The sequence below is a fragment of the Pseudophryne corroboree genome, chromosome 1, assembly GCF_028390025.1.
Source record: "Pseudophryne corroboree isolate aPseCor3 chromosome 1, aPseCor3.hap2, whole genome shotgun sequence".
Lineage (NCBI taxonomy): Eukaryota > Metazoa > Chordata > Amphibia > Anura > Myobatrachidae > Pseudophryne > Pseudophryne corroboree.
This window is the reverse complement of record NC_086444.1, coordinates 731292279-731436457: the sequence shown is the minus strand read 5'-3', so window position 1 is coordinate 731436457 and position 144179 is coordinate 731292279. Positions and strand designations below refer to the sequence as shown.

The 144179-nt window shown below is 47.5% G+C and overlaps 1 protein-coding gene across 1 annotated transcript; it reads left to right on the top strand.

Moving 5' to 3' along the window:
- Window positions 1–41378: 41378 nt before the first annotated feature.
- Window positions 41379–130333, top strand: ELAVL1 (ELAV like RNA binding protein 1). The gene is made up of 6 exons (XM_063915957.1): window positions 41379–41503; window positions 78102–78283; window positions 79973–80076; window positions 98443–98596; window positions 99203–99428; window positions 118712–130333. The coding sequence occupies exons 2-6, from the start codon at window positions 78112–78114 to the stop codon at window positions 119034–119036; spliced, it is 981 nt and encodes a 326-aa protein (XP_063772027.1). The 5' UTR covers window positions 41379–41503; window positions 78102–78111; the 3' UTR covers window positions 119037–130333.
- Window positions 130334–144179: the final 13846 nt, after the last annotated feature.

Below are 144179 nucleotides of genomic sequence, written 5' to 3'. Positions count from 1 at the left end.
CGATCCCTCTGGAGCTAATGGTGTCCAGTAGCCTAAGAAGCCCAATCCGGCTGCAAGCAGGCGAGTTCGCTTCTTCTCCCCTTAGTCCCTCGCTGCAGTGAGCCTGTTGCCAGCAGGTCTCACTGAAAAGAACAAATTCTAAGACTATAACTTTCTAAGAGCTCAGGAGAGCCCCTAGTGTGCATCCAACCTCGGCCGGGCACGAAATCTAACTGAGGCTTGGAGGAGGGTCATAGTGGGAGGAGCCAGTGCACACCAGGTAGTCTAAGATCTTTCTAGAGTGCCCAGCCTCCTTCGGAGCCCGCTATTCCCCATGGTCCTTACGGAGTTCCCAGCATCCACTAGGACGTTAGAGAAAGAGTGTTCAGTTCATGAGAGGGAGGAAATGTTACCTCAGGTTTCTTTCCTTATACATACAGACCCTAGTATCAGGAACAGCAGGGGCCTCTGTTATATGCAACACTTATTTTATTGCCACAATCATGTACTGAATGCTCTTAGCCAGTTTTGAATTCAATCTGGTATCACTATAGTCGACACTGGAATCAGAGTCCGTGTCGGTATCTGTATCTGCTATCTGGGTAAATGCACATTTCTGTGACCCTGAAGGGGTCTGAGCTTGTGACAATGCAGCCTCCATGGATTTCCTCCATGTCTGGTTCTTAGACTCAGATTTATCAAATCTCTTAGTCAACCGAGACACATTTGTATTGAAAACACTAAACATATTTACCCAATCATCTGTCGGCGGTGCCGACACGGTCACTCTCACAGTCTTTACTGTCCACACTCCAGCCTCCTCCTGGGAAGAGCACTCAGCCTCAGACATGTCGACACCCACGTACCGACACCCACAACCACACTGGGGCAATAGGAGACAGACCCACAACAAAGCCTGTAAGAGAGGCACAGAGGGAGTTCTGCCAGCTCACAACCCAGCACCTGTCCCGGCACTGAAGCGAGTAAAAGACTGCCCAGAACTGTTAGCGCTTTTATATTTAAATAATTAACACCAAATCTCTTGTGCCCCCCCCCCCCCGTTTTGCACCGTTACTTGTACAGTAGTATGGGAGGCCAGGCTCAGCATCTCTGCAGCTTCTGTGAAGAGAAAATGGCGCTGCTCAGAACTGTGAGGGCTAAGCCACGCCCCCTTCATGGCGCGCTTCAGTCCCGCTTAAATTACATATTTATACTGGCGGGGGCCCGTAATTAGTGCCTAGGCACTGTTTACACATCTGCCAGTGCTATTTGAGGGTCCTATGCTGCCCAGGGCGCCCCACTGCGCCTTGCAGTGCCGTTCTTATGTGGGAGCATGGCGCGCTGCGCGGCACCTCAAAAGCCGTCTTCTGCCGTCACTGAAGTCTTCTGATCTTCCTTTACTCACCCGGCTTCTGTCTTCTGGCTCTGCGAGGGGGGTTACGGAGCGGCTCCGGGAACAAGCAGCTAGGCGGACCAAGTGATCAAACTCTCTGGAGCTAATGGTGTCCAGTAGCCTAAGCAGAGCCTTTGAACTCAGGGAAGTAGGTCTGCTTCTCTCCCCTCAGTCCCACGATGCAGGGAGCCTGTTGCCAGCAGGTCTCCCTGAAAATAATAAACATTACTAAGTCTTTTTTTCTGAGAAACTCTGGAGAGCTCCTCAGTGTGCATCCAGTCTCACTGGGCACAGAATCTAACTGGAGTCTGGAGGAGGGGCACAGAGGGAGGAGCCAGTTCACACCCATTCAAAGTCTTATAGTGTGCCCATGTCTCCTGCGGATCCCGTCTATACCCCATGGTTCTTGAAGCATCCCCAGCTTCCTCTAGGACGTATGAGAATAGAAATTAAACTTTTACCAAAAGAACTCTGTAGAGCTCCCCTAGCTGTGACCTGCTCCTCCGGGCATTTTCTAAACTGAGTCTGGCAGGAGGGGCATAGAGGGAGGAGCCAGCCCACACTATTAAACTCTTAAAGTGCCAATGGCTCCTGGTGGACCCGTCTATACCCCATGGTACTAATATGGACCCCAGCATCCTCTAGGACGTAAGAGAAAAGGGAAGTGGAGCGAGCAGGAGACAGAGGGTGTCAGGGAGAGGGGAGCAAGTGAGAGAATGCCAGGGAGAGAGAGGAGGAGAGACAATGAGAGGGAGCAAGCGGAAGGGAAAATGGTGTCAAGGAGAGAGAGCATGTCAGAGAGAGACAAAGAGAGGGAGAGAAAGAGGAGCAAAAAAGAGAGAGAAAGGGGGAGCTAGTGGGAGAGAGAGGGTGTCAGAGAGAGAAAAAGAGAGGGAGATAGAGAGGAACAGAGGGGAGCGAAAGGGAGATAGAGAAGGCAGAGACAAAGAGAGGGATGGGGGAGTGAGTGGGAGAGAGGGTGTCAGGGAAAAATAGACAGTGCATCGGGGACAGAGAGTGTGTCAGGGAGAGAAAGAGGATGAGACAAAGAGAAAGAGGAGAGATAAAGTGGGAGGAAGGAAGGGATGGAGAGAGACCCTATCTGGTACAGCCTGGCTAGGCTTCAACACAGATCTCTGATCGGGAAGGGCACTTCACAACATTAGGCCATGCCACCTTTCCACCTTCGAATTGCGGCACAGCAATGCCTTGCTGCTGGGATCTGGCCAGGTAGGGGTCGAGTGGCCGAGGTATTATTTGCCACAGTGGACGACCAATCCACCTATAATCTGGCCCTGAGGTGAGCTCATTCGCTTTCCAATAGCACCTCTATTCTGATGATACTCAAATCTACCCTTGCTTCCCTGACCTCTCTCCTCACTCATATCTCCAACTATTTCTATGCTATCTCTTCTTGGATGTCCCAGTGTTTTCTTCAACTTTACAGGCGGGATGTATTAAAATAAGATTTTATACCTACCGGTAAATCTTTATCTCCTAGTCCGTAGAGGATGCTGGGGACTCCGTAAGGACCATGGGGTATAGACGGGCTCCGAAGGAGACATGGGCACTATAAAGAACTTTAGATGGGTGTGCACTGGCTCCTCCCTCTATGCCCCTCCTCCAGACCTCAGTTAGAGAAACTGTGTCCAGAGGAGACGGACAGTACGAGGAAAGGATTTTTGTTAATCTAAGGGCAAGATTCATACCAGCCCACACCATCCACACCGTATAACCTGGAATATACGCAACCAGTTAACAGTATGAACAAAACAGTATCAGCCAACAACTGATCTTAACTGTAACATAACCCTTATGTAAGCAACAACTATATACAAGGCATGCAGAATTTAGTCCGCACTGGGACGGGCGCCCAGCATCCTCTACGGACTAGGAGAAAAAGATTTACCGGTAGGTTTAAAATCTTATTTTCTCTTACGTCCTAGAGGATGCTGAGGACTCCGTAAGGACCATGGGGATTATTTCAAAGCTCCCAACCGGGCGGGAGAGTACGGCTGACTCTGCAGCACCGATTGAGCAAACATGAGGTCCTCATCAGCCAGGGTATCAAACTTGCAGAATTTTGCAAAAGTGTTTGAACCCGACCAAGTAGCCGCTCGGCAAAGCTGTAAAGCCAAGACCCCACGGGCAGCCGCCCAAGAAGAGCCCACCTTCCTAGTGGAATGGGCCTTTACCGAACTTGGTAACGGCAATCCAGCCGTAGAATGAGCCTGCTGAATCGTGTTACAGATCCAGCGAGCAATAGTCTGCTTAGAAGCAGGAGCGCCAACCTTGTAGGCTGCATACAGGACAAACAGTGCCTCTGTTTTCCTAATCCGAGCCGTCCTGGCTACGTAAATTTTTAAGGCCCTGACTACATCAAGGGAATTGGAATCCTCCAAGTCTCCCGTAGCCACAGGCACCACAATAGGTTGGTTCAAATGAAACAATGACACCACCTTAGGCAAAAATTGAGGACGAGTCCTCAACTCAGCTTTATTCACATGGAAAATGAGATAGGGGCTCTTATGAGACAAAGCCGCCAATTCGGACACCCGCCTAGCAGATGCCAAGGCCAACAACATGACCACCTTCCAAGTGAGAAATTTTAATTCAACTGTTTGAAGCGGCTCAAACCAGTGAGATTTCAGGAACTGTAACACCACGTTAAGGTCCCATGGTGCTACTGGGGGTACAAAAGGAGGCTGGATGTGTAGCACTCCCTTTACAAAAGTCTGGACTTCTGGGAGAGAAGCCAATTCCTTCTGGAAGAATATAGATAGGGCCGAAATCTGTACCTTATTGGAGCCTAACTTTAGGCCCATATCCACTCCTGTCTGTAGAAAGTGGAGAAAACGTCCCAAGTGGAAATCTTCCGTAGGAGCATCCTTAGCTTCACACCAAGATACATACTTCCTCCAGATACGGTGATAATGTTTCGCCGTCACCTCCTTCCTAGCCTTTATCAGAGTAGGGATGACCTCTTCCGGAATACCTTTTCCAGCTTGGATCCGGTGTTCAACCGCCATGCCGTCAAACGTAACCGCGGTAAGTCTTGGAACACGCAGGGCCCCTGTTGCAACAGGTCCTCTCTGAGAGGAAGAGGCCACGGATCGTCTGTGAGCATTTCCTGAAGATCCGAATACCAGGCCCTTCGAGGCCAATCTGGAACAATGAGTATTGTCTGCACTCTTGTTCGTCTTATGATTCTCAATATTTTTGAGATGAGCGGAAGAGGAGGGAACACACAGACCGACTGAAACACCCACGGTGTCACCAGGGCGTCCACCGCTACTGCCTGAGGGTCCCTTGACCTGGCACAATACCTCCGAAGCTTCTTGTTGAGGCGTGACGCCATCATGTCTATTTGAGGAAGTCCCCTAAGACTTGTTATCTCTGCAAAAACTTCTTGATGAAGTCCCCACTCTCCTGGATGGAGATCGTGTCTGCTGAGGAAGTCTGCTTCCCAGTTGTCCACTCTCGGAATGAATACCGCTGACAGAGCGCTTACGTGATTTTCTGCCCAGCGCAGAATCCTGGTGGCTTCCGCCATTGCCACTCTGCTCCTTGTCCTGCCTTGGCGGTTTACATGAGCCACGGCTGTGACGTTGTCTGATTGAATCAGAACCGGTAGGTCGCGAAGAAGATTCTCCGCTTGTCGTAGGCCGTTGTATATGGCCCTTAATTCCAGTATGTTGATGTGTAGACAAACCTCCTGGCTTGACCATAGTCCCTGAAAATTCCTTCCTTGTGTGACTGCTCCCCATCCTCGGAGGCTCGCGTCCGTGGTCACCAAAACCCAGTCTTGAATGCCGAACCTGCGACCTTCTAGAAGGTGAGCACTCTGCAGCCACCACAGGAGAGACACCCTGGCCCTGGGGGACAGGGTTATTTTCTGATGTATTTGAAGATGGGACCCGGACCACTTGCCCAGAAGGTCCCACTGAAAAGTCCTCGCATGAAACCTGCTGAAGGGGATGGCCTCGTAGGTCGCCACCATTTTCACCAGTACTCGAGTGCATTGATGAACTGACACCCCTTTTTGGCTTTAGCAGGTCTCTGACCATGTTCTGGAGTTCCTGGGCTTTTTCCTTTGGGAGAAAAACCTTCTTCTTTTCCGTGTTCAGAATCATGCCTAAGAAAGATAGTCGAGTCGTTGGAATCAACTGTGACTTTGGTAGATTTAGAATCCAACCATGCTGCTGCAGCACTCTCAGGGAGAGCGACACTTTTTTATGCAACTTTTCCTTTGATCTCTCTTTTATCAGGAGATCGTCCAAGTACGGGATAATTGTGACTCCTTGCCTGCGCAGGAGCACCATCATTTCCGCCATTACCTTGGTGAAAACCCTCGTGGCCGTAGAAAGCCCAAACGGCAACGTCTAAAACTGGTAATGACAGTCCTGTACAGCGAATCTCAGGTATGCCTGATGAGGAGGATATATGGGGACGTGAAGGTATGCATCCTTTATGTCTAGTGACACCATAAAATTCCCCCCCTTCCAGGCTGGAGATAACTGCCCTGAGCGATTCCATCTTGAACTTGAACCTTTTTAAGTACAGGTTTAGGGATTTTAAATTTAGAATGGGTCTGACCGAGCCATCCGGTTTCGGGACCACAAACAGGGTTGAATAATAACCTTTTCCCTGTTGTATTAGGGGAACCTTGATAATCACTTGCTATTGACACAGCTTTTGAATTGCAGCTAAAACTATCTCCCTCTCTGGGGGAGAAGCTGGTAAAGCCGATTTGAAGAATCGGCGAGGAGGCACGTCTTCGAATTCCAGCTTGTAGCCTTGGGATACAATTTCCATCGCCCAAGGATCCACGTCCGATTGAACCCAGACGTGGCTGAAGAGTCGAAGACGTGCCCCCACTGGTGCGGACTCCCTCAGTGGAGCCCCAGCGTCATGCGGTGGATTTAGTAGAAGCCGGGGAGGACTTCTGCTCCTGGGAACTAGCCGTAGCAGGCATTCTTTTCCCTCTACCCTTACCTCTGGCGAGGAAGGAAGAGCCTCGACCTCTTCTAGACTTATGTGACCGAAAGGACTGCATCTGATACTGTGGTGTTTTCTTTTGCTGTGGGGGAACATAAGGCAAAAAGGTAGATTTACCCGCGGTAGCTGTGGAAACCAGGTCCGCGAGACCCTTTCCCCAAATAAAACCTCATCCGTGTAAGGCAAAACTTCCATATGCCTCTTTGAGTCGGCATCACCCGTCCATTGGCGGGCCCACAGTGCTCGCCTAGCCGAAATCACCATGGCGTTGGCCCTCGAACCTAGCAGCCCAACATCTCTCTGAGCGTCTCTCATATAATTGACTGCGTCTTTGATGTGACCTAAGGTCAATAAAATGGTATCCCTATCAAGGGTATCAATATCAGCTGACAAGGTATCTGTCCAAGCTGCTACCGCACTACCAACCCAAACCGATGCTATTGCCCGTCTGAGCAAAGCACCCGTATATGTATAAATTGATTTTAAAGTCGTTTCCTGTATGCGATCAGCAGGATCTTGAGGGCTGCCGTGTCTGGAGACGGTAGCGCCACCTTCTTGGATAAGCGCGTTAAAGCTTTGTCCACCCTTGGCAAGGATTACCACCGTAACCTGTCCTGTGCAGGGAAAGGGTATGCCATAAGAATTCTCTTGGGAATCTGCAGTTTCTTGTCTGGAGTTTCCCAAGCCTTTTCAAATAGCGCATTTCAAATGAGATGCGGGAAACGTTACCTCAGGTTTCTTTTCCTTAAAATAAGAATTTACTTACCGATAATTCTATTTCTCATAGTCCGTAGTGGATGCTGGGGACTCCGTCAGGACCATGGGGAATAGCGGCTCCGCAGGAGACAGGGCACAAAAAGTAAGCTTTTAGGATCACATGGTGTGTACTGGCTCCTCCCCCTATGACCCTCCTCCAAGCCTCAGTTAGGTACTGTGCCCGGACGAGCGTACACAATAAGGAAGGATCTTGAATCCCGGGTAAGACTCATACCAGCCACACCAATCACACCGTACAACTTGTGATTTGAACCCAGTTAACAGTATGATAACAACGAAGAAGCCTCTGAAAAGATGGCTCACAACAATAATAACCCGATTTTTGTAACAATAACTATGTACAAGTATTGCAGACAATCCGCACTTGGGATGGGCGCCCAGCATCCACTACGGACTATGAGAAATAGAATTATCGGTAAGTAAATTCTTATTTTCTCTAACGTCCTAGTGGATGCTGGGGACTCCGTCAGGACCATGGGGATTATACCAAAGCTCCCAAACGGGCGGGAGAGTGCGGATGACTCTGCAGCACCGAATGAGAGAACTCCAGGTCCTCCTTAGCCAGAGTATCAAATTTGTAAAATTTTACAAACGTGTTCTCCCCTGACCACGTAGCTGCTCGGCAAAGTTGTAATGCCGAGACCCCTCGGGCAGCCGCCCAAGATGAGCCCACCTTCCTTGTGGAGTGGGCATTTACAGATTTAGGCTGTGGCAGGCCTGCCACAGAATGTGCAAGTTGGATTGTGCTACAGATCCAACGAGCAATCGTCTGCTTAGACGCAGGAGCACCCATCTTGTTGGGTGCATACAGGATAAACAGCGAGTCAGATTTTCTGACTCCAGCCGTCCTTGAAATATATATTTTCAATGCTCTGACAACGTCCAGCAACTTGGAGTCCTCCAAGTCGCTAGTAGCCGCAGGCACCACAATAGGCTGGTTCAAGTGAAAAGCCGAAACCACCTTAGGCAGAAACTGAGGACGCGTCCGCAGTTCTGCCCTGTCCGAATGGAAAATCAGATATGGGCTTTTGTACGATAAAGCCGCCAACTCTGATACTCTCCTGGCTGAAGCCAGGGCCAGTAGCATGGTTACTTTCCATGTAAAATACTTCAAATCTACCGATTTGAGCGGCTCAAACCAATGGGATTTGAGAAAATCCAAAACTACGTTGAGATCCCACGGTGCCACTGGAGGCACAATCGGGGGCTGTATATGTAGTACACCTTTGACAAAGGTTTGTACTTCAGGCACTGAAGCCAATTCTTTCTGGAAGAAAATCGATAAGGCCGAAATTTGAACCTTAATAGACCCCAATTTGAGGCCCATAGACAATCCTGCCTGCAGGAAATGTAGGAATCGACCCAATTGAAATTCCTCCGTTGGGGCCTTCTTGGCCTCACACCACGCAACATATTTTCTCCAAATGCGGTGATAATGTTGTGCGGTCACTTCCTTCCTGGCTTTAATCAAGGTAGGAATAACTTCCTCTGGAATGCCCTTTTCTTTTAGAATCCGGCGTTCAACCGCCATGCCGTCAAACGCAGTCGCGGTAAGTCTTGGAACATACAAGGTCCCTGCTGAAGCAGATCCCTTCTTAACGGTAGAGGCCACAGCTCTCCCGTGAGCATCTCTTGAAGTTCCGGGTACCAAGTCCTTCTCGGCCAATCCGGAGCCACGAGTATTGTTCTTACTCCCCGTAGCCGTATAATTCTCAGTACCTTTGGTATGAGAGGCAGAGGAGGAAACACATACACGGACTGGTACACCCACGGTGTTACCAGAGCGTCCACAGCTATTGCCTGAGGGTCTCTTGACCTGGCGCAATATCTGTCCAGTTTCTTGTTGAGGCGGGACGCCATCATGTCCACCTTTGGTTTTTCCCAACGGTTCACAATCATGTGGAAGACTTCTGGATGAAGTCCCCACTCTCCCGGGTGGAGGTCGTGTCTGCTGAGGAAGTCTGCTTCCCAGTTGTCCACTCCCGGAATGAACACTGCTGACAGTGCTATGACATGATTTTCCGCCCAGCGAAGAATCCTTGCAGCTTCTGTCATTGCTCTTCTGCTTCTCGTGCCGCCCTGTCTGTTTACGTGGGCGACTGCCGTGATGTTGTCCGACTGGATCAACACCGGCTGACCCTGAAGCAGCGGTTTTGCCAGGCTTAGAGCATTGTAAATCGCTCTTAGCTCCAGTATATTTATGTGAAGAGACGTCTCCAGGTTCGACCACACGCCCTGGAAGTTTCTTCCCTGTGTGACTGCTCCCCAGCCTCGTAGGCTGGCATCCGTAGTCACCAGGACCCAGTCCTGTATGCCGAATCTGCGGCCCTCTAACAGATGGGCACTCTGCAACCACCACAGAAGAGACACCCTTGTTCTTGGTGACAGTGTTATCCGCTGATGCATGTGCAGATGCGATCCGGACCATTTGTCCAGCAGATCCCACTGAAATATTCGTGCGTGGAATCTGCCGAATGGAATTGCTTCGTAAGAAGCCACCATCTTTCCCAGGACTCTTGTGCATTGATGTACTGACACATTTCCTGGTTTTAGGAGGTTCCTGACAAGTTCGGATAACTCCCTTGCTTTCTCCTCCGGGAGAAACACCTTTTTCTGAACAGTGTCCAGAATCATTCCCAGGAACAGCAGACGTGTCGTCGGGGTCAATTGAGATTTTGGAAGATTCAGAATCCACCCGTGTTGTTGAAGCACTACTTGGGTTAGTGCTACTCCGACTTCCAGCTGTTCTCTGGACCTTGCCCTTATCAGGAGATCGTCCAAGTAAGGGATAATTAATACGCCTTTTCTTCGTAGAAGAACCATAATTTCGGCCATTACCTTGGTAAAGACCCGAGGTGCCGTGGACAAACCAAACGGCAGCGTTTGAAACTGATAATGACAGTTTTGTATCACGAACCTGAGATACCCTTGGTGTGAAGGGTAAATTGGGACATGCAGATAAGCATCTTTTATGTCCAGGGACACCATGAAGTCCCCTTCTTCCAGATTCGCTATCACTGCTCTGAGTGACTCCATCTTGAACTTGAATTTCTGTATGTACAGGTTCAAGGATTTCAGATTTAGAATAGGTCTTACCGAACCGTCCGGCTTCGGTACCACAAATAGTGTGGAATAATACCCCTTTCCCTGTTGTAGGAGGGGTACCTTGACTATCACCTGCTGAGAATACAGCTTGTGAATGGCTTCCAATACCGTCGCCCTTTCTGAGGGAGACGTTGGTAAAGCAGACTTTAGGAACCGGCGAGGGGGAGACTTTTCGAATTCCAACTTGTAACCCTGAGATACTACCTGCAGGATCCAAGGGTCCACCTGTGAGCGCGCCCACTGTGTGCTGAAAATCTTTAGTCGACCCCCCACCGCCCCTGAGTCCGCTTGCACAGCCCCAGCGTCATGCTGAGGGCTTTGTAGAAGCCGGGGAGGGCTTCTGTTCGTGGGAAGTAGTTGCTTGCTGCACCCTCTTACCCCTTCCTTTGCCTCTGGGCAAATATGACTGTCCTTTTGCCCGCTTGTTCTTATAGGAACGAAAGGACTGCGGCTGAAAAGACGGTGTCTTTTTCTGTTGGGAGGTGACCTGAGGTAAAAAAGTGGATTTTCCGGCTGTTGCCGTGGCCACCAGATCCGATAGACCGACCCCAAATAATTCCCCTCCTTTATACGGCAATACTTCCATATGCCGTTTGGAATCCGCATCACCTGACCACTGTCGCGTCTATAAACTTCTTCTGGCAGATATGGACATCGCACTTACTCTCGATGCCAGAGTGCAAATATCCCTCTGAGCATCTCGCATATAAAGAAAAGCATCCTTTAATTGCTCTATAGTCAATAAAATACTGTCCCTATCCAGGGTATCAATATTTTCAGTCAGGGAATCCGACCACCCCACCCCAGCACTGCACATCCAGGCTGAGGCTATTGCTGGTCGCAGTATAACACCAGTATGTGTGTATATACTCTTCAGGGTAGTTTCCAGCCTCCTATCAGCTGGATCCTTGAGGGCGGCCGTATCAGGAGACGGTAACGCCACTTGTTTTGATAAGCGTGTGAGCGCCTTATCCACCCTAGGGGGTGTTTCCCAGCGCGCCCTAACCTCTGGTGGGAAAGGGTATAATGCCAATAACTTCTTTGAAATTAGCAGTTTTCTATCGGGGTTAACCCACGCTTCATCACACACGTCATTCAATTCCTCTGATTCTGGAAAAGCTACAGGTAGTTTTTTCACACCCCACATAATACCCCCCTTTGAGGTACCTGCAGTATCAGAGATATGCAAAGCCTCCTTCATTGCCGTGATCATATAACGTGTGGCCCTATTGGAAAATACGTTTCTTTCTTCACCGTCGACACTAGATTCATCTGTGTCGGTACCTGTGTCGACTGACTGAGGTAAGGGACGTTTTACAGCCCCTGACGGTGCCTGAGACGCCTGGACAGGTACTAACTGGTTTTCCGGCCGTCTCATGTCGTCAACTGACTTTTGCAGCGTGCTAACATTATCACGTAATTCCATAATTAAAGCCATCCATTCCGGTGTCGACTCCCTAGGGGGTGACATCACCATTACCGGCAATTTCTCCGCCTCCACACCAACATCGTCCTCATACATGTCGACACACACGTACCGACACACAGCAGACACACAGGGAATGCTCTTATCGAAGACAGGACCCCACTAGCCCTTTGGGGAGACAGAGGGAGAGTTTGCCAGCACACACCAAAGCGCTATAAAAATGTATATAAACAACCCTAAAAGGTGTTGTTTCTGTTATATGCGCTTAATATATATAAATATCGCCAAAATATGCCCCCCTTCTCTGTTTTACCCTGTTTCTGTAGTGCAGTGCAGGGGAGAGTCCTGGGAGCCTTCCTCACAGCGGAGCTGAGCAGGAAAATGGCGCTGTGTGCTGAGGAGAATAGGCCCCGCCCCCTAAAACGGCGGGCTCTTCTCCCGGAGTTTGCGATATATGGCAGGGGTTAAATACATCCATATAGCCTCAAGGGCTATATGTGATGTATTTTAGCCATAGAAAAAGGTATTATACATTGCTGCCCAGGGCGCCCCCCCCCAGCGCCCTGCACCCTCAGTGACCGCTGGTGTGAAGTGTGCCGACAACAATGGCGCACAGCTGCAGTGCTGTGCGCTACCTTATGAAGACTGAAAGTCTTCTGCCGCCTGTTTCCGGACCTCTGGACCTCTTCAACTTCGGCATCTGCAAGGGGGGTCGGCGGCACGGCTCCGGGACCGGACTCCATGGCTGGGCCAGGACCGGACTCCATGGCTGGGCCTGTGTTCGATCCCTCTGGAGCTAATGGTGTCCAGTAGCCTAAGAAGCAAATCCATCCTGCACGCAGGTGAGTTCACTTCTCTGCCCTAAGTCCCTCGTAGCAATGAGCCTGTTGCCAGCAGGACTCACTGAAAATAAGAAACCTAAAAAACTTTTTCTAAGCAGCTCTTTATGAGAGCCACCTAGATTGCACCCTGCTCGGACGGGCTCAAAAACCTAACTGAGGCTTGGAGGAGGGTCATAGGGGGAGGAGCCAGTACACACCATGTGATCCTAAAAGCTTACTTTTTGTGCCCTGTCTCCTGCGGAGCCGCTATTCCCCATGGTCCTGACGGAGTCCCCAGCATCCACTAGGACGTTAGAGAAACATGTGTACCCTCGTGTCAGGGACAGAGGGGTCATCTGTGATATGCAAAACATCTTTTATTGCAATAATCATATAATGAATACATTTGGCCACCCTTGGGTGTAACCTTGCATCATCGTAGTCGACACTGGAGTCAGAATCCGTGTCGGTATCAGTGTCTGCTATTTGGGATAGGGGACGTTTTTGAGACCCTGAAGGGCCTTGTGACACCGTCAAAGCCATTAATTGACTCCCTGTATTATCCCTGGACTCTGCTTTGTCCAATCTCTTATGTAATAAAGTCACATTTGCATTTAAAACATTCCACATATCCAACCAATCAGGTGTCGGCGTTGCCGACGGAGACACCACAATCATCTGCTCCACCTCCTCCTTAGATGAGCCTTCCGCTTCAGACATGCCGACACACGCGTACCGACACCCCCACACACACAGGGATATATGTATATGGAGACAGTTCCCCAATAAGGCCCCTTGGAGAGACAGAGAGAGAGTATGCCAGCACACATCCAGCGCCAACTGACACTGGAAATAAAATTCCCAGATAAACAGCGCTTTTATATATATCAATATACACTCACTGCGCCAATTATAAGTGCCCCCCCCCCCCCCTCTTTTTGCCCTCTGTCACCATGTTCAGCAGGGGAGTCTGGGGAGCCAGATTCTCTGCAGTGCTGTGGAGAAAATGGCGCTGGTTAGTGCTGTGGGATCAAGCTCCGCCCCCTCAGCGGCGGGCTTCGGTACCGCTCAAATTTTCAATACTGGCGGGGGATTGTATAATCTACTGCCTCCGCAGCTTATATAACTTATTAGCCAGTCCTAGAGGTTTATTATTGCTGCCCAGGGCGCCCCCTCTCGCGCCCTGCACCCATCAGTGCCTGCAGTGTGTGTTGTGTGCAGGGCCGGATTAACAATGGGGCGGGTGGAGCTGCAGCTCCAGGCCTCCCCATGAAAATAGGCCCACAGCACCAAGGAGGATCCGCTGGAGACAGGAAAAAATATTTTTCCTGGCACCAGCAGCGGCCGTCCGAGGCTCCGCTCTGCCCATTCAAACCCCACCTCAACAACCTCCACACCCCAGACATACATTGAAAGGGCAGCGCGGGCACAGTGGAAGGCTTCACAAGCCTTCCCTGTGCCACATAGTGTGTGTCAAAGTCAGAAAAATATCATGCTACACGTTGCCATATATTCACCTCATGCGCGTGCCTGCTGCACGTGCACATTCTCTCCCGTGCGTGCGGATATACGCAGCCGCGTGATGGCGCCTCGGCCATGCGCTCGAGCGCGTGGTATGTGCATTTACGGTAGAGTTTGTGTGCGTCTAGCGGGCGACTCAATCTTTAAATAATAACACCAAATAGTATGTTTTATAGATAATGTTCCCCTTAATAGTGACTGTAAGTTTGTTTAATGTAAATGGTCGCTGGACAGAGGAATTCCTCTTTGTATGGTACGAAGGGTCAGACAGGGTTTGAACAGCTGTGTCTGGTACCTAACTAAAGAACATTTTAATAGCAACAATCCGGTGTTGGTTAGGTAAAGATTAATCGCTCCTGCGTATAGTTATGGCCATTAGTAGATTCTGGACATTTCATATATTTGCGATTCATTACCCATGCGGCAGGAATCTTTAGATTCCCACCCACCTGAGCAGTTTGATATAGTCACAGCCCACCTGTTCAAACTAACCTATGACCTTTTGTTATGATGCGAGGAGACATTCCTGTGTCCAATGAACAATGAGATTATAGGTCCCTTTGTAGTATACTGTACTCAATGTATATAAGATCAGCCAGCTTGGGCAGCTCGCTCACTCCACAAACGGTTTTCATATTGACTAACTCGGAGCTGGTACCAGGCTGCGCAGCGATCATTCCCAGTGTGTGTAAGTAATTCTCTGTAATCATCTCGCTCTTTGTTTGTATTGGCCACATTCTCTCTCTCTCTCTGTTATAGTACAAGATTGTAATGTTATTGTATATTTCTGTCTAGATAATCTGTTAGAATTATATGTTAGTCTGTAGTGTATGACTTGTGAACTGTTTACCTTTTTCGATATAACTTAAAAGCTTATTAGTAAAGGTGTTGGAACCTTAGCACGGTATCGTGTGTTCATTACATTGCAGAGGGTAATAGGAGCGTCTCGATCGCTCAAACAGCTTTAGTGTAAATCAGGTTAAGCAGCGTTATATCGCTACAGTGTTTCAGTACAAGGTTTACAGTATAAGAGTATCCTTTCTGTGTTACATTCAAGGTTTACTGATTGTCATTTTGTAAGCGTCTGCGCCGCTCGTGATCTCCTCGTGGTCCCGAGCGTCCGCTACGCTGGTAGCGTAGCATTACGGTAGTCGCTCTCCTATAGCGTGCTCGACACCACGCATTAAGCTGTGAGCGAGCGTGCCGCATGTGCGTCTCGATCACGGCCGTGCGTATGCTACGCTAAGTGCGTACCCTTACGGTACCCCATACGCCAATTGCGTACTGTGTCTCTTACCCATTATTGTGAAGCTTATAAGGTAATCAAAATCAGCATTATCAATTGAGGGCTCGTCCGTCCTCCACATATCCGCACTAACGAAAACAAACGTTATCTGCCAGCAAGGGCGGGAAGGCAGTAGTGCTGGCTAGATAAGCGTCTGTTTCGCTACGCTGTAGGAGTGCTGGGGTGGAATCGGGAACCGGAAGGTAGAAAAGGTAAGAACAATACGCTATTGTCTTTTAAAACTGTTTATTCCTGTTTTGTGTATACACACGCACACATCTACATTGTTGCAGCTCACTTTCTTGTTGCCATTAGAATTGATTATTAGACACGTGCTGAAGAAATCTGGTGCTATTTAGTTGAGATTAAATAGGATAATTTTTAAGGGAATAATTGTAAAGGACACGCACACAGCATAGCAAATACTGTGTGGTGTACGGTAAGCGATTATAGTTGAATATCGTTTACATTGATAGAAGCGTGTTGATTGTGTCGCTGTGGGCATACCTGCACTTTGTGCATACGTGTCTCGGACAACGTGCGAGATCACGTACGTGACGCAAAGACATACGCACGCGGCGTGTTTTACGCAACGGAGCGTATGGATACGCCCACTGAGACTCAAATCACACAATAACCTTGTTTAGGGTGGGCGGTATAGTATAGCCACCTGATAATAGCACACAGATTTGTTCAGTTTTCCAAAAAGTATTAGTTAAAAGAGAACCTTTTTCCTATTGCAAGACCCAGGGATTGGACTCCTGCCTGTATGAAAGGAATTTCTGTACAGAAAGATCAGTGTGCATATGAGTGAGTAAGAGTGAGTGTGGAAATTAAAGTATTATTTTTTGTGAACCCACAAATCGGGATCCCGTCGGAGACCACATCAGGTGAGTGGACACTTGGTGGCGTGGACTGGCTTGCCCGCGTTAACATTGTAGAAGGTAAAAGGACCAAGTAGTTTCCGCAGACAAAAGGACTGCGAGGTATTTAAGCGCAGCCCGAGGGGTTTGGCGAAGCACCCATATAGTCAAGTTAAAGCTCCGGCTGAAGGTTTCGCAGCCTAAACAACCGATTCCATTGGTCGTAAAGCGTATAAATAATAAGATTTTACTCACCGGTAAATCTATTTCTCGTAGTCCGTAGTGGATGCTGGGAACTCCGTAAGGACCATGGGGAATAGCGGGCTCCGAAGGAGGCTGGGCACTCTAGAAAGATTTATGACTACCTGGTGTGCACTGGCTCCTCCCACTATGACCCTCCTCCAAGCCTCAGTTAGGACACTGTGCCCGGACGAGCTGACATAATAAGGAAGGATTTTGAATCCCGGGTAAGACTCATACCAGCCACACCAATCACACCGTATAACTCGTGATACTATACCCAGTTAACAGTATGAATATAACTGAGCCTCTCAACAGATGGCTCACCAATAACCCTTTAGTTAGGCAATAACTATATACAAGTATTGCAGACAATCCGCACTTGGGATGGGCGCCCAGCATCCACTACGGACTACGAGAAATAGATTTACCGGTGAGTAAAATCTTATTTTCTCTGACGTCCTAGTGGATGCTGGGAACTCCGTAAGGACCATGGGGATTATACCAAAGCTCCCAAACGGGCGGGAGAGTGCGGGTGACTCTGCAGCACCGAATGAGAGAACTCCAGGTCCTCCTCAGCCAGGGTATCAATTTTGTAGAATTTTGCAAACGTGTTTGCCCCTGACCAAGTAACAGCTCGGCAAAGTTGTAAAGCCGAGACCCCTCGGGCAGCCGCCCAAGATGAGCCCACCTTCCCTGTGGAATGGGCTTTCACTGATTTAAGATGCGGCAGTCCAGCCGCAGAATGCGCCTGCTGAATCGTGTCACAGATCCAGCGAGCGATAGTCTGCTTAGAAGCAGGAGCACCCAGCCTGTTGGGTGCATACAGGATAAATAGCGAGTCAATTTTCCTGACTCTAGCCGTCCTGGAAACATAATTTTTCAAGGCCCTGACTACGTCCAGTAACTTGGAATCCTCCAAGTCCCTAGTAGCCGCAGGCACCACAATAGGTTGGTTCAAGTGAAAAGCTGATACCACCTTAGGGAGAAACTGGGGACGAGTCCTCAATTCTGCCCTATCCATATGGAAAATCAGATAAGGACTTTTATATGACAAAGCCGCCAATTCTGATACACGCCTGGCCGAAACCAAGGCCAATAACATGACCACTTTCAACGTGAGATATTTTAGATCCACGGTTTTTAGTGGTTCAAACCAATGTGATTTTAAGAAACTCAACACCACGTTGAGATCCCAAGGTGCCACTGGAGGCACAACCGGGGGCTGAATATGCAGCACTCCTTTTACAGTGTCTGAACTTCAGGTACTGAAGCTAATGCTTTCTGGAAGAAAATCGACAGAGCCGAGATCTGTATCTTAATGGAGCCTAATTTTAGGCCCATAGACACTCCTGCTTGTAGGAAATGCAGAAATCGACCTAGTTGAAATTCCTCTGTTGGGGCCTTTTTTGGCCTCACACCAAGCAACATATTTCCGCCATATGCGGTGATAATGTTTTGCAGTTACATCTTTCCTGGCTTGAATCAGCGTAGGAATGACTTCCTCCGGAATGCCCTTTTCCTTTAGGATCCGGCGTTCAACCGCCATGCCATCAAAACGTAGCCGCGGTAAGTCTTGGAACAGACAGGGCCCCTGCTGCAGCAGGTCCTGTCTGATCGGCAGAGGCCATGGGTCCTCTGATATATTTTCTTGAAGTTCTGGGTACCAGGCTCTGCTTGGCCAATCCGGAACCACGAGTATCGTTCTTACTCCTCGCCTTCTTATTATTCTCAGTACCTTTGGTATGAGAGGCAGAGGGGGGAACACATAAAACGACTGGTACACCCACGGTGTTACCAGAGCGTCCACAGCTATCGCCTGAAGGTCCCTTGACCTGGCGCAATATCTTTTATAGCTTTTTGTTGAGGCGGGACGCCTTCATGTCCACCTGTGGCCTCTCCCAACGGTGTACAATCCTTTGGAAGACTTCTGGATGAAGTCCCCACACTCTCGGGTGGAAGTCGTGTCTGCTGAGAAGATCTGCTTCCCAGTTGTCCACTCCGGGAATGAACACTGCTGACAGTGCTAACACATGATTTTCCGCCCATCGGAGAATCCTTGTGGCTTCTGCCATCGCCATCCTGCTTCTTGTGCCGCCCTGTTGGTTTACATGGGCGACTGCCGTGATGTTGCCTGATTGGATCAGGACCGGCTGATTTTGAAGCAGAAGCCTTGCCTGACTCAGGGCATTGTAAATGGCCCTCTGTTCCAGAATATTTATGTAGGGAAGTCACCTGACTTGACCAAAGTCCCTGGAAGTTTCTTCCCTGTGTGACTGCCCCCCAGCCTCAAAAGCTGGCATCCATGGTCACTAGGACCTAGTCCTGTATGTCGAACCTGCGGCCCTCTTGAAGATGGGCACTCTGCAGCCACTACAGTAGAGATACCCTGGTCCTTAGAGACAGGGTTATCAGCCTAATGCATCTGAAGATGCGACCCGGACCACTTGTCTAACAGGTCCCCCTGAAAAGTTCTTGCATGGAACCTGCCGAATGGGATTGCTTCGTAGGAAGCTATCATTTTTCCCAGGACTCGCGTGCAATGATGCACCGATAACTGTTTTGGCTTCAGGAGGTCTCTGACTAGAGATGACAGCTCCTTGGCTTTCTCCTCCGGGAGAAACACTTATTTCTGGTCTGTGTCCAGAACCATCCCCAGGAACAGTAGACGTGTCGTAGGAACCAGCTGTGACTCTGGACTGTTTAGAATCCAACCGTGCTGTTGTAGCACTTTCCAAAATAGTGCTACCCCGACTAGCAACTGCTCCTTGGACCTTGCCCTTATAAGGAGATTGTCCAAGTACGGGATAATTAAAACTCCCCTTTTTCGAAGGAGTATCATCATTCCGGCCATTACCTTGGTAACACCCTCGGTGCCATGTACAGTTCAAACGGCAGAGTCAGGACTTGGTAATGGTAATCCTGTACCACAAATTACTCCTGACGAGGATAGTAAATAGGGACATGCAGGTAAGCATCCTTGATGTCCCGGGATACCATGTAATCCCCCTCGTCCAGGCTTGCAATAACCGCCCTGAGCGATTCCATCTTGAACTTGAATTGCATGTGTTCAAGGATTTTAAATATAAAGAAGGGTCACACCGAACCATGCAGTTTCGGTACCCCAAACCGTGTGGAATAGTCCTTGTTGAAGTAGGGGCACCTTAAGTATTAGCTGCTGGGAATACAGCTTATTAATTGCCTCTAGCACAGCCTCCCTGCCTGAGGGAGTTGTCGGCAAGGCATATTTGAGGAAACGGCGGGGAGAAGACATCTCGAATTCCAGCTTGTACCCCTGAAATACTACTTGAATGAAACAGGGATCCACCTGTGAGCGAGCCCACTGATCGCTGAAATTTTTGAGACGGCCCCCCACCGTACCTGGCTACACCTGTGGAGCCTCCGCGTCATGCTGTGGACTCAGAGGAAGCGAGAGAAGAATTATGATTCTGGGAACAGGCTGACTGGTGCAGCTTTTTCCCTCTTCCCTTGTCTTTGTACAGAAAGGAAGCGCCTTTGACCCGCTTGCTTTACTGAAGCCGAAAGGACTGTACCTGATAATACAGTGCTTTCTTAGTCTGTGAGGAAAACTGAGGTAAAAATATTTCTTCCCAGCTGTTGCTGCGGATACGAGGTCCCAGAGACCATCCCCAAATAATTCCTCACCTGTCACAACTGAGGGCTGGTGCTGACCAGGGGGAGCCTCAGTTGTAGGGGCTGAGGTATATGTGTACCTGGGAGGCAGTACAGGGTTCTTAGACAAGCAGGGAACCTTTAGAACAAATGCCCGAAGGCGTGACCAAGACAACGAAGGAAAGTTCAAAGGTTTATTAAACACAGTTCAGAGGAATACGGATGACTTGGTACAGGTAACAGGAATCACAGTTCAGAGAAATACTTGGGATCGATGACGGAACACCGATGGTGACTTGGGATCGATGGCGGAGCACCGATGGAGACTTGGGATCGATGGCGGAGCACCGATGGAGACTTGGGATCGATGGCGGAGCACCGATGGAGACTTGGGATCGATGGCGGAGCACCGATGGAGACTTGGGATCGATGGCGGAGCACCGATGGAGACTTGGGATCGATGGCGGAGCACTGATGGAGACTTGGGATCGATGGCGGAGCACCGATGGAGACTTGGGATCGATGGCGGAGCACCGATGGTGACTGGGGATCGATGGCGGAGCACCGATGTGACTGGGGATCGATGGCGGAGCACCGATGGTGACTGGGGATCGATGGCGGAGCACCGATGGTGACTGGGGATCGATGGCGGAACACCGATGGTGACTGGGGATCGATGGCGGAACACCGATGGAGACTGGGGATCGATGGCGGAACACCGATGGAGACTTGGGATCGATGGCGGAGCACCGATGGAGACTTGGGATCGATGGCGGAGCACCGATGGAGACTTGGGATCGATGGCGGAGCACCGATGGAGACTTGGGATCGATGGCGGAGCACTGATGGAGACTTGGGATCGATGGCGGAGCACCGATGTGACTGGGGATCGATGGCGGAGCACCGATGGTGACTGGGGATCGATGGCGGAGCACCGATGGTGACTGGGGATCGATGGCGGAACACCGATGGTTACTGGGGATCGATGGCGGAACACCGATGGAGACTGGGGATCGATGGCGGAACACCGATGGTGACTGGGGATCGATGGCGGAACACCGATGGTGACTGGGGATCGATGGCGGAACACCGATGGTTACTGGGGATCGATGGCGGAACACCGATGGTTACTGGCAGGGCAGAGCACCGCTGGAAGCTAGAAGCTGGAAGCCGGTCTCAGGTAACTGCCAGTCACAGGGAGCAATGTAGACACTGCAGAGTCAGGCTGTACAGCAGAGAAAGTCCATGGAAGAACTGCACACTGGAATCACTGAAGACAATTGAAGCACTGATCTCTTTCCACCCCAGGAACAGGATATTTATACCTACTGGGAAGCAGGGATTGGCTGGCTGATTAACCAGAGACCAGAGTGCAGCTGCTGTGTAATCAGGCTGAGAGCAGAGTGCAGCTGATAGGCTGAAAGGTAACATGTGATTAGGAAAACATGGCTGCGCCCATGGTAGCTTTTGGAGGGAAAGATTGTTTGTAACTTGAATGTGAGCTTTAACCATGAAGCTGCCAGAATCACAGTGAAGAGATTTGAGACAATGAGATGCAGTGTGCTGCACACAGACAGTGCAGATGGAATCCAGGCTTGGAACACTGGGACAGTCTCAGGAGGCATTTGGAAGGTAAATACTGATAAGGAATTACCTAGATCGTGACAGCACCCCCTCCTTTAGGAGTGGCCCCAGGACACTTCTTATAAGTTCTTTACCTGAACAAATGGAAGGATCTAGATTGAATCCTGATGAACTTGAGCTGGCTGGGACCAGAGGAGACTGTAACGGACCTATGGACGAGACCAAATTAAGTCCAGACAAACTTGAACCGGTTGAGACCGGCGGAGACTTTAGACCGACGGATAGGACCGGATTAGATCCGAATGTATTGGAATCGGCTGGAACCGAAGGAGGCTGATCCGGACAGACGGATGAGACCGGATTGGGTCCAGAAAAGCTTGAACCGGCTGGGACCGGAGGAGTCGTCTTCGGATTGACGGTTGAATCAGCTGGAACCGAAGGAATCTTCAGACAGACGGATGGAACCGGATTGAGTCTAAAGACAGTTGAATCAGCTGGAACTGAAGGAGTCAGAATCCTGTTAGAACCGGAATGAGTGGTATCTGAGTGTTCAGTTAGACCATCCTGGACCTGGTCCATGCTGGATGCCAACAGGGTGGTGCTCTCTGAAGACGGCAAACAGGAGTTCATAACTGCATCTGTAGCACAAAAATTTCCATCTGGGAACTTGGCTCTGGATACTTCCCTTGGGGCTGAAACTTTGTTGACCCCTCCTGGGGTTGACGAATCAGACACCTCTCTCAGGGTTATTTTCTCCAGCACCCCTCCTGGGGTTGACAGATCAGAAACTCCTTTTTGAGAAGACTCATATGCCCCTACTAGAGCTTGAACATTGGATACCCCTCCTGGTGTTGCAGAAACAAACGCCCCTTCCTGGGCTGTAGACACAGATGCCCCTTCCTGGGCTGTAGACACAGACGCCCCTTCCTGGGCTGAGTAAAGAGTGTCATCATTCCAGGAAAGTTCAGACGCTAGGATCTGGAACTGTACCAGACATTGACTGACTGTTTGTGTCCCCTGACGTAGCCGGAGGATATCAGAGGAGGCTGAGGGTTCGTTAAAGATGCGCCTGAAGGTTGCCACGAAATCTGCGTATGAAGAGAGCAGGGCATCAGACTTCTCCCATAGAGGTGATGCCCAATCGAGGGCGGAGCCACTGAGGAGGGAGATGATGTAAGCAACCTTGGTGCGGTCAGTTGGGAAACTGCCAGGCTGTAACTCGAAATATATCTCACACTGATTTAGGAAACCCAGACAGGCTTTTGGAGAACCATCAAACTTGGCAGGTGTCTGTAAATGGAGACAAGGAGCAGAAACGGGAATGGTGGGTGGGGATACCACCAAAGGTACTGCAGTCGGCACACTGGACGCCCCTGAACAACGGAGGGTTACTTGTATTCCATCCAGCCGAGAGGAGAGGTCCTGGAGACAGCGAATCACATGGCCCTGTGCAGCCTCCTGACGTTCAAGGCAGGCTGCAAGTTCTTGCATCGGCCTGGTCGCTTGGACCTGGTCTTCGGCCGGATCCATTTGGTCAGTGCTTACTGTCACAACTGAGGGCTGGTGCTGACCAGGGGGAGCCTCAGTTGTAGGGGCTGAGGTATATGTGTACCTGGGAGGCAGTACAGGGTTCTTAGACAAGCAGGGAACCTTTAGAACAAATGCCCGAAGGCGTGACCAAGACAACGAAGGAAAGTTCAAAGGTTTATTAAACACAGTTCAGAGGAATACGGATGACTTGGTACAGGTAACAGGAATCACAGTTCAGAGAAATACTTGGGATCGATGACGGAACACCGATGGTGACTTGGGATCGATGGCGGAGCACCGATGGAGACTTGGGATCGATGGCGGAGCACCGATGGAGACTTGGGATCGATGGCGGAGCACCGATGGAGACTTGGGATCGATGGCGGAGCACCGATGGAGACTTGGGATCGATGGCGGAGCACCGATGGAGACTTGGGATCGATGGCGGAGCACCGATGGTGACTGGGGATCGATGGCGGAACACCGATGGTTATTGGGGATCGATGGCGGAACACCGATGGAGACTGGGGATCGATGGTGGAACACCGATGGTGACTGGGGATCGATGGCGGAACACCGATGGTTACTGGGGATCGATGGCGGAACACCGATGGTTACTGGCAGGGCAGAGCACCGCTGGAAGCTAGAAGCTGGAAGCCGGTCTCAGGTAACTGCCAGTCACAGGGAGCAATGTAGACACTGCAGAGTCAGGTTGTACAGCAGAGAAAGTCCATGGAAGAACTGCACACTGGAATCACTGAAGACAATTGAAGCACTGACCTCTTTCCACCCCAGGAACAGGATATTTATACCTACTGGGAAGCAGGGATTGGCTGGCTGATTAACCAGAGACCAGAGTGCAGCTGCTGTGTAATCAGGGTGAGAACAGAGTGCAGCTGATAGGCTGAAAGGTAACATGTGATTAGGAAAACATGGCTGCGCCCATGGTAGCTTTTGGAGGGAAAGATTGTTTGTAACTTGAATGTGAGCTTTAACCATGAAACTGCCAGAATCACAGTGAAGAGATTTGAGACAATGAGATGCAGTGTGCTGCACACAGACAGTGCAGATGGAATCCAGGCTTGGAACACTGGGACAGTCTCAGGAGGCATTTGGAAGGTAAATACTGATAAGGAATTACCTAGATCGTGACATCACCCTTATAAGGCAGAATCTCTATGCGCCTTTTAAGGTCAGCATCACCTGTCCAGTGACAGGTCTCTAATACCCTCCTGACAGAATGGACATTACATTTATTTTGGATGCCAGCCAGCAAAATATCCCTCTGTGCATCCCTCATATATAAGACGACGTCTTTAATATGTTCTCATGTTAGCAAACTAGTATGTTTGACAGGGTCACCGACCACGCTGCAGCAGCACGCTCTGCAGGTTTCAGTCTAGTACCTGAGTGTGTAAATACAGACTTCAGGATAGCCTCCTGCTTTTTATCAACAGGTACCTTCAAAGTGGCCGTTCCTAAAACGGCAGTGCCACCTATTTTGACAACCGTGTGAGCGCCTTATCCACCCTAGGGGATATCTCCCAGCGTAACTTATCCTCTGGCGGGAAAAGGTACGCCATCAGTAACTTTTTAGAAATTACCAGTTTCTTATCAGGGGGAACCCACGCTTTTCACACACTTCATTCATTCAACTGATGGGGGAACAAAACACTGCCTGCTTTTTCTCCCCAAACATAAAAACCCATTTTTAGAGGTTAATGTCAGAAATGTGTAACACATTTTTATTGCCGGGATCAAGTCACGGATGTTCCTAGTGGATTGTGTATATGTCTCAACCTTGTCGACCCTGGAGTCAGACTCCGTGTCGACATCTGTGTCTGCCATCTGAATGAGCGGGCGTTTTTGAGCCCCTGATGGCCTTTGAGACGCCTGGGCAGGCACGGGCCGAGAAGCCGGCTGTCCCACAGCTGTTACGTCATCCACCCTTTTATGTAAGGAGTTGACACTGTCGGTTAATACCTTTTACCTAACCATCCACTCTGGTGTCGGCCCCACAGGGGGCGACATCACATTTATCGGCATCTGCTCCGTCACTATATAAGCCTCCTCCTCAAACATGTCGACACAGCTGTACCGACACACCGCACACACACAGGGAATGCTCTGACTGAGGACAGGACCCACAAAGCCCTTTGGGGAGACAGAGAGAGAGTATGCCAGCACACACCAGAGCGCTATATAATGAGGGGATTAACACTATAACTGAGTGAATTTTCCCCTATAGCTGCTTGTATATACAATATTGCGCCTAAATTTAGTGCCCCCCCTCTCTTTTTAACCCTTTGAGCCTGAAAACTACAGGGGAGAGCCTGGGGAGCTTTCTTCCAGCTGCACTGTGAAGAGAAAATGGCGCCAGTGTGTCTGAGGGAGATAGCTCCGCCCCTTTTCCGCGGCCTATTCTCCCGCTTTTTTCTGGATTCTGGCAGGGGTATTTACCACATATATAGCCTCTGGGGCTATATATTGTGGTATTTTTGCCAGCCAAGGTGTTTTTATTGCTGCTCAGGGCGCCCCCCCCAAGCGCCCTGCACCCTCAGTGACCGGAGTGTGAAGTGTGTATGAGGAGCAATGGCGCACAGCTGCAGTGCTGTGCGCTACCTTGGTGAAGACTGATGTCTTCTGCCGCCGTTTTTCCGGACCTCTTCTTGCTTCTGGCTCTGTAAGGGGGACGGCGGCGCGGCTCCGGGACCGAACACCAAGGACTGGGCCTGCGGTCGATCCCTCTGGAGCTAATGGTGTCCAGTAGCCTAAGAAGCCCAATCCGGCTGCAAGCAGGCGAGTTCGCTTCTTCTCCCCTTAGTCCCTCGCTGCAGTGAGCCTGTTGCCAGCAGGTCTCACTGAAAATAAAAAACCTAAATCTATACTTTCTTTCTAAGGGCTCAGGAGAGCCCCTAGTGTGCATCCAACCTCGGCCGGGCACAAGATCTAACTGGGGCTTGGAGGAGGGTCATAGTGGGAGGAGCCAGTGCACACCAGGTAGTCATAAATCTTTCTAGAGTGCCCAGCCTCCTTCGGAGCCCGCTATTCCCCATGGTCCTTACGGAGTTCCCAGCATCCACTAGGACGTCAGAGAAATAAAAGATGGAAAAAATAATCTAAATAGAATGTATATTATGATTGCAATAGTAATATTAGATTAAAGGCTATCTGTCCAAATATACAGTATAAGCCCCAAAAAGGTAAATGGGGCTGTAGTCAGTATAGTCAGTTATTATTACTTGACCCCATTTACCTACTCTATATTTAGATAAGGCTACTTATCTAAATATAGGTTAATACAGTATATTTAGATAAGTAGCCTTTATACTAACATTATTTTTAGAATCATAATAGATATTCTATTTACCTGTGTGCTAATTTATATACTGTATTTGTGCCTCTTTTTTTTTATTGCTTTTTATGAACCACCCCCTTTAAAATAAGAATTTACTCACCGGTAATTCTATTTCTCGTAGTCCGTAGTGGATGCTGGGAACTCCGTAAGGACCATGGGGAATAGCGGCTCCGCAGGAGACTGGGCACAAAAGTAAAGCTTTAGGACTACCTGGTGTGCACTGGCTCCTCCCCCTATGACCCTCCTCCAAGCCTCAGTTAGGATACTGTGCCCGGACGAGCGTACACAATAAGGAAGGATTTATGAATCCCGGGTAAGACTCATACCAGCCACACCAATCACACCGTACAACTTGTGATCTGAACCCAGTTAACAGTATGATAACAGAGGAGCCTCTGAAAAGATGGCTCACAACAATAATAACCCGATTTTTGTAACTATGTACAAGTATTGCAGACAATCCGCACTTGGGATGGGCGCCCAGCATCCACTACGGACTACGAGAAATAGAATTACCGGTGAGTAAATTCTTATTTTCTCTAACGTCCTAGTGGATGCTGGGAACTCCGTAAGGACCATGGGGATTATACCAAAGCTCCCAAACGGGCGGGAGAGTGCGGATGACTCTGCAGCACCGAAAGAGAGAACTCCAGGTCCTCCTCAGCCAGGGTATCAAATTTGTAGAATTTAGCAAACGTGTTTGCCCCTGACCAAGTAGCTGCTCGGCAAAGTTGTAATGCCGAGACCCCTCGGGCAGCCGCCCAAGATGAGCCCACCTTCCTTGTGGAATGGGCTTTTACAGATTTTGGCTGTGGCAGGCCTGCCACAGAATGTGCAAGCTGAATTGTACTACAAATCCAACGAGCAATAGTCTGCTTAGAAGCAGGAGCACCCAGCTTGTTGGGTGCATACAGGATAAACAGCGAGTCAGATTTTCTGACTCCAGCCGTCCTGGAAACATATATTTTCAGGGCCCTGACTACGTCCAGCAACTTGGAGTCCTCCAAGTCCCTAGTAGCCGCAGGTACCACAATAGACTGGTTCAGGTGAAACGCTGAAACCACCTTAGGGAGAAACTGAGGACGAGTCCTCAATTCTGCCCTATCCGTATGAAAAATCAGGTAAGGGCTTTTATAGGACAAAGCCGCCAATTCTGACACGCGCCTGGCTGAAGCCAGGGCCAACAACATTACCACTTTCCATGTGAGATATTTTAAGTCCACAGTGGTAAGTGGTTCAAACCAATGTGATTTTAGGAACCCCAAAACCACATTGAGATCCCAGGGTGCCACTGGAGGCACAAAAGGAGGCTGTATATGCAGTACTCCTTTGACAAACGTCTGAACTTCAGGAACTGAAGCCAGTTCTTTCTGGAAGAAAATCGACAGGGCCGAAATTTGAACCTTAATGGACCCTAATTTTAGGCCCATAGACAGTCCTGTTTGCAGGAAATGTAGGAAATGACCCAGTTGAAATTCCTCTGTAGGGGCCTTCCTGGCCTCGCACCACGCAACATATTTACGCCAAATACGGTGATAATGCTGTGCGGTTACATCCTTCCTGGCTTTGATCAGGGTAGGGATGACTTTATCCGGAATGCCTTTTTCCTTCAGGATCCGGCGTTCAACCGCCATGCCGTCAAACGCAGCCGCGGTAAGTCTTGGAACAGACAGGGTCCCTGCTGGAGCAAGTCCCTTCTTAGAGGTAGAGGCCATAGGTCCTCTGTGAGCATCTCTTGAAGTTCCGGGTACCAAGTCCTTCTTGGCCAATCCGGAGCCACGAGTATAGTTCTTACTCCTCTCCGTCTTATAATTCTCAGTACCTTGGGTATGAGAGGCAGAGGAGGGAACACATACACTGACTGGTACACCCACGGTGTTACCAGAGCGTCCACTGCTATTGCCTGAGGGTCCCTTGACCTGGCGCAATACCTGTCTAGTTTTTTGTTGAGACGGGACGCCATCATGTCCACCTTTGGTTTTTCCCAACGGTTTACAATCATGTGGAAGACTTCTGGATGAAGTCCCCACTCTCCTGGGCGGAGGTCGTGTCTGCTGAGGAAGTCTGCTTCCCAGTTGTCCACTCCCGGAATGAACACTGCTGACAGTGCTATGACATGATTTTCCGCCCAGCGAAGAATCCTTGCAGCTTCTGCCATTGCCCTCCTGCTTCTTGTGCCGCCCTGTCTGTTTACGTGGGCGACTGCCGTGATGTTGTCTGACTGGATCAACACCGGCTGACCCTGAAGCAGAGGTCTTGCTTGGCTTAGAGCATTGTAAATGGCCCTTAGTTCCAGGATATTTATGTGAAGTGACGTTTCCAGGCTTGACCATAAGCCCTGGAAATTTCTTCCCTGTGTGACTGCTCCCCAGCCTCTCAGGCTGGCATCCGTGGTCACCAGGACCCAGTCCTGAATGCCGAATCTGCGGCCCTCTAGAAGATGAGCACTCTGCAACCACCACAGGAGAGACACTCTTGTCCTTGGGGACAGGGTCATCCGCTGATGCATGTGAAGATGCGATCCGGACCATTTGTCCAGCAGATCCCACTGAAATGTTCTTGCGTGGAATCTGCCGAATGGAATCGCTTCGTAGGAAGCCACCATTTTTCCCAGGACCCTTGTGCATTGATGCACTGAGACCCGGTCTGGTTTCAGGAGGTTTCTGACTAACTCGGATAACTCCCTGGCTTTCTCCTCCGGAAGAAACACCTTTTTCTGGACTGTGTCCAGAATCATCCCTAGGAACAGCAGACGTGTCGTCGGAATCAGCTGTGATTTTGGGATATTTAGAATCCACCCGTGCTGCCGTAACACTACTTGAGATAGTGCTACTCCGACTACTAACCGTTCCTTGGATCTTGCCCTTATCAGGAGATCGTCCAAGTAAGGGATAATTAAGACGCCTTCTCTTCGAAGGAGTATCATCATTTCGGCCATTACCTTGGTAAAGACCCGGGGTGCCGTGGACAATCCAAACGGCAGCGTCTGAAACTGATAGTGACAGTTTTGTACCACAAACCTGAGGTACCCTTGGTGAGAAGGGTAAATTGGAACATGGAGGTAAGCATCCTTGATGTCCAGAGACACCATATAGTCCCCTTCTTCCAGGTTCGCGATCACTGCTCTGAGTGACTCCATCTTGAACTTGAACCTTTGTATGTAAGTGTTCAAGGATTTCAGATTTAAAATAGGTCTCACCGAGCCGTCCGGCTTCGGTACCACAAACAGCGTTGAATAATACCCCTTGCCCTGTTGCAGGAGGGGTACCTTGATTATCACCTGCTGAGAATACAGCTTGTGAATGGCCTCCAATACCGCCTCCCTGTCGGAGGGAGACGTCAGTAAAGCAGACTTTAGGAAACGGCGAGGGGGAGGTGTCTCGAATTCCAATTTGTACCCCTGAGATACCACCTGAAGGACCCAGGGGTCTACTTGCGAGTGAGCCCACTGCGCGCTGAAATTCTTGAGACGTGCCCCCACCGTGCCTAAGTCCGCTTGTAAAGCCCCAGCGTCATGCTGAGGACTTGGCAGAAGCGGGAGAGGGCTTCTGTTCCTGGGGATTGGCTGTCTGTTGCAGCCTTTTTCCCCTTCCTCTGCCCCGGGGCAGAAATGAGGAGCCTTTCGCTCGCTTGCCCTTATGGGGACGAAAGGACTGCGCCTGATAATACGGCGTCTTCTTATGTTAAGAGGCGACCTGGGGTAAAAATGTGGATTTCCCAGCCGTTGCCGTGGCCACCAGGTCTGACAGACCTACCCCAAATAACTCCTCCCCTTTATACGGCAATACTTCCATATGCCGTTTGGAATCCGCATCACCTGACCACTGTCGCGTCCATAACCCTCTTCTGGCAGAAATGGACAGCGCACTTACTCTTGATGCCAGTCGGCAAATATCCCGCTGTGCATCACGCATATATAGAAATGCATCTTTTAAATGCTCTATAGTCAGTAATATACTGTCCCTGTCTAGGGTATCAATATTTTCAGTCAGGGAATCCGACCAAGCCAAACAAGCACTGCACATCCAGGCTGAGGCGATTGCTGGTCGCAGTATAACACCAGTATGTGTGTATATACATTTTAGGATACCCTCCTGCTTTCTATCAGCAGGATCCTTAAGGGCGGCCGTCTCAGGAGAGGGTAGAGCCACCTGTTTTGATAAGCGTGTGAGTGCTTTATCCACCCTAGGGGGTGTTTCCCAACGCGCCCTAATCTCTGGCGGGAAAGGATATAATGCCAATAATTTTTTAGAAATTATCAGTTTTTTATCGGGGGAAACCCACGCTTCATCACACACCTCATTTAATTCCTCAGATTCAGGAAAAACTACAGGTAGTTTTTTCTCACCGAACATAATACCCTTTTTAGTGGTACTGGTATTATCAGAAATATGTAAAACACTTTTCATTGCCTCAATCATGTAACGTGTGGCCCTATTGGAAGTCACGTTTGTCTCTTCCCCGTCGACACTGGAGTCAGTATCCGTGTCGACGTCTGTATCTACCATCTGAGGTAACGGGCGTTTTAGAGCCCCTGATGGCTTTTGAGACGCCTGGACAGGCACAAGCTGAGTAGCCGGCTGTCTCATGTCGTCAACTGTCTTTTGCAAAGAGCTGACACTGTCACGTAATTCCTTCCATAAGATCATCCACTCAGGTGTCGACTCCCTAGGGGGTGACATCTCTATTATAGGCAATTGCTCCGCCTCCACATCATTTTCCTCCTCATACATGTCGACACAACGTACCGACACACAGCACACACACAGGGAATGCTCTGACAGAGGACAGGACCCCACTAGCCCTTTGGGGAGACAGAGGGAGAGTATGCCAGCACACACCAGAGCGCTATATATATACAGGGATAACCTTAAATAAGTGTTTTTCCCCCTTATAGCTGCTATTTGTTAATATTACGCCAAATTAGTGCCCCCCTCTCTTTTTTACCCTGTTTCTGTAGTGCAGGACTGCAGGGGAGAGTCAGGGAGACGTCCTTCCAGCGGAGCTGTGAGGGAAAATGGCGCCTGTGTGCTGAGGAGATAGGCTCCGCCCCCTTCTCGGCGGCCTTTTCTCCCGCTTTTATGTGGAATCTGGCAGGGGTTAAAATTCATCCATATAGCCCTGGGGGCTATATGTGATGTATTTTCGCCAGCCAAGGTGTTTCTATTGCTGCTCAGGGCGCCCCCCCCTAGCGCCCTGCACCCTCAGTGACCGGAGTGTGAAGTGTGCTGAGGAGCAATGGCGCACAGCTGCAGTGCTGTGCGCTACCTTGGTGAAGACAGGATGTCTTCTGCCGACGATTTTCCGGACCTCTTCTTGCTTCTGGCTCTGTAAGGGGGCCGGCGGTGCGGCTCTGGGACCGGACTCCGAGGCTGGGCCTGTGTTCGGTCCCTCTGGAGCTAATGGTGTCCAGTAGCCTAAGAAGCCCAATCCACTCTGCAAGCAGGTGAGTTCGCTTCTTCTCCCCTTAGTCCCTCGATGCAGTGAGCCTGTTGCCAGCAGGTCTCACTGAAAATAAAAAACCTAAAACTAAACTTTCACTAAGAGCTCAGGAGAGCCCCTAGTGTGCACCCTTCTCGGTCGGGCACAAAAATCTAACTGAGGCTTGGAGGAGGGTCATAGGGGGAGGAGCCAGTGCACACCAGGTAGTCCTAAAGCTTTACTTTTGTGCCCAGTCTCCTGCGGAGCCGCTATTCCCCATGGTCCTTACGGAGTTCCCAGCATCCACTAGGACGTCAGAGAAAATAAGAATTTACTCACCGGTAATTCTATTTCTCGTAGTCCGTAGTGGATGCTGGGACTCCGTAAGGACCATGGGGAATAGCGGCTCCGCAGGAGACTGGGCACAGCTAAAAGAAAGCTTTAGACTACTGGTGTGCACTGGCTCCTCCCACTATGACCCTCCTCCAGACCTCAGTTAGGATACTGTGCCCGGAAGAGCTGACACAATAAGGAAGGATTTTGAATCCCGGGTAAGACTCATACCAGCCACACCAATCACACCGTATAACTCGTGATACAATACCCAGTTAACAGTATGATAACAACTGAGCCTCTCAACAGATGGCTCAACAATAACCCTTTAGTTAAACAATAACTATATACAAGTATTGCAGACAATCCGCACTTGGGATGGGCGCCCAGCATCCACTAAGGACTACGAGAAATAGAATTACCGGTGAGTAAATTCTTATTTTCTCTGACGTCCTAAGTGGATGCTGGGACTCCATAAGGACCATGGGGATTATACCAAAGCTCCCAAACGGGCGGGATAGCGCGGATGACTCTGCAGCACCGAAAGGGCAAACTCTAGGTCCTCCTCAGCCAGGGTGTCAAACTTGTAGAATTTAGCAAATGTGTTTGACCCCGACCAAGTAGCTGCTCGGCAAAGTTGTAGAGCCGAGACCCCTCGGGCAGCCGCCCAAGAAGAGCCCACCTTCCTCGTGGAATGGGCTTTCACTGATTTAGGATGCGGCAGTCCAGCCGCAGAATGTGCAAGCTGAATCGTACTACAGATCCAGTGAGCAATAGTCTGCTTTGAAGCAGGTGCACCCAACTTGTTGGGCGCATACAGGATAAATAGCGAGTCAGTCTTTCTGACTCCAGCTGTCCTGGAAACATAAATTTTCAGGGCCCTGACTACATCCAACGACTTGGAAGCCTCCAAGTCTTTAGTAGCCGCAGGCACCACGATAGGTTGGTTCAGATGAAAGGCTGACACCAGCTTAGGGAGAAATTGGGGACGAGTCCTCAATTCCGCCCTATCCATATGGAAAATCAGATAAGGGCTTTTACATGACAAAGCCGTTAATTCTGATACACGCCTGGCCGAAGCCAAGGCCAACAACATGACCACTTTCCACGTTAGATATTTCAATTCCACGGTTTTAAGTGGCTCAAACCAATGTGACTTTAGGAAATCCAACACCACGTTGAGATCCCAAGGTGCCACTGGAGGCACAAAAGGGGGCTGAATATGCAGCACTCCCTTAACAAAAGTTTGAACTTCAGGTAGTGAAGCCAGTTCTCTTTGGAAGAAAATCGATAGAGCCGAAATCTGGACCTTAATGGAACCCAATTTAAGGCCCATAGTCACCCCTGACTGTAGAAAGTGCAGGAAACGGCCCAGCTGAAATTCTTCCGTTGGGGCCTTCCTGGCCTCACACCACGCAACATATTTTCGCCATATGCAGTGATAATGGTTTGCAGTTACTTCTTTCCTAGCTTTAATCAGCGTAGGAATGACTTCCTCCGGACTGCCCTTTTCCTTCAGGATCCGGTGTTCAACCGCCATGCCGTCAAACGCAGCCGCGGTAAGTCTTGGAACAGACAGGGCCCCTGCTGCAGCAGGTCCTGTCTGAGCGGCAGAGGCCATGGGTCCTCTGAGATCATTTCTTGAAGTTCCGGGTACCAAGCTCTTCTTGGCCAATCCGGAACAATGAGTATAGTTCTTACTCCTCTTCTCCTTATTATCCTCAGTACCTTTGGTATGAGAGGAAGAGGAGGGAACACATAAACCGACCGGTACACCCACGGTGTCACTAGAGCGTCCACAGCTATCGCCTGCGGGTCTCTTGACCTGGCGCAATACTTTTCTAGCTTTTTGTTTAGGCGGGACGCCATCATGTCCACCTGTGGCCTTTCCCAACGGTTTACAATCAGTTGGAAGACTTCTGGATGAAGTCCCCACTCTCCCGGGTGGAGGTCGTGCCTGCTGAGGAAGTCTGCTTCCCAGTTGTCCACTCCCGGAATGAACACTGCTGACAGTGCTAACACGTGATTTTCCGCCCATCGGAGAATCCTTGTGGCTTCTGCCATCGCCGTCCTGCTTCTTGTGCCGCCCTGTCGGTTTACATGGGCGACCGCCGTGATGTTGTCTGACTGGATCAGTACCGGCTGGTTTTGAAGCAGGGGTTTTGCCTGACTTAGGGCATTGTAAATGGCCCTCAGTTCCAGAATATTTATGTGCAGGGAAGTCTCCTGACTTGACCACAGTCCTTGGAAGTTTCTTCCCTGTGTGACTGCCCCCCAGCCTCGAAGGCTGGCATCCGTGGTCACCAGGACCCAGTCCTGTATGCCAAATCTGCGGCCCTCTTGAAGATGAGCACTCTGCAGCCACCACAGCAGAGACACCCTGGTCCTTGGAGACAGGGTTATCAGCCGATGCATCTGAAGATGCGATCCGGAGCACTTGTCCAACAGGTCCCACTGAAAAGTTCTTGCATGGAACCTGCCGAATGGAATTGCTGCGTAGGAAGCTACCATCTTTCCCAGGATCCGCGTGCAGTGATGCACCGACACCCGTTTTGGTTTTAGGAGGCCTCTGACTAGAGATGACAGCTCCTTGGCCTTCTCCTCCGGGAGAAACACTTTTTTCTGTTCTGTGTCCAGAACCATCCCCAGGAACAGTAGACGTGTCGTAGGGATCAGCTGTGACTTTGGAATATTTAGAATCCAGCCGTGCTGTTGTAGCACCTCCCGAGATAGTGCTACCCCGACCAACAACTGCTCCCTGGACCTCGCCTTTATCAGGAGATCGTCCAAGTACGGGATAATTAAAACTCCCTTCTTTCGAAGGAGTATCATCATTTCGGCCATTACCTTGGTAAAGACCCTCGGAGCCGTGGATAGACCGAACGGCAACATCTGGAATTGGTAATGACAATCCTGTACCACAAATCTGAGGTACTCCTGGTGAGGATGGTAAATGGGGACATGCAGGTAAGCATCCTTGATGTCCAGTGATACCATGTAATCCCCCTCGTGCAGGCTTGCAATAACCGCCCTGAGCGATTCCATCTTGAACTTGAATTTTTTTATATACGTGTTCAAGGATTTCAAATTTAAAATGGGTCTCACCGAACCGTCCGGTTTCGGTACCACAAACATTGTGGAATAGTAACCCCCCGTCCTTGTTGAAGTAGGGGCACCTTTACTATCACCTGTTGTGAATACAGCTTGTGAATTGCCTGTAACACTGCCTCCCTGTCTGAGGGAGTTGTTGGTAAGGCAGATTTGAAAAAACGGCGGGGGGGAGACGTCTCGAATTCCAGCTTGTACCCCTGAGATACTACTTGAAAGATCCAGGGATCCACCCGTGAGCGAGCCCACTGATTGCTGAAATTTTTGAGACGGGCCCCCACCGTACCTGGCTCCGCCTGTGGAGCCCCAGCGTCATGCTGTGGACTTAGAGGAAGCGGGGGAGGACTTTTGCTCCTGGGAACTGGCTATATGCTGCAGCTTTTTCCCTCTACCTCTGCCTCTGGGCAGAAAGGACGCGCCCCTAACCCGCTTGCCCTTATTGGGCCGAAAGGACTGTACCTGATAATACGGTGCTTTCTTTGGCTGTGAGGGAACATGGGGTAAAAATTTAGATTTCCCAGCCGTTGCTGTGGAAACGAGGTCCGAGAGACCATCCCCGAACAACTCCTCACCCTTATAAGGCAAAACTTCCATGTGCCTTTTAGAATCTGCATCTCATGTCCACTGCCGAGTCCATAACCCTCTCCTGGCAGAAATGGACATTGCACTTATTTTAGATGCCAGCCGGCAAATATCCCTCTGTGCATCCCTCATGTAGAAGAGTGCGTCTTTAATATGCTCTACGGTTAGCAATATAGTGTCCCTGTCTAGGGTATCAATATTTACCGACAGGGAATCTGACCACGCAGCTGCAGCACTGCACATCCATGCTGAAGCAATAGCAGGTCTCAGTATAACACCTGTGTGTGTATATATAGACTTCAGGATAGCCTCCTGCTTTCTATCAGCAGATTCCTTCAGGGCGGCCGTATCCGGAGACGGTAGTGCCACCTTCTTTGACAAGCGTGTGAGCGCTTTATCCACCCTAGGGGATGTTTCCCAACGTGACCTATCCTCTGGCGGGAAAGGGTACGCCATTAGTAACCTCTTAGAAATTACCAGTTTCTTATCAGGGGAAGCCCACGCTTCTTCACACACTTCATTTAATTCCTCAGATGGAGGAAAAACCACTGGTAGTTTTTTCTCTCCAAACATAATACCCTTTTTTGTGGTACCCGGGGTAACATCAGATATGTGTAACACATTTTTAATTGCCTCAATCATGTAACGTGTGGCCCTATTGGAAGTTACATTAGTCTCATCGTCGTCGACACTGGAGTCAGTATCCGTGTCGACATCTGTGTCTGCCATCTGAGGTAGCGGGCGTTTTAGAGCCCCTGATGGCTTTTGAGACGCCTGGGCAGGCACAGGCTGAGAAGCCGGCTGTCCTACATTTGGTATGTCGTCAAACCTTTTATGCAAGGAGTCGACACTGTCACGTAATTCCTTCCACAGCACCATCCACTCAGGTGTCGACCCCGCAGGGGGTGACATCACATTTATCGGCATCTGTTCCGCCTCCACATAAGCCTCCTCATCAAACATGTCGACACAGCCGTACCGACAAACCGCATACACACAGGGAATGCTCTGACAGAGGACAGGACCCCACAAAGCCCTTTGGGGAGACAGAGAGAGAGTATGCCAGCACACACCAGAGCGCTATATAACACAGGGATCCCACTATAAATGAGTGTTTTTCCCTTATAGCTGCTTCTATTATATATACTGCGCCTAAATTTAGTGCCCCCCCTCTCTTTTTTACCCTTCTGTAGCTTGTACACTGCAGGGGAGAGCCAGCGAGCGTCCTTCCAGCGGAGCTGTGAGGGAAAAATGGCGCCAGTGTGCTGAGGGAGATGGCCCCGCCCCTTTTCCGGCGGACTTCTCACGCTTTTTCTGGAATTCTGGCAGGGGTATTTTTACACCTATATAGCCTTCCTGACTATATATGGTGTAGATTTGCCAGCCAAGGTGTCTAATATTGCCCTCAGGGCGCCCCCCCCAGCGCCCTGCACCCATCAGTGACCGGAGTGTGAGGTGTGCATGAGGAGCAATGGCGCACAGCTGCAGTGCTGTGCGCTACCTTGTTGAAGATAGAAGTCTTCTGCCGCCGATTTTCAGGAACACTTCTTGCTTCTGGCTCTGTAAGGGCGCCGGCGGCGCGGCTTCGGGACCGAACAGCGAGGTCGGGTCCTGTGGTCGATCCCTCTGGAGCTAATGGTGTCCAGTAGCCTAAGAAGCCCAAGCTACCACCAGTTAGGTAGGTTCGCTTCTTCTCCCCTTAGTCCCTCGCTGCAGTGAGTCTGTTGCCAGCAGATCTCACTGTAAAATAAAAAACCTAAAATATACTTTCTTTCTAGGAGCTCAGGAGAGCCCCTAGTGTGCATCCAGCTCAGCCGGGCACAAGATTCTAACTGAAGTCTGGAGGAGGGTCATAGAGGGAGGAGCCAGTGCACACCAGTAGTCTAAAGCTTTCTTTTAGTTGTGCCCAGTCTCCTGCGGAGCCGCTATTCCCCATGGTCCTTACGGAGTCCCAGCATCCACTTAGGACGTCAGAGAAAATGGGATACCACTGTGTCCCAGGCCAGTGTTGGATAACAACAACAGCTCAAACTAAGAAGCTTCTGCGTAATACATCCGTCAGGAGGAGGAATGAATAGCATCGAATACACTGAGAGGTAGGGCAAATGAATTTAAGAAATGAAAATATTATACAATTTTCTTTGGGGGTTTTATTTTTTTGTCAGATCTTGGAAAGGATATTTGTGTGTGTGTTGTGTGGTCAGGGCATGATGGCGAGTGACGGGTATTTGTGTGGCTGTTGTGTGGTCAGGGCATGATGGTGACTGAGGTGTATATCAGTGTGTGTTGTGTGGTCAGGGCATGATGGCAAGGAAGTGGTGGTGGCAGGAATTACAGATGGTTAAATAAACAAAGGTAGGCAGTACTAAGCCCATCATGTTGCTAGACATACCTCCTGTATAGATCATTCCCCAGAGCACTGGTTATGCCCTCCACATCATTAGTCCCCCCCCCCCCCCCCCCCCCACGTGGTGATAGTCACACCCCTTTTGATGGCACACAATAGGCCCTTCAAAAATTTCAGCTCCAGGCCAGGGTGGACCTTAATCTGGCACTAGTTGTGTGTGGGAGCAATGGCGCGCAGCGTTACCTCAGAGAAGAACTGAAGTCTTCTGCCGCCTTTGAAGTTTTCTTTCTTCTAATACTCACCCGGCTTCTATCTTCCGGCTCTGTGAGGACGGCGGCGTGGCTCCGGGACGAACGGCGAGGGTGAGACCTGCGTTCCGACCCTCTGGAGCTAATGGTGTCCAGTAGCCTAAGAAGCAGAGCCTATCATTTAAGTAGGTCTGCATCTCTCTCCTCAGTCCCACGATGCAGGGAGCCTGTTGCCAGCAGGACTCCCTGAAAATAAAAAACCTAACAAAATTATTTTTCAGAGAAATTCAGGAGAGCTCCCCTGTAATGCACCCAGTCTCCTCTAGGCACAGGATCTAACTGAGGTCTGGAGGAGGGGCATAGAGGGAGGAGCCAGTGCACACCCATCTAAAGTTCTTTATAGTGCCCATGTCTCCTGCGGAGCCCGTCTATACCCCATGGTCCTTACGGAGTCCCCAGCATCCTCTAGGACGTAAGAGAAAATACATTGCCGCCCCTCGCCACCTACCGCAGTGATGTTGAGCGCATATTTACTAACATATGCGATTAACATCGCAATGCGGTGACGGAGTCCTCCGACGATACCTGTGAGGGGGGTATGCGGGGGATCTCCGTCACCTCCTTGGAGTCTCTGGCTGTCCCAGCAGCCGGGCAGCGTTAATAACAATATAGCGGAGGGGAGAGGGTGCCCGGCAAGCGGCAGCGGGGGCAGTAGACAGCACAGACGAGGGCAGCAGGAGATGAGGTAAGCATGAGACCGGCAGATGACAGATACCGGCGGGAGAGGGGGAGGACTCGGCAGCTATGCCCACGCCCCACACATCCTGCTGATGGCGACACCCGGCCCCGCATCCCCCGCTGCTCTAACACTTACAATTATATCCAGCCTCCTTCCACGCCGGTGTCCGCTCCACGCTCCCATAGTCACAGCCCCCTGCTCCACAGCTCAGTGGCGGTAAGAAGCCCATAGGCTTCTATAGGGTATCACCATCTTTGATGGCGATACCCTCAGCGGTGAAAACGCAGCGGACGGGGTTTGTACATATGAAAATGCTGTAAAACCCCCAAAACCGGGGGATTTACCGCATTTTCACTTTAGTACATCCCGCCCTACATGTCTAACACTGAGCTGATCATCTTCCAACACTCCGCATAACCTCACCTCCCACAATTTCACTCTCTATTGATGGCACAACTATCTCCTATAGCCCTCAAGTATGTTGTGTCTGAGTTATCCTTGATTTCTTCCTCTGCTTCAAACCACACATTCAGTACCTCTCGCAGTCCGGCCGTTTCCATCTAAAAAATATTTCCAAGATCAGATCCTTTCTCACCCAGGACGCTACTAAGACCCTCATCCACTCACTGGTCATCTCAAGATTGGACTACTGCAATCTCCTCCTATCTGGCCTCCCTGACAAACACCTCTCTCCACTCCAGTCTACCCTCAATGGTGCTGCCGGGCTCATCTTCCTCCCCAAATGTAGTACGTACACCTTTCCTCTCTTACAAGCCCTACACTGGCTCCCCTTTCCGAATCCAATTCAAGCTTCTCACACTCACTTACAAAGCCTTCACCCACTCCACTCCCATTTACATCTCTGATCTTATTTCCCTTCACACTCCCATTTACCCTCCTCACTCTACAATTTCACACCGCCTCGCCTGCCAACTGGTTACTTCCTCCCATTCCTGCCTCAAAGATTTTGGGTGTGGTGCCCCCTTATCTCTGGATTTCTCTACAGGGGGGTACTCACGGAGCGATCGCTACTTAAAATCTAAGCAATCTGACTAGATTGCTTAGATTTTAAGCAGTGATCTCTCCGTGTGTACCCCCACAGTGATGCGCAGCCCCGCGCATCGCTATCGCTGGTGCTAGATTGGCCTAGCACATCGCTCATTTCACCCGCGGGGTGAAATGAGCGGCCCCCCATCCTCCCCCGCATTGCTCAGCACACATCGCGCTGTGCTGAGTGGCGGGCTCAGCACACATCTCTCCCGTGTATATGGCCCTTACCTCTCCCTATTAGACTAGATTTTCCACCTATCTACAATACTTTCAACGGGCTCTCAAGACCCACTGCTTCATCAAACACAGCCATCTCTCATCCTAAACCCTCCGTTGCATACTCACTTCTACCCCATCTGTAACTACCCACCTTGACCACTGAGTAGCACCAAAACTTTTAAATGAGTTTCCTGCGACCCACATCATTATGAGCTTGAAGTAAACAATGTAGAAAATGGACAAACAGCATTTTCACATATCGCTTCACTTAGTAGCACTTCACATTTATTCATACACAAATAACCAGGATAAACGGTTTTCATTTTAATGATTCGTCATGAGCTTGCCCTGGGCAAGTGGCACCACTGGATGTCACAGAAGAATCTTAAGAGACATTTTATAGGGAACAGCGAATATTTGAAATTCACTTTCTAAACCAGTCACCACTAGCAGGAAATAAAAAAAAAACTTACATTGTATAAGGAGCACCCATTTAACCTACAGTACGTCTACAGTTTATTCGCTATTGGACGTATAGCCTCTGTTATTGTTACAATGCAAGCGCTCCTGGAACCGAGGCGCCATTATCCCGCGCATGAGCGCTAGCAGCCAGCAGTTCGATAAACCGGAAGTATCAAAATGAGGTACCCTGGCTACTTTGTTATGAGCGTGGCAGCTAGCCAATGGAGAGCGAGTTATTATTAATTCAGCCAATGGGCTTTGGCGGTAGCAGGGTTTACATCGGGAACTACGCATGCGCCACGCAACGCCGCCATGTTGCTTTTCTTTCTTTCTGTGTTTTTTTTTTTTTTTTTTTAACTCCTTTTTTTTTTTTCTCCTCGTGTGACGCCAGCAGCCGCCGCTCTCTCCGCGCTGGGAACGTCCGGGTCGGGTCACGGATCTCGCCGCTCACTCGTCTGAATAGAGCGGGAAGTTCACAAGGGTAAGATACGCTGGACCGCAATGACGGAGTAAAGTGTATGTTGGTTGTGCTTGGAAAACTGTTCCGTAGCCTAAAGAGGCCTCATGGGCGGCCCACTCCTGCATCCCGCACCCTCCTCCCCCTAGGCCGCCCGCCTAAGGACGCAGTGCGGCCTGCTCATGTAACACCGGACGCTGCTACGAGGTAGTTTGCCGCTCCCGGCCACGCGTGTGGCTCCTGTCCCTGGATCCCGAGTCTCCGAGAGAATGGGATGATGCTGGCGGTAGTGCCGGGGAGGGGTGATGCCGGCTGCGAGGGGATGGGCGGGAGAGCGCTGTACCTGCAGCTACGATGCCGCTGTGTTTGTGTTACGGTCACCCGGGAGGCCACTAGTGCGCAGTATACGGTGGTGTATCCCACGCAGGCCGGGCGCTGCTACTGTTATGGCGGCACACGTTCCGACTTCCCCCAGGGCCTCTGTGCCGGGGCTGCTGCAGGCCATGTACAGGGAGCGGGCAGTATTGCAGTATGTGCGACGCAGGCTGCGTGGGCATCAGTGAGGCGGCGATTTCTTTGAGTAAGGGCAATTTAGTTAAATATTATGTAGGGATGCGATATGTGGCTGATAAGGTAGCCCAGCAGTGCTCATTTCATTGTTGGCATGCAACTTATAAACTTAAAGTGTTGCTATTGCTATGTGCCACTATAACAAGCAATTCAGATGGAAAATTACATTTAATTGAATTGGCAGCAAAGGGGTTGATTCAATTCACCGACAGTTGAATAGCGCCAGGAATTAGCTCCTGGCGCTATTCAATACAGCACCAAGTGACAATTGTCGGGAATTCTTCTCTCACCCCTGGGGGATGAGAGAGGAAATCCGGCAAAAGTGTGGTCGGCGTGAGGCTGATTCTGTCGGGAATCAGCATCGTGGCGGGGAGTTAAGTCGGAGAATGCCCTTCTCCCGACAATTCAACCTGTTAAGTCCGGGAGAACGGGCATTCGCCGACTTAACTTGAGCTGAATTGAATAGCACTGGGAGCTAATTCCCGGCGCTATTCAACTGTCTGTGAATTGAATCGACCCCTTAGTTTTTTTGAACAGTCTATCTGGGGGTTTTCTTACTGTCAGTATGCAAATGGGAAAATACTGTTTACCAAATAAGATGCACATCTTCTGCTTCCTATTATCTGCATGGGACCCAGTAATGCTTGTTTCTGATGGTATTTGCCGGTTTTATGTGGTTCACTTTTGGTCCTTTGGGAAAATCATTTGATTCTAGGCAGATGACTTTACACAGACACACACCTACACAAGTAATTTCTCGTCCACTTGGATGTCATCAGCTATTTAATGCATAAGGAGATTTTAAGGAAAAGACAGTAGTATAGAGGTACTTTTCAGTGGTGGGATCACAGATTGTGACCTACATTGGGTCTTGTTGTTTTAAGTAACACAATGGAAAGGGCAAATAGAGGATTTATTTTATTTATGTTTCTGGACCATAAGGGGGTGTATCTAACCCTGTTTATCATCCCAAAATTGTAATAGGGAATATTTGCAAATGGTTTAGTATAATTCTTTATTTTAATGTTAACTCAGAATCTGATTTATTTATTTTTCTTTATCACATATTCTTTTATTAATGCTCTCCACAGTGGATGATACTTTACTACAGTGGTTCTCAAACGCTGTCCTCAAGGACCCCAAACAGTTCATGTTTTCCAGGTCTCCTCACAGAATCACAAGTGAAATAATCAGCTCCACCTATGGATATAGAAAAATGTGCCAGTGAGCAATTAATACATCTGTGCACCTCTGGGTGACCTGGAAAACGTGACCTTGTGGTGGTCCTAGTTTGGGAACCACTGCTTTATTACTTTGTCATATATGCAGTTCTGTTTAAAAAAAAAAAATGTTGCTTGGCCCCTAATACACTAACTTTGTACATACTAGTAAAGGGGGGTACACACGGAGTGATGTTCAGCTCATTTCTAAGCAATCTGACTAGATTGCTTAGAAATTAGCTGAACATCGCTCCGTGTGTAGGGGTGCCAGCGACAGGTATGCGCGGTCCCGCACGTCGCTGGTGCTAGTTTGGTCTGCATGCAGCCACAATATAGCAGGTCGCATCATTACTAGAGATGAGCATGAGCGTGTTCTGATTTACTCTGTTAATGCCAGAATTATCGCAAGTTCTTTTTTTTCTGGCTTTTTCTTATTGGCTAACCAAAACACGTGACGTCCATGAGCCAATAAGGAGATTTGGGTAAATCCCGAGTAAAACCGAACCCGATCATCTCTACTCATTACACCACTGGGTGAAATGAGCGGCCCCCCATGTCTGCCCCCCCTCACTCAGCTAGACCGCTCAGCACACATCTCTGGGGAAATCTCCCCGTCAGTACGGCCCTTAACAAACACATTAAACATGTTAGTTATGCATTTTTAGTTTTTTTTTCTGTTGACTTGAAATATAGAAATCGACAGACTGGCAATACAAAATGCTACATGAATGCTATTTGATTGTAGTCTCTAGTGCCACTTATGATTTATTCAAAACTACATTTTTATTAGCTATCCTCAAAATTGTACAATAATGAGATAATATAAATGTCTTTATACTACCTCAACAATATTGTGCAGAGATGTCTACAAAATATTATCGAAAAAGGCAAAAAAAAAAAATTTGATATTGAGAAATTAGTTATCATGTAAGTAAGGTATAACCCATGAGCATTACATCATTGGGGTTGATTCAATTCAGTAACAGTTGAATAGCACCGGGAGTTAGCTCCCGACGCTATTCAATTCAGCTAAAGTTAAGTCGGAGAATGCCCGTTCTCGCGGACTTAACAGGTTGTTTTGTCGGGAGAACAGGCATTCTCCGACTTAACTACCCGCGGCGATGCTGATTCCCGACAGAATCAGCCTCGTGCCGGCCGCGCGGCAGCACTTTTGTCGGTTTTCTTCTCTTACCCCCCTCCCCGGGGGTGAGAGAAGAATTCCCATCAATTGGGGGTAACTAGTCGCTGTATTGAATAGCGCCTGGAGCTAATTCCCCGCGCTATTCAACTGTTGCTAAATTGAACCGACCCCATTGTCTATTGTTGAATTTGAGACTATACTGTAGTCTGATATTTGATGTACAAGTCTATTTTGATTTATAGCTAAGATCTGATACAGTTGTACAATGTGATTGGTACATATTTTCTGTCAGGAAGCTTTTCCGGGTGTGGCTCATAGGGTCAACAGTGACTAGGTCAACACCTGAAATAGGTTGACACGGTCATTAGGTCGAAATGGAAAAGATCAACATGAGGTTTTTTTCTATAGATTTTTTTGATCTCTTTTCTTCATAAAGTGACTGGGAACTCCAATTAGTGCACCATATCCCCTTGCATGGCTCGCGTGGGCAAGGTGCCTCGCTGTTCTCGGCACAGGTTACTCTTCCCAATCGTAGTCCACGTGGATCGTAAAGTATGAAAAAGTAAAAAAAAATGAAAGAAAAAGTGTCTCATGTCAGCATAGTGACCATGTCAACTGTACATTTCTCTGACGTCCTAGTGGATGCTGGGAACTCCGAAAGGACAATGGGGAATAGCGGCTCCGCAGGAGACTGGGCACAAAAATAAAAGCTTTAGGACTAGCTGGTGTGCACTGGCTCCTCCCCCTATGACCCTCCTCCAAGCCTCAGTTAGATTTTTGTGCCCGAACGAGAAGGGTGCAATCTAGGTGGCTCTCCTGAGCTGCTTAGAGTAAAAGTTTAAATTAGGTTTTTTTATTTTCAGTGAGTCCTGCTGGCAACAGGCTCACTGCATCGAGGGACTAAGGGGAGAAGAAGCGAACTCACCTGCGTGCAGAGTGGATTGGGCTTCTTAGGCTACTGGACATTAGCTCCAGAGGGACGATCACAGGACCAGCCATGGATGGGTCCCAGAGCCGCGCCGCCGTCCCCCTTACAGAGCCAGAAGAGCAGAAGAGGTCCGGAAAATCGGCGGCAGAAGACGTCAGTCTTCAACAAGGTAGCGCACAGCACTGCAGCTGTGCGCCATTGCTCTCAGCACACTTCACACTCCGGTCACTGAGGGTGCAGGGCGCTGGGGGGGGGCGCCCTGAGACGCAATAAAAACACCTTGGATGGCAAAAAATGCATCACGTATAGCTCCTGGGCTATATGGATGCATTTAACCCCTGCCAGAATACATAGAAAAACGGGAGATAAGGCCGCCGATAAGGGGGCGGAGCCTATCTCCTCAGCGCACTGGCGCCATTTTCCCTCACAGCTCCGTTGGAGGGAAGCTCCCTGGCTCTCCCCTGCAGTCACTACACTACAGAAAGGGTTAAAAAAGAGAGGGGGGGCACTAATTATGCGCAGTATTAAAGATACAGCAGCTATAAGGGGAAAAACACTTATATAAGGTTATCCCTGTATATATATAGCGCTCTGGTGTGTGCTGGCAAACTCTCCCTCTGTCTCCCCAAAGGGCTAGTGGGGTCTTGTCCTCTATCAGAGCATTCCCTGTGTGTGTGCTGTATGTCGGTACGTTTATGTCGACATGTATGAGGAGAAAAATGATGTGGAGACGGAGCAGATTGCCTGTAATAGTGATGTCACCCCCTAGGGGGTCGACACCTGAGTGGATGAACTGTTGGAAGGAATTATGTGACAGTGTCAGCTCTGTATAAAAGACAGTGGTTGACATGAGACAGCCGGCTACTCAGCTTGTGCCTGTCCAGACGTCTCATAGGCCGTCAGGGGCTCTAAAGCGCCCGTTACCTCAGATGGCAGATATAGACGCCGACACGGATACTGACTCCAGTGTCGACGGTGAAGAGACAAATGTGACTTCCAGTAGGGCCACACGTTACATGATGGAGGCAATGAAAAATGTTTTACACATTTCTGATAATACGAGTACCACCAAAAAGGGGTATTATGTTCGGTGAGGAAAAACTACCTGTAGTTTTCCTGAATCTGAGAAATTAAATGAGGTGTGTGATGATGCGTGGGTTTCCCCCGATAACAACTGATAATTTCTAAAATGTTATTGACATTATATCCTTTCCCGCCAGAGGTTAGGGTGCGTTGGGAAACACCCCCTAGGGTGGATAAAGCGCTCACACGCTTGTAAGGGCTCTACCCTCTCCTGAGATGGCCGCCCTTAAGGATCCTGCTGATAGAAAGCAGGAGGGTATCCTAAAATGTATTTACACACATACTGGTGTTATACTGCGACCAGCAATCGCCTCAGCCTGGATGTGCAGTGCTGGGTTGGCGTGGTCGGATTCCCTGACTGAAAATATTGATACCCTAGATAGGGACAGTATATTTTTGCCTATAGAGCATTTAAAAGATGCATTTCTATATATGCGTGATGCACAGCGGAATATTTGCCGACTGGCATCAAGTCTAAGTGCGTTGTCCATTTCTACCAGTAGAGGGTTATGGACACGACAGTGGTCAGGTGATGCGGATTTCAAACGGCATTTGGAAGTATTGCCTTATTAAGGGGAGGAGTTATTTGGGGTCGGTCTTTCAGACCTGGTGGCCACGGCAACAGCTGGGAAATCCACGTTTGTACCCCAGGTCGCCTCTCAACATGAGAAGACGCCGTATTATCAGGCGCAGTCTCTTCGTGGACAAGCGGGCAAAAGGTTCCTCATTTCTGCCCCGTGACAGAGGGAGAGGAAAAAGGCTGCAGAAATCAGCCAGTTCCCAGGAACAGAAACCCTCTCCCGCCTCTGCCAAGCCCTCAGTATGACGCTGGGGCTTTACAAGCAGAATCAGGCACGGTGGGGGGCCCGTCTCAATGAATTTCAGCGCGCAGTGGGCTCACTCGCAAGTAGACACCTGGATCCGTCAGGTGATATCTCAGGGGTACAAATTGGAATTCGAGACGTCTCCCCCTCGCCGTTTCCTAAAGTCGGCTTTACCGATGTCTCCTTCTGACAGGGAGACCGTTTTGGAAGCCATTCACAAGCTGTATTCCCAGCAGGTGATAATCAAGGTACCCCTCCTGCAACAGGGAACGGGGTATTATTCCACACTGTTGTGGTACCGAAGCCGGACGGCTCGGTGAGACCGATTCTAAATCTAAAATCTTTGAACACTTACATACAGAGGTTCAAATTCAAGATTGAGTCACTCAGAGCAGTGATTGCGAACCTGGAAGAAGGGGACTACATGATGTCTCGGGACATCAAGGATGCTTACCTTCATGTCCCAATTTACCCTTCTCACCAAGGGTACCTCAGGTTTATGGTACAGAACTGTCACTATCAGTTCAGACGCTGCCGTATGGATGGTCCACGGCACCCCGGGTCTTTACCAAGGTAATGGCCGAAATGATGATATTCCTTTGAAGGAAGGGAATTTTAGTTATCCCTTACTTGGACGATTCCCTGATAAGGGTAAGATCCAGGGAACAGTTGGAGGTCGGTGTAGCACTATCTCAGGTAGTGTTGCGGCAACACGATTGGATTCTCAATATTCCAAAATCGCAGCTGGTTCCGACGACTCGTCTTCTGTTCCTAGGGATGATCCTGGACACAGTCCAGAAAAAGGTGTTTCTCCGGGAGGAGAGAGCCAGGGAGTTATCCGAGCTAGTCAGGAACCTCCTAAAACCGAGCCAAGTCTCAGTGCATCAATGCACAAGGGTTCTGGGTAAAATGGTGGCTTCCTACGAAGCAATCCCATTCGGCAGATTCCACGCAAGAACTTTCCAGTGGGACCTGCTGGACAAATGGTCCGGGTCGCATCTTCAGATGCATCAGCGGATAACCCTGTCACCAAGAACAAGGGTGTCCCTCCTGTGTTGGTTGCAGAGTGCTCATCTTCTAGAGGGCCGCAGATTCGGCATTCAGGACTGGGTCCTGGTGACCACGGATGCCAGCCTGCGAGGCTGGGGAGCAGTCACACAGGGAAGGAATTTCCAGGGCTTATGGTCAAGCCTGGAGACATCACTTCACATAAATATCCTGAAGCTAAGGGCCATTTACAATGCTCTAAGCTTAGCAAGACCTCTGCTTCAAGGTCAGCCGGTGTTGATCCAGTCGGACAACATCACGGCAGTCACCCACGTAAACAGACAGGGTGGCACAAGAAGCAGGAGGGCAATGGCAGAAGCTGCAAGGATTCTTCGCTGGGCGGAAAATCATGTGATAGCACTGTCAGCAATTCCGGGAGTGGACAACTGGGAAGCAGACTTCCTCAGCAGACCTCCACCCGGGAGAGTGGGGACTTCACCCAGAAGTCTTCCACATGATTATAAACCGTTGGGAAAAACTCGACAGGTATTGCGCCAGGTCAAGGGACCTTCAGGCAATAGCTGTAGACGCTCTGGTAACACCGTGGGTGTACCAGTCAGTGTATGTGTTCCCTCATCTGCCTCTCATACCCAAGGTACTGAGATTGATAAGATGGAGAGGAGTAAGCACTATATTCGTGGCTCCGGATTGGCCAAGAAGGACTTGGTAACCGGAACTTCAAGAGATGCTCACGGAGGATCCGTGGCCTCTACCTCTAAGAAGGGACCTGCTCCATCAAGGACCCTGTCTGTTCCAAGAACCGCGGCTGCGTTTGACGGCATGGCGGTTGAACGCCGGATCCTGAAGGAAAAAAGGCATTCCGGATGAAGTCATCCCTATCCTGATCAAAGCCAGTAAGGATGTAACCGCAAAACATTATCACCACATTTGGCGAAAATATGTTGCGTGGTGCGAGGCCAGTAAGGCCCGACGGAGGAAATTCAACTGGGTCGATTCCTACATTTCCTGCAAACAGGAGTGTCTATGGGCCTGAAATTGGGGTCCATTAAGGTTCAAATTTCGGCCCTGTCAATTTTCTTCCAAAAAGAACTAGCTTCAGTCCCTGAAGTTGACGTTGTAAAAGGGGTACTGCATATACAGCCTCCTTTTGTGCCTCCAGTGGCACCTTTGGATCTCAATGTAGTTTTTGGTTTCCAAAAGTCACATTGGTTTGAACCACTTAAATCTGTGGAGTTAAAATATCTCACATGGAAAGTGGTCATGCTGTTGGGCCTGGGCCAGGCGCGGGTCAGAATTGGCGGCTTTATCCTGTAAAAGCCCTTATCTGATTTTCCTTTCGGACAGGGCGGAATTGAGGACTCGTCCTCAGTTTCTCCCTAAGGTGGTTTCAGCGTTTCACCTGAACCAACCTATTGTGGTGCCTGCGGCTACTAGGGACTTGGAGGACTCCAAGTTGCTAGACGTTGTCAGGGCCCTGAAAATATGTTCCAGGACGGCTGGAGTCAGAAAATCTGACTCGCTGTTTATCCTGTATGCACCCAACAAACTGGGTGCTCCTGCTTCTAAGCAGACTATTGCTCGTTGGATTTGTAGTACAGTTCAGCTTGCACATTCTGTGGCAGGCCTGCCACAGCCAAAAATCTGTAAATGCCCACTCCACAAGGAAGATGGGCTCATCTTGGGCGGCTGCCCGAGGGGTCTCGGCTTTACAACTTTGCCGAGCAGCTACTTGGTCAGGGGCAAACACGTTTGCTAAATTCTACAAATTTGATACCCTGGCTGAGGAGGACCTGGAGTTCTCTCATTCGGTGCTGCAGAGTCATCCGCACTCTCCCGCCCGTTTGGGAGCTTTGGTATAATCCCCATGGTCCTTTCGGAGTTCCCAGCATCCACTAGGACGTCAGAGAAAATAAGAATTTACTTACCGATAATTCTATTTCTCATAGTCCGTAGTGGATGCTGGGCGCCCATCCCAAGTGCGGATTGTCTGCAATACTTGTACATAGTTACAAAAATCGGGTTATTATTGTTGTGAGCCATCTTTTCAGAGGCTCCTCTGTTATCATGCTGTTAACTGGGTTCAGATCACAGGTTGTACGGTGTGATTGGTGTGGCTGGTTTGAGTCTTACCCGGGATTCAAAATCCTTCCTTATTGTGTACGCTCGTCCGGGCACAGTATCCTAACTGAGGCTTGGAGGAGGGTCATATGGGGAGGAGCCAGTGCACACCAGCTAGTCCTAAAGCTTTTATTTTTGTGCCCAGTCTCCTGCGGAGCCGCTATTCCCCATGGTTCTTTCGGAGTTCCCAGCATCCACTACGGACTATGAGAAATAGAATTATCGGTAAGTAAATTCTTATTTTTCTATTTATGGTTATTACAATTCTTTGCATTAAGTGCGTTGATATGCATATACACACATTAATATTTCTTCACTTAAGGCCCGTACACACTGGTCGATGTATCGGCCGTTCTCTTGAACGGCCTATACATCGCGGGACCGTCGGCCAGTGTGTACGGGCGATAAGTCTGTGAACTCCGTCGTTCACAGACGTATCGCGTCGGCCGCGCAGCACAGCCGACAGCCAATATATCGAACGATATATTGGCGCGTCGCTGTGTGTGTACGGGGCGGTCGTCCGACCACCCGTACACATGCTGTGGCGGCCGGCGGTGATTGACAGGTGAACTGGGCGGGCGCGAGCGCCCGCCCAGTTCAAGACGTCGGTCCCCCGACGGATCGGGCTGTGTATGCACAGCACACTGCCCGATCCGTACATAGATATATCTGCAGATCAATTGATCTGCAGCTATATCTAATAGTGTGTACCCACCTTTAGCCTGGTGCCATACTTGTATATCAAAATATTTACTTGCAACAACCTTCTTTTCAGTACATAGTACTGTGGGTGATAGCTAGATTATCTGTGGGTACATTATGCTTCAAACTCCAATGCATTGTCCCAATTTTGGGACATAAATATTAGCAATGTTATTTTACAGGAGAGCGGGATACTGTCCCCAAAAAGTTTTATATATATTTTTTTTTCTTGCATGTTTGCTGGAAACACACTTGCAGATTCTTTAGGAGGTATTTAATTTTGGTCTGAGATAAGTAATTGGTTCCCAGCGGAGTTATTCAATTGTTATGCAAATGGTCATGAGAGCGGAAGGCACCTATTGCACTTGTTGCACCCAAAAGCACTGGTTTTATCAGCATAAAGTGGCTAAACTATTAGGTGCACTGTCGAAATCATGCAATCGCTCCTACCTGCAGCAACAATTTAATACTTCCATTAATAACTGGCACAGGTTGTAGTTAGATTGCCAGCATTTGGGATCCCAGCGGTCGGGATACTAACGCCAGAATCCTGACCACTGACAATGCCGCCAGCCAGAATCTTGACTAACAGGGGCTAGTCCCACTTGTGGGTGTCGTTGTGCTCACCCCCCTGCCAGCATTCTAGCAGCTGGGATGCGGGCGTCCGTATGCTGATCGACCGGCATCCCGGCCGCCGCGCAACCGGCACACACACAACTTGAATTCCCTCATTTGACTCTGCAGCAACACTAATTCTGTCTTACAAAATTTAACTTTCTATATTCTTAGGGAGCTATTCAATTGTTTTCCCTGGTGGCTGTTACTAGTGGGCGTCTGACGAAGCAATTTGATTGTTGCTCCGAACGGATGAAAGTGACCACGTTTTTGCATGCCACCTCCTGAGGTGGCGAGCAGAAATGCGTGTGAACTCTGGTTTAGACATCCTAACAAAAGGACTTTAGATGGGTTAGTCACTATACATATGTTTCCCAGTCGTATGCAGGAATCCTTATTTATTTTTCCAAATAACCTGGTTTTGGATAGTCTGTTGCTGATGCCTGCAAGCTGCAGGCTTACATTTACCCCCTAGGTCAGAGTTTACCATACTCAAGGCCTGATTCAGAGATGGACATGGTTTGTACAGCAGCTGCGTCTTTTGTACAAAAGAAAGAAAAAGCAGCAGGAGGCGTCTTGATGCTTCCTGCATTCTTGTGTGATCTGCTGCTGCGTCTGGAGAAGCAACATCATATCACTTGTGTGCATATCGGCCATCTAAGTAACCCAAAGTTTACGTAGGATGGCCAGACTGTTCACGCTGTTGGGGTCAGGAAATATGCATCCTAAGACACAAACCCTGACCTTGCTACTTTCTGAAAACATGGCCAAAACATCCAGGTTTTTGAGGGCTCTGCCCGTGCCCAAATGCCAGCAGCTGGTCAATCAGGCTGCGGCTTCAGGACATTTCTTGAGACAACGCAGGACAGGTTCTGCACAGCCGCCTGACCATCGTAGATGTATGTGTACCATCGGGTTTACGTACATCTCTGGGTCAGGCCCTAAATCCTTAAGATACCCTACCAGTCCCCATTTTAAAGATAGCCACGCTCCAGCAAAGGTGACTAAACCAATGCTCTTGTCTTTCTTTAACAATTTGTGCTCAAGCAATGTGTGGGAGCAAATGACAATCAACCATTTGCTCCCAACGCTGAAAAGCAGACAATGGTTGTTCACACAAATTTGTTAAATCCATTTAATTTTCACAAATTTATCCGAGCAATCATTTTTGTCAGTATTCCATTTTCTCTAACGTCCTAGTGGATGCTGGGGACTCCGTAAGGACTATGGGGAATAGACAGGCTCTGCAGGAGATATGGGCACTTTAAGAAAGAATTTGGATTCTGGTGTGCTCTGGCTCCCCCCCTCTATGTCCCTCCTCCAGACCTCAGTTTGAATCTGTGCCCGGACGAGCTGGGTGCTGTTTAGTGAGCTCTCCTGAGCTTGCTATAAGAAAGTATTTTGTTAGGTTTTTTATTTTCAGGGAGATCTGCTGGCAACAGGATCCCTGCATAGTGGGACTGAGGGGAGAGAAGCAGACCTACTTAAATGATAGGCTCTGCTTCTTAGCCTACTGGAACCATTAGCTCCAGAGGGATCGTACACAGGATCTCACCCTTTGTCGTCCGATCCCGGAGCCGCGCCGCCGTCCCCCTCGCAGAGCCGGAAGACAGAAGCCGGGAAGAAGCAAGAAGACTTTGAAATCGTCGGCAGAAGACTCCAGTCTTCACTGAGGTAGCGCACAGCACTGCAGCTGTGTGCCATTGCTCCCACACTACACCCACATACTCTGGTCACTGTAGGGCGCAGGGGGGGGTGCCCTGGGCAGCGATTAGGACCTCTTGGCAAAAGTTAGACATATATACAGTTGGGCACTGTATATATGTATGAGCCCCCACCATCATTTTGTACAGAAACGCGGGACAGAAGCCCGCCGCTGAGGGGGCGGGGCTTCTTCCTCAGCACTCACCAGCGCCATTTTCTCCCCACAGCTCCGCTGAGAGGAAGCTCCCCAGGCTCTCCCCTGCAGATTCACGGTAGAAGAGGGTAAAAAGAGAGGGGGGGCACATAAATTATGCGCAAAAACATAATATACAGCAGCTACTGGGTTAACACTAAGTTACTGTGTGATTCCTGGGACATATAGCGCTGGGGGGTGTGCTGGCATACTTTCTCTCTGTCTCTCCAAAGGGCCTTGTGGGGGAACTGTCTTCAAAAAGAGCATCCCCTGTGTGTGTGTGGTGTGTCGGAACGCTTGTGTCGACATGTTTGACGAGGAAGGCTATGTGGAAGCAAAGCGGGAGCAAATGAATGTGGTGTCTCCGCCGACGGCGCCTGACACCTGATTGGATGGATATGTGGAAGGTTTTAAATGATAATGTTAATTCCTTGCATAAAAGGTTGGATAAAGCTGAAACCTTAGGACAGTCAGGGTCTCAGCCCATGCCTGATCCGATGTCGCAGAGGCCGTCAGGGTCTCAGAAGCGCCCACTATCACAAATTGTTGACACAGATACTGACATGGATTCTGACTCCAGTGTCGATTACGATGATGAAAAGTTATAGCCTAAATTGGCTAAAGCCATCCGTTATATGATTATAGCAATGAAGGATGTGTTGCACATCACAGAGGAAACCCCAGTCCCTGACAAGAGGGTTCATATGTATGGGGAAAAAAGGCAGGAGGTGACCTTTCCCCATTCACATGAGCTAAATGAGTTATGTGGAAAGGCTTGGGAATCTCCAGATAAAAAACTGCAGATTTCCAAGAGGATGCTTATGGCGTATCTCTTCCCGCCAACGGACAGGTTACGCTGGGAATCCTCCCCTAGGGTGGACAAAGCTCTAACACGCTTATCCAAGAGGGTAGCCCTGCCGTCACAGGATACGGCCACCCTAAAAGATGCTGCGGATAGAAAGCAAGAGGGTACCCTGAAGTCCATTTATACGCATTCAGGTACCTTACTAAGGCCGGCAATTGCGTCGGCCTGGGTGTGTAGTGCTGTAGCAGCATGGACGGATACCTTATCTGAGGAACTTGATACCTTAGACAAGGATACTATATTAATAACCCTGGGGCATATAAAAGACGCTGTCCTATATATGAGAGATGCTCAAAGAGACATTAGCCTACTGGGCTCTAGAATAAATGCAATGTCGATTTCTGCCAGAAGGGTCCTGTGGACTCGGCAATGGACAGGCCATGCCGACTCAAAAAGGCACATGGAGGTTTTACCTTACAAGGGTGAGGAATTGTTTGGGGAGGGTCTCTCGGACCTGGTCTCCACAGCTACTGCTGGAAAGTCAAATTTTTTTGCCATATGTTCCCTCACAACCTAAGAAAGCACCGTATTGCCAAATGCAGTCCTTTCGATCACAAAAAGGCAAGAAAGTCCGAGGTGCGTCCTTTCTTGCCAGAGGCAGGGGCAGAGGAAGAAAGCTGCACAACACAGCTAGTTCCCAGGAACAGAAGTCCTCCCCAGCTAACACTAAATCCACCGCATGACGCTGGGGCTCCACATGCGGAGCTAGACCCGGTGGGGGCGCGTCTCCGAAATTTCAGCCACAAGTGGGTTCACTCCCAGGTGGATCCCTGGGCAATAGAGATTGTGTCTCAGGGATACAAGCTGGAATTCGAAGAGATGCCCCCTCACCGATACCTCAAATCGGCCCTGCCAGCTTCCCCATTAGAGAGGAAAATAGTGTTAGCTGCAATTCACAAATTGTATCTTCAGCAGGTGGTGGTCAAGGTTCCCCTCCTTCAACAAGGGAAGGGTTATTATTCGACCATGTTTGTGGTACCGAAACCGGACGGTTCGGTCAGACCCATATTGAATTTAAAATCTCTGAACATATACCTGAAAAGGTTCAAGTTCAAGATGGAATCGCTCAGAGCGGTCATTGCAAGCCTGGAAGAGGGGGATTTTATGGTGTCTCTGGACATAAAGGATGCGTACCTTCATGTCCCCATTTATCCACGGCACCGAGAATATTTCCAAAGGTGATGGCAGAAATGATGGTACTCCTGCGGAAGCAAGGGGTCACAATTATCCCATACTTGGACGATCTCCTCATAAAAGCGAGGTCAAGAGAGCAGTTACTGATCAGCGTAGCACGCTCTCTGGAAGTGTTAGGACAGCACGGCTGGATTCTGAATATTCCAAAGTTGCAGTTGATTCCTACGACTCGTCTGCCCTTCCTGGGCAAGATTCTGGACACAGACCAGAAGAGGGTTTATCTCCCGATGGAGAAGGCTCAGGAAGTCCTGACACTGGTCAGAGACCTATTAAAACCAAAAAAGGTGTCGGTGCATCACTGCACACGAGTCCTGGGAAAGATGGAGGCATCATACGAGGCCATTCCCTTCGGCAGGTTCCATGCGAGGACCTTTCAATGGGACTTACTGGACAAATGGTCCGGATCACATCTTCAGATGCATCGGTTAATCACCCTATCCGCCAGGGTGTCTCTCCTGTGGTGGCTGCAGAGTGCTCACCTTCTCGAGGGCCGCAGATTCGGCATTCAGGCCTGGGTCCTGGTGACCACGGATGCAAGCCTCTGCGGGTGGGGGGCAGTCACACAGGGAAGAAATTTCCAAGGCCTGTGGTCAAGTCAGGAGACTTGCCTTCACATCAACATCCTGGAACTAAGGGCCATATACAACGCCCTACGTCAAGCGGAGTCCCTACTTCGCGACCAACCGGTTCTGATTCAGTCAGACAACATAACCGCAGTGGCTCATGTAAACCGCCAAGGCGGCACAAGGAGCAGAGCAGAGTGGCGATGGCGGAAGCCACCAGGATTCTTCGAAGCGCACTGTCGGCAGTGTTCATCCCGGGAGTGGACAACTGGGAAGCAGACTTCCTCAGCAGACACGACCTCCACCCGGGAGAGTGGGGACTTCATCAAGAAGTCTTCACACAGATTACAAGTCGGTGGGAACTACCACAGATAGACATGATGGCGTCACGCCTCAACAAGAAGCTACAGAGCTATTGCGCCAGGTCAAGGGACCCTCAGGCGGTAGCTGTAGACGCCCTGGTGACACCGTGGGTGTTCCAGTCGGTCTATGTATTTCCTCCTCTTGCTCTCATACCCAAGGTACTGAGGATAATAAGAAAAAGAGGAGTAAGAACAATTCTCATTGTTCCAGATTGGCCACGAAGGACTTGTTATCCAGATCTGCAAGAATTGCTCACAGAGGATCCGTGGCCTCTTCCTCTAAGACAGGACCTGTTGCAACAGGGACCCTGTCTGTTCCAAGACTTACCGCGGCTGCGTTTGACGGCATGGCGGTTGAACGCCGGATCCTAGCAGAAAAGGGTATTCCGGAGGAGGTCATTCCTACGCTGATAAAGGCTAGGAAGGACGTAACGGCTAAACATTATCACCGGATATGGCGAAAATATGTTTCTTGGTGTGAGGCCAGCAATGCTCCTACAGAGGAGTTTCAGCTGGGCAGTTTCCTTCACTTCCTTTAGTCAGGAGTGGATTTGGGCCTGAAGTTAGGCTCAATTAAGGTCCAGATTTCGGCCCTTTCCATTTTCTTTCAAAAGGAGTTGGCTTCTCTGCCAGAAGTTCAGACGTTTGTAAAGGGAGTGCTGCATATTCAGCCTCCTTTTGTGCCTCCAGTGGCACCTTGGGATCTTAACGTGGTGTTGAGTTTCCTGAAATCACACTGGTTTGAACCACTTAAAACAGTGGAGTTGAAATATCTCACGTGGAAGGTGGTCATGCTATTAGCCTTGGCTTCGGCTAAGCGCGTGTCCGAATTAGCGGCTTTGTCTCATAAAAGCCCATATCTGGTTTTCCATATGGATAGAGCGGAATTGAGGACACGTCCACAATTTCTGCCAAAAGTGGTCTCATCCTTTCATATGAACCAACCTATTGTGGTGCCTGTGGCTACTCGTGACTTGGAGGATTCCGAGTTACTAGATGTAGTCAGGGTTTTAAAAGTTTATGTAGCCAGAACGGCTAGAGTCAGGAAAACGGAGTCACTGTTTATCCTGTATGCATCCAACAAGCTTGGTGCTCCTGCTTCAAAGCAGACTATTGCTCGCTGGATCTGTAACACGATTCAGCAGGCTCATTCTGTGGCTGGATTGCCGCAGCCAAAATCAGTGAAAGCCCATTCCACTAGGAAGGTGGGCTCTTCTTGGGCGGCTGCCCGAGGGGTCTCGGCATTACAGCTATGCCGAGCTGCTACTTGGTCAGGTTCAAATACGTTTGCAAAGTTCTACAAGTTTGATACCCTGGCTGAGGAGGACCTATCGTTTGCTCAATCGGTGCTGCAGAGTCATCCGCACTCTCCCGCCCGTTTGGGAGCTTTGGTATAATCCCCATGGTCCTTACGGAGTTCCCAGCATCCACTAGGACGTTAGAGAAAATAAGACTTTACTTACCGGTAAATCTATTTCTCGTAGTCCGTAGTGGATGCTGGGCGCCCGTCCCAAGTGCGGACTTTTTCTGCAATGCTTGTATATAGTTATTGCTTAAAATAAGATTTTACTCACCGGTAAATCTATTTCTCGTAGTCCGTAGTGGATGCTGGGAACTCCGAAAGGACCATGGGGAATAGCGGCTCCGCAGGAGACTGGGCACAACTAAAGAGAGCTTTTAGGTCACCTGGTGTGCACTGGCTCCTCCCACTATGACCCTCCTCCAAGCCTCAGTTAGGACACTGTGCCCGGACGAGCTGACATAATAAGGAAGGATTTTGAATCCCGGGTAAGACTCTTACCAGCCACACCAATCACACCGTATAACTCGTGATACTATACCCAGTTTAACAGTATGAAAACAACTGAGCCTCTCAACAGATGGCTCAACAATAACCCTTTAGTTAACAATAACTATGTACAAGTATTGCAGACAATCCGCACTTGGGATGGGCGCCCAGCATCCACTACGGACTACGAGAAATAGATTTACCGGTGAGTAAAATCTTATTTTCTCTGACGTCCTAGTGGATGCTGGGAACTCCGAAAGGACCATGGGGATTATACCAAAGCTCCCAAACGGGCGGGAGAGTGCGGATGACTCTGCAGCACCGAATGAGAGAACTCCAGGTCCTCCTCAGCCAGGGTATCAAATTTGTAGAATTTTGCAAACGTGTTTGCCCCTGACCAAGTAGCAGCTCGGCAAAGTTGTAAAGCCGAGACCCCTCGGGCAGCCGCCCAAGATGAGCCCACCTTCCTTGTGGAATGGGCTTTTACTGATTTAGGATGCGGCAGTCCAGCCGCAGAATGCGCCAGCTGAATTGTGCTACAAATCCAGCGAGCAATAGTCTGCTTAGAAGCAGGAGCACCCAGCTTGTTGGGTGCATACAGGATAAATAGCGAGTCAGTTTTCCTGACTCTAGCCGTCCTGGAAACATAAATTTTCAAGGCCCTGACTACGTCCAGTAACTTGGAATCCTCCAAGTCCCTAGTAGCCGCAGGCACCACAATAGGTTGGTTCAAGTGAAAAGCTGATACCACCTTAGGGAGAAACTGGGGACGAGTCCTCAATTCCGCCCTATCCATATGGAAAATCAGATAAGGGCTTTTACATGACAAAGCTGCCAATTCTGACACTCCTGGCTGAAGCCAAGGCCAATAACATGACCACTTTCCACGTGAGATATTTTAGATCCACGGTTTTAAGTGGCTCAAACCAATGTGATTTTAAGAAACTCAACACCACGTTGAGATCCCAAGGTGCCACTGGAGGCACAAACGGGGGCTGAATATGCAGCACTCCTTTCACAAACGTCTGAACTTCAGGTAGTGAAGCTAGTTCTTTCTGGAAGAAAATCGACAGAGCCGAGATCTGTACCTTAATGGAGCCTAATTTCAGGCCCATAGTCACTCCTGGTTGTAGGAAATGCAGAAATCGACCTAGTTGAAATTCCTCTGTTGGGGCCTTTTTGGCCTCACACCAAGCAACATATTTCCGCCATATGCGGTGATAATGCTTTGCAGTTACATCTTTCCTGGCTTTAATCAGCGTAGGAATGACTTCCTCCGGAATGCCCTTTTCCTTCAGGATCCGGCGTTCAACCGCCATGCCGTTAAACGCAGCCGCGGTAAATCTTGGAACAGACAGGGCCCCTGCTGCAGCAGGTCCTGTCTGAGCGGCAGAGGCCATGGGTCCTCTGAGATCATCTCTTGAAGTTCCGGGTACCACGCTCGTCTTGGCCAATCCGGAACCACGAGTATTGTTCTTACTCCTCGTTTTCTTATTATTCTCAGTACCCTTGGTATGAGAGGCAGAGGAGGGAACACATAAACTGACTGGTACACCCACGGTGTCACTAGAGCGTCCACAGCTATCGCCTGAGGGTCCCTTGACCTGGCGCAATATCTCTCTAGTTTTTTGTTTAGGCGGGACGCCATCATGTCCACCTGTGGCCGTTCCCATCGATTTACAATCAGTGTGAAGACTTCTGGATGAAGTCCCAACTCTCCCGGGTGGAGGTCGTGCCTGCTGAGAGAGTCTGCTTCCCAGTTGTCCACTCCCGGAATGAACACTGCTGACAGTGCTAGTACGTGATTTTCCGCCCATCGGAGAATCCTTGTGGCTTCTGCCATTGCCATCCTGCTTCTTGTGCCGCCCTGTCGATTTACATGGGCGACTGCCGTGATGTTGTCTGACTGGATCAGTACCGGCTGGTGTAGAAGCAGGGATTTTGCCTGATTTAGGGCATTGTAAATGGCCCTTAGTTCCAGAATATTTATGTGTAGGGAAGTCTCCTGACTCGACCATAGTCCTTGGAAGTTTCTTCCCTGTGTGACTGCCCCCCAGCCTCGAAGGCTGGCATCCGTGGTCACCAGAACCCAGTCCTCTAGAAGATGAGCACTCTGCAGCTCCGGGAGAAACACTTTTTTCTGGACTGTATCCAGAATCATACCCAGGAACTGTAGACGTGTCGTCGGAACCAGCTGTGATTTTGGAATATTCAGAATCCAACCGTGCTGGTGTAGCACCTCCTGAGATAGTGCTACTCCCACCAACAACTGCTCCTTGGACCTCGCCTTTATTAGGAGATCGTCCAAGTACGGGATAATTAAAACTCCCTTTCTTCGAAGGAGTATCATCATTTCCGCCATTACCTTGGTAAACACCCTCGTTGCCGTGGAGAGTCCAAACGGCAGCGTCTGAAATTGGTAATGGCAATCCTGTACCACAAATCTGAGGTACTCCTGGTGAGGATAGTAAATGGGGACATGCAGGTAAGCATCCTTGATGTCCAGGGATACCATGTAATCCCCCTCGTCCAGGCTTGCAATAACCGCCCTGAGCGATTCCATCTTGAACTTGAATTTTTTTATGTATGTGTTCAAGGATTTTAAATTTAAAATGGGTCTCACCGAACCGTCCGGTTTCGGTACCACAAACAGTGTGGAATAGTTACCCCGTCCTTGTTGAAGTAGGGGCACCTTGATTATCACCTGCTGGGAATACAGCTTGTGAATTGCCGCTAGCACAGCCTCCCTGTCTGAAGGAGTAATCGGCAAGGCAGATTTTAGGAACCGGTGGGGTGGAGACGCCTCGAATTCCAGTTTGTACCCTTGAGATACTATTTGCAGGATCCAGGGATCCACCTGTGAGCGAGCCCACTGATCGCTGAAATTTTTGAGGCGGCCCCCCACCGTACCTGGCTCCGCCTGTGGAGCCCCACCGTCATGCGGCGGACTTGGAAGAAGCGGGGGAGGACTTTTGCTCCTGGGAACCTGCTGTTTGTTGCAGCCTTTTTTCCCTACCTCTGCCTCTGGACAGAAAGGACCCGCCTTTTCCACGCCTGTTTCTCTAACGTCCTAGTGGATGCTGGGACTCCGTCAGGACCATGGGGGAATAGCGGGCTCCGCAGGAGACAGGGCACATCTAAATAAAGCTTTTAGGATCACATGGTGCGTACTGGCTCCTCCCCCTATGACCCTCCTCCAAGCCTTAGTTAGGTTTTTGTGCCCGTCCGAGAAGGGTGCAATCTAGGTGGCTCTCCTAAAGAGCTGCTTAGAAAAAGTTTTTTTAGGTTTAAATCTCAGTGAATCCTGCTGGCAACAGGATCACTGCATCGAGGGACTTAGGGGAGAGATTTCCAACTCACCTGCATGCAGGATGGATTGGAGTCTTAGGCTACTGGACACTTAGCTCCAGAGGGAGTCGGAACACAGGTCCTCCTGGGGTTCGTCCCGGAGCCGCGCCGCCGATCCCCCTTACAGACGCTGAAGACGGAGGTCCGGAAAGCAGGCGGCAGAAGACTCCTCAGTCTTCATGAAGGTAGCGCACAGCACTGCAGCTGTGCGCCATTGTTGCTACACGTCTCACTGATTCAGTCACGGAGGGTGCAGGGCGCTGCTGGGGGCGCCCTGGGCAGCAATATCAAATACCTTTAGTGGCAAAATAAATACATCACATATAGCCATTAAGGCTATATGTATGTATTTAACCCAGGCCAGTTTTCTTAAAACCCGGGAGAAAAGCCCGCCGAAAAAGGGGCGGAGCTTATTCTCCTCAGCGCCATTTTCCTGCTCAGCTCCGCTGGTGAGGAAGGCTCCCAGGACTCTCCCCTGCACTGCACTACAGAAACAGGGTAACAAAGAGAAGGGGGGCATAATTTGGCGATATTGATATATTAAAAGCGCTTATATCAAAAACAACACCTTCTAGGGTTGTTTATATACATTTATAGCGTTTTTGGTGTGTGCTGGCAAACTCTCCCTCTGTCTCCCCAAAGGGCTAAGAGGGTCCTGTCTTCGATTAGAGCATTCCCTGTGTGGCTGCTGTGTGTCGGTACGTGTGTGTCGACATGTATGAGGACGATGTTGGTGTGGAGGCAGAGCAATTGCCGGTAATGGTGATGTCACCCCCTAGGGAGTCGACACCGGAATGGATGGCTTTAGTTATGGAATTACGTGATAATGTTAGCACATTACAAAAGTCAGTTGACGAAATGAGACGGCCGGAAAACCAGTTAGTACCGGCTCAGGCGTCTCAGACACCGTCAGGGGCTGTAAAACGTCCCTTACCTCAGTCAGTCGACACGGGTACCGACACAGATGAATCTAGTGTCGACGGTGAAGAAACAAACGTATTTTCCAATAGGGCCACACGTTATATGATCACGGCAATGAAGGAGGCTTTGCAGATCTCTGATACTGCTGGTACCTCAAAAAGGGGTATTATGTGGGGGGTGAAAAAACTACCTGTAGCTTTTCCAGAATCAGAGGAATTGAATGACGTGTGTGACGAAGCGTGGGTTAACCCAGATAGAAAATTGCTAATTTCCAAGAAGTTATTGGCATTATACCCTTTCCCACCAGAGGTTAGGGCGCGCTGGGAAACACCCCCTAGGGTGGATAAGGCGCTCACACGTTTATCAAAGCAAGTGGCGTTGCCGTCTCCTGATACGGCCGCCCTCAAGGATCCAGCAGATAGGAGGCTGGAAACTACACTGAAGAGTATATACACACATACTGGTGTTATACTGCGACCGGCAGTAGCCTCAGCCTGGATGTGCAGTGCTGGGGTAGTGTGGTTGGATTCTCTGACTGAAAATATTGATACCCTGGATAGGGACAGTATTTTATTGACTCTAGAGCAATTAAAGGATGCTTTTCTTTATATGCGAGATGCTCAGAGGGATATTTGTACTCTAGCATCAAGAGTAAGCGCGATGTCCATATCTGCCAGAAGAAGTTTATGGACGCGACAGTGGTCAGGTGATGCGGATTCCAAAAGGCATATGGAAGTATTGCCATATAAAGGAGAGGAATTATTTGGGGTCGGTCTTTCGGACCTGGTGGCCACGGCAACTGCCGGCAAATCCACTTTTTTACCTCAGACCCCCTCCCAACAGAAAAAGACACCGTCTTTTCAGCCGCAGTCCTTTCGCTCCTATAAAAACAAGCGACCAAAAGGGACAGTCTTATCTGCCGCGAGGCAGAGGAAAGGGTAAGAGAGGGCAGCAAGCAGCCCCTGCCCAGGACCAGAAGCCCGCCCCGGGTTCTACAAAGCCATCAGCATGACGCTGGGGCTTTACAAGCGGACTCAGGAGCGGTGGGGGGTCGACTCAAGATTTTCAGCAATCAGTGGGCTCGCTCACAAGTGGACCCGTGGATCCTGCAGATAATATCTCAGGGTTACATGTTGGAGTTCGAAAGGTCTCCCCCTCGCCGGTTCCTAAAGTCTGCTTTACCAACGTCTCCCTCAGAAAGGACGTCGGTTTTGGAAGCCATTCACAAGCTGTATTCTCAGCAGGTGATAGTCAAGGTACCCCTCCTACAACAGGGAAAGGGGTATTATTCCACACTATTTGTGGTACCGAAGCCGGACGGTTCGGTAAGACCTATTCTAAACCTGAAATCCTTGAACCTGTACATACAGAAATTCAAGTTCAAGATGGAGTCACTCAGAGCAGTGATAGCGAATCTGGAAGAAGGGGACTTCATGGTGTCCCTGGACATAAAAGATGCTTATCTGCATGTCCCAATTTACCCCTCACACCAAGGGTATCTCAGGTTCGTGATACAAGACTGTCATTATCAGTTTCAAACGCTGCCGTTTGGTTTGTCCACGGCCCCTCGGGTCTTTACCAAGGTAATGACCGAAATGATGGTTCTTCTACGAAGAAAAGGCGTATTAATTATCCCTTACTTGGACGATCTCCTGATAAGGGCAAAGTCCAGAGAACAGCTGGAAGTCGGTGTAGCACTAACCCAGGTAGTGCTTCAGCAACACGGGTGGATTCTGAATCTTCCAAAATCTCAATTGACCCCGACAACTCGTCTGCTGTTCCTCGGAATGATTCTGGACACGGTTCAGAAAAAGGTGTTTCCCCCGGAGGAGAAAGCAAGGGAGTTATCCGAACTTGTCAGGAACCTCCTAAAACCAGGAACTGTGTCAGTACATCAATGCACAAGAGTCCTGGGAAAGATGGTGGCTTCTTACGAAGCGATTCCATTCGGCAGATTCCATGCACGGACATTTCAGTGGAATCTGCTGGACAAATGGTCCGGATCGCATCTGCACATGCATCAGCGGATAACACTGTCACCAAGAACAAGGTTGTCTCTCCTGTGGTGGTTGCAGAGTGCCCATCTGTTAGAGGGCCGCAGATTCGGCATACAGGACTGGGTCCTGGTGACTACGGATGCCAGCCTACGAGGCTGGGGAGCAGTCACACAGGGAAGAAACTTCCAGGGCGTGTGGTCAAACCTGGAGACGTCCCTTCACATAAATATACTGGAGCTAAGAGCGATCTACAATGCTCGAAGCCTGGCAAAATCGCTGCTTCAGGGTCAGCCGGTGTTGATCCAGTCGGACAATATCACGGCAGTCGCCCACGTAAACCGACAAGGCGGCACGAGAAGCAGAAGAGCAATGACAGAAGCTGCAAGGATTCTGCGCTGGGCGGAGAATCATGTCATAGCACTGTCAGCAGTGTTCATCCCGGGAGTGGACAACTGGGAAGCAGACTTCCTCAGCAGACACGACCTTCACCCGGGAGAGTGGGGACTTCATCCAGAAGTCTTCCACATGATTGTGAACCGTTGGGAAAAACCAAAGGTGGACATGATGGCGTCTCGCCTCAACAAAAAATTGGACAGATATTGCGCCAGGTCAAGAGACCCTCAGGCAATAGCTGTGGACGCTCTGGTAACACCGTGGGTGTACCAGTCAGTGTATGTGTTCCCTCCTCTGCCTCTCATACCAAAGGTACTGAGAATTATACGGAAAAGAGGAGTAAGAACAATACTGGTGGCTCCGGACTGGCCAAGAAGAACTTGGTATCCGGAACTTCAAGAGATGCTCACGGAGGATCCGTGGCCTCTACCTCTAAGAAGGGATCTGCTTCAGCAGGGACCTTGTATGTTCCAAGACTTACCGCGTCTGCGTTTGACGGCATGGCGGTTGAACGCCGGATTCTAAAAGAAAAGGGCATTCCAGAGGAAGTTATTCCTACCTTGATTAAGGCTAGAAAGGAAGTGACTGTACAACATTATCACCGCATTTGGCGGAAATATGTTGCGTGGTGTGAGGCCAAGAAGGCTCCAACGGAAGAATTTCAATTGGGTCGATTCTTACATTTCCTGCAAGCAGGATTGTCTATGGGCCTAAAATTGGGGTCCATTAAAGTTCAAATTTCGGCCTTATCAATCTTCTTCCAGAAGGAATTGGCATCAGTGCCTGAAGTACAAACTTTTGTCAAAGCTGTACTACATATACAACCCCCAATAGTGCCTCCAGTGGCACCGTGGGATTTGAATGTAGTTTTGAATTTTCTCAAATCTCATTGGTTTGAGCCTCTAAAATCGGTAGATTTAAAATACCTTACATGGAAGGTAACCATGCTATTGGCCCTGGCTTCAGCCAGGAGAGTTTCAGAGTTGGCGGCTTTATCATACAAAAGCCCATATCTGATTTTCCATTCGGACAGGGCAGAACTGCGGACACGTCCTCATTTTCTCCCTAAGGTGGTTTCGGCTTTTCACTTGAACCAGCCTATTGTGGTGCCTGCGGCTACTAGCGACTTGGAGGACTCCAAGTTACTGGACGTTGTCAGAGCATTAAAAATATATATTTCAAGGACAGCTGGAGTCAGAAAATCTGACTCGTTGTTTATATTGTATGCACCCAACAAGATGGGTGCTCCTGCGTCTAAACAGACGATTGCACGTTGGATCTGTAGCACAATCCAACTTGCACATTCTGTGGCAGGCCTGCCACAGCCTAAGTCTGTAAAGGCCCACTCCACAGGGAAAGTGGGCTCATCTTGGGCGGCTGCCCGAGGGGTCTCGGCATTACAACTTTGCCGAGCAGCTACGTGGTCGGGGGAGAACACGTTTGTAAAATTTTACAAATTTGATACTCTGGCTAAGGAGGACCTGGAGTTCTCTCATTCGGTGCTGCAGAGTCATCCGCACTCTCCCGCCCGTTTGGGAGCTTTGGTATAATCCCCATGGTCCTGACGGAGTCCCAGCATCCACTAGGACGTTAGAGAAAATAAGAATTTACTTACCGATAATTCTATTTCTCATAGTCCGTAGTGGATGCTGGGCGCCCATCCCAAGTGCGGATTGTCTGCAATACTTGTACATAGTTATTGTTACAAAGATCGGGTTATTACTATTGTTGTGAGCCATCTTTTCAGAGGCTACTTCGTTTTTTGTTATCATACTGTTAACTGGGTTCAGATCACAAGTTGTACGGTGTGATTGGTGTGGCTGGTATGAGTCTTACCCGGGATTCAAGATCCTTCCTTATTGTGTACGCTCGTCCGGGCACAGTACCTAACTGAGGCTTGGAGGAGGGTCATAGGGGGAGGAGCCAGTACGCACCATGTGATCCTAAAAGCTTTATTTAGATGTGCCCTGTCTCCTGCAGAGCCCGCTATTCCCCCATGGTCCTGACGGAGTCCCAGCATCCACTACGGACTATGAGAAATAGAATTATCGGTAAGTAAATTCTTATTTTTTCTGAGTCCGAAAGGATTGTACCTGATAAAACGGTGCCTTTTTAGGCTGTGAGGGAACCTGGGGTAAAAATGCTGACTTCCCAGCAGTTGCTGTGGAAACTAGGTCCGAGAGACCATCCCCAAATAACTCCTCACCTTTATAAGGCAAAACTTCCATGTGCCTTTTTGAATCTGCATCCCCTGTCCACTGGCGAGTCCATAAGCCTCTCCTAGCAGAAATGGACAATGCACTTATTTTAGATGCCAGCCGGCAGATCTCCCTCTGTGCATCTCTCATGTATAAGACTGAGTCTTTTATATGCTCTATGGTTAGCAGAATAGTGTCCCTGTCTAGGGTGTCAATATTTTCTGACAGGGAATCTGACCACGCAGCGGCAGCACTGCACATCCATGCTGACGCAATAGCTGGTCTAAGTATAATGCCTGAGTGTGTATATACAGACTTCAGGATCGCCTCCTGCTTTCTATCAGCAGGTTCCTTGAGGGCGGCCGTATCCGGAGACGGTAGTGCCACCTTTTTAGACAAACGTGTGAGCGCTTTATCCACCCTAGGGGGTGTCTCCCAAACGTGACCTATCCTCTGGCGGGAAAGGGAACGCCATTAGTAACTTCTTAGAGATTACCAATCTTTTATCAGGGAAAGCCCACGCTTCTTCACACACTTCATTTAATTCTTCTGATGGGGGAAAAACTACGGGTAGTTTTCTCTCCCCAAACATAATACCCTTTTTAGTGGTACCTGGGTTTATATCAGAAATTTGTAACACCTCTTTCATTGCTTCAATCATGCAACGAATGGCCTTAATGGACATTAGACTAGACTCATCGTCGTCGACACTGGTGTCAGTATCCGTGTCGACATCCGCGTCTGCCATCTGAGGTAGCGGGCGTTTTAGAGCCCCCGATGGCCTTTTAGACGCCTGGACAGGCACGAGCTGAGAAGCCGGCTGTCCCGCATTTGGCATGTCGTCAAATATTTTGTGTAAGGAGTCGACACGTGCACGCAATTCCTTCCATAAGTCCATCCACTCAGGTGTCTGCCCCACAGGGGGTGACATCCCTTCTATAGGCATCTGCTCCGCCTCCACATCATTATCCTCATCAAACATGTCGACACAGCCGTACCGACACACCGCACACACACAGGGAATGCTCTAACAGAGGACAGGACCCACAAAAGCCCTTTGGGGAGACAGTGAGAGTATGCCAGCACACACCAGAGCGCTATATAATGCAGGGACTAACTGAGTTATGTCCCCTATAGCTGCTGTTATATATACTGCGCCTAAATTTAGTGCCCCCCCTCTCTTTTTTTACCCTTTTCTGTAGTGTAGACTGCAGGGGAGAGCCAGGGAGCTTCCTTCCAGCGGATCTGTGAAGGAGAAATGGCGCCAGTGTGCTGAAGGAGATAGCTCCGCCCTTTTTTCGCGGACTTTTCTCCCGCTTTTTTATGGATTCTGGCAGGGGTAATTATCACATATATAGCCTCTGGGGCTATATATTGTGGTATTTTTGCCAGCCAAGGTGTTTTTATTGCTGCTCAGGGCGCCCCCCCCTAGCGCCCTGCACCCTCAGTGACCGAAGTGTGTATGAGGAGCAATGGCGCACAGCTGCAGTGCTGTGCGCTACCTTGGTGAAGACTGATGTCTTCTGCCGCCGATTTTCCAGACCTCCTCTTGCTTCTGGCTCTGTAAGGGGGACGGCGGCGCGGCTCCGGGACCGAACACCAAGGCCAGTTCCATGCGGTCGATCCCTCTGGAGCTAATGGTGTCCAGTAGCCTAAGAAGCCCAAGCTAGCTGCAAGCAGGTAGATTCGCTTCTTCTCCCCTTAGTCCCTCGCTGCAGTGAGCCTGTTGCCAGCAGGTCTCACTGTAAAATAAAAAACCTAATTATATACTTTCTTTTTAGAAGCTCAGGAGAGCCCCTAGTGTGCATCCAACCTCGGCCGGGCACAAAATCTAACTGAGGCTTGGAGGAGGGTCATAGTGGGAGGAGCCAGTGCACACCAGGTGACCTAAAAGCTTTCTTTAGTTGTGCCCAGTCTCCTGCGGAGCCGCTATTCCCCATGGTGGTTTTGGAGTTCCCAGCATCCACTAGGACGTCGGAGAAATAAGGGTTATGTTAAAGTTGCATCAGGGTTTATCTGATGCTCTGTTATTGTTCATACTGTTAACTGGGTAAAGTTATCACAAGTTATATGGTGTGATTGGTGTGGCTGGTATGAGTCTTACCCTGGATTCCCAAAATCCTTTCCTTGTACTGTCAGCTCTTCTGGGCACAGTTTCTTTAACTGAGGTCTGGAGGAGGGACATAGAGGGAGGAGCCAGAGCACACCAGATTCCAAATTATTTCTTAAAGTGCCCATGTCTCCTGCGGAGCCCGTCTATTCCCCATGGTCCTTACGGAGTCCCCAGCATCCACTACGGACTACGAGAAATAGATTTACCGGTAAGTAAAATCTTATTATTTGGGAGCAAATGGTGTCATTTGCTCCCATGGATTTTCAGTTTTTTGTTCCCACCAGACAGATTACTCTTGAGGTGTGTACCCAGCCTTAATTAAGCTGGGTGCACACTGAGCGATAGGTCTCCGGGGCGGTAGATCAGACTGACATATTACTTACAACGGTGCATATGCGGATGCCCGCTCCTGCTAGTGATGTTGCATCAAATCTGACTGTATCGCTAGCTTCCTGTAGTATCCTAATGAAGGACGGCACATGATCATTACATGCTTTATTAACATCGCTCAATGTGTTCCCGGGTTCCGATATGTCTGCCAAACATAACAGCTGGGTATACATCGCTTGAGTATGTACCCAGCTTTAGACTGCTTTGGGAACTAAGTTTAGGAAACACTGTCTTAGGCTACGGCCACACTTAGCGTGCAAGCAGGTCCCGCTGGGCCGGGAGGTTTTGTTTGTTTGTGTGCACACGGATCCTGTTCTGCGGCATCCCGCAGAATAGGATCCGGCCAGTGACACACAGGATTTCAATGTAATAGTGTGGCACAGCCGCACTGTGGGAACACATACATTTCAATGTATGTGTTCACACTGAAATCCCGCCGTCCTGTCATCAGGCCCGACCGGTCGGAATCCGGCGGCGGGACTGCCGCACATGTGTGGGCGCCTGCTTAGGCGCCCATGTGCAGTCTCCTTGCGGCCAAGCTGGTCCCGCTAAACGGGACTCGCTTGGCCGCTATGTGTGGCTGTATCCTTAAGGTGGGTACACACTGATAGATATATCTGCAGATCAACTGATCTGTAGATATGTCTATGGACGGATCGGGCAGTGTGCTGTGCATACACACTGCCCGATCCGTCGGGGACTGACGTCATGAACTGGGCGAGTGTGTACACACGCCCGCCCAGTTCAGCTGTCAATCACCGCCGGCTGCCGCAGCATGTGTACGGGCGGCCGGCTGGTCGCCAGTACACACACAGCTATGCGACAATATATCTGTAGATATAGTGGTCGTCGGCTGTGCTGCAGGGCCAACGTGATATGTCTGTGAGCGACATATCTTTTTTTCAAATATCTTTTTATTCATTAGATCGGAGAACAAGATGACACACACATTTCTATTTCTCTAACGTCCTAAGTGGATGCTGGGGACTCCGTCAGGACCATGGGGTTTAGCGGCTCCGCAGGAGACAGGGCACAATAATAAAAGCTTTAGGATCAGGTGGTGTGCACTGGCTCCTCCCCCTATGACCCTCCTCCAAGCCTCAGTTAGATCTTTGTGCCCGGCCGAGAAGGGTGCAATCTAGGTGGCTCTCCTGAGCTGCTTAGAATAAAAGTTTAAGTTAGGTTTTTTATTTTCAGTGAGTCCTGCTGGCAACAGGCTCACTGCTACGAGGGACTTAGGGGAGAGAAGTAAACTCACCTGCGTGCAGGATGGATTTGCTTCTTAGGCTACTGGACACCATTAGCTCCAGAGGGAGTCGGAACACAGGTCTCACCCTGGGGTTCGTCCCGGAGCCGTGCCGCCGACCCCCCTTGCAGATGCCGAAGTTGAAGAGGTCCAGAGGTCCGGAAACAGGCGGCAGAAGACTTTCAGTCTTCATAAGGTAGCGCACAGCACTGCAGCTGTGCGCCATTGTTGTCAGCACACTTCATACCAGCGGTCACTGAGGGTGCAGGGCGCTGGGGGGGGCGCCCTGGGCAGCAATGTATTATACCTTTTTTATGGCTAAAATACATCACATATAGCCCTTGAGGCTATATGGATGTATTTAACCCCTGCCAGATCTCACAAACTCCGGGAGAAGAGCCCGCCGTTTTAGGGGGCGGGGCCTATTCTCCTCAGCACACGGCGCCATTTTCCTGCTCAGCTCTGCTGTGAGGAAGGCTCCCAGGCTCTCCCCTGCACTGCACTACAGAAACAGGGTTAAAACAGAGAGGGGGGGCACTTATTTGGCGATATGATTGCATATGTGAAAATGCTATAAGGGAAAACACTTGTATAAGGGGTTGTCCCTGTATAATTATAGCGTTTTTGGTGTGTGCTGGCAAACTCTCCCTCTGTCTCCCCAAAGGGCTAGTGGGGTCCTGTCCTCTATCAGAGCATTCCCTGTGTGTGTGCTGTGTGTCGGTACGTGTGTGTCGACATGTAGGAGGACGATGTTGGTGAGGAGGCGGAGCAAATTGCCTGTATTGGTGATGTCACTCTCTAGGGAGTCGACACCGGAATGGATGGCTTATTTAGGAATTACGTGATAATGTCAACACGATGCAAGGTCGGTTGACGACATGAGACGGCCGGCAAACAAATTAGTACCTGTCCAGGCGTCTCAGACACCGTCAGGGGCTTGTAAAAACGCCCATTTACCTCAGTTGGTCGACACAGACACGGACACTGACTTCAGTGTCGACGGTGAAGAAACAAACGTATTTTCCTTTAGGGCCACACGTTACATGTTAAGGGCAATGAAGGAGGTGTTACATATTTCTGATACTACAAGTACCACAAATAAGGGTATTATGTAGGGTGGGAATAATCTACTTGTAGTTTTTCCTGAATCAGATAAATTAAAGTGTGTGATGATACGTGGGTTTCCTCCGATAGAAAATTATTGGAGGTATACCTTTTCCCGCCAGAAGTGAGGGCGAGTTGGGAAACACACCTTAGGGTGGATAAGGCGCTCACACGCTTATAAAAACAAGTGGCGTTACCGTCTCCAGATACGGCCGCCCTCAAAGAGCCAGCTGATAGGAAGCTGAAAAATATCCTAAAAAGTATATACACGCATACTGGTGTTATACTACGACCAGCAATCGCCTCAGCCTGGATGTGCAGCGCTGGGGGGGCTTGGTCGGATTTCCTGACTGAAAATATTGATACCCTTGACAGGAACAATATTTTATTGACTATAGAGCATTTTAAGGATGCATTTCTATATATGCGAGATGCGCAGAGGGATATTTGCATTCTGGCATCAAGAGTAGATGTGATGTCCATATCTGCCAGACGATGTTTATAGACACGACAGTGGTCAGGTGATGCAGATTCCAGACGGCACATGGAAATATTGCCGTATAAAGGGGCGGTCCATCGGACCTGGTGGCCATGGCAACAGCTGGAAAATCCACTTTTGTTACCCCAAGTCACATCTCAGCAGAAAAGGACACAGTCTTTTCAGTCTCAGTCCTTTCGTACCCATAAAGGCAGGCGGGCAAAAGGCCAGTCATATCTGCCCAGGGTTAGAGGAAAGGGAAGAAGACTGCAACAGGCAGCCCATTCCCAGGAACAGAAGTCCTCCACAGCTTCTGCCAAGTCCGCAGCATGACGCTGGGGCCATACAAGCGGACTCAGGTGCGGTGGGGGGTCATCTCAAGAGTTTCAGCACGCAGTGGGCTCACTCGCAAGTGGACTCCTGGATCCTACACGTAGTATCCCAGGTGTACATTGGAAATTCGAGACGTCTTCCCCTCACAAGTTCCTGAAGTCTGCTTTACCAACGTCTCCCTCCGACAGGGAGGCAGTATTGGGAAAAAATTCACAGGCTGTATTCCCAGCAGGTGATAATCAAAGTACCCCTCCTACAACAAGGGAAGGGGTATTATTCCACACTATATTGTGGTACTGAAGCCAAACGGCTCGGTGAGATCTAAAAGATTTGAACAATTACATACAAGGGTTCAAATCAAGATGGAGTCACTCAGAGCAGTGATAGCGAACCAGGACGATATGGTGTCACTGGATATCAGGGACGCTTACCTACATGTCCAAATTTTGCCCTTCTCACCAAGGGTATCTCAGGTTCGTGGTACAGAACTGTCACTATCAGTTCAGACGCTGCCGTTTGGATTGCCCACGGCACCCCGGGTCTTTACCATGGTAATGGCCGAAATGATGATTCTTCCTAAAAGAAATATGGACGCTTTCCTGATAAGGGCAAGGTCCAGAGAACAGTTGGCGGTCGGAGTAGCACTATCTCAAGTAGTTCTACGACAGCACGAGTGGATTCTAAATATTCCAAAATCGCAGCTTTTTCCGACGACACGTCTAATGTTCCTAGGAATGATTCTGGACACAGTCCAGAAAAGGATGTTTTCTCCCGGAGAAGAAGACCAGGGAGTTATCCGAGCTAGTCAGGAACCTCCTAAAACCAGGAAAAGTATCAGTGCATCATTGCACAAGGGTCCTGTGAAAAATGGTGGTTTCTTACAAAGCGATCCCATTCGGTAGATTTCACGCAAGAACCTTTCAGTGGAATCTGCTGGGAAAATGGTCCGGATCGCATCTTCAGATGCATCAGCGGACAACCCTGTCTCCAAGGACAAGGGTGTTTTCTTCTGCGGTGGCTGCAGAGTGCTCATCTATGAAAGGGCCGCAGATTCGACATTCAGGACTGGGTCCTGGTGACCACGGATGCCAGCCTGAGTGGCTGGGGAGCAGTCACACAAGGAAAAAATTTCCAGGGAGTGTGATCAAGTCTGGAGACTTCTCTACACATAAATATACTGGAGCTAAGGGCAATTTACAAGGCTCTAAGCTTAGCAAGACCTCTGCTTCAAGGTCAGCCGGTATTGATCCAGTGGGACAACATCACGGCAGTCGCCCACGTAAACAGACAGGGCGGCACATGAAGCAGGAGGGAAATGGCAGAAACTGCAAGGATTCTTCGCTGGGCGAAAAATCATGTGATAACACTCTCAGCAGTGTTAATTCCGGGAGTGGAAAACTGGGAAGCAAACTTCCTCAGCAGGCATAACCTCCACCCGGGAGAGTGGGGACTTCAGCGGGAAGTCTTCCACATGATTGTAAACCGTTGGGAAAAACCAAAGGTGGACATGATAGCGTCCCGCCTGAACAAAAAACTAGACAAATATTGCGCCAGGTCAAGGGACCCTCAGGCAATAGCGGTGGACGCTCTGGTAACACTGTGGGTGTACCAGTCAGGGTATGTGTTCCCTCCTATGCATCTCATACCAAAAGTACTGAGAATCATAAGGAGGAGATAAGTAAGAACGATACTCGTGGTTCCGGATGGGACAAGAAGGACTTGGTACCCGGAACTTCAAGAGATGCTCACGGAAGAACCGTGGCCTCTACCTTTAAGAAAGGACCTGCTCCAGCAGGGGCCTTGTCTGTTCCAAGACTTACCGCGGCTGCGTTTGACGGCATGGCAGTTGAACGCCGGATCCTGAAAGGGCATTCCAGATGAAGTCATCCCTACCCTGGTCGAAGCCAGGAAGGATGTAACCGCAAAACATTTTCACCGCATTGGCGAAAATATGTTGCGTGGTGTGAGGCCAAGAAGGTCCCTACAGAGGAATTCCAACTGGGTCGTTTCCTACATTTCCTGAAAACAGGACTGTCTATGGGCCTAAAATTAGGGTCCATTAAGGTTCAAAATTCGACCCTGTCAAATTTCTTCCAGAAAGAACTGGCTTCAGTGCCTGAAGTTCAGACGTTTGTAAAAGGGGTACTGCATATACAGCCTCCTTTTGTGCCCCCAGTGGCACCTTGGGATCTCAATGTTGTTTTGAGTTTCCTAAAGTCACATTGGTGATCCACTCACCACTGTGGAATTAAAATATTTCACATGGAAGGTGAAGATTCTATTAGCCCTGGCTTCAGCCAGGCGTGTGTCAGAATGGGCGGCTTTATCATATAAAAGCCCTTACTTAATTTTTCATTCTGACAGGGCAGAATTGAGGACTCGTCCTCAATTTCTCCTTAAGGTGTTTTCTGTTTTTCACATGAACCAACCTATTGTGGTACCTGCGGCTACTAGGGACTTGGAGGACTCCAAGTTACTTGACGTTGTCAGGGCCCTGAAAATATATGTTTCCAGGACGACTGGAGTCAGAAAATCTGACTCGCTGTTTAGCCTGTATGCACCCAACAAGATGGGTGTTCCTGCTTCTAAGCAGACGATTGCTCGCTGGATTTGTGGTACAATTCAGTTTGCACATTCTGTGGCAGGCTTGCCACAGCCAAAATCGGTAAAAGCCCATTCCACAAGGAAGTGGGCTCATCTTGGGCGGCTGCCCGAGGGGTCTCGGCTTTACAACTTTGCCGAGCTGCTACTTGGTCAGGGGCACACCCTGACTGAGGAGGACCTGGAGTTCTCTCATTCGGTGCTGCAGAGTCATCCGCACTCTCCCGCCCGTTTGGGAGCTTTGGTATAATCCCCATGGTCCTGACGGAGTCCCCAGCATCCACTTAGGACGTTAGAGAAAATAAGAATTTACTTACCGATAATTCTATTTCTCGTAGTCCGTAGTGGATGCTGGGCGCCCATCCCAAGTGCGGATTGTCTGCAATACTTGTACATAGTTATTGTTACAAAGATCGGGTTATTCTTGTTGTGAGCCGTCTTTTCAGAGGCTCCTTCGTTGTTATCATACTGTTAACTGGGTTCAGATCACAGGTTGTACGGTGTGATTGGTGTGGCTGGTATGAGTCTTACCCGGGATTCAATATCCTTCCTTATTATGCACGCTCGTCCGGGCACAGTATCCTAACTGAGGCTTGGAGGAGGGTCATAGGGGGAGGAGCCAGTGCACACCACCTGATCCTAAAGCTTTTATTATTGTGCCCTGTCTCCTGCGGAGCCGCTAAACCCCATGGTCCTGACGGAGTCCCCAGCATCCACTACGGACTACGAGAAATAGAATTATCGGTAAGTAAATTCTTATTTTTTTACATTTATGTTCTTGTACTGTTTACATACAAAATGCATCAACACCGGACAATTAAATTGACCAATCATACAAATAATACATAAAACGTATATATTCAGCTTTGATAGTTTTGATGGGGTAGTCATAACTACAGTAGTACTACACTATAGCTGTTACCATTAAATCCATTTCAGCAGTGATCTAATTGTGCTGCCCTGCTAGAGAGATCTAATTCATCTACCTGTAAACTTAGAGCAGTGATCTCCAACCCGTAGCTCGCCAAAGTATTTTCGGTAGCTCACAGAACAGACAGGCTTGGGCAGTCACTGGCACTCCTCCTCCCTTAATTTTTAATATGGTGCCAGCCGTCAGCCAATCAATGCTCGTGGACCGGCAGTGGCGGCACCTGATTGGCTGCCTGACCGCGAGTTTTGATTGGCTCACTTACCGGCACCATACTTTAAATGCCCGCCGCTGACTGAGGCTCTGTCACCCTCATCGAAGCTGCTCTCCGGACTTCACAGGAGAGGCGCGTGCTGCTCTGCGCTCTCCTCCCCTTCCGTCCCTCATACAGGAGGAGCAGCACCGGCGGCAGTAGAAGAAGCCAGCAAGGGTTAGCACTGAGTGGGGCACTGTATCGGAAACTGTGGTGGTGGGGGGGGGGTATTATTTGTGTATCTGGCACTGCTGGGAGGCATTATTTGAAGATCTGGCACTGCTGTGAGGCATTATTTGAAGATCTGGCACTGCTGGGAGGCATTATTTGAAGATCTGGCACTGCTGAGGGGCATTATTTGAAGATCTGGCACTACGTGGGGGGGCATTACTTGTAGTTGTGAGGCCACACCCACTTTCGCAGTAACGTACGCGCATTGGGGGGAGAGGGTAGCTCCTTCAGAGGTTTTATTTTCCGAAAGTAGCTCACACCCCAATTAAGGTTGGAGACCACTGACCTAGAGCATGGGTCTTAAACCTGCAGCCCTCTAGCTGCTGTGAAACTACACATCCCAGCATGCCCTGCACAGTTTTGCTGTTAAGACAAATAAAAACTAAAGCAGGACATGCTGTGGGATGTGTAGTTCCACAGCAGTTGGAGGGCCGCAGGTTGAAGACACTTGGCCTCAAGGAAACCCCGAATGACATCACTGAGATTTCATGTTACTGGGTGAAGTTATGTTGCTATCTCGTTATCAATACTTTTTATAGGGAATATCCCTATTCGTTTATAGAACCTAATTCAGATGTGGTTGGAGTTGCACTCTGTGCCGCAAAGTACCGACATGTGCAGGACCTAGGATGCAGGGTGGCAGCAGACTCCTGGTGATTGACCGTTTGCTGTCACCTGGGGGCAGAACGATGCCCTCAGTTTGTGAAGATGGAGATGTGTTGCCACTGTTTGGGGGGAGGGAAGAGGTCAGGGACCTCAGTCATTGTACAGAGATTTCCTGGCCTCTGCAACGGATGGCTTGCGTCGCTCCGTGGGCCTGCCTGCCGTAAGCTACTTGATAGTAACTGAGTGATCCAATGCTGCGTCCTAGGATGCAGGGCAGAACACTACAGGAGGAGGAGTCTGCTTGTAATAGATGCCTCCTGCTGCATCACTATACAGTGCTGTCACTACGGCTTCCAAGGAAGCCGCAGTGTTAACATCTCCAACCACATCTGAATTAGGCCCATAGTGTGGTGTAGAAAAGCAAAGACAAACCAATCATGTCCATTTTTAATAATTAAAAACATCAGTTTGTGGTATGGCACTGGGGCATATGCTTTGTAAATGCTTTTCTGAATTAGGGGTTTAAGGGTATTACTACAGGGTTTGAAACTTCTGTTTAAATAAAATCCGTAATATATTGTAACGTAATTTTAATGTCAACAGGTAACTTAAGATGTCGAACGGTTATGAAGATCACATGGACGACGTATGCAGGGATGACATGGGTAGAACTAACTTAATTGTGAACTACCTGCCTCAGAACATGACGCAGGATGAGCTGCGCAGCCTATTCAGCAGCATTGGGGAGGTGGAGTCTGCAAAGCTAATTCGGGATAAAGTTGCAGGTAAATTTTTTCTCTGCTTTTATAGCCACAGAAATAAAAACACATTTCTAGTGCACAACTGTCTGCACAGACAACATGCAACATGGGTAAACAAACAACTTTTGTTTTCTTTCTGGGGCTTTTTGGAAAATGAACGTGGATAGTTCATTGTGTGGCCAATGTATTAAGTTGGGGCATTTGTCAGTCTGTTCTATTCTCTCACAGGGGGCACTGACTTATCAACAAAAACATTTCCGCTTGAACGCCAAAAATCCACAGTATGTGAAAGTGATAATTGTGCTTGATTGCAGATCTCAATGTCACATGTAAATGCAAAATGATTTACATGGCCTTACTTCTCATGACTAATTGTGGTTATGCAACTATTAAGAGAGTACACATTCATCTTTATTATTGGTGCATTGATTAGCTACTGAATACTCTGAATACATGTTTTATTGGGAGCTGTTGTATTTGGAGGATACTTCTAGACTTTAATCACAAGTATTGCACCAACATCATCATAATAAAAATTCATGTTTAAAACCCTTTCACACAGAGCGTGGACCTGGGAAAAACCTGGTTGTGTTGGTGTGAATGGGTCTACCCTGTATTGTGCTGGTTTTAACCAGGGCTTTTCTCGGTTCTGAGCTGGACACGCTGGAGGTTGGAAGGATGTTCCCAGGTTATTCTACCTGAGTTGTGTTAAAAGGAGCTCTAGGAGCTCTTTTTATTACCTCTTGCACACTGGGGCATGGACCATGAAAAAACATTTATCATGACCAGTGTTGCGGACCAGGGGCACAAGTCCCAAGGTCCACTCAATTTGCACTGAAACATGACCTGTGTTTCCCTGGGTACTTGTCTCATTGTGAAAGGGGTATCATCATGGGTTGAAACGTGTTCATTATCCCATCTTGTACTCAGGATTTCAGTCTGAAAGAGGCATAACAATGTAAAAAAAACATTGATTTTGAGTGTCATGTGCAGAAGCTAAATACAGATTGCCTGTTGCAGAGACCTGAGTGATGTACAGTGCTGACAGCAAAACTTAGTAGGTGTATTAAAGGGTGGCATGCAGAAGTTTGTTTTCATTACTAGTAAATTTGCAGTGTTGTGATGTTTTTAGAGTACAACGTTTTCACTTCCTGTAGCAGAAATATTGCACATGCAAATAAATATAAGAACTCTTACCAAAACAGCGCACAAGGAAAGCATTGCATGGGATGTACAGCTTTTACTGCAACATTTGAGTATTGTTCGTTTTCATTTCTGTGGTTTGATACTTAATTGTTTTGCAACATTTGATTATAACATACTTTTATTTGTAGGATTGTATAGTATGATAGGCAAAAGGCACCATATTTCCTTAATTGCAGCATTGTGTTTCTAGGGTAAATAGGACAATATGCAGGCCAGTACCAGTGCAAAGAGACAGACTCAGTACTGATCAGTGATTTACTAGGCATCGTAGTTCGCTCAGAAGAACGCCCGACCACACAGTTGTGTGAACACGTTTATTTTATTTTTTGCTTTTTTCATAGCCAGTGTTCCTAAAGCCTATCGTGGAAGTCATTGGATTGCTGATCCCAAGTTTTCTTACTGTAAATAATATTGGTTCAGGGAGAAGTATTTTTTTTTTCCTTAATTGTGTTTTTTATTTTGTTTGTTTGTTTTTTTATTTTTTTTTTATTTTTTTTCCTTTTGCAGGGCACAGCTTAGGATATGGCTTTGTGAATTACTTAAATGCTAAAGATGCTGAAAGAGCAATAAACACACTTAATGGATTGAGACTGCAATCAAAAACCATAAAGGTGAATATATATTTTTATAAACATTCAACATAGAGCAGATTCCTATAACCTAATGGCTTTGCCACAATTAAGGAAGCCTACCGTGACTTTAGGGGTCAATACATCCTGTGGATTAACACTGGGGGGTTACTAATGCCTTCCATTGGGCTAGCTTTTTTTGAGAACTGAACTCTGATATAAGATATTTGCATCAAATTATGTAATAGGTGTGTTGTGGTTTCCAGATGGTGTGTTTTAACATATTGCTCTTTATTAGGTTATGTCTTTCATTTAAGATATGATTGTTTAGGGGAACACAGACTTGTATCTTATCTAGAACCTTTGTACTCCTGGGCCAAATCACATGCATTCTCTAGGAGACTTGTAGTTTTCAATTTTTTTTTTCTTCTGTATTAGATCGTTCAACAAGAGCAGTTTTTCATTACGTATGCTTAAAGGAAACAAACATGTGATTTCTAATTTGGATCATGAATGTGTAGAAAAAAAACTTATGGCTGATACCCCTTTCAGACTAGCAAAAATGTCCCAGGTTATTGCACGTGAACGCGCATGAACCCAGGATTTTGCTTTGTCTGAAAGGGTCTTAAAGCAATTTCCCGAAACGAGAGTCCCGGCATTTCATTCCAGGTCGCGACCTGGGTTGAAGCCGGAATCGACCCAGGAAGCGTGCAGTGTGAACGGGTAAGCTGGGTCAAGGCGAACCGGCACCCGCACTCTGCATAGGAGAAGTCGGCACTTGGAGGAGATCATCTCCAAGCGCTGCCTCCTGAAGCATTGACGTCATCAACCCCGCAATATGCCGGTCAGGCCGCAAGGGGTCTCTTGCCGGGTTGCACCCAGGAATTACCCGTGTCCAAAATTACCGGGTGTGACTCGGCTCAAGTCTGAAAGAGGTATGACAGGATTCTACCCTTTCATTTCTGAATGACTAGTACTACCTTGATATATTTTATATCAGACAAGAATGTTAGACAGTCATTTTGTTATTGCTGCTTTATTAAAATTCCTATAATTAAAAATTGTATATTATACATTAACATTCTAAATAAGGTATCATTTTCTTTAAAACTTAAGTGCCCATTTTCGTTATATTTTTCTATACTCTGACGAGGTTTTAAACGTATAGTTAGCCTTTGGAGGGGTTCTTCTGGTGTCATTGATATCTAAGGGAGGGATAGTTTAGCCGCTTGCAAGGTGGAGCCATTTTATCAGCTCCCATCAATTTTATATAGATAAGGCTAGCTGGTTGTGGTCTAGGAGTGTAATTTCTGTTTAATTACAGTGAAACTATACACACGCTCAGAAAATAATTTATGTGGCACAAGTATTTTCGAAGAGCCTTAGTTCTTGTATTTGCAAATATTCCAAATTAATAAAACCCATTTTTCTTACAAAGAGACTTTCACCATTGTTGGTTGCATGGCTCTGCTAGAGTCCTGATAAATCACTGGAAATACTGTGGCTGTTAATGTACCACTGCCTAATTCCATCGGTAAACTTAAGCAGCACTGTGTGTTCTCTCTGAAGGATTTGATAAAACTATTGCTTGCCCCCCCCCCCCCCCCCCAATTGTATGGTTTTATTTATTGTCTGCATTAACAATACTGCACTTCTGGTGACCACCCTTTAGAATACTGGGTTTTAGTTAGCATCCCGACATTCGGAATCCCGACAGCTGTCGATGCCAGCGTTGGAATTCCGACAGGTGGAATACCGAACGTAAATTTGTTTGGGAGAGTTAGGATTAGGGTTACCATACTCTATAGTGCCCCTGTCTGGTTTGAAGAAGTCGGCATGCCGGGGTCTGTATTCTGATAGCCAGCATCCTGACTGCTCTTATCCCGTACCCAACCCAAAAGAGAGCATCATTTCCTGCTGTTAGAGATTTCCCTTTTTGGGGGAAATCTCATGCAGTCCTCTCTATGCATTGACCCCACAGTGCCTAGTGCAGTGGTTTCCAAACTTTTTTTTTTTTTTTTGAACCGCGGTACCCTAGAATATCAGAATTTTTTTTCACGGCATCCCTAGGCCAAAAATTTCTTAAGAAATTTAGAAAGAAATATTACATTAAGTAGATTGCGTTTGTATGTCATCTTTAGGGTAAGTTGTGTGGTGAGGGACAAGATTTGCTTCTGTTTGGTCACATATTTTATGACTGGCAGCCACCAGCACTGGTTTTGCCTATTATATTGACCATGAATAATTTGAATTGGTCCTGGACCACCAACCCAGGGCACCCCTGCAAGTGTCCCGAGGCACCCCAGGGAGCCACGGCACACAGTTTGGGAACCTCTGGCCTAGTGAGTTATAAATCACCAGTGTAAAAAGTTATTGCGCTAACCCATGAAGTGTTTCTGAAGAGCAGACAATATATAGCTTTAATATATAGCAAAGTCTGTATTACTTAGCTGAAACATTTGTATGAAATAACGAATGGGTTTGTGTCTGTAATGCGGTCTATCCTCTGCAGCAGGTTTCCTGGTTAAAGAACTGTTTTTCTACCTGATCAGGAGAGCGGGGAATTGATACACTTTTTTGGACTTTCTTTAAAAGAAATTTCAGTGGTACCCAAATGTTTTGATTCATGGCGCCCTACAGTATCAGCGGCACTTCTAGGCCAAAAGTTTCTTATTGAGAAACTCTGCAAAAATTATTAAATTAACTGTGCTTACTTGTCAGTCTTAGGTTATGTGCTGGTGGACTGTTTTGCATTTGTTTCTCCACATTTTACGATTGGAAGCCACCAGCACTGTTTTTGCCCATCACGGTGACCAAATATAATTTTACTTAGTACTTGACAACCAACCCAAGGTGCCTCCTGCAAGTGCCCTGCGGTAACCCAGGGTTTTGTGGCAACCACTGAACATTTTGTGGATTCATTCTCATTGATGTCACAACAGCTGGAATGAGTCCACCTTTATTTCTCTTTATTCTATTAGGTCATCAGGGTTTTAGTGGTCTGTAATTACTGTGCTTTATAACACCACTGTAGTTAAAGTTTAAATGCAGTAAAGTCTTTGTTGGTATTTTGGGGGATGACCAGATCTGTTTAAAATGTTGTTAGTACATCACAAAACTTACCTGTAAAGCATAAAAAATCTTTATGTTCAGTTTGGAGCAGGAAAGGGGGGACATAATAGAAACTTTAAAATATATCAAGGGTTTTAACAGGGTACAGCAGTGAGATATTTTTCAAAGGAAGAGAAGCAATAGAACACGAGGGCATGCACTGAAACTGGAGGGAATTAGTTTCGGGGGAAATTTGCTTCACAGAACGGGTAGTGGACAAGTGGAATAGCATCTACCAACTCTGCTGTGAGGCTAAGACAGTAGAGCAATTTAAACATGCATGGAATAGACAAAGGATATCCTTACAAAGAAATACTGTAAGGATCAAATAGGGTTTAAGGTAAAACTATGGTTAAAAAAAGGGACAGACTAGATAGGCCGAGTAGTTCTTATCTGTTGTCTAATTCTATGTTTCTATTTTACGTAATGCTAACAGTTTATTGGGAATGGAGATATTGAAAATACATTATATTTTCCTACATACAGCACTTCCTGCCATTAATGTCTCTGATAACTCTTTTTTCCACTACGATCCCTAGAAATTGCTGGGTCTATCAACCCGGCAAATTCCCAGTTCTCTGCTCCGTGAACCTGTCAGGAGCAGGGTCGGGGACCCAGTCCTAGGCCGATTGCGTTTACACTGACCAAGATCCTGGGTTTCTCCGGCAGGATCCACAGGATAACAATGGGATATGACTGAGCGATAGCGGATTGGCACCAAACGATCACAAGCTTACAGTCCTCCCAGGATGAAACGGGTTTGTCCATATATCCCCGCCCACTGTCTCAAGCAAATCAGTTTTTTGTTTGGTGCGGCAGGAGCCGGACCATGGTCAGAGGGCTGCTGTTCTGGACAGCCCTAAGCTTTCTTCTTTTATTTTTTTTACAGTCTTACTATGTTTTTTGAGCGATCTTATACGCATATTGAAAAGAGTCGCTCCAACAACTCTCCGCCGGGTCGCAACAACGCTTACCCATGCGTACAGTGCTATCTCGACGGGCGTCGAGGTCTGATATACTAGCCGGTCCAGCAGACGTTACCAGCCTGTGTCCGGAGCACGGGGAGAAGGTAAGGCATCAGTTCCACGTAGTCGGAGAATATGGACACAGCTGCACTGAATTGGGAGGAGACTACCAAACAGTAGCTGACACGCAGCCACCACGGGTGCTCCAGCCCTAGGCCTTAGGGATCATAAGGCACCAAGAATAGTATGAGGCTGCGATCCCTAAGGTTGATGTCAGCAGGGGGGAGTTGGACGCTCTTCTGGTCGTCCCTCCCCCCCAGTTCATGACCAGTTTCCGCGAGTCTCCCGCCATGAACTGTTGCCTCACATCCGTCTCAGACGCTACCACGAGGGGTCTCGGTCGCAGCTTAGGTTGCTGCGCCTGTGTTCACTAAGCGCTACCGCGAGGAGACCCAGTCGCAGTACAGGCGTCTGTATGCACAGTGCATCTGTGTCCATCCCGGAGCGGCAGTGTACACTAGTAGCTTCTGGATCCACTCAGCGTTCGCTAACGTATTGATCGATCTTGGAATTGAGGTGAGTCTCCCTCTACTGAGTACGGGTTATACAGCACTACATTTCTATCTACTTTTTGTCAGTATGAATAGTTAAATTTAAGTGCCTATTGCATATGAGCATGTGTACATTACTGTGTATTTCTTCGCATTGTGTCTGAATACTTTAAGATCTGTATAAAGCAGAATTCAGTAATATGCACGCCTACATACTTTAAAATGTGTTTGTAGTTGATTATGTGCTCATATGACTAATATATAACGTGACTGACTGCTAGTGTGATTGCTGACTTTAATATGTTTGTAAGTTGTTTTTTTCTGATCCTCAATGCTGGTGCATGAGTAGGGTCAGATTGATATCACTTTAGAAGGTTAAAGTGGTTAGTCACAAATTGTGTAGTACACTGAAAGTGCTGATTATTTTTCATGTCTAAGAGCGGAAAAGGTGACAAGGGTACACTCGCTGCAACACCAACACTCATATCATGTTTGTCTTGCAAAACTGTATTAACCTCTCAGGATCTGGTACAAGATGGTTTATGTGCAAATTGTTTTTTGCGTTTCAGTAGATTACAAGGCAGATCCCTGTTCAACGTCAGGTACAGATAGATCCACCTTGGGCGATGTTTGCACAGTATAGCTGAACGGGTAATTCCTACAGCTTCACTACCAGGAGTGGGGTACACCAATAACCCATGCATGCAGCTCCCTACTTACAGTATATAATTTTCCTCACCTGCTTCTCCTAAAAGACAAGCTGATAAACCAAGTGTAAGTAAAACATCGACTTCACAGGCTACACAGGATGATTCATCGGACGTTGAAAGCTCTATATACTCCGGCATACCAAGAACAAGTAGAAGGTCTCAGCTCAGTGGATATAGCTGAGCTAATTAAATAATTAAAGGCCATTCTAGCCTTAGAGGATTCAGCAGAGCCTGTGTTAAAAACCAAGGCACCTGTATTTAAACGGCCCAAAGCAGGTAAGACTGAGTTTCCAGGGTCAGACCAGCTTACGGAAATCATGGAAGAGGCTTGGTCTACACCCAGTAAAAAATACAGAATTCCCAAAAAATGGGATTCCAATTATCCTTTTCGAGCTGGGGACTGTTTAAAATGGGAAATAGCTCCCAAAGTAGATACGCATGTCATTCGATTAGTGCGAAAATCTATATTGCCTTTGCCATCAACGTCATTGGATGATGTCACAGATAGGGGAGTGGATAGCTTTCTGAAAACCATATTTTCTCTATCTGGGGCAGTCATAAGGCCAGCCATGGCTTCAGCTTGGATGGCAAAAGCAGTTGCTGCCTGGATAGAGGTACTGGAAGACTGTCTTTCAGCACCTTCAAGGGAGCAGGAATCCTATATAGCTCACATAAAACAGGCTGCAATATTCTTGGAAGAAGCAGCATTAGATATGGGCACTATCGCCCCCAGGGCATCAGCATCAACAATAGCTGCTCGCAGAGCACTTTGGTTACGTACATGGAAAGCTGATTCTCAGTCTAAGAAGGTTCTGGAATCTTTGCCTTTTACTGGAAGCATTCTGTTTGGTAAAGAATTGACAGATATTCTGGAGTCAGAAGCAGACTACAAAAAGGTAAAATTTACTTCCACATATAACCCCAAACGTAGGGGTCCTGCTTTTGGGTCACAAGGAAAAGCGAAAGGAAAAGGTGATCGTAAGCAGCCCCAATACAATAAATTTGGTAAGGCGAAAAAGCAATGGGCTACCAGAATGCAAGCCTCAAAACCAGAGAATAAGCCATCAGTTTGATGGTGCGGGCCTCCTCCTGGGGGACCCCATGGTAGGGGGATGACTTCTTCAGTTTTCACAGATATGGCAGTAGTCTACAACAGATGCCTGGGTGCAAGAAGTGGTATCTCTGGGTTATGTTTTTCCTTTCAAGAAGCATCCTTCTCGAAGGTTCTTCTGCAACAGCCCATCTCGGGTAGACGAAGGCCAGGGCTTTACAAGAAGCAGTTCAGAAATTGCTTCAGTCAGGAGTAATCATTCCAGTACCCCCTGCAGAACGGGGACAGGGGTTTTACTCCAACCTTTTTTTGGTTCAGAAGCCAAATGGGTCATTCCGGCCTATTCTCAATCTCAAAATGCTGAACAAGTATATTTGGGTCCCATAGTTTCACATGGAGACACATAGTTTTGGCCATGGAACCACGGGATTATATGGTATCCCTGGATATTCAAGATGCTTACCTACATGTTCCTATAGCACTGTCCCATCTTTGCTATCTCAGGTTCGCCATCCTGCAGCAGCATTTTCAGTTCCAGGCATTACCTTTTGGGTTAGCCACGGCACCCAGAGTGTTTACCAAAATCATGGTGGTTATAGCAGCTTATCTCCGCAAGCAGGGGATAAGACTTTTTCCATACATCGACTAACTTAATTCTAGCACAATCACAGGAAATGCTCCTGGACCATCTTCAACAGACAAAAACATGTCTGCAGAGGCACGGATGGCTCATAAATTGGGCAAAATCGTCTCTAGTTCCGTCACAACGGATGACTCACTTGGGGGCTGTACTGGATTAAAGTCTGCAGAAAATATTTTTACCTCGGGACAAGATATCCAAGGTACAGTCAAGGACTCAGGAGTTGTTACACAGTCGAACAATATCAATCCACACAGCGATGTGACTGATAGGTTTGATGGTGTCAACATTCCACATGGTGGAGTATGCACAATTCCACTCAAGACCTCTGCAGTGTCTGATTCTGGCCAGATGGAATGGAATACATCAGACAGTAAAGAAGCAGACTATGGTACTTTAACACAAGGTAAGAAAGTCATTAGCCTGGTGGCTACAAACATCCCATCTAAACAAAGGGAGACCCTTTTGGATATCAGATTGGAAGATCCATTCAACAGATGCCAGTCTTCAGGGCTGGGGAGCGGTGTCCGGAAGATTATGGTTCCAGGGACAATGGACCGCAGAAGAAAATTGCCTCCCCATAAATCTTAGAACTTCGGGCCGTATACATGGCACTGTTTCAGGCAAAGGACATTCTTCAAGGAAGACCAGTCCAGATCCGCTCGGACAATGTAACTGCGATATCGTTTCTCAACCATCAGGGAGGAACGCGCAGTCAGACAGCAATGAAGGAGGTATGTCACTAAAATGGGCAGAACTCCATCTTCCAGCATTGTCTGCAGTATTCGTTCTGAGAGTCCTAAACTGGGAAGCAGACTTTCTCAGTCGACACGCCATTCAAGCAAGCGAATGGGCTCTACGTCCAGAAGTCTTTCAGACTCTAGACAAGTGGGGGTTGCCAGAGATAGATCTCACGGCATCCTGTCTGAACAACAAAGTTCCCGTGTACGGGTCAAGAACAAAGGATCCGGGAACTATCTTTGTGGACGCCCCTATCAGTGAAATGGGATTTTCATCTGGCGTATCTGTTTCCTCCGGTCTTCCTGCTACCTAGGGTGGTGAGGAAGGTAAAAGAAGCAAAGGGTGCCGTGATTCTAATAGATCCGGCCCGGCCCAGAAGGCATTGGTACACATATCTGCAGAGAATGTCGATGGATGCTCCACTTCTGCTCCCTCAACGTCCAAATCTACTAATGCAGGGTCCTTGTTACCACAGGCATCTGGATCGACTATCGTTGATGGCGTGGCTCTTGAAACCTCTATCCTGAAGTCAAGAGGAGTCTCTCACGACAGGTAGTTCAAACAATGCTTGGAGCAAGGAAACCCTCCTCTGCTCGCATTTATCACCGAATATGGCAGGCCTATATTCATTGGGGCAGTGAAAGAAATATGTACCTGAAATCTTTCCAAGTTTCCAGGGTCTTAGATTTCCTTCAGGCAGGAATGGATAAAGGTTTGAAGGTGGCTTCATTGAGAGTACAAGTATCAGCATTGACTGTATGGTTCCAAAAGAAAATTGCCAATTTACAGGATATGCGTACTTTCTTCCAGGGAATGCTGCACATTCAACCTCCCTTTGTTCCTCCTACAGTGCCTTGGCACTTAAATTTAGTTCTGAAAGCCCTTCAAGTTGCTCCATTTGAACCACTTAAAGTGGATCTTAAATGGTTGACAGCTAAAGTTCTTTTTCTACTGACTATGGCATCAGCTAGCAGAGTATCAGATTTAGGAGCGCTGTCTTGTCGTTCTCCTTTTCTGACTTTTTATCCAGATAAGGCAGTTCTAAGAACTAGATCTGGGTATCTTCCGAAGGTGGTGTCCAAATTCCACCTTAATGAAGAAATTGTAGTCCCGGCTTTTCAGGTATCGGGATTTTTTGCGGGAGATGCGTCGTTGGACGTAGTCCTGGCATTAAGGATCTACGTGGATCGTACCAGTGCCATCAAAGACAGATTCTCTCTCTTCATTCTCTACGAATTTCACAAGAGAGGATGGCCTGCTACAAAACAGACGCTTGCAAGATGGCTCCGAATGATTATTTCAGAAGCATATTCTCGAGCTGATCTCCCTGTTCCAGATAATGTCTCTGCTCACTCTACTCGTAAGGTAGGTCCTTCATGGGCGGCACAAAATGGTGCTTCAGCAGAACAGAGATGTAAGGTAGCCGCATGGTCTTCCATTAACACATTCATTAGACATTATTGCTTGGATACTTTTGACTCATGACGCTGAATTCGGGCGAAATGTTCTCCTATCTAAACAGGAGCGTCCCCCCACTAAAATTGCTTTGGGAAATCCCATTGTTATCCTGTGGATAACCTGTGGACCCTGCTGGAGAAATATACGTTATGGTAAGAACTTACCGTTGATAACTGTATTTCTCCTAAGTCCACAGGGATCCCACCCTGACGCACCTGATTTGAGGATCTTTCTACTCACTAAACCTCTTACTTCTTGTACGGAAGGGTGTGCATGTGTGTTCTCGCCTAATTAGGGCTCTACATGATGCTCCTGCCTAAATGCTTTTGAATACAACGGATTTACCTGAACCAGTGAGCGGGGATATATAGAGAAGCCCGTTGCATCCTGGGAGGACTGAAAGCTTATGATCGTTTGGTGCCAATCCGCTGTCGCTCCATCATATCCCATTGTTATCTTGTGGAATTAGGAGAAATACTGTTATCAACGGTAAGTTCTTACCATAACGTATATTTTGTGCGTTCATGTGCAAACACCTGGTATTTTCAAGTCAGTGGAGAAGTGCTAAGGACACTAAAAGCAGCCACTTTTTACCACCTTTTACTAATACCTGGCTAGCCCGAAAAGCCTGCCCTTAACCACTTAGAACATGTAAATATAGTGTTAAAGATCTTGCAACCATTTTACACTAGTCCATTATCGTTTAGTGTTTATCTAGCGCTCTTATAATTGTCTTTTCCTGCTGTACTTGATAAAGCATAGGACAGTTTTAACCCACTGAATTTCTGAAGCAAATGTTTTGTCAGTACGGCAAGGTATCTGACTGCTCAATACGAGATACTGTAGCATTCTAAGTTTAACTTGTCAACTCTTGCAACTCAAACCTGTGTGGTACATCATGGGTCTTCAGCCTGCGGCCCCCGGCTACTGTGTAACTACACATCTCAGTTCTGCTATTAAGGCATGCTAAAACTGAGGCAGTGCATGCTGGAATGTATCGTTCCACAGCAGCTGGAGCGCAGCAGGTTGAAAACTCATGCGGTGCATAATAACTTAATTATGTTTCTTCCTTGTCTTTAATCCTGTATCTCATAAAAACTTGTATTGCTTGGACTTCTTATTTATTTAACAGTTTCTAATATAGCGCAACATATTCCATGCGCTTTACAATTAGAACAACAGTAGTAGAACAAAACTGGGTAATAGACAGACATAGAGGTAGGACGGCCCTCATTGCAAGCTTCCAATCTATAAGGCTTCTTGATAAAGTACTGAAACTAATGTTTCACTTATTTGCCTTATAAACCTGTTAAAAGGCTTATACCATATAAGGTATAAATGCTTACGTAGTAACTAATGCCTAAGTTTGCGCGGATCCTGTAGAACAGGGGTTCCAACCCACGGTCCTCAAGGCACTCTAAGGGGGGATTCAATAGTTTTCCCCCAAGGCTGCCACTAGATAGAGCATGGGCTCGATTTAGCTAAAGAGCTAGCATGAGGTGGCAAGCTGAAATGTGCGGAAAGTCTGCTATTTGGGGGTAAACAGCACTTTTTGCGTTGTGCCCATTACTTTAGTAGAGTTTAGCTGCTTTACGCAGCTAAACCTGATCTATTTGGGGTGCAACGTATGCGACTTAAAACAAAACAAAAACATTTCAATAGCACCCCATGGTCTCCCATCACTTTAGATTTGAGAATGAGCTTGCATAAACAATTGAAGTGCGTCCTAACAGTGCAGGTTTTAAGGATAGCCATACTTTAGCGCAGCTAAATTGATTAGTACCTTAGTTATTATTCTTTAACCATATGTGCTCAAGCAGTGTGTGGGTTTTTGTTTTTTTTGTGTCGTTTTCTTCATTAATGTGACTGGGAACCTCAATTACTGCACTGTGTGCACTCGCATGGCTCGCCATGCGAAGGCATGGTGCCCCGCTGTGATCAGCACAGGTTACTATTCCCAATCGTCCACGTGGATCATAATGTATGAAAAAGTAAAAAAGAAGTGATAAACACATGTCGACCTTTTTTCCGTGTTGACCTAGTGACCATGTCGACCTAATCCCCTTAATACATTAATTTTGTATGTCCATATAATTTTTAGTTTATTGGTTTTATGTATGTTTTGTTGTTCCTACATCTGTGGCTTCAAAATATTGTGGTTTCCTACAAAGAAACAGTTACAGCTTGTAGCCCAAAACTGAAATGGTTGAATTTACCTATAGCAGGCAGTAAGTCTATCAACATCTGAGGTCATTTGGTTACATTGCTGTACAGGGGATCAGTACGGGTTGCCGGCGGTCGGGAGAGCGACGCTGGGATCCTGGCAGTGAGCGCAGCGTGTCCTCTCACAGGCTCGCTGTGCTCTCCACGCTTCGGGCCACCACAGGGTTTATTCCCCTCCAGGTGGTGGCGTGAACCTCCACCTAAGAGGGGTAACCGGCTGGCGGCCGAGACTCCGACTGTCTGTATTTCAGCTTGTGTCGGGATTCGGCATTGGTATCCTGACCGCCAGGATCCCGACGGGCAGTAAATTGACTGCCTTCCCTGTAAAGGTATGGCATGCTGAAAGTGGGAACACTTTAATCATGATCTTTTAAAATGTCTGTCAATATAAAACACAATATGCGTGTTTGTGTGCCAATAACAGTTTTATGATCTCTATATTTAGCTGTTACCATGGGCTTAACCAAAGCAACTGAAGTGCTGTGTTAATTGATCATATTGAAACTAACTTCATGTATAGTTAGGGTGTGTACACACGGTGAGATCCTTGCTATGGCCGATTTTCACTTGCGATTTCCCTTGAACTCCCTGGAGTTCAGATAGTACAGATTTTGACTAACTTTTCTTGACTGTGTGCTTACGATTTTGGCTTATGTACGATTTTGGCTTATGTGAGATGAACTAGATAGTACACCGATCTAGCAAGGATTGACTTGCCTGCACAGTCTATCTTTTCTTGCGATGCCGACCTGGCGGGACCGCGCATCGGGATCGCAAGGTGACTTTCACCTTGCGATATGCACTAACTTTTCTTGAGATTTTGACTATATAGTCAAAATCGAAAGAAAATATCTCACCGTGTGTACACACCCTAAGAGTCTGCCAAAGCATATGTTCCTGCAATTAGAACAGAATGTTTTATGTGATCTACAGGGTTAGCATTTTCCAGTTGTTGGTGGTGCGGGTAAATGGGGCATACAATGTCTACGGCTGAAGGATTTGTGATTGATTGTGAGGTCATTGGATCTGATAAATGTAATCCCCATTTTCCTGTTAATTGTTGTAAATATAAACTTGCATAGATGAAACCCTTATTGTTATGCAGGAAATAGATGAACAGGTTTAAACATTTGTACCTATTTTCAGTACAAATGTACTGAAAAACGAGTTTTACGGTAAGAACTTACCGTTGTTAAAACTTTCTGCGAGGTACACTGGGCTCCACAAGGATGGACAATGGGGTGTAGAGTAGGATCTTGATCCGAGGCACCAACAGGCTCAAAGCTTTGACTGTTACCAGAATGCACATCGCCGCCTCCTCTATAACCCCGCCTCCCTGCACAGGAGCTCAGTTTTTAGTTAACAAGCCCAATGCAGTAGCAGGAAAAGAGACAACGGTTAGTAGCCACATACACCCCACACTCACGACAGGAGAAGTGTCAGCGGCTAAAGCCATACCAACCCAAAGAAGCTAAGTGCGTCAGGGTGGGCGCCTTGTGGAGCCCAGTGTACCTTGCAGAAAGAGTTTTAACAACGGTAAGTTCTTCCATAAAACTCGTTTTCTGCTGCGGAGTACACTGGGCTCCACAAGGATGGACAATGGGGATGTCCTAAAGCAGTTCCTTATGGGAGGGGACGCACTGTAGCGGGCACAAGAACCCGACGTCCAAAGGAAGCATCCTGGGAAGCGGCAGTATCGAAGGCATAGAACCTTATGAACGTGTTCCCGGAGGACCACGTAGCCGCCTTGCACAGTTGTTCAAGGGTCGCACCACGTTAGGCCGCCCATGAAGGTCCAACAGGCCGAGTAGAATGGGCCGTAATGTGAGCAGGAGCTGACAGACCAGCCTTCACATAAGCATGTGCAATCGCCATTCTAATCCACCGGGCCAGGGTCTGCTTGTGAGCAGGCCAGCCACGTTTGTGAAATCCAAACAAAACAAAGAGAATCAGATTTTCTGATAGAAGCAGTTTTCTTCACATAGATACCGTACCACATCCAAAGACCGCACTTTGGGAAACAAATCAGGAGAGACAAAGGCCGGAACCACAATCTCCTGAGTAAGGTGGAACGAGGACACCACCTTCGGTAAATAACCGGGACGAGTCCGAAGTACCGCCCGGTCACGGTGAAAAATCAGATATGGGGAACTACAGGAAAGGGCACCCAAATCCGACACTCTTCTAGCAGAGGCAATAGCCAGCAAGAACACCACCTTAAGGGAAAGTCACTTAAGGTCAGCTGAACCAAGGGGTTCAAACGGAGGATCCTGCAACGCCTCCAAAACCCCCGACAAGTCCCAAGGAGCCACAGGCGGGACATAGGGAGGTTGGATACACAACACACCCTGAGTGAAAGTGTGAACATCAGGTAGTGTCTCAATTTTTCTCTGAAACCACACCGACAAGGCAGAAATATGAACCTTGAGGGAGGCCAGACGCAGGCCTAAATCGAGGCCCTATTGCAGAAAAGCCAAAAGTTTGGCTGTACTAAACTTGGAAGCGTCATAATTGTTTGGTGCGCATCTAACAAAGTAGGAATGCCAGACCCTATGGTAAATCCGAGCAGAAGCCGGTTTCTGGGCCCGCAACATAGTTTTAATGACCTCTTCAGAAAAACCCTTAGCCCTCAAGACGGAAGCTTCAAGAGCCACGCTGTCAAAGACAGCCGGGCTAGGTCCTGGTAGACACAGGGACCCTGAACGAGGAGGTATGGGCGTTGTGGAAGTAGAATTGGACGCTCTGACGATAGGCCCTGCAGGTCTGAGAACCAGTGCCTTCTGGGCCACGCTGGAGCTATGAAAAGCAGAATTCCTCTTTCTTGATTGAACTTCCGAATTACCCTGGGCAGGAGTGACACCGGAGGGAACACGTACGGCAGCCGAAACCTCCACGGAACCGCCAGCACTTCCACGAATGCTGCTTGAGGATCCCTTGTTCTTGCTCCGAAGACCGAAACCTTGTGATTGTGTCGAGACGCCATTAGATCTACGTCTGGAAGACCCCACTTTTCCACTAGGTGTTGAAACACTTCTGGATGGAGGCCCCACTCGCCGGCATGCACGTCCTGACGACTGAGAGAGTCAGCTTCCCAATTCAGGACACCCGGAATGAAGATTGCCGATATGGCCGGTAGATGGCGTTCCGCCAATGTAGAATCCGTGAGTCTTCCTTCATTGCCAAACTGCTTTGAGTGCTGCCTTGATGATTTATGTAAGCCACTGTGGTGGCGTTCTCCGACGGCACTTGAACAGGACGGTTCTGAATTAAATGCTGGGCCAGGTTCAATGCAATTCCAGAATGTTGATTGAGAGGAGGGACTCCTCCTTGGTCCACCGACCCTGAAGGGAGTGTTGCTCCAGCACCGCACCCCAACCCCTTAGATTGGCATCTGTCGTCAACAGGACCCAGTTGGATATCCAGAAGGGGCGGCCCCTAGACAATCGTTGGTCCTGGAGCCACCAGAGCAGCGACAGAAGGACCTCCGGAGTCAATGACATCATTTGAGACCTGATCCGGTGAGGCACTTAGTTAGAATCAGCCTCTGGGGGGGGGGGCGAGAATGGAATTGAGCATACTCCACCATGTCGAATGCTGATACCATGAGGCCCAGCACCTGCATTGCCGAATGTATCAACACTTTTGGACGAGAGAGGAAGCAACGAATCCTGTCTGAAGCTTCAGGACCTTCTCCTGACACAAGAACAACCTCTGGTTGTGAGTGTCCAATAGCGCTCCCAGATGCACCATTCTCTGAGCAGGGACCAGGGAGGATTTCTTCCAGATGATGAGCCACCCGTGGGCTTGTAGAAACCGGACCGTCATATCCAGATGACGCAGGAGAAGATCTGGGGAATTTGCCAGGATTAACAAGTCGTCCAGATACGGCAGTATCCGGACCCCTTGACGGCGGCGTACCACCGTCATCACCGCCATAACTTTGGTGAAGACTCGCGGAGCCGTTGTTAAACCAAAAGGTAACGCCCGAAACTGGTAATGGAGGTTGCCAATAGCGAACCTCAGGTATTGTTGATGTGACACTGCTATAGGAATATGCAGGTAAGCATCCTGTATGTCCAGGGAGACCATGTAGTCCCCAGGTTCCAAGACAAAAACTATAAAGCGAAGGGTTTCCATACGGAACTTGGAAACCTTCACAAACTTGTTCAGTGCCTTGAGGTTGAGAATGGGCCGGGTGGACCCATTCGGTTTCGGGACTAGAAACAGCGGAAAATAGTGCCCCCGGCCCCTCTGAGCAAGAGGCACCTGTACTACGACTCCTGTATCCAGGAGGGTCTGTACCACCGAATGTAGAGTGTTTGCCTCTGTCTGGCAAAATCGATGAGGGGGTCGGTTTTTGAAGGCTATGGCGTAACCTCGAGTGACGACTTCCCGTACCCAGGCATCTGAAGTAGTTTTCAACCATTCCTGGGTATACCCTAGAAGCCGGCCCCCCACCCTGGGATCCCCCAGGGGGAGGCCCGCCCCGTCATGCGGCTGGCTCATCGGTCTTGGAAGCTGGCTGACGGGCCGCCCAGGCTCTTTTTTTTTGCTTCGGCTTACCAGGTTTGGAAGTGCGGGCCTGCTTGTTGTACGCCTGACCTTTTGCTTTACCTGAAGGGCGAAAGGAAGTACATTTAGCCTTAGACACAGAAGGAGCGGTACTTGGCAGACAGGCAGTTTTGGCAGTAGCCAAGTCAGCCACTATCTTATTTAAGTCCTCCCCAAACAGAATATCTCCCTTTTTAAAGGGAGTACCTCCAGGGTTTTTCTAGAGTCCTGATCCACAGACCAGGATCTCAGCCACAATATCCGGCGAGCCAGTACTGACGTGGTAGAGGCCTTGGCTGCTAGGATACCGGCATCAGAAGCCGCCTCTTTAATATAGCGAGAAGCTGTGACAATATATGACCAGCATTGTCTAGCATGGTCAGAGGAGATTTCAGCTTCTAACTCCGATACTTCAATAGCCTCTGCAGCCCATGTAGCTGCAATAGTGGGCCTTTGTGCAGCACCCTTGAGGGGTGTAACTTGCTTTCAGACAACCCTCCACACGTTTATCCATAGGCTCTTTTAGAGACATGACGGTAGTGACAGGCAGAGCTGAGGAAACCACCATCCTAGCCACATGTGAGTCCACTGGAGGAGGCGTTTCCCAATTCTTAGACAGCTCTGGCGCGAGGGGATAGCGAGCCAGCATCTTCTTTTGAGGCACAAACTTCGTACCCGGGTTTTCCCAGGGTTCCTGACGTATATCCACTAGGTGACCAGAGTGAGGTAAAACTTGTTTAACCACCTTCTGACGCTTGAACCTATCAGGTTTCTTAGGAGGGACGGATGGCTCGGAATCATCCGTAATCTGTAGAATTAACTTAATAGCCTCCAAAAGATCAGGAACATCCACATGTAAACCACCCTTCCCATCAGCCGTATCTGAGTCAGAACCTGTGGGGTCAGTGTAAGTGCCGTCTGCATCAGACGAGGTGTCAGTGACTGCAGTGGATTGTGAGGAGACAAGCGCTCGCTTAGAGGACCCCTTGGACTTAGGTGAGCGATGGTCAGACTTTTTAGTAGTCAGTGACTGGTTCAACTTCTTCAATTGAGCAGATAAATCGTCCGGTTACATATTACAGCGGACAATTTCTATCAGCCGGCTAGCTGAGTTTTATTCCCGTAGCAAGGAGACGCCTCTTCAATCACCTGCCCACGGACTCCGGATAAGGTCGAGGGTGCTTGCACCGGCCGGGAGGAAAAAGTTATCACACCGTGGAGAAAGCAGATGCATGTTCTACTCCGTTAAAAGGCTACCCGTGAAAGACCAGCCAGGAGGATCGTCTCATGCATTGTGACTGAACAGAGGCTTTTGTACGGTACACAAATCTATCATATATCACTGCGGGACAGTGACTATCATTTACAATCAGCTTTTGCATGAACTGCTTAAATACTACTAACAAGCTGATAGTAAGACTGTTCAACTCATTGCCACTAACACGTGTTCTACTAATCATATTAACGGACATATGGACATAAGTACTATATAACATTGCTACAAAGGTACATGGTCCACTGTGAATTTGGGAAACTTATTTACAATGTATTTGAGTATAAGAGTTGCATAGTTTGATACATGTTATGTACATAATATCTGTCTCACTAGAGAGATATTATAAGCCAGAGTTGCTTAGTAAATAAGGGAATTAAATTAAACAGTGTGTGGATAGTTTTAACCAACGTGTATATGAAATTAATCATTCAGAGAATAAGCATTGATTTTATTGATTTTGTGTACTGCCGGCCGGCACTATAAATATGTAATGTAATGTGTTTTTAGGAAATATTGATAATTAAGGAAAAATAAAATCCACATTCGATGTGAATAGCGCTCTCTCGTTTGGTTTTTCCCTGTCATGTGTGCCTGACGTGAAGAAAACCGGAGCCTCCTGCTGTAGTTATCCAGCAACCAGGGCTCGGGAGTGTACAGCGCCGCTGGGGAGAGCTGAAGCTGCAGCAGTGAATGTCTCCTGACATTTACCACCGCTGCTGCCCTTGAAGTCTTCACTTTTTCTTCATAAAAAAGCTCTTTGCCTCCTTACTGCAGCACCAACTACAAAACTGAGCTCCTGTGCAGGGAGGCAGGGTTATAGAGGAGGCGGCGCTGTGCATTCTGGGAACAGTCAAAGCTTTGAGCCTGTTGGTGCCTCGGATCAAAATCCTACTCTACACCCCATTGTCCATCCTTGCGGAGCCCAGTGTACCCCGCAGCAGAAATAGGCGATTTATACCTGTTGCCTATACACGGAATGTCCACATATTACTGAAGTGTGGAAAATGCAGTTGGCGATATTTTATGTTTATGGTCATACATTTTAAATGTATCTGAAGTCAGAAGCTTAATTTATTTCAGTACATATTTATTTTTTCAATCTAGAATAACTTGTTTTTTTTTTCTGTTCAGGTATCCTTTGCCCGTCCAAGTTCTGAAAATATCAAGGATGCAAACTTATATATCAGTGGACTTCCAAGGACAATGACGCAGAAAGATGTAGAAGATATGTTTTCAGGATTTGGGCGCATCATCAATTCTCGTGTTCTTGTTGATCAAGCTACAGGTGATTATTGAGTTACATTTTTTTTTCTCTATTTTTTTTGTTATCTTGTTAAGACCATTTTATATCTTGATAGAATTTCCTTAACCAGAATATGCGCTTCGTAGTTGATTTCCAGGTTGGAATCCTGTGAATTGCCATTCTTCACTTTTTAAATGCATAGATGTTAATCATAGATTTTCACATTGGAAGGACCTTTTTATTCAGTTCTATTTAGCTTGGCTGAAAACACGTTTTAAGTGATCTTTTTTTATGCTTGTTTGCTTTGAATTAAATTTCACTCTGGGTGGAAATTAATTGTTTTGGTGGCAATAAGTAAGCCTGACAGATCAATTCAATTTTATGCCGATTTGGTGCAACGGCATTATTTCGCGTGCTTGTCACAACCAAATGCACCAGCCATGTAAAGTGTCTAAATCTGTGGGAGTCCTGTGTTGCGTGTCCAAACAGCCGATTTATTTGCTGATTGCTGCTCCCCACTTCAGGAACTTCCCAAACAGTTGAACATTTAAATAACTGTGGTTGACCCTTGCTAAAAACAATTGAATTGCCCTTAGCCTTTTTCAAAAAAGACGTATTGAAATATAATTATGACTATATTATTTCAAGGTTTATCACGTGGAGTTGCGTTTATACGGTTTGACAAACGATCCGAAGCAGAAGAGGCAATTGCCAGCTTCAATGGTCACAAGCCACCCGGCTCATCAGAACCCATCACAGTGAAGTTTGCTGCTAATCCAAATCAGAATAAAAATATGGCTCTTCTCTCTCAGCTGTGTCACTCCCCAGCACGGCGATTTGGGGGACCTGTTCACCACCAGGCTCAAAGATTCAGGTAAGGTGTTTGTTTTTGTTGTTGTTTTTCTCTCTGTATACACTTGATATCACATGTTACTAATCTAATTTTCTCTGACGTCCTAGTGGATGCTGGGTACTCCGTAAGGACCATGGGGAATAGACGGGCTCCGCAGGAGACTGGGCACTCTAAAAGAAAGATTAGGTACTATCTGGTGTGCACTGGCTCCTCCCTCTATGCCCCTCCTCCAGACCTCAGTTAGAATCTGTGCCCGGCCCGAGCTGGTTGCACACTAGGGGCTCTCCTGAGCTTCTAGTAAAGAAAGTATTTGTTAGGTTTTTTATTTTCAGTGAGATCTGCTGGCAACAGACTCACTGCTACGAGGGACTGAGGGGAGAGAAGCGAGCCTACCTGCTTGCAGCTAGCTTGGGCTTCTAATGCTACTGGACACCATTAGCTCCAGAGGGATCGAACACTGGGCCCGTCCACGATCGTCCGGTCCCGGAGCCACGCCGCCGTCCCCCTTGCAGAGCCAGAAGCAAGAAGAACATCCTGAAAATCGGCGGCTGAAAACTTCGGTCTTCATTAAGGTAGCGCACAGCACTGCAGCTGTGCGCCATTGCTCCCTATGCACACCACACACACCGGTCACTGATGGGTGCAAGGCGCTGGGGGGGGGCGCCCTGGGCTGCAATTAGAGTACCTTCTATGGCAAAAAGCACATAATATAGTCCAATAAACTATATATGTGCAAAATCCCCCGCCATAATATAAATATAAGAGCGGGAGAAGTCCGCCGAGAAGGGGGTGGGGCTATCTCCCTCAGCACACTGGCGCCATTTCCTCTTCACAGCTCTGCTGGAAGACAGCTCCCCAGGCTCTCCCCTGCAGTTTCCAGGCTCAAAGGGTAAAAAAGAAAGGGGGGGGCACTAATCTTAGGCGCAAATTGTATGTGTAAAGCAGCTATAGGGAAAAATCACTTTGTGTTAGTGTACATCCCTGATTATATAGCGCTGTGGTGTGTGCTGGCATACTCTCTCTGTCTCCCCAAAGGACTTTGTGGGGTCCTGTCCTCAGTCAGAGCATTCCCTGTGTATGTGCGGTGTGTCTGTACGGCTGTGTCGACATGTTTGAGGAGGAGGGTTACGTGGAGGCGGAGCAGGAGCCGATAAGTGTGATGTCGCCCCCTGTGGGGCCGACACCGGAGTGGATGGATATGTGGAAGGTTTTAACCGACAGTGTCAACTCCTTACATAAAAGGTTTGACGACGTGACAGCCATGGGACAGTCTGCAGCTCAGTCCGCACCTGCCCAGGCGTCTCAGAGGCCATCAGGGGCTCAAAAACGCCCGCTGACTCAGATGGCAGACACAGATGTCGACACGGAGTCTGACTCCAGTGTCGACGAGGATGAGATAAATGTACAGTCCACAAGGGCCATTCGATGTATGATTACGGCTATGAAAGATGTTTTACACATTGCTGACATAAACCGGGTACCACAAAAAAGGGTATTATGTTTGGGGAGAAAAAGCAGCCAGTGACTTTTCACCCATCTGACGAGTTGAATGAACTGTGTGAAGAGGCGTGGTGTTCCCCTGATAAGAAACTGGTGATTTCTAAGAGGTTACTGGCGGCGTATCCTTTCCCGCCAACGGATAGGTTACGTTGGGAAACATCCCCTAGGGTGGACAAGGCGCTCACACGTTTATCTAAAAAGGTGGCACTGCCCTCTCAGGATACGGCCGCCTTAAAGGAGCCTGCAGATAGAAAGCAGGAGGCTATCCTGAAGTCTGTATATACACACTCGGGTACTATACTGAGACCTGCAATTGCTTCAGCATGGATGTGTAGTGCTGCAGCTGCATGGTCTGATACCCTGTCAGACAACAGTGATACCCTCTACAGGGATACTATTTTGCTAACTATAGAGCATATTAAGGATGTAGTCCTATATATGAGGGATGCACAGAGGGACATTTGCCGACTGGCATCCAGAATAAATGCGATGTCCATTTCTGCCAGGAGAGTATTATGGACTCGGCAGTGGACAGGTGATGCCGACTCTAAAAGGCACATGGAGGTTTTGCCTTATAAGGGTGAGGAATAGTTTGGGGACGGTCTCTTGGACCTTGTATCCACAGCGACAGCTGGGAAGTCGACTTTTTTACCTCACGTTCCCTCACAGCCTAAGAAAGCACCGTATTATCAAGTACAGTCCTTACGGCCTCAGAAAGGCAAGTGTGTCAGAGGCGCATCCTTTCTGCCCAGAGGCAGAGGAAGAGGAAAGAAGCTGCATCAGACAGCCAGTTCCCAGGAACAAAAATCCTCCCCTGCTTCCACTAAATCCTCCGCATGACGCTGGGGCTCCACAGGTGGAGCCAGGTGCGGTGGGGGCCCGTCTCCGGAACTTCAGCGACCAGTGGGTTCGCTCACAGATGGATCTCTGGGTTCTACAAGTTGTATCTCAGGGATACAAGCTGGAAATCGAGACGTCTCCCCCTCGCCGTTACCTCAAATCAGCCTTGCCAGCTACTCCCCAGGACAGGGAGGTAGTACTGTCGGCAATTCACAAGCTGTACCTCCAGCAGGTGATAATCAAAGTTCCCCTCCTTCAACAGGGACGGGGTTACTATTCCACATTGTTGGTGGTACCGAAACCAGACGGTTCGGTGAGACCCATTCTAAATTTGAAATCCTTGAACACTTATATAAGAAAGTTGAAGTTCAAAATGGAATCGCTCAGGGCGGTTATTGCAAGCCTGGAAGAGGGGGATTATATGGTATCACTGGACATCAAGGATGCTTACCTACATGTCCCCATTTACCCACCTCACCAGGAGTACCTCCGTTTTGTGGTACAGGACTGCCATTACCAATTCCAGACGTTGCCGTTGGGTCTGTCCACGGCACCGAGGGTATTTACCAAGGTAATGGCCGAAATTATGATACTCCTTCGAAAGAAGGGTGTTTAAATTATCCCGTACTTGGACGATCTCCTTATAAAGGTCCATGGAGCAGTCGTTGATCGGAGTAGCACTATCTCAGGAAGTGCTACAACAGCACGGCTGGATTCTGAATATCCCAAAGTCGCAGCTGGTTCCTACGACGCGTCTGCTGATATGGGCATGTTTCTGGACACAGAACAGAAGAAGGTGTTTCTCCCGGAGGAGAAGGCCAAGGAGTTGTCATCTCTGGTCAGAGACCTCCTGAAACCAAAACAGGTGTCTGTGCATCATTGCACGCGAGTACTGGAAAAGATGGTAGCTTCTTACGAAGCAATTCCCTTCGGCAGGTTCCATGCAAGGATCTTTCAGTGGGACCTGTTAGACAAGTGAGGATCGCATCTTCAGATGCATCGGCTGATCACCCGGTACCTGAGGGCCAGGGTGTCTCTGCTGTGGTGGCTGCAGAGTGCTCATCTTCTCGAGGGCCGCAGATTCGGCATTCAGGACTGGGTCCTGGTGACCACGGATGCAAGCCTACGAGGTTGGGGAGCAGTCACTCAGGGAAGAAACTTCCAGGGACAATGGTCGAGTCAGGAGACTTCCCTACACATAAATATTCTGGACCTAAGGGCCATTTACAAGGCCCTAAGGCAAGCAGAACCCCTGCTTCAAACCCAGCCGGTGCTGATTCAGTCAGACAACATCACGGCAGTCGCCCATGTAAACCGACAAGGCGGCACAAGAAGCAGGATGGCGTTGGCAGAAGCCACAAGGATTCTCCGATGGGCGGAATATCGCGTGCTAACACTGTCAGCAGTGTTCATTCCGGGTGTGGAAAAATAGGAAGCAGACTTCCTCAGCAGGCACGACCTCCACCCGGGAGAGTGGGGACTTCATCCAGAAGTCTTCACGCAGATTGTGAACCGTTGGGAACGGCCACAGGTGGACATGATGGCGTCCCGCCTCAACAAAAAGCTAAAAAAGTATTGCGCCAGGTCAAGAGACCCTCAGGCGATAGCTGTGGACGCACTAGTGACACCGTGGGTGTACCAGTCGGTTTATGTGTTCCCTCCTCTTCCTCTCATACCCAAGGTACTGAGGATAGTAAGTAAGAGAGGAGTAAGAACTATACTCGTAGTTCCGGATTGGCCAAGAAGAACTTGGTACCCAGAACTACAAGAAATGATCTCTGAGGACCCATGGCCTCTCTCTCAGACGGACCTGTTACTGCAGGGGCCCTGTCTGTTCCAAGACTTACCGCGGCTGCGTTTGAAGGCTTGGCGGTTGAACGCCGGATCCTAACGGAAAAGGGCGTTCCAGATTAAGTGATTCCTACGCTGTTAAAGGCTAGGAAAGACGCTGCCTGAAGTTCAGACGTTGTTAAGGGAGTGCTGCATATTCGGCCCCCTTTTGTGCCTCCAGTGGCACCTTGGGATCTCAACGTAGTGTTGGATTTCCTAAAATCACATTGTTTTGAGCCACTTCAGAACGTGGAGTTGAAGTATCTCACGTGGAAAGTGGTCATATATATATTTGGCCTTGGCTTCGGCTAGGCGTGTGTCAGAATTGGCGGCTTTGTCATGTGAAAGCCCTTATCTGATCTTCCATAGGGACAGGGCAGAATTGAGGATTCGTCCCTAAGGTGGTATCAGCGTTTCATTTGAACCAACCTATTGTGGTGCCTGCGGCTACTCGGGACTTGGAGGCATCCAAGTTGCTGGATGTAGTCCGGGTCCTGAAAATCTATGTAGCCAGGACGGCTAGAGTCAGAAATACTGACTCGCTGTTTATCCTGCATGCACCCAACAAGCTGGGTGCTCCTGCTTCTAAGCAGACTATTGCTCGCTAGATCTGTAGCACGATTCAACTTGCACATTCTGCGGCTGGACTGCAGCATCCTAAATCAGTAAAAGCCCATTCCACGAGGAAGGGGGCTCTTCTTGGGCGGCTGCCCAAGGGGTCTCTGCATTACAACTTTGCCGAGCTGCTACCTGGTCGGGGTCAAACACGTTGGCAAAATTCTACAAGTTTGATACCCTGGCTGAGGAGGACCTTGAGTTTGCTCATGCGGTGCTGCAGAGTCATCCGCACTCTCCCGCCCGTTTGGGAGCTTTGGTATAATCCCCATGGTCCTTACGGAGTACCCAGCATCCACTAGGACGTCAGAGAAAATAAGAATTTACTCACCGGTAATTCTATTTCTCGTAGTCCGTAGTGGATGCTCGGAGCCCGTCCCAAGTGCGGATTTTCTGCAATACTTGTATATAGTTATTGCTTAACTAAAGGGTTATTGTTATGAGCCATCTGTTCAGTGAGGCTCAGTTGTTATTCATACTGTTAACTGGGTATAGTTATCACGAGTTGTACGGTGTGATTCGTGTGGCTGGTATGAGTCTTACCCTGGATTCCAAATCCTTTCCTTGTAGTGTCAGCTCTTCCAGGCACAGTTTTCCTAACTGAGGTCTGGAGGAGGGGCATAGAGGGAGGAGCCAGTGCACACCAGATAGTACCTAATCTTTCTTTTAGAGTGCCCAGTCTCCTGCAGAGTCCGTCTATTCCCCATGGTCCTTACGGAGTACCCAGCATCCACTACGGACTACGAGAAATAGAATTACCGGTGAGTAAATTCTTATTTTCAGTACAGTAGGTCGAAGAAAAAATTTAATTTAGAGAATAGTTAAATGACCATCTTGCATGATTTAAATCTCTCCAAGGTGGAGCAATATTTTTTATTTTTCTCAAACTTTAGACCTAAGGCAGTGGTTCCCAAACTTTCTTGAATAACGGCACCCCAGAGTATCATATTTTTCTGGAGCGGGATACCACAGGGATAGCATCGGGATGTACAGTTGGATCTTGATCCGAGGCACCAACAGGCTAATAGCTTTGGCTGTTCCCAGGATGCTTAGCGCTGCCTCCTCTATATCCCCACCTCCAGTCACTGGAGCTCAGTTTTGTAAGTTGGTGCCTGCAGTGCAGGCAGCTAACAGGGAGGGCTGCGCTGGGCAGCCCTGAATTGAGCTTTTCAGAAGACTTAAAGGGCCGCAGCATAGGCACTTAAAAGTGCTATATGTCATTCTGACATATCCTGCTACGGTGCTGTATACTCCCGTGCCCTGGTTGCCGGTACTTAAAGCGGCGGGCTCCGGTTTCCACTAGGGCACACACACACACTCTTTCCGCTGCTCTCCGGGATTGCGTGGCCGCATCAAGGAAGGAGGTAAAAGGGTCCCGCTGGAAATGGCGATCCGGCGTGGTCTTTAGAAGACTGACCGCGCGCGCTGGCGTGGACCCTGTGGCCGTACAGGGACCCCACTAAACCACCAGGGCAAGGGCACAGGTTGGATTACCTCATCTGTTTTGCTAAGGCCTGCAGTACACGGTAGTGAAGTCCAGCAAGGTAATAAGGCTCTGACCTGTAGCCCTTACCCCAGGCGCCATTTACTGCTAATGTTCCCGCCCTGGAGCTGCATCTCTCTGTCTCCCTCACTCCCTGTCAGCGTTTAGGCGCCATTACACACATGCTGAGCTGACTTTGGGACTGCTGGGCAATGTCGCCTCTGTTAAGCCGCCTACATCATCAGCTCTCAGCAATTACAGGACACTTAAGTATTCTACATGTCTTTTAGACCGTGTTGGTTAAGAACAAGTGCATACATTCAGGGCTATTTAGTACAAGTACCCTGGGATATACATCCAGTCTCTACTGTGCATTGTTATATCTATATACATATTTAGCATTACTTTGTACAACAGTTACTTAGTATTGCTAGTCCAGTGCAGTTTTATTGTTTGTAATTTCTGCATTGTACATGTGTCTGTGTGCGCGCCAGTAGCTGCTGTGTGATTTTCATTCAGTGTATCTCACACATATTGCTGTCCCTATATTCTGTACCCTGAAGGGGGCTAAGTACATCAGGGTTCTCGTATAATAGTGTTTCACAGGATATACTCTTGATATTTTTCTCTGTTTATTACAGTCACCATATACCTTTTAAATCCTCCGTGTGTGCTCTGCTTGCAGTCACACTATACAGGGGTATTTCTGCCAGGTACTTTGTCTGCTTATATTGTACTATTTTGCCCTACGGTTACGCTTTCATATAATGTCAGCTAAACAGGGTGATAATTCTATGGCTGATCCTGCTTCATGCTACTGCCATGGATGTCCTTGAGGAGAATATTGCAGCTGAGGGTTCAGATAGTGGGGGTTTTATACCCCTCAGTCAGTCTACAGCAACGGGGGTGAATCATGACCCACCGTGGACTACATTTTCTACTATACTGACTACACTGGTAACTAAACTTGCGCCCCTTATGGGACCTCCTGTGCCATTACAGCAACATATTGTCCCTGCAGTTAATCTGCCATTGGCAGATACTCTGTCCTCTCAGTTACAGCAATTAAATCAGTCTTTGGCTAAGCAAAATTCTAACCCTCATCCGCCTAAGACCATGGGGTCATCTAAGCGGGCTATTACTTCCTCACAATCCACACATGTTTCAGATACTTCATCTGATGAAGATGGTGAATATACTGACCCCTCAGACACTGATGCAGATGCTTCTGATGGGGAATCTGACACAAGTGGACGTTCCTGACCTCTTGGAGGCCATCGGGCTGATTCTTCAAATTGCTGATGACGAAGAACCTCCAGCTCCCTCTAAGAAACCAGATAAGTTCAAGCTTCAGAAGGTTAATAAATTCGTTTTGCCCCACTCTAACCACTTAGTTGACATACGTCAGGAATCCCGGGAGCCTCCAGGAAAGAAATTCTCCCCGTCTAAAAAGATGCTAGCTCGTTATCCCCTCGCTACAGCGTTAAGTAAAAATTGGGAAACGGCGCCGCCAGTGGACTCATAAGTCGCGCGTCTGGTGGTGTCCTCTGCTCTGCCTGTCACTACAGTCACCTCTCTGAAGGAACAGATGGATAAGCGTGTGGAGGGTTGCTTGAAGTCTGTTTACACTCTTGCTGGAGCTGTGCACAGGCCTACTATTGCGGCCTCTTGGGCTGCTAAAGCTGTTGAGGCCTGGGTTCAGGAAGTTGAAGCAGAACTACCGTCTAATTTTCCTGATAATGCTAGACAGTGTCTTTTGTACTTTATTACAGCCTCTCATTATATTCAGGAGGCGGCATCTGATGCAGGTATCCTGGTGGCCAAAGCATCTACTGTCTATTCTGGCTCGCAGGATCCTCTGGTTGCGGTACTGGTTTGTAGATCTGGACTCTAAAAAGACCTTGGAGGTGATCCCTTTTAAAGGAATCATACTTTTTGGGGAAGACCTCGATAAAATTGTTGCTGACTTCGCGTCGGCTAAGTCTGCATGTCTACCTAGTACTACACCTTCGGCCCTGAAGGCTAATAGTACTTCCTTTTGGTCCTTTCAACCTCCAGGTAAAGCAAATGGTCAGGCTTACCCGAAACAGGCTTGCACTTCCAAACCCACTAAGCCCAAACCTAAACGTGCCTGGGCTGCCCGTCACCCTGCTTCCAAAACAGACAGGCCTGCTGCATGACGGGGCGGGCCTCCCTCTGGGGGATCCCAGGGTGGGAGGCCGACTTCTACAGTTCGCTCAGGTATGGTCCCAGACCACTTCAGACACCTGGGTAAGGGAAGTCGTCGCTCACGGATACGCCATCTCTTTCAAGAAACGTCCCCCTCGCCAGTTTTGCATGACGAACGTCCCTACGGATCCGGTGAAAGCAAAAACTCTCCATGTCGTGACGCAATTCCTCCTGGACATGGGAGTGATAGTGCCAGTGCCTCTGACTCAGAGAGGCAAGGGGTACTATTAAACGCTGTTCCTAATTCCGAAGCCGAATGGTTCTTCCTGGCCCATTCTCAACCTCAAGTCTTTGAACAAGTTTGTGAAAGTTTCCAAATTCCGTATGGGAGCTCTTCGCTCTATTGCTCTGGCTTTGGAGCACAAGGACTATATGGTGTCCCTGGACATACAGGATGCTTACCTGCATATACCCATTGCAGTGTCGCATCAGTGATACCTGTAGTTTGCTATTGGCAACCTCCATTTTCAATTCCAGGCCTTACCTTTTGGTCTGACCATGGCTTCAAAGATTTTCACCAACATCTGCTCCGCCGTCAGGGCATCAGGATCCTGCCGTATCTGGACGACTTGTTGATCCTGGCGAACTCCCCAGAGGTTCTCCTCAGTCATCTGGAGCTGACGGTCTAATTCCTGCAAGCCCATGGGTGGCTCATCAACTGGAAGAAATCCTCGCTGGTTCCTGCTCAGAGCATGGTGCACCTGGGGGCGTTACTGGACACACACAAGAAACTTCAGGACAAGATAAGATTCTTTCTCTCTCGCCCACGTGTGTCGATACACTCGGCGATGCATGTACTAGGCCTCATGGTGTAGGCTTTCGACATGGTGAAGTATGCTCAATTTCAATCCCACCCTCTGCAGAAGTTGATACTCTCCGAGTGGGACTGCCTGCCTCACTGGATCAGAACTTATGTGGTCTCCTTGACTTCAGAGGTCTGCCTGTCACTGAGCTGGTGGCTACGGGACCAGGAATTGAGCAGGGGTCGTCCCTTCTGGATCTCCAACTGGGTCCTTCTGATGACGAATGCCAGTCTGCGGGGCTGGGGCGTAGTGTTGGAGCAACACTCTCTCTTCAGGGTCGGTGGACCAGGGAGGAATCTCTCCTCTCGATAAACATTCTAGAATTGCAGGCAGTGTTCAATGCTGTGACTCTAGCCCTGCCTCTGGTACTGAACAGGCCCATTCAGGTACAGTTGGACAATGCCATCATGGTGGCCTACATAAATCATCAAGGTGGCACTCGAAGCCGCATGGCAATGATGGAAGTATCAAAAATCCTTTGTTGGGCAGGACGCCATCTGCCAGCCATATCGGCAGTGTTCATTCCGGGAGTCCTCAACTGGGAAGCGGACTTCCTTAGTCGTCAGGACATACATGCCGGAGAGTGGTGCCTTCATCCGTAAGTCTTTTAACTCCTAGTGGACAAGTGGGGCTTACCAGATGTAGACCTAATGGCGTCTCGACACAATCACAACGTTACGGTCTTCGGAGCAAGGACAAGGGATCCTCAAGCAGCGTTCGTGAATGCGCTGGCAATTCCATGGAACTTTCGGATGCCGTATGTGTTCCCTCAAGTGTCACTCCTGCCCAGGGTAATGAGGAAGTTCAAGCAAGAAGGAGGATTACTACTTCTAATCGCTCCAGCGTGGCCCAGACTGCATTAGTTCTCAGACCTGCAGGGTCTCTCGATGGAGCGTCCTATTATACTTCCGCAGTGCCCAGACCTCCTCGTTCAGGGCCCTTGTGTCTACCAGGATTTGGCCCGGATGGCTTTGACGGCGTGGCTCTTGAAGCTTCCGTACTGAGGGCCAAAGGATTTTCTGAGGCGGTCATTCAAACTATGTTTAAGGCCCGTAAACCGGTGTCTGCTCGGATTTATCATAGGGTCTGGAATTCTTACTTCGCATGGTGTGCGACTAACCATTATGACGCATACAAGTTCGGTACTGCCAAGCTTTTGGCTTTCCTGCAACAGGCCCTGGACTTAGACCTTCGTCTGGCCTCCCTCAAGGTTCATATTTCTGCCTTGTCGATATGGTTCCAGAGAAAAATTGCGACTCTGCCTGATCTTCATACATTCACTCAGGGTGTTTTACGGATTCAACCTCCCTATGTCTCGCCTGTGGCTCCTTGGGAATTTGTCGGTTGTTCTGGATGCCTTACAAGAGTCTCTGTTTGAACCTCTTGAGTCTGTGGACCTTAAGTGACTTACTCTTAAGGTCTTGTTCTTGCTGGCTATTGCCTCTGCTAGACTGGTTTCAGCGTTGGGTGCCTTTTCCTGTCTGTCACCCTTTCTGATTTTTCACCATGACCAGGCGGTTCTTAGAACTTGCCCTGGTTATTTGCCTAAGGTGGTGTCGTCTTTCCACCTTTTAACCAGGAGATTGTGGTTCCGGCATATACCTCTCCAGGTTTGTCCTCCAAAGAGCGGTCTTTGGACGTGGTACGGGGGCTCCGTATTTATGTGAGGAGAACAGCTTCTCTTAAAAGATCTGATTCACTATTCTGTTTGGTTTTCACAAACGTGGCTGGCCTGCTAATAAGCAGACCTTGGCCAGATGGATTAGAATGGTGATTGCACAAGCTTATGTACAGGCTGGCCTTCCATCTCCTGCTACCATCAAAGCCCATTCTACGTGGTCCTCAGTGAACACGTTCATAAGGTTCTATGCCTTTGATACATCCGCCTCCCAGGATGCCTTCTTTGGACGCCGGGTTCTTGTGCCCGCTGCAGTGCTTCCCCTCTCATGAGGAACTGCTTTAGGACATCCCTGATGTTATTCCTGTGTACCCCGCTGCAGGAAAGGAGATTTATGGTAAGAGCTTACCTTTGTTAAATCTTTCTGCGAGGTACACTGGGTTCCACAGGGCGCCCACCCTGACGCACTTAGCTTCTTTGGGTTTGTATGGCATTAGCCGCTGGTACCTTCTCCTGTCGTGAGAATGTAGTGTATGTGGCTACTAACTGTTGTCGTCTCTCACCTGCTACTGCATTGGACTGGTTATCAAAACTTAGCTCCAGTGCCTGGAGGCGGGGATATAGAGGCGGCGGCGCTTGGCATCCTTGGAAACAGTCAGCTTTTAGCCTCTTGGTGCCTTGGATCAAGATCCAACTCTACACCCCAATGTTATCCCTGTGGAACCCAGTGTACCTCTCAGAAAGAGTTCTTACCATAAATCTTTTTTTTTTTTTTTTTTCACAGCACCCCTAGGCCAAATGCTTCTTATTGAGAAATTTAGAAATAAATGTTAAATGAAGTAAATTGTGTTTATATGTCATCCTTGGGTTAAGTTTGTGGTGAGGGATAACATTTTGCTTCTGTTTGTCTACATATTTTACGATTGGCAGCCACCAGCACTCGTTTTGCCTATTACATTGACCATAATTAAATTGAGTTGTCCTGGACCACCAATCCAAGGCACCCCGCCAAGTGTCCCGAGGCACCTCAGGGTGCCACTGCACACACTTTGAGACCCACTGATCTAGGGACCGAATACTAAATACTACATGTACTCCTATGACCAACAAGTTTGTTGCTGTTTTCACAGGAAATCCATTTTTTATACATTTTTATTTGTCAAGCTTGTATGCCAAGAATAATTCAAAAGTATCCTTTTGCCTTTCTTGAAAATATTTTACTTAGGCAAATGTTCAGTAATGAGTTGTTTTTTTTTGGTTACGGTTTTTGTAATTTCTCTTGTGTCCTAGAGGAAGCTGGGGTCCACATTAGTACCATGGGGTATAGATGGGTCCACTAGGAGCCACTGGCACTTCAAGAGTTTGAGAGAGTGGGCTGGCACCTCCCTCTATGCCCCTCCTACCAGACTCTGTTTAGAAAATGTGCCCGGAGGAGCCGGTCACAGCTAGGGGTGCTCCATAGGAGTTTTTAGTTTTATTATTTGTTAGAGTTTAGGCACAGGGAGGCTGCTGGGAACAGCCTACCTGCTTCGAGGGACTAAGTGGGGGAGTAGTGTCCGCCCTGGGGGGTCTGAGCCACTATCTCAGCTGACAGGACACTGAGCTCCTGAGGGGATCGAACGTTCACCGCCACAAGGGAACGCTCACCCCAGCAGCATGCCGCCACCCCCTTAACAGATCCAGAAGATCAGTGTCGAGTTAGTCACCGGCTCCCCTGGCAAGCGGGGAGCCGGTGTGAAGATGGCAGCAACAGGGTAGGGAGTGCAGTACTAAATGCGCTCCGGGGCTTAGCGGTACATGATTCGGCTCTGTGAGGGGCGCCCTGAGACAGCACCTACATCCTACACTGTCCAGCAAGCCTGTCGGGGTCCCAGGATTGCTGCCAGCACAATTCCTCAGGCCAGTATAATCTTCAGAAGAGCGGGAAGCAGCGCCATGAAATGAGGCGGAGCTTCTCCCAAGAGCGGACCCAGCAGCGTTCAGCGCAATTTTCCTGCCTGCAGAAGCGCTGACAGGGAGAGCTGTCCCTCCAGATCAACTCCAGCTGCCTTGTACGGTACCAGGGGGTTGTAGAAGGGGGGAGGCTGTATATCTATACTGTGTAACCTATTAAGGTGCACAGTAAGCACTGGATAGGGGTTTCCCTATATCCTGAAGCGCTGTGTGTGGGTTGGCTCCAATGTGTGTGTGTGTGTGTGTGTGTGTGTGTGTGTGTGTGTGTGTGTGTGTGTGTGTGTGTGTGTGTGTGTGTGTAGTGTTTGTTGTCTCCGTAAAACTGTGTCCAGGGACTCTGTGTCATATGCTGCAGAGGATAATTCCTCTCAGGATGAGACTTTTCCCTGTAATCAGGATTGTACTGTTTTAGCGCAGGTCCCTGCAAGAGAGCCTGAGTGGGTTAGCCTCTATCAAAAGTATGATTTCTCCTAGCGTTGCACAAAATGAAACTGCAACTCAGGTCTTACTGAACTCTGGCAGTTTGGTCCGGTTCTGTTTCCTCAGGGCCTCCTAGCGTACTCTCATAAACGTGCTTTTGCCCAGATTATGCAGGTTGACACGGATACCGATTCTGACACGGCAGACGGCGAGGAGGATGTGCTGCGGGGGGCGGCATTTCTTGCAAAAGGGGTGCAGTTGATGATTGAGTCCATTAGAGATGTGTTGAATATTGCAGATTCAACACCTGAGCAGGTTGGAGGCTTTCTTCACTGACCATAAGAAAACCTTGCTGACCTTCCCTGCGTCTAAGGAATTAAATGCTATATTTGAGAAATCCTGGGAAAACCCGGAGAGAAAATTTCAGATCCCTAGAAAGGTTCTGTTTGCTTTTTCCATTTCCTGAAGATGATAGGAGAAATGGGAAAACCCGCCCATTGTTGACGTGTCTGTCTCCAGACTGTCTAAAAAGGTGGTATTAACCGTTCCAGAATCTACCGCGTTAAAAGAACTGGCTGATCGCAAAATTGACACTACGCTCAAATCCATATACACGGCTTCAGGGGCAATATTACGTCCTACTATTGCCTGTGTGTGGATTTCTAAAGCTATAGTAAAGTGGTCAGGCACGTTACTTGAAGATTCAAATACATTGGCTAAAAGTGACGTTGAATTATTTTTACGTAACATTCAGGATTCTGCAGTATTTATGGTGGAATCCATGAAAGACCTCGGTTCGATGGCTGTAGTGATATGTTCCATGTCTGTCTCTGGTCGCAGAGGACTTTGGCTGCGCTAGTGGTCTGCCGACGAGGAATCCAGGAGTGGTGTGGAGAGCCTACCCTACACAGGTCAGGCTCTCTTTGGATAAGCGTTGGATGCGTGGATTTCTACGGCAACCGCGGGTAAGTCACCTTTTCTTCCCTCAGCTGCGCCTGCTACGAAGAAACAAAGGTCAAGCCGTCTAACACCTTCGTTAGAGGAGACCGGGCAAAATCCAAGAAACCTGCTCCTGCAGGTTCCCAGGAACAGAAGCCTGCTTCAGGTATGTAAAAGTCCTCAGCATGACGGTGGACCGCGCGGCCTGGAGGTAGGGCCGGTGGGAGCGAGGCTCAGACGATTCAGCCACATCTGGATGTCGTCCGGCCTGGACCCCCCTGGGTACAGGATATTGTGTCCCAGGAGTACAGGCTGGAGTTTCACCTCACCGATTCTTCAAATCAGGCTTGCCAATTTTGCTGGCAGAGAGGGCTGTCCTACAGGAAGCCATTCCAAAGTTGGAAGAGTCACAGGTCGTTGTACCAGTTCCACCTCATCTGCAAAACAGAGGTTACTGTTCGAACCTTTTTGTGGTATCAAAACCGGATGGTTCGGTCAGGCCCATTCTGAATTTAAAATCCCTAAACCCCTTTCGGAGGGAGTTCAAGTTCAAAATGGAGTCCCTGAGGGCAGTGATATCAGGTCTGGAGGAGGGGGAATTCCTGGTATCCCCATATATCAAGGATGCGTACCTCCACATTCCGATTTGGCCGCCGCATCAGGCTTTTCTCCGATTCGCACTGTTAGACAGTCATTTTCAGTTCCAGGCACTGCCATTCGGCCTCTTAAGGCACTGAGGGTGTTCACCAGGTGATGGCGGGGATGATGGTTCTCCTCTGCAGACAGGGGGTGAATATAATCCCGTATCTGGACGATCTGCTAATAAAGGCATCGTCCAAGGAGAAGCTGTTGCAGTCCATTGTTCTCACGACTCGTCTGCTCAGGGAACACGGTTGGATCCTGAATCTTCCAAAGTCACATTTGGAGCCGACCAGGAGGTTGTCTTTTCTGCCAATAATCCTCAACACAGGAGTGCAGAGGGTGTTTCTGGAGGAGAAAGCGTTGGTGATACAAACAATGGTACGGGATGTCCTGAAGCCGGCCCGGGTTTCGGTCCATCAGTGCATTCGCCTTCTGGGGAAGATGGTTGCCTCTTACGAGGCTCTGCAGTACTGGAGGTTTCATGCTCGGCCCTTCCAACTGGATCTCCTGGACAGGTGGTCGGGATCTCATCTACACATGCACCAGATAATACATCTGTCACCGAAAGCCAGGATTTCACTCCTCTGGTGGCTGCAACTACCTCACCTTCTGGGGTGGCTGCAGGTTTGGGATTCAGGACTGGGTCCTTCTAACCATGGATGCAAGTTTCCGGGGCTGGGGCGCAGTCTCTCAGGGGGGAACCTTCCAAGGAAGGTGGTCAAGTCTGGAATCCGGCCTGCCAATAATCATTCTGGAACGAAGAGCTATCTACAATGGTCTTCTCCAAGCGGCCCATATTCTGCAAGATCGAGCCATTCAAGTGCAGTCGGACAATGTAACGACGGTGGCTTACATAGACTGACAGGGGGGAACGAAGAGCAGAGCTGCAATGTCAAAGGTAACAAAAGTCATCCTCTGGGCGGAAAAACACGCGTTGGTGATGTCAGCAATCTTCATTCCGGGAGTAGATAACTGGGAAGCGGACTTCCTCAGCAGACACGATCTCCATCCAGGGGATTGGGGACTCCATCCGGAGGTGTTCGCATGGTAACAGATCTTTGGGGTGTACCTCAAATAGACATGGTGGCCTCTTGTCTCAACCAGAAGCTTTGGCAGTATTGTTCCAGGTCGAGGGACCCACAAGCCGTGGTGGTGGACGCCCTAGTGACTCCGTGGGTGTTCCAGTCGGTGTACGTGTTTCCTCCACTTCCACTCATTCCAAGAGTTCTAAAACTCATAAGTAGAACAAAAGTTCAGGCAATCCTCATTGCTCCGGACTGGCCAAGAAGGGCTTGGTACGCGGATCTACTCCTAGAAGAGCCGAGGCCTCTTCCTCTTCGGGAGGACCTGCTGCAGCAGGGGCCGTTCGCTTATCAAGACTTACCGCAGCTAAGTTTGACGGCATGGAGGTTGAACACCAGATATTAGCTTGGAAGGGCATTCCGAACAAAGTTATTCCTACCCTGATACAGGCTAGGAAAGGAGTAACGTCTAAACATTACCATCGTATTTGGAAAAGATATGTATCTTGGTGTGAGTCCAAGAAGTTTCCTACGGGGGAGTTTCAACTGGGACTTTCTCCTCTTCCTGCAAGCAGGTGTAGATATGGGTTGGGATCCGTAAAAGTCCAGATTTCGGCCCTATCCGTTTTCTTCCAGAAACAATTGGCTTCCCTTCCTGAGGTCCAGACTTTTCTGAAAGGGGTTCTGCACATCCAGCCTCCCTTTGTGCCGCCTACGGCGACCTGGGATCTTGACGTGGTGTTACAGTTCCTCCAATCGGATTGGGTCGAGCCTCTACTGGAGGTTGAGGTCAAGTTCCTCAACCTCCACTTGAGGAACTTCCATGTGAGAACTTGACCTCTACTGGAGGTTGAGGTCAAGTTCTCACATGGAATGCTGTCACTTTGTTGGCCTTAGCTTCTGCTAGACGTGTGTCGGAGCTGGGAGCTCTGTCTTGTAAGAGCCCCTACTTGATCTTCCATGAAGATAGAGCTGAGCTCCGGACACGTCAGCAGTTCCTTCCAAAGGTTGTGTTGGCATTTCATATCAACCAACCTATTGTGGTGCCAGTTGCTACTGGCTCTTCAATTTCATCAAAGTCCTTGGATGTAGTAAGCTCTCTGAAAATCTATATGAAGAGGACTGCTTGTCACAGAAAATCGGACTCTCTCTTTGTCCTGTATGATCCCAAGAAACTTGGGTTTTCTGCTTCTAAGCAGACTATCTCTCACTGGATTAGGTTCACTATCCAGCATGCGTATTCTACGGCAGGATTACCATGTTCTACGTCTGTTAAGGCCCACTCTTCTCGTAAGGTGGGCTCTTCTTGGGCGGCTGCCCAGGGTGTGTCTACTTTATCGAGCGGCTACTTGGTCGGGGTCGAAAGCGCTTGCAAAGCTCTACAAGTTCGATACCTTGGCCGCTGAGTACCTGAAGTTTGGTCAATCAGTTCTGCAGGAGCCTCTGCTCTCCCTCCCGTTCTGGGAGCTTTGGTACATCCCCATGGTGCTAATGTGGACCCCAGCATCCTCTAGAATGTAAGAGAAAATAGGATTTTAATTACCTACTGGTAAATCCTTTTCTTGTATTTCGTAGCGGATGCTGGGCGCCCACCCAGCGCTTCGTGATCCGGCAGTGGTTACTTAGTTAAGTTCTGCTTTGTTCGTGGTGAAGTATTGTAATCTTGTTCAGCCGTTGCTGATGTTTCAAGCTGCTTAGCTTGGTTTGCCTTGTATGTGTGAGCTGGTGTGAATCTCGCCACTATCTGTGTAAAATCCTTCTCTCGAAGATGTCCGTCTCCTCGGGCACATTTTCTAGACTGTCTGGTAGGAGGGGCATAGAGGGAGGAGCCAGCCCATACTATTTATTTATTATTATTTATTTATTAACAGTTTCTTATATAGCGCAGCATATTCCGTTGCGCTTTACAATTAGAACAATAGTAATAGAACAAAACTGGGTAAAAACAGACAGACATAGAGGTAGGAAGGCCCTGCTCGCAAGCTTACAATCTATTAAACTCTTAGTGCCAGTGGCTCCTAGTGGGCACGTCTATACCCATGGTACTAATGTGGACCCCAGCATCCTCTACGGACTATGAGAAAAGGATTTACCGGTAGGTAATTTAAAATCCTATTTTTACTGTTAAATAGAAAGTAAATGATAATGCTGTAAGTCTCAATACTTAGCTTTTAGCAGCTAATTTTGCAGCCCTACAAAACGAAGTCTAGAGTAGTGCAGCAGGGGTGGTCTTCAGGTTGCCGGCTGCCGGGCTTCCGGCGACCACCATACCGGCGCCGGAATCCCGACCACCGGCATACCAACAGCTTTTCTCCCTCTTGGGGGTCCACGACCCCCCTGGAGGGAGAATAGATAGCGTGGCGCGCCACCGTGCCCACAAGGCGTTCATTTGCGCTCGCCCAGCTGTCTGTATGCCAGCGGTTGGGATTCCGGCGCCGGTTTGCTGGTCGCCGGGAGCCCGACCGTCGGCAACACATACTGCACCCGTGCAGCAGAATGCTATTGTCTAGTGCTGAATTACTGGCTTCAATTCTTTTCCTGGTTATAGTACAATAGGGCAGCTGTATTAAGCCCGGAGAAGTGATAAAGCAGTGATAAGTGGAAGGAAACACACCAGCCAATCAGCTCCTAATTGTTCATTTTCAAATCTGTAATGATTGGCTGGTGCGTTATCACCTTGCGTTTATCACTTTATCACTTCTCCAGGCTTTATACCGCTTCCCCTTTGTTCTTATAGTCTAAAAGAACAAAAATGCCTTTCCCATTGAAAGATTATCAATGAAGTACGTAAGAGGCTTCAGCAATGTTCAGGAGGAAAGTGACTTTTTAAACCACCTACCAGAACAAGAGGATCCAAATGTGGTATGTAGTTATAATGTCCACATGGTCTGAGTGTTGTCCGTACATGTTATGGTTAGAGCTTATACACTGTAATAATGACATGTTGACATTAAGACTATGTTGACATTCTGATTTGTTAACATTTCATACCGCAGCCCCTTAAGTGTTAGTAGTGAATGCTTTGAAAAAATGAAAGGGCGATATTAAATTGTTTTTTTTTTTTTTTTTTATCGTGAGCGTTTTTGTTTAGCCGTGCAAAGCCGCTAAACCTGACCAAAGTAATGGGTGTAACGTGAAAATTACATTTGTGTGCCCAAAAGGGTCACTTCTTGCTCACTACCCCAGGGCGTGCAAGCTGAAATACAGGCGCAGGCAGTTGATTGCGCCCGAACAGAGCAACAATTAAATAGCTCCGTTAGGTGCCATCTACTGGCTGCCAGCAGCATAAACCATTGAGTCTATCCCAGATTATACATGAATGCAAAAAGTAAACTGCATAAGCCAATAAATATGCATGATATCTCTCTGCATGAATCTTACAGTGCGTTTGTTAACTTTTCTCCAAATAGGTTTTCCCCCATGGGAGTAGATCACATGAGCAGCATATCTGGTGTGAATGTTGCCAGCAGTGCTTCATCTGGATGGTGCATCTTTATTTACAACCTTGGTCAAGACGCAGATGAAGGAATTCTCTGGCAAATGTTTGGCCCTTTTGGAGCAGTCACTAATGTGAAGGTTATCCGTGATTTTAACACCAACAAGTGCAAAGGCTTTGGTTTTGTGACCATGACAAACTATGAAGAAGCTGCTATGGCCATCGCAAGCCTTAATGGCTACCGTTTAGGGGACAAAACCTTACAAGTTTCCTTCAAAACCAGCAAGTCCCACAAATAACTTGCTCTTAATTGTCTTTTGTATGGAATAGCGAAAATAAGAATGACGAAGTTGGGGGAAGACATTTTTTTTTTTCTTTCTTTCTTTTTTTTTTTAGTGTAAAACTCATTTTGCGCCAATTTTCACAAGTGTTTTTGTCTTAGTGTAAATGAGATGTGGAAAAGGATTTTTTTATACTACGGGGATGCAACTTACATGTTCAAATGTTTGAGAGGTCCCAACATGCTAGACCAATTTTAAGTTACTTAAGTTATTTACTTTAAATATACAAATAAAATATGGATAGATTACATAAAATATACCCTATGGACGGTGATGAATTTAAGCATGTGCTAACTTTGAAGACTTTCAAAAGGTTTGCTTTGTGGGTTTATATATTCCAGGCTCTGGAAATAACTTTTTTTAATCAAGCTGTCAAGTTTCCAGCTTAGGCATTTGTATGTAAAAGGTTTCTTTTCTTCCCTCTTCTCACTGACTTCTAAAACCTGAATCAGAACTAGCAAATAGTAAAAGTTTTCAGGTTTCTCAGAATGGAGTTGTAGTAGCAGCATGTCTATTTTACTCTGTGTAATTTCCTTGTAGGACATTTGATTAATGACCTGTGATGTGTACTGCCCGATTTGCCCATTTATTTACCCTTAAAAAAAAACATTTTTTTATATATATTTGGGGTTGTAAAAGTTGGCGTTTTTATGGAAATGCCTAACTGACATTTCAAATGGGCAAGAACTAATCTCCCATGGCCTTTTTAAAATAGATTGTTAATCAGTTAATCTTACCTGTACACTTAGTTTAAAAAAAAAAAAAATACAACAATTTGTTACACCATCCATCTTTAAGTTAGTTATTCTAATCTTCAGAATCAAAACTTTTTTTTTTTCCCTTTTATCTTGAACTATTGTCGTCATTCAGTGTGGTCCTAATTGGGTACTTAACATCAGGTGACAGAGACTTCCAGTTCAATTTTTTTTTTTTCCAGTTTTACAACTTTTTTTTTTTTTCTTCAGTAACACATGTGAGAGGTAGGGAAGTACCAAAGAGTTTGGTGTTTAAAAAAAAAAAAAAAAAAACCAAGGAAAAAAAACCTAATTAAATACATACAAATTTTCCACTTCCAGCGTTAATATTCAATTTTCAAGTAATGTTCCATGTTGCAGTTATAATTTTGTCACTTACTGTGCATTCTGCACTTTTGTATTGGTACAGCATATATTAAATTAAGGTCTGTATAATTTTCAAGTAGAAGTAACCTGTATGGTTTTGATTGAAGATTACCATTTTAATAACATTTCTAAACATTTGAGCATTGTGGTTTTCTTTTGTTTGTTTTGTTTGTTGTTTTCGCATCCCTATTTGACTGTAAAAAATTTTGACCATTTACATATAACTCTTTTCGTTAAGGTTAAATATTAACAAAATACGATTCTTAAGTAAAATTAATCCCCTTCCCAGTTTTTCTACAGACTGCCTTGGATTTTCAGTTTTGTTCCTCTTAAATTTATTTTGCTTTTTTGTGTTTGTTTTACTTTTGCATTTAAGACCATTAAATTTGATTTTGTTTTGCTCAACTTTTGTTTTTGTTTGTTATTTTGTTCTTTTCTTCTGATAAATATTTCTCAACGTGCAGGCTTTACATCTAGGCATTTTGAAAATTCTCAATTGTAGGTCATATTTGTTTAAATTGTAGGGCAACCAGTTGTAAGTCAGTTCTAAAAGTAACATTGACAGTAGTCTTTATCTTGTTAGTGTTTATGGTAAAATCTCAAACATTACAACTTTTTTTTTTGCATATGTTCTCTGTAAAAATTTGCCTTGACAAACATTGAATCTTTATTTACCCTTTCCAATGACATGATAAAGACTTGATGTTTATATTGCATAGCATAGCTCTCTAAATTTCAGATCCTTACATATAAGTTTCTTAGTGGCAGATTAAATTTTGTGTGAGCTGGAGCCTAACATGATGTGCAACTGTTTGCACTTCCATGTATTACGGTAAGTAAAACCTTGCTTATATTTGTTTGCACTTCACATGTTTGTGACTTGCCACCTTAGTTTTGTATGCTTCAGTAAAGTGTAGTATTTTTTATTTCATTTAATTTCCTTGTTTTTGTTTTTTAAACGTTTCTGTGCCTTCACCAATTACTTCATAGTGCTTTTTTTTAATTTTTAGTAGCAGGATGCTCTACTATTGTACTGTTCATATTTTATAAAGGGGCTTCCAATTACTGGTGTTATGCCACTAAGCATTGCCGAGATGCTTGGCTGTGCACTTATCAACCAGTTATATGGTACCCTGAACAATGCAAGGTTACCTGTGCACACCTGTTGACTGTGAAGGGAAAAGTTCACTGGTCGCAGACAGCACATTGCATCCATTCTGCCAACTACAATTACCTCTTAACCAGTGTTTTAAGTACTTTCAGATTTATTTTTCCACCTTTTGTGGCAGAATTAGTAGTGTCCTGCTTGGTGGACTGAGCAGGTATTGCTCTGGCTCTAACGGGCCACTACATTGATTTTTCATCTCTGCAGCAAAGTAGTGCTCTGACTATAATACTGTATTTTACAGATTGCTTTTGAGTGGCATTCACAAATTTAGCATTTTTAAATATACAAATTGGGGGACACTCTTCCTCGAAATGTATCCTAAGACTATGGTATGAAGTGCCAGATGCTACAATTACGCCTGAACAGGTGTTTAGTGTGTTTCATGCGCTTACTCTCTGGAATGGAGTTTTCTTTAAAAGCACTGTAGAGAGTCTGCATGTTTCTGCTCCACAGGAAACCTGCTTTCTTCAGTGTACTAGCAATTTGTCCATGTTCGCACTACAGTATGTTGTCAGAACATGGTTCATATACATAAAGATCACTTATAGGAAACCATTAATACAATTGACACTAATGTGAAATAGAGATACTGTATTTAAAGTAATCACTTATCCACCTAACATAAATCTTACATGGAATTAAAGGTTTTCTCATATGTAGGGATACCCTCCCAAAAAAAGTTTTACATTTCCCTCTACTGATATGCTACTTATTTATTTGAAGCAGCCAAAACTTTATTAAAACAAGTAGGATCACTCCTCCATTCAGGAATTGCATCCATTCTCTGCGCCAGCCTGAAGCCGGTACTTATTTCTATACCGAAGAGAGTGCAGTTCTAGGCAAACAGCACTTTTATATCCATGACTAAATGTAATGTTTGTGCATTTGAAGGTTAAATAGAGTTATCATTATGGTTTTAAGCCTTTTACATGTTCAATAGCTCAAATAGCAAATATTTCTGCTGGAACTCATTTGTGTGAGTGAGCTTAATCTCTGCTTTCAAAACTGCCAATAGTGGGGACTCTGCAGTAATACATGGACCTGGTCACAATACACTAACATCTAGCTTACAAATCGTAGGTGATGCATAGATTAAATGATAGTCTGTGGATGGTAGGCGCTCATGTCGGTTTGGAAAAAAAAAAATTGTTGCTTAAAAAAAAAAAAATCATTGCCTATGTGAAACCTTAACATCCTAGCTAAATCTGGAAAACATGCACTGTTAGTATTCCATGACGACTGTGTTCAGAAAAAACACTCGAAGATAATTCAACTATTTGAAACCAGTAGCAGTTAAATGACAGTGTAAATTTAGATTGTTGGTTCTAGCTTCAATAAAACTATATGTATACTTATCGCAATCTAGCCATTTTGGACGCTGACTGCTGTTCTGCTACAATCGTGGAATAACCTTATTTGTGTCCAAATTGCCGACACTGATGAACATCTAGACATTAGGTTAGTTTCCTAATGTTGTACATGTAAAGTCAATTGTAATAACCTATGGCTATTTTTATTCAGCTCATTGTCCTCAGCACAAAAAATAAATAAATCCTAAACGTCCATGTTGAAACAAATATTGACTATACAGGTTGAGTATCCCATATCCAAATATTCCGAAATACGGAATATTCCGAAATACAGAATTTTTTGAGTGAGAGTGAGAAAGTGAAACCTTTGTTTTTTGATGGCTCAATGTACACAAACTTTGTTTAATACACAAAGTTATTAAAAATATTGTATTAAATGACCTCTAGGCTGTGTGTATAAGGTGTATATGAAACATAAATGAATTGTATGAATGTAGACACACTTTGTTTAATGTACAAAGTTATAAAAAAATATTGTCTAAAATGACCTTCAGGCTGTGTGTATAAGGTGTATATGTAACATAAATGCATTCTGTGCTTAGATTTAGGTCCCATCACCATGATATCTCATTATGGTATGCAGTTATTCCAAAATACGAAAAAATCCGATATCCAAAATACCTCTGGTCCCAAGCATTTTGGATAAGGGATACTCAACCTGTATAATATTTGCAAGAGATTCACAGGTTGGCATTAAAAAAAGGAAAAAAATAATAGATACAAAAAATGTATTATAAAATACATAAATATAGAATCCCCCTCTACCCGAATTCGGCAATTTAGAATATTTGCATGCTCTCAGTAACACTGGTTTGTCAATAACCTAAACCGTTTGCAGTGTCAGATTTTATAGTTTGGACTAGGTTTCTTGTAATCTGGTTTCCAGTGTCAGGGTTTTTGACTTATTGAAGCTTGTGAATATTTGAAGTATTTTAAAATAAAATGTTATAAGTACATATTGTGTTTAAGTACTTGAACCAATAGTGTAACTTTAGCTAATTATAGACTCCCTAAAAAGTAGTCTCGTTGCAAAAAATGCATTTGCTACCCCATGGCTGATGTTGACATTACCTCCATACCATTCATTTTAATCTTGTGTACGTATGTGTATAAAAAAAATTAAGAACTTTTTTTTTTTTCACTTTTTTAGTAAATCTATCCTTACCCTTACCACCACCACAAAAAATCAGGGTCCCTTCCCACCCTGGTACCTGAAGCAGAGAGCCAGCTCACTCCGTTGCAGAAAAATTAGTTCATAGCTGTGCAACAGAAGTCAAGTATAGATAGAGCTTTATGGGCAAACTAAGCAGATATTGCCACTAAAGTTTTAGTAATTCCCATTGATGTAATAAGAATACAACTTGCATACTAGAATTAAATTGGAATATTGTATTCATATCTGATTTGTAAAGGATTGTAGTAATGTGAGTTAAGCAAGATAAAGGAGCAAACTAATATCAAAAGTAAGATTTTAAAGAAATAGCAATGTTGTATAAGAGGATCCTTTAAGTTCACTTAACTGTTTAATATACAATACCAGAGGAATCAATTTTCCAAATAATGGGTCCTTTCCAAACATTCCTCTTTGATGTGGCAGTGTAGCAGAACATCCCAAAAACTAGCTGGATCTGAATTTGCAGTTAATTGCATGCATCTATGGCAAAATGTTGTTCATATGGGCCATTCCAGTGACCACCTGCAGATGGCGCTGGGCACAAGTGAATTTGAAGTTCACTTTTTTTTTTTTTTTTTTTATCTACTCCATTATGTGGACGGAGGAATAGTCCGCCACTTGGCGTTCTATGTGGCACTTTATTATGGCTGGTTGTAGATGAATTTATTTACACATTCATTTGCAATCTAACCAGTCATGAAAACAAGCGGTAGATGTTTTCATACTTTTCCTTGCGCCTAGGCCCAGTGGAAAGAGCACTGTTTAATATGATTGCATTGCTTATTTGTAGTATTGCTCTCTGCAACTTTCTGCAGTGCACCAACCTTACATTTCATCTATGAAAAAGCAGTTTAGTATTTTACTAGTCATTAAATAAAGGTTTAAGTGATGTAAATATTAGTGTTTTTATTTTCATTTGTCCTAAAATAATATAATTACTTTTGTATCTACAGTGATTGTTCTTGTAGATTAAATGGCATGTGAAGAAAAAAGCTGTTTCCTACCAAATGTATATATAAAAAAAAATATATATATATATTGTCCACAATAACCAGCTTTACAGCAGTTAGGGGGGATATAATTTCCATATTGTACAAAAAAACAGAACTTAATTGTACTTTATGTACAAATTCAGTATTTATTCTAGATTGAAAGTTAAATTGTGTGCAAATTGTTAAAGACCCTAACCTCTAAAGGTTCTTAGGAGTACCGCATATATTGTGTATTCCTGTAGTGCAGAATGTGTTTGATTCATTCGTTTTCCCATTCTGCATAATATGAATCTGTTTGTAAAATTGTTTTTAAAATGTTTGGGTCCAAATTATTTTTTGTATACTGTGTATAATTTGATTCATTTTATTTCTTCTGATCCCCCTTTTCCCCCAAAATTTGGAAGTGTACTATATTTTTTAGTTGATAATCTGGGACTAATGAGTATTGTCACATACATTAAATAAAACATACAGGGGTCAATTCAAATGTTATTTGGGTACTGGTCGGAGCAATTCAATTGTTCTGCTTGGTCGCCCATTGCTGTATACGCTCCTAAATAGATGGAGTTTATCTGCAAATAGCGGCTAATCCCAACTAAAGTCGTGTATAGGGAGCCCAAACTCGTGTTTGGGTGCCATACCACAGACTTTGCACATTTCTTCTCGCACCTCAGGAGGAAACGAGATGAAACATCACCACGCAACTAACTGGCATCTAAACAGCAACAATTGAATTGCTCCATTTTGCGCACACTAGCCACGGGGAAACAATTGAATTGCCCCCACATAGATTAAAATGTCTAAAACTTTGTTTCATTAGGGTCAGTTCATTTAAACGCAACCTGAATAGCTCCGTGAAGGAGGTACCGTAGCTATTCGATTCAGCGTGCTGCTATGCCTGACCAGAGGATTTCTACTCGCACCCCTCCTGGGGCGTGTACTGACAGAAATCAGACCACTGTCGCGATGCGGTTTCTGCCATTAGTGCAGCGCAAACAGACACTGAGAATCCCAGTTGTCTCTACTTAACAATGGTTTAAGGCGGAAGTACTGGCATTCTCCAACATAACAGCACGTTGAATTGAATAGTTCCGAAACCCCCTTACTAGCGCTGTTCATGTTTATAATCACGTTAATTGAATCGACCCTATAGCTGTACATTGTCAGGTGTTGCACTAGTCTTGTAATTGTTGTTTGTGAACTTATCCTGTTAAACAGGCTTGTATGAAAATCTAACTTACTGTACAGGTAGAAATGCATTGCTTTGTTTCCAGATCTAAGTGAACTTTCACCCTGTGTATAATGAAAATTGACATTACATATGCTCAGTAAAACATAATATAAATTAGACATTTTCTTATGGATGTAGTAGCTACCTTATTGCTTCATCTGTTCATTTAATGGATTAATTTTGTTTTACTTTAGAGTACTTATCTTGTAGTAATAAGCCACTATGGGGTTGATTCAGCTAAAGTTAAGTTGGCAAATGGCCGTTCTCACCGACTTAACAGGTAGTTTTGTCGGGAGAACGGGCATTCTCCGACTTAACTACCCGCGGCGATGCTGATTCCCGACAATCAGCCTCGCGCCGGCCGCGCGGCAGCACTTTTGTTGGTTTTCTTCTCTCACCCCCTGGGGGTGAGAGAAGAATTCCCGACAATTGCGGGTAATTAGTAGCTGAATTGAGTAGCGTCGGGAGCTAATTCCCGGCGCTATTCATCTGTTGCCGAATTGAATCGACCCCTATGTTTGGATGGTGTATTTCTGTCATTTTTGAGTACACTACAAAAGAGCTGGTTAGTACCTTTCTCAGAGTAACACTGATCAGTTGCTTTGTTTGCTCACTGCAAATTGCTTTAAGCTAGCTATCTTGTCTCATGTTAAGCACAAAGTAACTGCAATGCCCAGTAAGGTACTTTATTAAATTGTTTACCTTAACATTTGTCATGTTGGATAGTTTGGTCTGAAGAGAATACCAGCCTGTGTGTGGTTGTCTCCTGGATGTACTAATATTGTCTAGTCGCTGTGCAAATCCAGCAGTTCTGCTTTTTAAGGGTTTCTTCCCATTCAGAGTGTGCCACCTATGTGATTGGCTAACTGTGATTTTATTGCTTGGCATTTCTCGCCAGAATTGGCAGATTCCGTTGTTCTGGTTGTCTAATTTTTCTGTCTAAACAGGATTGTTTAGATGCCCAAACAATTGTCACGATTCAGTTGTTTGGGGACACTTGCATATTGCACATGTCGTGCCCAAACAGAGTTTAGCCGCCTAAAATGGCTAAACCTGTCTAAAGTTCTGCTTTGGTATTTGGACGCCCAAAATGCTGAGTTTGCGCGCATTTGTTTTTCTTGCGCCTCAGGAGGCTGTGAGAAAAAAGGTATCCTCCGTAGCTGCAGGGTGCCAGAATGGCAGAACAATTGAATTGCTGCCGTTGGCGGTCACGATAAAAACAATTGAGTCAGCCCCGTTTTCAGGTTCTCACTTTTTTTTTATAATTTTGTGATAACTTACAGGCGTTACCATTGACTGGAGCAGAATAGATTGTCAGAGTACAGGGCAACATGAGTGTTCTAATTATACACTTATGGACTAAAATTTATATACTGTAAAGTATATGCATATTAAGTTGCAGATATTTTTTCCTAGCCATATAAAAGCAGTAGGCAGTGTGCCTTTACATGGGTCACATAAACCAAAAGGGAGTAGTTCTGAGGGGTGGGGAGTTGCATCATTACATTGTATACACGTGTCTTTAACAAACACTAAAATGATAACTTGAGAACTGGCTGCATCCAACATTTGGGCTTTCAGTTAAAAGATTTATTTTAGTGGTATGGCGATAAAGGGTATTTTGTGTGTTTTGTTTTGTTTTTTTTAAAAGCAAAGATCTTTAATAAGCTGTATATAAATGTGTATGTTACTGGTAGTGTATTTTTTCCATAGCAAATATATCACTATTTGTGTAAAGTATTTAGTTAGTGATTCTCCTATTACTACACATCAAATACATAGGAGTCATCATAAAATAATTGTAACTTTAGTCAAATAATAAGCTTTCATTTTCTCTTGCATGTATAAATGTAATGCTTCATATGATGCATTTCACCGTTTCGGTGAGTCACAATATGCCCTGCATAGTTTCTGCAAATCTTCTGGAAAGTAGACTTCATACTAGCTGTTGATGGTTTTGGTGGATGAAGAAACAAATGAGTGTTTTTGTTTCTGTAGCAATGTGTAAACTGCACAATAGACCTGATCTGATTGAAGTTTCTGGAAGAGCAGGGTTTTTCAATGTTATTTATATTGCCCCATCATTTCATGCTTTGAGGATTCTTTCGTCATGGTCAAGTGACTTGCTGGCTAAATAATTAGCTCACCTGTATGGACGGTGGGAGAGCCTTATAACATGAAATGCGTTCCTTGAAGACTGGAGTATAAAAACATGTTGCTTGATGTTAAGCTACTTTTATCCATGTCTGAGCTATTCTACCTATATAATCCTCCACTTTTGTGGACTATGGCTAGAATAAATGGATTTTCCAGCATTCCTCTGAATGCACTGATTTGCGTTCTTCCTGTCAAGTATTCTTTGCATTTTTATATGAATTTGGGGCTCATTCTTATTTTTTTATGCTGCTGCACAAACTAGTGTCCTGTATAATGTTTTAAGCAAAATAACGTGTTGTTCGTGTTCTTTTTTTATTTAAGAAATTAAAGTTTCTTAAGTCTGGTATTCAGGAATGCTTCTTGCCACTTTTGTTTTGCATCCTGATTTTAGGATTATAATGAAGAGATCTCAGATTTTGCCTCCTTGTTTTGGTAGGCCACGTGTTTTAAAACTTTTTTTGAATAAGCATAATTCACATAGGTTTTGACATACCTTTACCTTTTATAATGAGGAAATAAGTTCTGCTTCTTCACTAGGAATGCATCAGATTTACATTTGGAGAATTTTTTAAAATTTCTTTTTAGGAATAACTTTCAGCCACCGGAATCCTGCTGTTCTGCAACATTCCTATAATCTATTACTTCTGGGAGCTACTGTATCATTACATTTAGATGAAGATAATTGAATGTATTTTGATTCTGCCTGAAATAGAGATTCAGTGCATCCTTAGCTACAATGCGTTGAATTCTGGTTTGTAGATGCACTGAAGAGATGCAGTTGCCCCACGACACGTAGCAGTTTTCATTCTGTAATGCAAGCTTGCATGCCTCCCGTTTCTTAATACTGTAGCGGAGTTATTGGGTACAATCTTTTTTTTAATTAAATGACGTTTTGTGAAATATTTTATATTTAGTTTGTAATTAAAAATACTTTACAGTGACAACCAATGGTTTTCCCCGTGTCACTGAGCAACACTGGCTGTGCTGGTGGTGGTTAGTTCCACAATATGAGAGCCAAAGGTTGCTTTAAGCGCTTACGAACTTTACATTTACTTTATTTTGGATTCTGTTGCTAAATCCGATTTTTGAGAATGTCGTCTTAAAAAAGCGCATGATGGTAAGTTAACAACAGTCTGATCATTTTATTTGTATTTATTTTTTTGTTATCCATTTTGAGATTTAGACGATGCATAGGTACATAGGTGTTGCATTGTCTACACTTTTTCTGATATGGTACAAAAATCTCTTCCTAAATGTTCAGCATAATCTGGCAGCCATAGATTTGTCATGGAGGGTCCTGTACTCTTGTGTGCTGCTCCTGGACTTTCTCCGTGACATTGACAATTAGTTTTAGTGGCAAGTCACAACGGTCTACAATTTATTGCTCTAATCTAACATAGTTATGGTGCATCTTTGATTTGCCAATTAATCGCACCTTGCAGGGAATAAGCTGCATAGAACATGATTTGGAATTCTCTATGGATTAGTTATAAGCAAAATGTATGTAGCCTAGATTGATATTCATTATAATCTTGGTTCACATACAGACAGGTAGCCTTAAACCATTGCAAGCCCCCTTGTGATAAATGTTTTGGTCTATCAATCAGTTGGGTAGAGGATACGACTTTAAAATAAACTACTTTAGAAGGGAAGATTGGTGGTAATGCATCACTACCTATTAAAGTCTGGATATGGTAATGGTATTTTATTTTTTTAACCCAAGTAATGCCAGTGTGTCAATCAATTAGAATAATTTGCCAATTGATTACCCTCGATATTAACCATCAGAATTTACTTCACTTGATCCCATCTCACATTATTAACTTGTATCATACCTTGATTATGTTGTAAACATTGTAAAGTTTGTTGAAGTCTATTGGATAGAAGGCTTTGTTTCCCATATTGTATATGGTTAAGCATTTTGTATATTTGGTGTTTTTAAGTTATTGTTTTATATGAGATTATTTTTCAGATATCATTTTTATTTTAAATGTTGTTTTTACATGGTTTATTTGAAATAAAGTATGACACTGCTTTCCAAACAGGTATCTGACGTCCTTTTGAACTCAAATTGTTTTTATTCTGTGATAAAAAGTACATAATTTAGAACTGTTGCAAATACTGGTACAATTTTGCATTTAATGCCTTTTCTGTTTGCTAATTTCATAAGTATCATTAATTGTTTTAGCCAATTAGATATATTTTTCTCAAGCCTGAAGGATTGCTAGCTTTTACATAGTTATTTACAATTTATCCAGTGTCACGAGAACTCTAATACAGCATGGAGATAATCTCTGCAAGGTATAACATAACACTGAATAAATACTCTGACCTTTGCAATCTTAAAGTTGTGCATACTCTCAATGTCATTAACTCTTAGCAGCTGACTAAAGGGAATAGACAAGGAGCGATATTTATTTAATTTCTAAGCAATCTGGCCAGATTGCTTAGAAATTAAGCAAACCGCTCCGTGCGTAGTGGTGCCGGCGACAGGGCCGCGCATCGCTATCGCCAGCTCTAGATTGCATGCCCAATCTAGTGAGATGGCTCACTTCGCCGGGTGAAGTGAGCTTCTTTTTTTTTTTCTCCTTTGCTCAGCACACAATGCGCACATCGCGCTGTGTACTGAGCTTGAGAGATGTGTGCTGAGCAATCTGTCCTAGATTGCTCAGGACAAATGATTTGAGATTAAAATGATGTGCCTCCCGGGGACCAATAAAAAAAAAAAAAAAAGTGGGATCCCATCATAATATAAGGTTTGTTGTAAACTAGTTTTGGAGACATAAGAAAGAAATAGTGCATCTAAAAATGTTGACCTCCCCAAAAGGCTCCCTAAATGGGCCTCAGACATTTCCACATAACCACTTAACTGTTCCCCCCCCAAAAAAAAAAACCCAGCTCTGAAATTTTCTTGTGTTTGTTTTTTTTGTTTTTAGAACCATCACGACTTTAATTTTAACAGCCAGGACAGCCGTCTGGTACACGTGGGGGGGGGGGGGGGGGGGCGGCTTCCCTAGCAGCTGCTGGGTGTGGGATCCTGCCGCGCTGACCGATCGGCAGCACGACAAACACTGGGGGAGGATGCGGAGAGGCAGTGACCTTTTGAGAGCAGCAGCAGAGGTAAGTTTCCCTTTCCTGCAGCTGCTAACACTGTTTATCTGACTGGTCGCATCCTGTGCAACCAGGTCAGATAAGGCACTTGGTGTGGTCGCATCTGATGCGACCATGCCAGGCAAGTGATTAAAAACTGACTTTCCTCTGTTAGGTTTAATATTTATTAATGTTTCTCTTGCGTCCTAGAGGATGCTGGGGACTCCAAAAGAACCATGGGGTATAGACGGGATCTGCAGGAGCTTGGGCACACTGAAAAGACTTAAACTGGGTGTGAACCGGCTCCTCCCTCTATGCCCCTCCTCCAGACCTCAGTTAGACTTTGTGCCCAGGACTGACTGGACACTCAGTAGGGGAGCTCTCCTGAGTTTCTCTTGAAAAGACTTTTTGCTAGGTTTTTTATTTTCGGGGAGACCTGCTGGCTACAGGCTCCCTGCATCGTGGGACTGAGGGGAGAGAAGCAGGACCTACTTCTTCTTAGTTTAAGGGCTCTGCTTCTCAGCTACTGGACACCATTAGCTCCAGAGGGTTCGATCACTTGGTGCACCTAGCTGCTTGTTCCCGGAGCCGCGCCGTCACCCCCCTCACAGAAGACAGAAGTCGGGTGAGTATGAGAAGAACAGAAGACTTCAGGACGGCAGAAGACTTCAGTAACCAGGTACAGCGCAGCGGTAACGCTGCGCTCCATGCTCCCACACAATCACTAACGGCACTCACAGGGGGGGGGGGGGGGGGGGCTGTACCCTGTGAGAGCAGGGGCCCTGGGCAGCATGTTACTGGGGTCCGGGAGCCGGCAGAAGCCTTTTCGGTGCTTCTGCACCGTTTCTCAGACCCCCGCCGGCATTTTCAAACTTTCAAATTTGGCGGGCTGAAGCGCGCCGGGAAGGGGCGGCGCTTAGCCGTGCGGCTCACATCGCCATTTTCTCCTCCACACGCGGCTGCAGGAGACGCTGGCCCGGGACCTCCACAGCTCCTCTCAAAGTAACGTGGAGCTAATCGGGGGGGGGGGGCGCAGTTTGTGGTGCATTTTATTATAATTTAAGCAGCGCTGATCACATATATCCCTTTACGGGATATTTGGGTGCTGGGGTGTGAGCTGGCATACTCACTCTGTGTCCTCTATCTGGGCTTCATTGTGGGCCTGTCCCCTAGCTGAGACATTCTGTGTGTGTCCGTGTGTCGATAATACGTGTCGGCATGTCTGAGGCTGAATGTTATTCACCGGAGGAGGTTATTGGGGGAGCGGATGCGGGTCTAGATTTGTGCCTGTCGGCGCAGCCGACACCTGATTTACTCACATTGCTAAATACAATTAATACGAATGTTGCTTCTTTATCAAAGAGGTTGGATAAGTCCGAGTCACAGACGCAGGTGTGGAAAAAGTCCATGGGGGTGGCTTTGTCTCAGGTGCAGACCCCATCGGGGTCGCAAAAGCGGCCATTCACTCAAGTGGTAGATACTGATACCGACACGGACTCTGATTCCGAGGTCGATTTCACTGAGGCTGCTTTACATCCACGATTAGTTAAGAGTATTCGATACATGATTGTGGCTTTAAAAGATGTTTTACGCATTTCTGATGAACCTGCGGTACAGGAAACAAGGATTTGCTTGTTCAAGGGGAAAAAACCTGAGGTGAAGTTTCCCCCCTCTCATGAAATAAAAACTCTTTGTGAAAAGGCTTGGGAGTCGCCGGACAACAGGTGGCAGATTCCCAAGAGGATTTACATGCTCGTATCCTTTCCCCTCTGATAGGGAAAAATGGGAGTCGTCTCCAAATGTTGACAAAGCTCTATCTCGTTTGTCTAAGAAAGTGGCGCTTCCGTCTCTTGACACGGCAGCTCTCAAGGATCGCAAGCTGGAGACGTCTCTGAAGTCCATTTTCGCTAATTCGGGTGCATTGCTCAGACCTGCTGTGGCGTCGGTATGGGTGAGTAGTGCTATTGCTAAATGGGCTGAGAATTTAGCTAATGATATGGATACCCTTGATAAAGATAATGTTCTTTTGACTCTTGGTTATATCAAGGACGCTGCAGATTACCTCAAGGATGCGGCAAGGGATGTTTGTCTCTTATGATCAAGAGCCAATGCCATGTCGATAACGGCCAGGAGGGCGTTGTGGATCCATCAATGGAATGCTGATGCCGACTCCAAGAGAGCTATGGAAGCTTTAATCTTCAAAGGTAATGTCTTGTTTGGGGACATTACCATCCACGGCAGACCTAGTCTCTACCGCGACGGCGGGTAAGTCCTCTTTTCTTCCCTATGTTCCCACACAACACAAAAAGGAACCACATCAGCAGATGCAGTCCTTTCGTCCCAATAAATACAGGAGTGGAAAAGGTTTGTCCTTCCTCGCGTCTAAGGGTAGAGGAAGGGGAAGGAAGTCGCCTGCCGTGTCAGGCGCCCAGGACCAAAAGTCCTCCCCTGCCTCTACCAAGTCCACCGCATGACGCTGGGGCTTCCCCGGGGGAGTCCGGACCGGTGGGGGGCCGTCTGCGAATCTTCAGTCAGGTCTGGATTCAATCAGACTTGGGTCCTAGAGATATTGTGTCGGGGATACAAGCTGGAGTTTCAGGAGGTGCCCCCTCACCGGTTTTTCATTTCGGCCTTACCAGTGTCTCTTCCGGACAGGGAGGTGGTGCAGGCAGTGATACAAAAATTGTGTCAACAGAGGGTCATTGTTCCCGTTCCCCCGTCACAACGGGGGGAGGGGTTCTACTCGAGCCTCTTTGTTGTGCCTAAACTGGTCGGTTCGGTCAGACCGATTCTGAATCTAAAATTCCTCAATCCATACTTGAAAGTTTTCAAGTTCAAGATGGAATCTCTTCGAGCTGTGATTTCCAGCCTAGAAGGGGGGGATTTTATGGCGTCAGTCGACATAAGGGATGCCTACTTACACGTCCCGATATATCCTTCGCATCAGGCCTTCCTCAGGTTTGCGATACAGGATTCTCATTACCAATTTCAGACGTTGCCGTTTGGGCTTTCCACGGCCCCGAGGATTTTCACCAAGGTCATGGCAGAAATGATGGTTCTCCTTCGCAAGCAAGGGGTTACAATTATCCCGTATTTAGACGATCTCCTGATAAAGGCGAGGTCCAAGGAACGGTTGCTGAGGAGTGTAAATTTGGCACTGTCGGTTCTGCGAAAGCACGGTTGGGTGCTAAATTTGCTGAAATCTCAGTTGATTCCGACCACTCGGCTGTCTTTTCTGGGCATGATCCTGGACACGGAGTTACGGAGAGTATTTCTTCCAATAGAAAAAGCTCTGGAACTGCAGTCGATGGTCAGGGAACTTCTGAGGCTGACAAGTGTGTCAATCCATCACTGTACTCGGGTTCTGGGAAAAATGGTTGCGGCGTACGAAGCCATTCCGTTTGGCAGGTTTCATGCCCGGGTGTTTCAGTGGGACTTGCTGAGCAAATAGTCCGGCTCTCACCTGCGCATGCACTGGAAGATAAGTCTATCTCCCAGAGCCAGAATTTCTCTCCTGTGGTGGCTACAAAGTTCTCACCTCCTAGAACAGAGGTTCTCAAACTCGGTCCTCAGGGGCACACACACTGCATGTTTTGCAGGTAACCCAGCAGGTGCACAGGTGTATTAATTACTCACTGACACATTTTAAAAGGTCCACAGGTGGAGCTAATTATTTCACTTTTGATTCTGTGAGGAGACCTGCAAAACATGCACTGCACTGTGTGCGCCCCCAAGGACCGAGTTTGAGAACCTCTGTCCTAGAAGGACGCCGGTTCGGTATCCTGGACTGGGTACTTCTGACAACAGATGCAAGTCTCCGGGGCTGGGGTGCAGTCACCCAAGGAAGAAACTTCCAGGGGAGATGGTCGCTCCAGGAAGCTTGTCTCCACATAAATGTTCTCGAGTTAAGAGCCATTTACAACGGCCTGCTACAAGCAAGAAGCCTTCTTCAGGGTCGACCTGTCCTGGTACAGTCAGACAACATCACAGCGGTGGCACATATAAACCGTCAAGGCGGAACAAGGAGCAGAGCGGCAATGGCGGAGGCCACAAGAATCCTTCGCTGGGCGGAACAACACGTGAGCACCCTGTCAGCAGTCTTCCTACCGGGAGTGGACAACTGGGAAGCAGATTTCCTCAGCAGACACGATCTCCATCCGGGAGAGTGGGCTATTCACCAAGAGGTATTTGCAGAGGTGACAAAGCGTTGGGGAATTCCATTGATCGACATGATGGCGTCTCGTCTCAACAAGAAGCTCCCGAGGTATTGTTCCAGGGCAAGGGACCCCCAAGCCAGTGCAGTGGACGCCCTGGTGTCTCCGTGGGTGTTCCAGTCGGTGTATGTGTTCCCTCCACTTCCTCTCATTCCAAAGGTACTGGGGATCATTCGACGAGCAAGGGTTCAGGCGATTCTCGACGTTCCAGATTGGCCAAGAATGGCCTGGTACCCGGATCTTCAGGAATTTACTTTTGGAAGATCCTTGGCCGCTTCCTCTAAGAGAGGACCTGTTGTTGCACGGTCCATGCGTGTTTCCAGACTTACCGCGGCTGCGTTTGACGGCATGGAAGTTGAGTGCCAGATCTTAGCTCGTAAGGGTATTCCCGGGGAGGTCATTCCCACTCTCATTAAGGCTAGGAAGGAGGTTACGGCGAAACATTATCACTGTATTTGGAGAAAGTATGTTTCCTGGTGTGAGACTAAAATGGCTCCTGCGGAAGATTTTCACTTGGGTCGTTTTCTCCACTTTTTGCAGGCAGGTGTGGATGCAGGCCTGAAATTAGGCTCCATCAAAGTGCAGATTTCGGCTTTGTCTATTTTCTTTCAAAAGGAATTAGCTGTCCTCCCAGAGGTTCAGACGTTTGTGAAAGGAGTATTGCGTATCAATCCTCCGTTTGTGGCTCCATGGGATCTTGAGGTGGTCTTACAGTTTCTCATGTCTTCCTGGTTTTGAACCTTTGCGTAAGGTTGAGTTGAAGTTTCTCACTTGGAAGGTAGTCATGCTGTTGGCGCTGGATCGTAATTCAGCAGGCTCATTCTTCGGCTGGGCTACCGGTGCCGAAGTCAGTAAAAGCCCATTCTACCAGGAAAGTGGGCTCATCTTGGGCGGCTGCCCGAGGCGTCTCTGCTTTACAGCTTTGCCGAGCGGCTACTTGGTCAGGTTCAAACACTTTTGCTAAGTTCTATAAGTTTGATACCCTGGCTGATGAGAACCTTGCGTTTGCTCAGTCGGTGCTGCAGAGTCGTCTGCACTCTCCCGCCCGGTCTGGAGCTTTGGTATAAACCCCATGGTCCTTTTGGAGTCCCCAGCATCCTCCAGGACGTAAGAGAAAATAGGATTTTAGTACCTACCGGTATATCCTTTTCTCCTAGTCAGTAGAGGATGCTGGGCGCCCATCCCAGTGTGGACTGTTACTTGCAGTGTATTCTTTTTGGTTAAATTAGTTTATACACGGGTTGTGTATTTTTGGTTTTCAGCTTGTTGCTGTTGTTAATTCATACTGTTATCTGGTTTACTGTTACTCCGGTTGTACGGTATGTTTGTGGTGTGGGCTGGTATGTTTGTAGCCCTTAGTTTACACAAAAATCCTTTCCGCGAAATGTCCGTCTCTCCTGGGCACAGTTCCTATAACTGAGGTCTGGAGGAGGGGCATAGAGGGAAGAGCCAGTTCACACCCAGTTTAAGTCTTTTCAGTATGCCCAAGCTCCTGCGGATCCCGTCTATACCCCATGGTCCTTTTGGAGTCTCCAGCATCCTCTACGGACTAGGAGAAAAGGATTTACCGGTAGGTACTAAAATCCTATTTTCTCTAACGTCCTAAGTGGATGCTGGGGACTCCGTAAGGACCATGGGGAATAGCGGCTCCGCAGGAGACTGGGCACAAAAGTAAAGCTTTAGAACTACCTGGTGTGCACTGGCTCCTCCCCCTATGACCCTCCTCCAAGCCTCAGTTAAGATTTTGTGCCCGAACGAGAAGGGTGCACACTAGGTGGCTCTCCTGAGCTGCTTAGTGAAAAGTTTAGTTTTAGGTTTTTTATTTTCAGTGAGACCTGCTGGCAACAGGCTCACTGCATCGAGGGACTAAGGGGAGAAGAAGCGAACTCACCTGCGTGCAAAGTGGATTGGGCTTCTTAGGCTACTGGACATTAGCTCCAGAGGGACGATCACAGGCCCAGCCATGGATGGGTCCCAGAGCCGCGCCGCCGGCCCCCTTACAGAGCCAGAAGACAGAAGAGGTCCGGAAAATCGGCGGCAGAAGATGTCAGTCTTCAACAAGGTAGCGCACAGCACTGCAGCTGTGCGCCATTGCTCTCAGCACACTTCACACTCCGGTCACTGAGGGTGCAGGGCGCTGGGGGGGGGGCGCCCTGAGACGCAATAAAAACACCTTGGATGGCAAAAAAATGCATCACATATAGCTCCTGGGCTATATGGATGCATTTAACCCCTGCCAGAATACATAGAAAAACGGGAGATAGGCTCCGCCCCCTTATCGGCGGCCTTATCTCCTCAGCACACTGGCGCCATTTTCCCTCACAGCTCTGTTGGAGGGAAGCTCCCTGGCTCTCCCCTGCAGTCACTACACTACAGAAAGGGTTAAAAAAGAGAGGGGGGGGCACTAATAACGCGCAGTATTAAAGATACAGCAGCTATAAGGGGAAAAACACTTATATAAGGTTATCCCTGTGTATATATATAGCGCTCTGGTGTGTGCTGGCAAACTCTCCCTCTGTCTCCCCAAAGGGCTAGTTGGGGTCCTGTCCTCTATCAGAGCATTCCCTGTGTGTGTGCTGTATGTCGGTACGTTTGTGTCGACATGTATGAGGAGAAAAATGATGTGGAGACGGAGCAGATTGCCTGTAATAGTGATGTCACCCCCTAGGGGGTCGACACCTGAGTGGATGAACTGTTGGAAGGAATTACGTGACAGTGTCAGCTCTGTATAAAAGACAGTGGTTGACATGAGACAGCCGGCTACTCAGCTTGTGCCTGTCCAGACGTCTCATAGGCCGTCAGGGGCTCTAAAGCGCCCGTTACCTCAGATGGCAGATATAGACGCCGACACGGATACTGACTCCAGTGTCGACGGTGAAGAGACAAATGTGACTTCCAGTAGGGCCACACGTTACATGATGGAGGCAATGAAAAATGTTTTACACATTTCTGATAATACGAGTACCACCAAAAAGGGGTATTATGTTCGGTGAGGAAAAACTACCTGTAGTTTTCCTGAATCTGAGAAATTAAATGAGGTGTGTGATGATGCGTGGGTTTCCCCCGATAACAACTGATAATTTCTAAAATGTTATTGGCATTATATCCTTTCCCGCCAGAGGTTAGGGTGCGTTGGGAAACACCCCCTAGGGTGGATAAAGCGCTCACACGCTTGTAAGGGCTCTACCCTCTCCTGAGATGGCCGCCCTTAAGGATCCTGCTGATAGAAAGCAGGAGGGTATCCTAAAATGTATTTACACACATACTGGTGTTATACTGCGACCAGCAATCGCCTCAGCCTGGATGTGCAGTGCTGGGTTGGCGTGGTCGGATTCCCTGACTGAAAATATTGATACCCTAGATAGGGACAGTATATTTTTGCCTATAGAGCATTTAAAAGATGCATTTCTATATATGCGTGATGCACAGCGGAATATTTGCCGACTGGCATCAAGTCTAAGTGCGTTGTCCATTTCTACCAGTAGAGGGTTATGGACACGACAGTGGTCAGGTGATGCGGATTTTAAACGGCATTTGGAAGTATTGCCTTATTAAGTGGAGGAGTTATTTGGGGTCGGTCTTTCAGACCTGGTGGCCACGGCAACAGCTGGGAAATCCACGTTTGTACCCCAGGTCGCCTCTCAACATGAGAAGACGCCTTATTATCAGGCGCAGTCTTTTCGTGGACAAGCGGGCAAAAGGTTCCTCATTTCTGCCCCGTGACAGAGGGAGAGGAAAAAGGCTGCAGAAATCAGCCAGTTCCCAGGAACAGAAACCCTCTCCCGCCTCTGCCAAGCCCTCCGTATACGCTGGGGCTTTACAAGCAGAATCAGGCACGGTGGGGGGCCCATCTCAATGAATTTCAGCGCGCAGTGGGCTCACTCGCAAGTAGTCCCCTGGATCCTTCAGGTGATATCTCAGGGGTACAAATTAGAATTCGAGACGTCTCCCCCTCGCCGTTTCCTAAAGTCGGCTTTACCGATGTCTCCTTCTGACAGGGAGACAGTTTTGGAAGCCATTCATAAGCTGTATTCCCAGCAGGTGATAATCAAGGTACCCCTCCTGCAACAGGGAACGGGGTATTATTCCACACTGTTGTGGTACCGAAGCCGGACGGCTCGGTGAGACCGATTCTAAATCTAAAATCTTTGAACACTTACATACAGAGGTTCAAATTCAAGATTGAGTCACTCAGAGCAGTGATTGCGAACCTGGAAGAAGGGGACTACATGATGTCTCGGGACATCAAGGATGCTTACCTTCATGTCCAAATTTACCCTTCTCACCAAGGGTACCTCAGGTTTATGGTACAGAACTGTCACTATCAGTTCAGACGCTGCCGTATGGATGGTCCACGGCACCCCGGGTCTTTACCAAGGTAATGGCCGAAATGATGATATTCCTTCGATGGAAGGGAATTTTAGTTATCCCTTACTTGGACGATTCCCTGATAAGGGTAAGATCCAGGGAACAGTTGGAGGTCGGTGTAGCACTATCTCAGGTAGTGTTGCGGCAGCACGATTGGATTCTCAATATTCCAAAATCGCAGCTGGTTCCGACGACTCGTCTTCTGTTTCCTAGGGATGATCCTGGACACAGTCCAGAAAAAGGTGTTTCTCCCGGAGGAGAAAGCCAGGGAGTTATCCGAGCTAGTCCGGAACCTCCTAAAACCGAGCCAAGTCTCAGTGCATCAATGCACAAGGGTTCTGGGTAAAATGGTGGCTTCCTACGAAGCAATCCCATTCGGCAGATTCCACGCAAGAACTTTCCAGTGGGACCTGCTGGACAAATGGTCCGGGTCGCATCTTCAGATGCATCAGCGGATAACCCTGTCACCAAGAACAAGGGTGTCCCTCCTGTGTTGGTTGCAGAGTGCTCATCTTCTAGAGGGCCGCAGATTCGGCATTCAGGACTGGGTCCTGGTGACCACGGATGCCAGCCTGCGAGGCTGGGGAGCGGTCACACAGGGAAGGAATTTCCAGGGCTTATGGTCAAGCCTGGAGACATCACTTCACATAAATATCCTGAAGCTAAGGGCCATTTACAATGCTCTAAGCTTAGCAAGACCTCTGCTTCAAGGTCAGCCGGTGTTGATCCAGTCGGACAACATCACGGCAGTCACCCACGTAAACAGACAGGGTGGCACAAGAAGCAGGAGGGCAATGGCAGAAGCTGCAAGGATTCTTCGCTGGGCGGAAAATCATGTGATAGCACTGTCAGCAATTCCGGGAGTGGACAACTGGGAAGCAGACTTCCTCAGCAGACACGACCTCCACCCGGGAGAGTAGAGACTTCACCCAGAAGTCTTCCACATGATTATAAACCGTTGGGAAAAACTCGACCGGTATTGCGCCAGGTCAAGGGACCCTCAGGCAATAGCTGTAGACGCTCTGGTAACACCGTGGGTGTACCAGTCAGTGTATGTGTTCCCTCATCTGCCTCTCATACCCAAGGTATTGAGATTGATAAGATGGAGAGGAGTAAGCAATATATTCGTGGCTCCAGATTGGCCAAGAAGGACTTGGTAACCGGAACTTCAAGAGATGCTCACGGAGGATCCGTGGCCTCTACCTCTAAGAAGGGACCTGCTCCAGCAAGGACCCTGTCTGTTCCAAGACTTACCGCGGCTGCGTTTGACGGCATGGCGGTTGAACGCCGGATCCTGAAGGAAAAAAGGCATTCCGGATGAAGTCATCCCTATCCTGATCAAAGCCAGGAAGGATGTAACCGCAAAACATTATCACCGCATTTGGCGAAAATATGTTGCGTGGTGCGAGGCCAGTAAGGCCCGACGGAGGAAATTCAACTGGGTCGATTCCTACATTTCCTGCAAACAGGAGTGTCTATGGGCCTGAAATTGGGGTCCATTAAGGTTCAAATTTCGGCCCTGTCAATTTTCTTCCAGAAAGAACTAGCTTCAGTTCCTGAAGTTCAGACGTTTGTAAAAGGGGTACTGCATATACAGCCTCCTTTTGTGCCTCCAGTGGCACCTTGGGATCTCAATGTAGTTTTTGGGTTCCAAAAGTCACATTGGTTTGAACCACTTAAATCTGTGGAGTTAAAATATCTCACATGGAAAGTGGTCATGCTGTTGGCCCTGGCCTGGGCCAGGCGCGGGTCAGAATTGGCGGCTTTATCCTGTAAAAGCCCTTATCTGATTTTCCATTCGGACAGGGCGGAATTGAGGACTCGTCCTCAGTTTCTCCCTAAGGTGGTTTCAGCGTTTCACCTGAACCAACCTATTGTGGTGCCTGCGGCTACTAGGGACTTGGAGGACTCCAAGTTGCTAGACGTTGTCAGGGCCCTGAAAATATGTTTCCAGGACGGCTGGAGTCAGAAAATCTGACTCGCTGCTTATCCTGTATGCACCCAACAAGCTGGGTGCTCCTGCTTCTAAGCAGACTATTGCTCGTTGGATTTGTAGTACAATTCAGCTAGCACATTCTGTGGCAGGCCTGCCACAGCCAAAAATCTGTAAATGCCCACTCCACAAGGAAGATGGGCTCATCTTGGGCGGCTGCCCGAGGGGTCTCGGCTTTACAACTTTGCCGAGCAGCTACTTGGTCAGGAGCAAATACGTTTGTAAAATTCTACAAAATTGATACCCTGGCTGAGGAGGACCTGGAGTTCTCTCATTTGGTGCTGCAGAGTCATCCGCACTCTCCCGCCCGTTTGGGAGCTTTGGTATAATCCCCATGGTCCTTACGGAGTCCCCGGCATCCACTTAGGACGTTAGAGAAAATAAGAATTTACTTACCGATAATTCTATTTCTCGTAGTCCGTAGTGGATGCTGGGCGCCCATCCCAAGTGCGGATTGTCTGCAATACTGGTACATAGTTATTGTTACCAAAAAATCGGGTTATTGCTGTAGTGAGCCATCTTTTCAGAGGTTCCTTCTGTTATCATGCTGTTAACTGGGTTCAGATCACAAGTTGTACGGTGTGATTGGTGTGGCTGGTATGAGTCTTACCCGGGATTCAAAATCCTTCCTTATTGTGTACGCTCGTCCGGGCACAGTATCCTAACTGAGGCTTGGAGGAGGGTCATAGGGGGAGGAGCCAGTGCACACCAGGTAGTTCTAAAGCTTTACTTTTGTGCCCAGTCTCCTGCGGAGCCGCTATTCCCCATGGTCCTTACGGAGTCCCCAGCATCCACTACGGACTACGAGAAATAGAATTATCGGTAAGTAAATTCTTATTTTCTGTTCCACAATTTTCTGTTGCCTTTACACTATCCTATTCTACAGTATAAAGAGACAACTGATGAGTGTCTGATGGATCGCTTTGTGCTTTACATGGTAATTGGCCTCCCACTTCTGATATCATTGAACATAAACAGACTGACAGGTTCAGATAAAACCAGATTTTGAAGATTCTTAACTACCTGCTATAATTCAAACACCACAATAAAGAAAAAAGACGAAGACGAGCATTTTGTTCTAACGCTGGGGAGCTCCACTGGTATAGTAATGAGGACTTATGTCCTACACATACTATGATGATACTTGCATTTACATTCGATTTCAAATGAATACACTTACCTTGTATCCATTCCGGTTCATAATTAGTCTTTTACCTACTAACTGGGTAACCATACCTGTGTGCATATCTAGCTTGCTTTCTTCTTTTTTGTCTATGGTAATTCAGACACAATGTTCAATGCTTTGTGTTATCTGTAACCAGTGTATGTGTAACACGTATGTTCTATAGTGGAGCATGGTGCCTGGGTCCAATTACTGCTGATATAACTGGCGTGTCCCATTTTAATGCTTAGCTAAGTATATCAATTTAGTAAATTGAGTCCAATTAATACATTCACGTGCAGTCTCAATGGTTGGAAGACAGTAGAAATATAACATAAGCTATAAAAAAAAACAGCCAAATGCCAAAAAGTGGAAGCAGATATATACATAATACACCATGTAGAACAGGATAGATAACTGCACAAAGATTTAAGGAATAAAGCATTTATGTACAGTAGGTATCACAGATGCTGGGACACTTTTTTTAGAGGAGTAGTTGACAGACTAGCCTAATACCAACTGAAAATTATCTCTTAATTACAGAAATATATGTACCCTTTTCCCTTACGTCCTAGAAGATGCTGGGGTCCATATTAGTACCATGGGGTATAGTCTGGTCCACCAGTAGCTATTGGCACTTTAAGAGTTTAACAGTGTGGGCTGGCTCCTCCCTCTATGCCCCTCCTAGCAGACTCAGTTTAAAAATGTGCCCGGAGGAGCTGGGGAGCTCTACAGAGCTTCTTTGGTAAAAGTTTTTTTTTTACAGTTTGTTAATTTACAGGGAGGCTGCTGGTAAAGCCTCCCTGCATCGAGGGACTGAGGGAGGGAGCAGTGTCCACCCTGCGGGGCCGGAGCCACTGACTCCGCTGACTGGACACTGAGCACCAGAGGGGATAGATTGCTCCCCGCCGCAGGGGAACGCTCTCCCCCCCCTCCCCCCCCCCCACACCGTGCAGAGCATGCCGCCACCCCATTGCAGAGATGAAGTGTGGCAAGTGAGTCATCAGCTCCCTGGCAAGTGGGGAGCCGTTGTGAAGATGGCGGCTACATGGTGCGGTGCT

What these genes read in the sequence shown, in the direction of transcription:
- ELAVL1 (XM_063915957.1), top strand. Translation starts at nt 78,112, where the DNA reads ATGTCGAACGGTTATGAAGATCACATGGACGACGTATGCAGGGATGAC. An exon ending in AATTCGGGATAAAGTTGCAG is followed by an intron (nt 78,284 to 79,972) that starts GTAAATTTTTTC and finishes TTCCTTTTGCAG; the next exon opens with GGCACAGCTTAGGATATGGC. An exon ending in TCTTGTTGATCAAGCTACAG is followed by an intron (nt 98,597 to 99,202) that starts GTGATTATTGAG and finishes TATTATTTCAAG; the next exon opens with GTTTATCACGTGGAGTTGCG.